Source organism: Perca flavescens, chromosome 2 (genome assembly GCF_004354835.1).
Source record: "Perca flavescens isolate YP-PL-M2 chromosome 2, PFLA_1.0, whole genome shotgun sequence".
NCBI classification, from domain to species: Eukaryota; Metazoa; Chordata; class Actinopteri; order Perciformes; family Percidae; genus Perca; species Perca flavescens.
The window spans coordinates 3,726,560-3,841,262 of NC_041332.1; the positions used below are offsets into that span (position 1 = coordinate 3,726,560).

General features: G+C 40.3%; 5 protein-coding genes and 3 pseudogenes across 7 annotated transcripts in view; 5 read left to right on the top strand and 3 right to left on the bottom strand.

The window, feature by feature from the left end:
* ero1b (endoplasmic reticulum oxidoreductase 1 beta) overlaps positions 1–2,779 on the bottom strand; it is a 56,929-nt gene extending 54,150 nt beyond the window's left edge. Inside the window, exon 1 of one of the 2 annotated variants that reach the window (XM_028593211.1) lies at positions 2,238–2,779. In XM_028593211.1, the coding sequence (XP_028449012.1) occupies positions 2,238–2,396 (159 nt within the window). In that variant the 5' untranslated portion in view covers positions 2,397–2,779. Of the gene's footprint in view, positions 1–1,239; positions 1,419–2,237 lie in introns of those variants that run through there. The other variant, XM_028593220.1, reaches the window with a different exon arrangement.
* Positions 1,758–11,290, top strand: LOC114565259 (E3 ubiquitin-protein ligase TRIM21-like). The gene is made up of 3 exons (XM_028593197.1): positions 1,758–1,778; positions 3,804–4,181; positions 8,178–11,290. Exon 3 carries the CDS (start codon positions 8,180–8,182, stop codon positions 9,824–9,826), a length of 1,647 nt encoding a protein of 548 aa, XP_028448998.1. The 5' UTR covers positions 1,758–1,778; positions 3,804–4,181; positions 8,178–8,179; the 3' UTR covers positions 9,827–11,290.
* A 20,632-nt stretch (positions 11,291–31,922) lies between these two features.
* Positions 31,923–35,905, top strand: LOC114571285 (E3 ubiquitin-protein ligase TRIM21-like). Its single transcript, XM_028602171.1, has 2 exons — positions 31,923–32,016; positions 34,225–35,905. Exon 2 carries the CDS (start codon positions 34,227–34,229, stop codon positions 35,883–35,885), a length of 1,659 nt encoding a protein of 552 aa, XP_028457972.1. The 5' UTR covers positions 31,923–32,016; positions 34,225–34,226; the 3' UTR covers positions 35,886–35,905.
* Positions 35,906–53,243: 17,338 nt separating this feature from the next.
* Positions 53,244–59,743, top strand: LOC114545708 (E3 ubiquitin-protein ligase TRIM21-like). The gene is made up of 2 exons (XM_028564160.1): positions 53,244–53,299; positions 58,332–59,743. Exon 2 carries the CDS (start codon positions 58,334–58,336, stop codon positions 59,705–59,707), a length of 1,374 nt encoding a protein of 457 aa, XP_028419961.1. The 5' UTR covers positions 53,244–53,299; positions 58,332–58,333; the 3' UTR covers positions 59,708–59,743.
* An 11,343-nt stretch (positions 59,744–71,086) lies between these two features.
* On the top strand, positions 71,087–72,732 carry LOC114547512 (E3 ubiquitin-protein ligase TRIM21-like). 2 transcript variants are annotated; one of them, XM_028566854.1, is made up of 2 exons: positions 71,087–71,315; positions 71,349–72,732. In XM_028566854.1, the coding sequence occupies exons 1-2, from the start codon at positions 71,089–71,091 to the stop codon at positions 72,730–72,732; spliced, it is 1,611 nt and encodes a 536-aa protein (XP_028422655.1). In that variant the 5' UTR covers positions 71,087–71,088. The 2 variants fall into 2 exon arrangements, with proteins under 2 accessions (XP_028422655.1, XP_028422654.1); XM_028566853.1 differs by having other exon boundaries at positions 71,087–72,732.
* Positions 72,733–75,627: 2,895 nt separating this feature from the next.
* On the top strand, positions 75,628–85,629 carry LOC114567522 (E3 ubiquitin-protein ligase TRIM21-like; annotated as a pseudogene).
* A 12,983-nt stretch (positions 85,630–98,612) lies between these two features.
* On the bottom strand, positions 98,613–100,606 carry LOC114572728 (E3 ubiquitin-protein ligase TRIM39-like; annotated as a pseudogene).
* A 4,173-nt stretch (positions 100,607–104,779) lies between these two features.
* LOC114572806 (myosin heavy chain, fast skeletal muscle-like) lies at positions 104,780–113,635 on the bottom strand (annotated as a pseudogene).
* Positions 113,636–114,703: the final 1,068 nt, after the last annotated feature.

Sequence of the window (114,703 nt, forward strand, 5' to 3'; positions counted from 1 at the left end):
GCCAGACATTTAGTTAGTTTATCCACATGCTTTCATTTAAAATCGAAAAAGTCAAGGATTTTTTACTGTATTGCTGCGTGTCTCATAGAGTCTTCTCACTTACAGTTTGCCCTAAAAGCCCCCCAAAAAGTAACTAAAGCCATCAAAGAAAAAAGCGACAAAAACATTGAAGAAAAAAAAAAAAAAAAAAAAGCCAGAAAAGGCCCCAAAAATGTTGGAAAAAGTGACAAAAACATTGGGGGAAAAAGCACCAAAAGCATCTGCAAAAGTGACAAAAACATTGAAAAAGCTACAAAAACTAGACGGGCCGAAACTTATTGTGAACCTAAATTGATATGCGAGCCGGATCCAAATCTGCGAGGGGCCGGATTTGGCCCACGGGCCTCAAGTTTGACACCTGTGCCAAAGACCAAACGTCAGAGTGCAACTATCAGACACATTGAATCTCACTCGGAGGTGTGATCAGGCATCTGGGACAAGCCTACTGGCTGTCACCCTCTCCTGCTCACTGGACACTATTCGGCTGCTGTGTCTACAGTGAGTCTGAATTTGGTATATGTGTTTTTTTCTCCATAAATCGAGCAGCCCTATTTTGTACACTTTTTGTCGACACGAAAGCCCTACAAAAGTCATCAAAACAGTTCCTTAGCCATCCTAAAATGTAACAAAATCAAGCAAAACAAGGATTTTTTTTTGAACAACAACCACAGCCTGAATATGTAACTCTCTCTCTGCTTCTGGGGGAATTTCTGAGCCTCAGAGTCAACAAATCTACCATATGTCTGCTTTAAATGTCATGTAAATGCAGTTTTAAAAAACACTTTCCTGTGTTTTTGGTTTGGCGCACAACTAGGAGGGCCAATATGTATAGCGAACCAAACTTCAGACCAAACATCTGAGTGCAACAATCAGACAAATTAAATATCATGTACACTACTTTTTTTTTTGCTGTTCCAAGGGAGTCTGAATTGGTATACGTGCAAGTGTCCCCAAATTATTTTCCAAAAAACTGAGCAAATTATGAGGGTCTTATTTGAGACAGGTTGCCCCAACCACAACCATAACAATAACCATAACAGCTGTTAAACAGGTGGTTTAGCAGGTTCATAATTAAGGACATTGTAGGCTATTGGGAATTTGGGACACTAAAGTGCACGTATACCTGTGTCCAGCTGTTCTCAGACTCCCCATCCCCCTCTGTCAGTAAAAGGTATAACAAACATGTCACACAGACCAAACCTCTAAGTGCAGATGTCCACCCGTCACGAAAAACAGGAAGAGGCAAACCGCTCTCAGCATGCTGTTGTTGGCTCTCTACTTTCTGTTTTTAACTTGGAATTATTAAAACTTATTCTCAAGTCAACTTGGTGCGTATTTGTCCCAGCTGTCTGTCTGTCTGTCTGTCTGTCTGTCTGTCTGTGGGCTAGTTTTCAGACCTTTTAGTCCCCAGTGGCCGCCAGGAGCCCCGCCTCCAAAACAACTAACTGTCAAACTAAACCCCGCCCCCCTCTCTGCCGGCGTACTCACTGTTTGTAGTTCTTTTCCTGCTTTGAGGACCGTTCGAATTGCTGTTATCCGTGGAGCCAAAAGACTACAGTTCCCTTAAAAAGGTGAGCTCTGCCTCAGCCAATCACGTTACACCACGCTGTTACTAATCAACAACAGCAGCAGCAGTTCGGGCTCAAATGTTATTTTGAGTCGCTTTAAAAAACTTATAGCCTAGCTAAGCAATGTATGTCAGTAGCTAAACTTTACTCAGAGATGTTTGTCTGAAAAAGGTATTTTACATTTTATTCATTATTAATATGTGTATTACTTTACGAAGTAGTTATTCGAACTTAATTAAAAACAGCAGTTTGCCTAAAAACCGTGAAACATCACGTCCTAGTTAAAAGGAGTGTCATTTTGGATAGTTAAACGACTTCTTGTGCACACGTCACCACATTTTTTATTTTCTCTTTTAACTAAAAAAAAAAGCCTCGAAATGGCGAAACATGTTTAGTTACGGAAACACACACACACACACACACACACACACACACACACTTGTGTGTGACGTCAAATTAAAATGACAGTAGAAAGTGCTGGAAGGTTCCCTGAATGGTTGCGGTTGGCGTGTCGTATTTGCCACGTTTGAAGCGTTACATTCAAATGTAAAACCGTTAAAAAGACGTTGGTGTTGAGTTCAGGGTCCCACACACACACACTAAGCACCGAGTTATAATACCGAGACTTACATGGCAGAAGCAGCTCTGGTCCTGGCTATCCGATGCTCCGCTGCCGCTCTGCGTTTCGGGTTTTATTGCGTTGTTTTGTTGAAACCAGCCCAGAACGAAGTTGCCGAAGAGCCAGGCCGACAGCAAACCAGCCAACAGTTGTAAAGTCACTTTCCACATCACTCAGTGTGCTGGCGGAGCACCGGTGGGAAGATAAAAACAAGCAAAAATCAGCAGGACTTCTTCTTCAGCTTCAGCTCGTCCCTTTTTTTTCTGCTGTGTGGCCAGTTGGTAACGTTAGCAACAGTAACGTTAGCTTCAGGCTAGCTGAAGTTAGCACCCGCAGGCTAACGACCGCTGTAAGAAGGCGAGCAACCCGGTGTCTGGAGAGCCTCAGGCGGACATTTAGACCTCAAACCACCGTTAAATAACTGGGGTCATTGATTTTAAAGACTGCGCATAACTGGCGAAGTTTCTGACTGTGCATCAGCTTCCTGCTAATGATATCAAGTTAGCAAAACAATAAATCAGTTTTTACTTCCGGTTAGGATTTTCAAAATAAAATACACGGGGTCATTTGCGGTAAAACAACCAAAATAGTAGTAGTAGGCTAGTGTAAATAACTGTTAGGGGTTGGTAAAATAAAACCGATACTGCTGTCTGGATGGAACAAAGAGGGAGCAAAAGAAAGATGGAGTTCAGAATCGATAGAAATAGAAAGACAGAGAGAAAGAGGGAGATATTGATTGTTTGAGAGGGAGGGAAAGAGAGACACCATAACAACAGATGTTCCACTTGTAGCCTACACAGACATGTCTAAATGTAATGGGCAGATCGCCATACAGCTTCCTGATCACTTAACCTTTGTTTTTCCTTTTTCCAATAATTTAATTCAAAATTATCTGAACACATGCAAGGAATTCCAGTCAATGTTATTCATGTAACACATTTCATACATAACGCACCACAATGTGCTTTGCATGAAAAAAATACATAATTAAAGAAGTGCAAGTGAAAAAACAATCAGTGCATAGTATAATAATTGAATTTTATGTTTGTGTGTGTGTGTGATTGTGTGTGTGTGATTGTGTGTGTGTGAGTGAGTGTGAGTGTGTGTGTGTGTGTGTGTGTGTGTGAGTGAGAGTGTCAGTGTGAGAGTGTGTGTGTGTGTGAGTGAGTGAGTGTGTTCAAGTTCAAGACCTTTATTTCTGTGTCAGTGTGAGAGTGAGCGTGTATGTGTGTGTCTGTGAGTGTGTGGGTGTGTCTGTGAGAGAGTGTGTGTGTGTGTCTGCTTGTGTGTGTCTGTGAGTGTGTGTGTGTGTGTGTGTGTGTGTGTGTGTGTGTGTGAGAGTGTGTGTGTGTGTCTGTGTGTGCGTCTAAGAATCCAATTGTTGCTATAGTCATATTTTAATTTCAGATATTTCACAATTGTAGATAGGAAGAAGCAAATTGTCGATATCTATAATTTCATTTGTACAAGTCAAAATAATAATAAAAAAAAATGATTTTGTATTTTACAAGCAAGTTTTTTTTGGGGGAAAAGCATGCTATTTTGAAACTAATGTCTTATGTTCTCTGTGGAGTCAGATGTGACAGAATATATATTAACAGAACACAGAGTTTCAGCCTCTGTGTTGAGAGAGCCAAATGCAACGATTACACGAAAAAAGACCAGAACGTTACCGGACAAACAGCTGAGCTGAGCTGTGGACGGACACACGTGTGTAACTGTAATCATGTGTGAGCCTGGAGGAGGAAACACACGAGCTCCCAAACAGAGCTGCAGAAAGAGAGAAAGAGGAGGAGGAGCAACCCTGGAAGGAGGAGGAAGAGGCTCGACGTCACTCTCCAGAAATGAAACTTAAGCGTCTGTCAGAGGGAGCTGCAGTCGAGAGACAAGTCTCTGGGTCTCTATCTGAAGAAATATAGAGCTGAGTTCATCAGGTCTTCTCTCAACAAGTACCGGTGAGTGCAGCTGATTATATTTACTGTCTTAAACCAGCATTAGAACTTACAACTCTTATCAATAAAAGAATGACTTATAGGGACGTATCAATTCACGATGCGAAATCACGGTTTTATTTTATTTCTGGTTTTTTTGATAGGGACCGTGCATATTTATGTACATTGTTGGATAAAAAACATGTGAATATGCCAGAATTAGTAAAAAAATAACTAGTTTTCATCTGCAGTCCCTATAGGCAGGTGACATACGACTAACATAGAGACAGCCAGCAAGATTATGTAACACTTTATATACCAAACAAGCATACATGAAATGTTTGAAATCGACAAAGTCGCTCCAAGATATTTGATATTTATTTATTGTACGAGGAATACCTCTTGAGATGTGTCATCTCATTTTCAAGAGGGTCCTCGGTAGGACTGGACAGTACAGAAGACAAAACATTGCAGTGAAATGACAATGCCCTTTTATTCAAACGTCTTTCTTAAATAGAGATTCAATGCTTTTAAGAGTAGTTATGCTAGTTAATGACCAGTTTATAAAACAATACTCAATATGTGAAAAGATCATAGTATATATAGAACAACTTGGCAGCTTTGGTGTCAAGAAATGGCCTAACTTGTTTAAAATTCAGCAAATTGAATTTAACTTTATTTAAAGGGGTGATAGAATGATTATATAGGATATTTCACACTGGTCTCCTAATAGGTTATGTAACATTGGTTGGGCTGAAAATTGCCCAAATGCTATTTTATGGGCCCTTAACTACCCTGTGAATATGGCTCTATTTGTAACAAGAGCTTTTCTTCCAAATATGGTATGCTCATGAATATTTAGATGAGCTGCGCGCTGATTGGTTTGAGGAAACTACATAGAAACACATGGGAGACTCGGCAGCAGGTCTCATATTTCAGACACTGCAAAGTTATACATTGTTTGTCTATTTTGTTATTAAATTCACTTCTGAGACTTTTTTATGTGATAAATCAACTATATAAAGCTCAAATATGGGCCGTTCTACGAAAATTGATGGTTAATTGCAAATTTGGTAAGACGTGTCGGACTTTAGTCTGACGAGAAAGCGACAACCTCCATACCCAGTGGATGTCACTGTTTCTCGGTTACTTACTACCGGGTTCGGGGCTGCCAGTTTCCGGCAATTCTAGAGCATACTTACAGTTAGAATTTCGTCACGCCCCTTATATATCAGCTACCCCAAGGTCATATAAAGCTAACAGTTGTGTCCGATTTCAATTTAATGCATTTTTGTGAATTTTAGAGGTCTTGTTAGGAGGAGCAAGCTAGCTTGCTCTCATTGATAGAGCTCCATCCAGCTCACTCGCGGATGGGTTGGGCATCGAGAACCGATTCCTAATCGGAATCGTTTCAAAAATTACGATTTGGTTTCAAATCCGATCATCACTTTCCAATTTAACATGCGCAAGTTTTGGTTTCCGTAGCGACTAGGCGCTTGTTGTGTTGCAGCCTTGGAGCCCAGTAAGCGGTGCTCTAGCGTGGCTTTATTTTACGTTGAAAAAATCCCCCGTCAAACTGCAACCCACCTTTATGAATCAAAATAAAACTTTCCTCTTATTTGTGAAATAAGCATGTGACCCGTTTCAACTCCACCACTCAAAGAATCGGAATCGAGAATCGATGAGAACCAAAATCAAAAGGAAGAATCGGGATTGGAATCAGAATCTTTAAAATCCAAACGATGCCCAACCCTACTCGCGGACCAAAGGCCTTTATTTCCCACGATCGTTTGTTTAAATAACTCAACACACATACCCATTATAAGATTAACTGGAACCTGTGGTAAGAGCCAGCCGTGACGGAGCTCCATCTACCTCACAGCAGGCCGGTTTAGCCATCAATCTTCGTAAAACGGCCCATATTTGAGCTTCATATAGTTGATTTATCGCATAAAAAAGTCTCAGAAGTGAATTTAATAACGAAATAGACAAACAATGTATAACTTTGCAGTGTCTGAAATATGAGACCTGCTGCCGAGTCTCCCATGTGTTTCTATGTAGTTTCCTCAGTGTCAATTTGAACAGTGAAGTTTCAAATTGTGAGATTTGCAGAGGTAAGGGGTGTCAATGGGATTTTGAGGTTCTATGTCGTTATTCAACTATGAACCCCTTTAAGTTGACGACACAATTTTCTCAGGATGTTTTTACCAGAAGGAGCTGCATGACTGAAGAATCTTCCTTTACTTCTATAATCTGTGCAAAACAACCAATGTGTCCTCTTAAACAATGACACTGAAAGTGTATTTTATCTTGAATAAAAAAAAAAAAATTGCATCAGGATTCATTTGTTATCTCTCCGCATTTATGTCCATTTTTAACCGATTCACGAGGCATCGTTACACCCATAAGTAATGACACCTGGGATGGACAACTCCGTTAAATTGAAACTTACCTTCACAAGTCAAAACAGTGTTGCAGTTGTCATACAGAGCACATTGCGTTACACTCTGGGGGAAACAATCGGCGCCACAATATCCAACTAAACGCCTAAACTAAAGTGCCTGTAGCTGGCTTCAAACATCAGATTTAAACATGTCAAAGGATTGTTTTAGCACCTGTGGCTACCAAGGGGGTGAGCGAGCCTCCGGAAAGTGTACCTCCTATGGGGAGATTCTAGGCTAACAAGCCATCACCTCCCGTTAGCATCCCATTGACTCCCATTCATTCTGACGTCACTTTGACAGAGAATAACTTTACATCTGAAGCGTTTAAAGACTCTATTTCTCCGTTGTTTATTTCTAAAGAAACACGACAATGTATAAAAGGCTCCATTACCTTGTACCTTACGTTATGACTCCGTAGCAGACTTTTTTGTAAAAATAGGCTAACGATTGTGTCATAACCACGAGACTTCCTGTCACACAGTAGAGGGATTACCGTATAGTCCAGGAGAAGCTTTCTTCTACTGTCTATGGTCGCTACCAGAGAGGTTAGCTGTTAGTAAGCAAATGTTAGCCGCGTGTTAGCTATCTTAAGCACTTGCAAACATAATACTGCATAGCTTTCTGATGTATCCACATTCCACAATAACACCAGTAACGTACTGTCAAAAGGCTTTAGCTTAACGTACAGAAATATAGTTATCCTAAAACTGACATTTGGATGTTTGACTTGGTTGCAAAGTTCTTTAGCTTCAATTACTGAAGTATACAGTAGTTAGCCTAAAACTAGTCTCGCTTTGCCAGACCTTCCTACACAGCGCTACAGAGGAGGGTCTGGCTAGTCCGCACAGCATTCCTGGATGGGAGAACAACGTGTTCTGGTTTATTGGCATTTCTTTAAACCAATCACAATCGTCTTTGGCGGTGCTAAGCTCTGGACGGAGCCACGGTGCCTCTGCTAAATAGTCTCAGGAAGGAACTTGTTTTGGTGGAACATGTGTACGTTCAAAAGTAGTTTTAGTCGTGCAACAGAAACCTCAGATTGGACAGATAGTCTAGCTAGCTGTCTGGATTTACCCTGCAGAGATCTGAGGAGCAGTTAACCATAGTCCTCACAAATCAGCCGGAGGTTAGAACGCCAACACAGAGACAGAGGAAGGGGACGGACATCCGACCCAAATCAGGGACATCTGGCGGAACCTGAACAATCCCGGAACTGAAACAAGCCTAAAACGTACATTTGGATATTTTACTTGGAAATTAAATGCTTGCTGCACATGCAATGTTGTGCATAAAGTTTGCCAAGTGTCTTACCATTTTTCCTGTACTGTCAAACTGCATAATAAAATAAAGTTCAACAATGATATCAATCATATCACATCCATACAGCGTTAATAGTGTACAACTGTTAAAAATTGTATCAAATCAGTACTCGGTATCAGCCGATACGCAAGTTCAGGTATTAGAATTGGAATCGGGAAGGAACAAATGGTATGGGAACATCTGTTTTTGTATGCAAATTATGAATATTTGTGTAACAATGTTTTATAATACATTTACTTTTGTTTTCAATGTGTAGATATGGCTTCTGTGAGCTGTCTGCTGTCTGAAGATCAGTTTCTGTGCTCCATCTGTCTGAATTTGTTCACGGATCCTGTCAGCATACCATGTGGTCACAACTTCTGCAAGAACTGCATCACTGATCGCTGGGATGTTAATTACAGGTGCCAGTGTCCCCTGTGTAAGGAGGCTTTTACCAAAAGACCTGATTTGAGGGTCAACACTTTGTTCTCTGAGATGGTTGCTCAGTTCAGACAGTCAGCTCAACAGAAAGCCAGCAGCAGCAGCTCAGAGCAACAAGTGTCCAAACCAGGAGAAGTTCCCTGTGACGTCTGCACTGGAACCAAACTGAAGGCCCTGAAGTCCTGCCTGGTGTGTCTGGTCTCCTACTGTGAGACTCACCTGGAGCCTCATCTGACAGCTTCACGTCTGAAAAAACATCAGCTGATCGACCCTGTGAAGAACCTGGAAAGCAGGATATGTACGAAGCACGATAAACCTTTGGAGCTGTTCTGTAAGACCGACCAGACATGTGTCTGCACACACTGTCCTGCTTTAGACCACAAGACACATGAGTTTGTTCCTCTGAAAGTGGAATATGAAGAAAAGAAGGCAGATTTGATGAAGACAGATGCTGAAATTCAGCAGATGATCCAGAAGAGACGACTGAAGGTTCAGGAAATCAAACTCTCAGTGAAGCGTAGTAAGGAAAAAACGCACATGGAGGTAGCAGAAGGTGTTCGGGTTTTCTCTTTGCTGAGGCAGTCTGTTGAGAGAGGCCTGAATGAGCTCATCAAAACGATAGAAGAGAAGCAGAAAAGGACACAAAAACAGGCCGACGCTTTCATCAAAGAGCTGGAACAGGAAATCTCTGAGCTGAAGAAGAGGAGCACTGAGCTGGAGCAGGTGTTACGCTTTGAAGACCACGTTCACCTCCTGCAAAGTTTCCCATCCTTAAAAGATGCTCCACCCACCAAAGACTGGACATACGCCAATGTCCGCCCACCATCATTTGACGGGATTTTGTGGATAGCTGTGACTCAGCTCGCGGAGACACTCAGTAAAGAGATGAAGAAGCTGCTTGTTGAGTCCGAGCTGAAGAGGGTCCAGCAGTATGCAGTGGATGTGACTCTTGATCCTGATACAGCACATCCTGAACTCTTCCTCTCTCCCAATGGGAAACAGGTGAATCATGTTGATGTAGAGAAAAATCTCCCAGACAACCCAGAGAGATTTTCCCATTATAATTTTGTATTAGGAAAGCAGAGTTTCTCTTCAGGCAGATTTTACTTTGAGGTTCAAGTCAAAGGGAAGCCTAAATGGAATATAGGAGTGGTCAGAGAGTCGATCGACAGGAAGGGACTAATCAGAATGACACCTGACGATGGTTTCTGGGCGATATGGTTGAGAAATGGAAATGAGTACAAAGCTCTAGCTGGCCCTTCAGTCCTTCTCTCTCTGAAGTCTCCTCCTCAGAAGGTGGGGGTGTTTGTGGATTATGAGGAGGGTCTGGTCTCCTTTTATGACGTAGATGCTGCAGCTCTTATCTACTCCTTTACTGGCTGCTCCTTCACTGAGAAACTCTTCCCATTCTTCAGTCCCTGTAGGAATGATGGTGGGGAAAACTCTGCCCCTCTGATCATCTCTCGTGTCAATAAAACTGCCTGATCAGCGGAGGTTTTTCGGCGGTGATCCAGAATTAAAATCAGCGGGATTTAGTGGACTTTTTTTCTGCTTTCATGGTGTGGAGATGCGTTAACATTCAGAGTTTTGTTTTGTGTTTAAAATCTGCAGAGAATCTGTGGCATTGTTTGCGTCCGCAGAGTCCCGTGGCCTCGCTGACCAATTAAGCAATAGTCTGGATCAACGGAAGAACATTTCCAGGTTAATTGATTTCTTCTGCTCTCTGTGTGTTGCCGTTCTCAAACTCAAACTTCTTTTCAGAAAACAACAACAAACTTTGAGCAAGCAAGTTACAGTACGCAGTGAAAATGGCATGTTTTAAAGCAAATTTGGATTGTGCAACAAGGCAGGCCTGCCTGGTTCTTGGTTTTGGGAGCAATTGGTGGGATTTCTGTGGAAGTACACACAGCGGTACACTGATATGAGCCAAGTTTAACCATGTTTAGCCGAGACTAATTGAGCAATAACAATGAATCATTGCCAATAAGACATACATGTAAATATGTACCAGACAAAGTTTTTATAATACAGTACTGACACAGCAGTCAATACCAGGACGCTGATGCATTACAGACACAAAAGCAAAGATTTCTTGTCACTTATACAACATATGTTCAGCGGTAATGCACAGTGTTTTCATCTAAATATGTTGGGTCATTCTTTATCATTTGTGTCATTGTGTCGTACAGATTCAGGATGTGAACATGAACTGAAGGAGTTCAGTTTGTGTTGCTGTTAAAACGGTGGATTTGTTTTTAATTCTAAGGCTTTTTAAAGACAAAATATACTTGTACGTATAATCTGTTAAACTCAACAATGTAGTGATGAATAATATTGATTTTAGTTTGTTAATTACTCAACTGTGGATACAATCATTATCACATTATTTTATTGTGTTTGCCTTTAGGCTCTGGCTTGTTTAAATTGCTATTTCTCTGAATTACATCCTGTCACTTTGCTCCCATTTATTTTGGTTTTTGGTTAGTTGATTTAAAGGTGCAGTAAGTGATTGTTGGTATTTGAACTTAACTGCCGAACCAATACAACCCCCCCCCCTTCAGAAGCTCCGCCCCCCAGATTCATCGACAGATAACTACTGGCCGACACATTCACATGCTCCATTCCTAGAAAATAGAGAGCTAGGGGACCATAAGGAGATATTCCCTGAATTTGATAAAAAGTGTATTGGATTAACATCACTTACTATAGCTTTAAGTTAAGTAGTCAATGTAAAACAGTAAAAAAATAGTTGAACAAACTCCTGGGTGAAAGTAACATGTTTGACCCAACCATTCATCCCGGACATTAGGTAACCATGCATGTGTGTGTATGCATATGCAAGTGTCTAAATACTTGTAACGTGGCTTATGAATCATCTGTAAATATGAGAGTTGTATGTATGATGTGTAAAACAAAAAAACTGTAAAATAAACCGGTTGTTGCACACGAGGCCTGAGTAAGAAGTGAGTTAAGCACCAAACACTGAACAGAAAAGACTGGTTTACACATACATTGTATTTCATGATAAATGCATCGATTTTTTCCCAGTGGCTGCTTCAAAATAAAAGCTCCCAGTGTGTTTCATCAGTTGGATGCTTTTAATGTGAAGCAGTGGCAGGAGGAAATGTCGTTTCCACCAGCAGTGATTAAATACAGTGTGGCTGTAGGAGAGTGAACAGCCAACAGTGAGGCTGATATTACAACCCAGTCTCACGGCAGTTCGTGAAATGGTCACGTTATTTAATCAATAGAGAGCCGAAGTCACGCCCCTTCTACTTCCGGCCAATGGGACCTATCTTTTCGAAAAAATATGAACGAGAGTCAATGGAGAGATATTAATAATTTTTTGATCCCGTTTGAATTGAGCCATGATTACACATCTGATGTTTGTCAATTTAGAAGATCATTTTTCAACCGTCTTGGTTTGTTGTTAAACTGTTGAAGTATAAGACTGGGAAAATACGTAATTACAAAGACTACACACTTCAATGTCTCATGGATGACGTCTCGCTGAAGCTACGATGTCTGTGTGTATCGTCACGGGGATGTAATGTTACCCAGCAGTAGGGCTGGGCGATATGGCGAAATTTCAAATCTCACAATATTTTTGACCAAATACCTCGATATTGATATCTCAGCAATATTGCAGTGTTGACTATTGGTGCTTTCACAAAATATTTACACAATGAGAGTTTTGATAAATAATCATCATTAATGTGGATATAATGATTAAGAGGGCAAAGGTGAATAATAGAACAGCTAGAACAGTCTGGTAAGTTCAGGAAATGACATCACTTCACTGTAATGCAGCCTTTAAAACCAGGAAAAGACACTAATGTCATATCACGATATTACGATATCCCAAATCTAAGACGATATCTGAGCCTTAACCTGTTCAGTTGGGTCAGATTTAAAACGGACACTTATACTTGGTAAGGATTTTGACTGATAGGCTACAATCCAAGTTGTAGATACATTGAAATACCATTGCTACCAGTAAGAACGTTACTGTGGATATGGTTTACTGTGCAGAGAAACCTGCTGCATGAAGACGAAGGGTGAGTTGTTAGTTTCTGTAATAAATCTGGATACATTAAAAAAGCTATACAGTATCATGTTTAGTAACACACGGCACAGAGAACTGAACGTCTGGCACTGAGCACGAATCTACCCTTCACAGCTGTCGGCCTTTTTTATTTTGATAACCACCAGTAAAAAAAATCCTTAATCGTTATCCTTAAAACGCCCTCAAGAGTAGGACTGTTGTATTGTTTAGACGTTTGCTTCCTCCAGACACCAAGCATCCACACGGACCGGTTCTGAGTCTAAGACCAGCAGAAACCTGAATATCAGGATGCTGGAAACACACACACCCAGTGTCACTCTAACTTCCTGCACAGACTGAATACTTTTCACAGAGTTTCTGCGAATGAGAAACCCATTTCTGTGTAAGAAAGTGTTGATTTAACCCCTTGTGTTGTCTTCACCAGCGTCCGTAAACTTGTCATTCTGGGTCAAAATTGAAAAATTCTCGCTTTTTTGGGACTTTTTCTGACATTTGTGTTGCTTTTTCTATGCAATTTTGCATTTCTTTTTTTTTTTTTTTTTTTTTTTTTACATTTTTATCCCTCTTTTCAACTCTTTTTTTTAATTCATGGTCAATAAACCTAATAAAGACCAGACAAAATGACATTATACCAAATTTTTGAGTATGAAAAAAAGCAGAAATTCATTTATTTATTTTGACTAATAGAATAGTTCAGATAAGAGGATGTTGAGTGCATCACAGACTGCTTATTGTCAAAGTTTGGGTCAGGATGCTGTTTTGAAACCATTTAAACATTATTTTTCTTTCAAATGCCATGAAATTAAATAAAACAACCAAAATTCAATGGAAGTAATCAATAATCTTACCTGCGAAGAACATGGATGCATGGATGTACATGTTGTCTGAGATCCAAACAACGTTCATGCATGCATCCATGTTATTTTGGGGCAATTTGGTTGTTAAGAAACCCATATTTCTGATACAAAAATCTTTGAAAACGGGTCAAACTTGACCCGGGGACAACACAAGGGTTAAACAGATTGTGAGCCAGATTGTGTGTGTGTGTGTGTGTGTGATTGTGTGTGTGATTGTTCCTCTTCTAGCTACAAGACCCGGTTCACTGCAGTCTGCAGTCAACGCTTCCACCTGTAGAAAGGGATCAGTAAAGGGGAAGAACGTGTCAAATAAGCTGCTCGTTGTGAGTTAAATTATAACTAAAACTGGTAGGTTTCACTGGTCAAAGGCACAGACATCACTGCAAAAAAAACTAAAATATCTATCTTAGTGAACAACTTAAGATAGAAGTTTTCAACAAATAACTAAAACTGTATTTTGAATATAATGTTTTGTTTTGTTCTCTCACACCCTACAGTTAGTTAGTTAGTTAGTTATGTTTTATTTCTGTGTCAGGCCAAACATTTTGGCCCATCCCACATGGGATTACAAGACACCACACATTTACGTATTTAACAAACAACTTCCTGTCGCATATACAAATCATTCGGAGAAATACAAGAATACAAATATACACACACATATAAACGTACACATATGTGTATACACGTACACACAAACAACAAATTCTCATCTACAATTCATCTCAATAAAGAGCTTTTTTCCTCTTCTCCCGAGCTTTATCTAAATAATTGGCTAATTTATATGTTTCATATGTGAACAGCCATCTCAGTCTTTGAGCACCATCCATATTTACCAAATCAATCTCTGCTTTTATCCTGCATGTGTAGATATGGCTGCTGATAAACTTCCTACAATCTGAAGATCAGTTTCTGTGCTCCATCTGTCTGGGTGTGTTCACTGATCCCGTGACTACATCATGTGGTCACAACTTCTGCAAAAACTGCATCACTGAACACTGGGAAACACAATAACCCTCTGGAGCTGTTCTGTAAGACCGAGCAGACAGAGAGATAGCAGAAGGTGTTCAGGTCTTCACTTCCCTGAAGGAGTCTGCTGACAGAGGCCAGGCCGATCTCATCAAAACAACAGAAGAGAAGCAGAAAACGACTAAAAAGAAAGGCTGAAGCTTTCGTCAAAGAGCTGAGGAGAGAAATCTGGCCTGAGGCTATTTCCTCCGGTATGTTTTGTTTACTTTTTTCTAAATTTGAATGGCTTTTTCAGAAGTTTTTGACATTTTCTTCTGGTGTTTTTGACGTTTCTTTTCATTGTTTTTGTTGCTTTTCCAAACATTTTTTTATTTATTTAGTTTTTTCGGCGCTTATTTCGACGTCCCATATTTTCTGATTCTAAAAAACTTTGAAAACAGGTCAAATTTGACCAGAGGACAACATGAGGGTTAAAATAGACTTGTATAAGCCTATATCTTATTATTATTATTATTATTATTATTATTATTATTATTATTATCATTTGGGGGGTGTTGGAGTAATTAGGCTTGGGAGTGTTGTGTGTGTGTGTGTGTGTGTGTGTGTTTAGTATTTTCTGTATTATTATGTTAAAATGAGATGATTCCCTGGTTATCCCTTTAATAAATGAATTAAAAGAAGAGGTTTGGCAGATATAAGGCAGATTTCCTGGTGCCAGCGGGGGGCGCTATGATCAAAAATCTATTTTGGCCTGTAGGTGTCCTCAGGCCTGGACCCTTGACAATTGTGAGAAATTTCGGGCAGATACGACAACGTACGCTCAAGTTACAACTTCTTTGTTCATCGCTAAACACTCAAAATGGCCGCCACGCCCACACCGTCTGACGAAAAGTTTTTCTTTTAATAACTTTTCATCGTTAAGGTGTTGGGATGGTACAGACCAAGTTTGAAGTCCATCGGATGAAATCTGTAGGAGTTTGTTAAAGTATAGCACCTTGACTTTTAGGCCTACTTCCTGTTGCCACTAGAAGGCGCTATGACTTTAAGTAAATATCGGCCTTTATTTGTCCTCAGGGTCGGACTCTTATGAATCCTGAAAAGTTTCGAGGTAATCGGACAACGTACACTCGAGTTACACCCACTTCCTGTTTCGGCGGCGAAACGCACAAAATGGCCGCCCCGCCACGGCCACGCCCTATGACGAAAAGTTTTTCTTTTAACAACTTTTCATCTTTAACTTCTTAAGATGGCACAGACCGAGTTTGAAGTTGATCGGATGAAATCTCTAGGAGGAGTTCGTTAAAGTACGACATGTGGAAATGGCCAAAATCGCACTAATTTTGAACTTTGAAATCAAAATGGCAGACTTCCTGTTGGGTTTAGGGTATGGCTCTAATGAAGTTTGTTGTACATCTTGACATGTTACACATGTGTACCAAGTTTCGTGAGTCTACGTTAAACGCACTGCAGGGGCTCAATTTGTTTAACTTTGTAGGGGGCGCTATCGAGCCATTTTTGTGCGCCTATTCCCGAAACCCTTAAAATACGTAAATTTTCACCAGACTTGATGCGACCGCCAAATTTGGTGAGTTTTTGAATATGGTAAGCCCCTCAAAAAGCCAATTAATTTGCAGAAAATAATTCCTTCAGTTTCAATGGGGCCTTCGCCGCTAGGTGCTCGGGCCCTAATAAGTGCAGGGTATTAATTTAAACTCTGAACATTTCTTGAGAGCTGACAGCCTTCCTCATGTCCGAGCACGTGCAGTAGGCTATCTGAACTTACACACATTGGCCCCAGTGTAAACTTAAATCAGCAAATGTTTTCCCCAAATAATGAATTACTGTGTATACTATAAATTACATAAAAATAAGGTGGAACCCTCCTTGTCCCTGTCACACACACATGCACACTATCATTGTGAATCCTTAATATAACCTAACTCTCCTACCCCACCCCTCACAGACGGGCCCGTCTTATGGCCAAAAATGTATGACCGGATACCTGTCAACTTTGGGCATCAACGCAGGCGAAGGACGTTTTGGGAGAATACTTAGGGTGGGTGCATAGGCCATACAATATCTTGCATCGTCAGGTAAGATTAATATAGACAAAAAGTCAGTGACAAAACAGTTTTAACAAAAGGTCATCATCAACTGTAATTCATATGATATCCTATGCTATATTTAATCAATACTAAGTTGCACAGAACCAGACATGCCATGTGCTTGCAAAGTATTTTCATGACTAGGCCTATTTTAGTAAAATTTGCATGTTCTTTGTTTTAGGGAAGCACGCAATCTAAACCCTATTCCTTTTCATGCTGAATACATAGGCCATAAGCTTCACATGGACCAGAATTAGAAGTTGGGGATGTTTGGTGTAACTCATGTCTTGGCTGTTGATGGCTTCAGCAGCAAAATTGTAGCCAATGTTACAATGCCAGTGAAGAACAACCTGGTCATTTACGATGAAGTGTACAGGTAAATGCAGTGTTACGCAAGCTACTTGGAAATTGTAGTGAGCTATTACTCTGCCATAAATAAAGCTTCACTAAACAAAAGCTACCACCCAGTCAAATGTAGCAAGGCAAGTTACACAAACACAGCAAAAGTAGTTCACTACATAGGAAGCTACTTTAAATTGCACTAACTTCACATGACAATCAACACACGTTTAAGTTGAACCAAATTTCATGCACGTGTATGTGTGTTAAAATATGAATGTGTGGATTAATATGTTCATGGAAAGGCTCCACTGGTTATTTCAATGTGAATTTTCTTATATTACAGAGCAGCTTTTTTTCAAGAAAAAATACATCTTGTGTTTAAACAGAATCTCCGTGTGGAAAGAATTTGGCCCGAAGTGAACACCAGGGTGAACTACCCATTAAAAAGAGCCCTGGTAAACCTAGTTGATATGGACAGTCTTGACATGCAGGACAACAACACGAAATACTGTGTCTCTAACCTCACGTGTCAAGTGAGCCAAATTGGACTTGAGAGAGCAGAGCAGTCCTGGAATGCTCACAGAATACCAGGTATGACACTTGCAATCATTATTGATTTGGAGCACTGGATTGTGTGTAAAACTGAAGATTCTTTACCCACATCAAACTGAAAATTCATTCTTTTCAGCATCCCTGCTGGTTTGAATGCAATACTATGACAAATCTTCTTTTATACTACATATTCCTAACATTTCAGAATCGTAATCTCCATATTGCAATTGTTGTCTTACACTTAATTTTTCACCGAATCAAAGAGAAGCAGAATGTTTTTGTGAAAAGATTACATTTAATGCAAATTAGACCAAAAAAAGCTAATTTGACAAGAACAGGAATGAATTTATTGAAACAGGTTTTCTAATAGGGCCAATGCCTCTGTCAGCCCTGCTACCTCATGGCTGCAGCTCTCCACTTCATCTGCCCGACACTTTGGACATGAAGGTCTTTCTTGTGTCCACACACAAACACACCTTTGGCACCCTATAATGCTCCTGCAGCATGTGGCGAACACTGGTCTAACAGCAAGAACTATGAAATACATTGAATAATTAGTTACATTTCGACTCTTTTTTTGGGTAGGTTACTTTTCGCATACACTCAAAATGCTGTGTGCTATTTGTGGGGTGATACAGTAGCACTCAGAAGTTGTGAACCCCTGATTTATTTGGTTTTCTGCATAAATTGGTCATGAAATATAATCGGATCTTCCTCAAAGTCACAAGTATTGACAAATGCAACACGCAAAAAGAGTTTCTTGTCTTTAATCTCTTTGTTGAGTAACCTCCCAAAACATTTATAATGGTGGTGGCAAAAGTAAGTGAACCCCAAGTTTATGTTTATATTTTTTTTGAAAATGCTTAGCTTTAGTTTAGTTTTTATTAGTTTTAGTGTTAGTTTTAGTCTTTTTTGTAATTTGGGTTATTTGTCAGGGGCAAGATTCAAAAAGGTCAGAAAAAGTATTGTGTAATAATTACTCAGTAAAAACCTCATACAATTTTAGAAATATGTTTTCAACAATAACACCGGTACATAAAATGTAGATGTGGGCACAAATATGTAAACAGTCTACACAAGACGCTGCAGTAAGTGCTAAATGTGTTAAGTGATGTGTGCCAGGGAATATTATTATAACCTTGGCTTCAGCACATTGTGTTTGGTCATACTGGTCATACTGGTGAGTTAAAATGGTCTAGTGGCTAGGATCACTCTTGGCGCTGTAATGGCGACAGGTGGAGTGCGTCGAGTGCGTCTTGCTGCGTGTTAATTTTTTTAACCAGTTATTTGTGTGTTCCTGAGTGCAAGCGTCTTGTTTAAATTAACAATAGTACGGTTTCCATGAATGTCTGCCTTCTGGACATTATTATAGTGAGATCAAAGCTTGTGAAGTACACTTTTTCATGATGAGGAAGTGTGAGCTGATGCTGCTGCTGCTGCTTTGGGCAGTTGAACTGCTAATGGCATTACCTGGCAGTCATGGGGGCGAAATTTTGCGGTATAATCGGGACGACCTGCTGCTTCTTCGAAACATGGATTATATAGCACCGAACTTGGACAACTGTGGAGAGTTGATACCGGGACAACGCGGGCTGGGCCGTGATTACCGACGGAAATCTCCCACAAGGAAGCGAGGAAGGAGGGGCGGAGTGAAGCAGAGGCTGAAAAGGCTCACCGGCACACAGAGGAGTCCGCCGTTACCTTCAATTATACTCGCCAATGTTCGCTCCCTACGCAACAAACTGGATGAACTACAGGCAAACATATTATGCCAGTGGGCATACAAAGAGGCTAGTTTGGTCTGCCTCACGGAAACCTGGCTGGATGAAACGATCGTGGACTCCGAGCTCTCTCTGGACGGATTTGGCATTCCGCTCAGACTGGACCGGGATACCGTGAGTAGTAGGAAAAAACACGGGGGAGGGTTGTGCGTATATTTTAATAAAGACTGGAGCAGAACTGCTGATGTCAAAGACTCCTGCTGTACACCTGATCTAGAGCTGCTTGCTGTGTCATTCAGACCTAAATATCTCCCCCGGGAGTTCGGTCAGCTGGCTGTAGTGCTTGTTTACGTCCCTCCCTCCGGCAACGTAACACGCGCGTCAGAGGCCATAGCGGCGCGTGTCAATCAGATTGAATCTACATCCCCAGATTCCCCCGTTCTCATTTTAGGGGATTTTAATGGCTGCAGGCTAAATAAGTCACTTCCAACCTATCAACAATATGTGACATGTGCCACTAGAGGCGACAAAACAATTGATCTCTGTTATGGCAACGTAAAGAATGCATAGAAAGGTACAAAAAAACACCTCTTAGCACTGCAGATCATAATGTGGTCCATCTGATCCCTGCTTATCGTACGAAACTACAGAGAGAGGGCGTGACCAAGAAGTTGGTGAAAAGGTGGGACGATAATGCAGTTGAGTCTCTAAATGGTTGCTTTGACAGCACAGACTGGGAGGTGTTGACTGAGGGGAGCAGCCTAGAAGAAGCCACTGAAGTGGTCACCAATTATATCACCTTCTGTGAGAATATGATTGTCCTGCAAAAAACTGTGAAGGTATTCTCCAACAATAAACCCTGGATTACAAAAGCACTAAAATCCACTATTAATGAAAAGAAAATAGCATTTAACTCAGGAAAAAAAATTGAGTCTAAACTCATTCAAAATAGACTGAACAAGGAAATAAAATTAGCAAAGAAAGGATATAAGGAGAGAGTGGAGAAATTATTTCGGGAAGGCAAAGCCTGGTGAGGTGTTAAAACACTGGCTGGTCTCCCCATTAACAACTCAGCCTTATCTGGGACAAGGGACGGCAGAGGACCATAACCAATTTTACTCCAGGTTTGACCAGTTTGACTATTCTCAAGAGAGGAAGGAGTTAATATCTGAGATCACTCCTATGATATCTGTCCAAGCAAACCTGGAGTTGCGGCAGGAGGAAGTGGAACTTATGCTGAAGAGGACGAAACCCAACAAGGCACCAGGACCTGATCAGATCTGTGGTCGGTTACTAAAAGCCTGCTGCAGCCAGCTGGCAGGTGTTTTCTGTCATCTGTTCAACCGCTCTCTCTCAGAACATTTAATTCCAGCAACATGGAAATCCTCAGTTATCTGCCCAGTAGCTAAAAAGGGCAATCCCACCTGTAACAATGACTATCGGCCGGTGGCATTAACTTCTCTGGTGATGAAAGGTTTTGAAAGGCTTGTTCTTTCCCAGTTACAGGAGGAGGTCAGCTTGCACGTTGACCCCCTTCAGTTTGCATACAAACTGCACAGAGGTGTGGATGATGCTATATTAACACTGCTATATGGCACTTATTCCCATCTTGAAAAGCCCAAATCCTTCATTAGGCAAGGCAAGACAAGGCAGCTTTATTTGTATAGCACATTTCAGCAACAAAGCAATTCAAAGTGCTTTACATGAAAAATGATACATTAAAAACAGTTAGAAAACAATTAAAAACAATTTCAAAGCATTAAAACAATTAACAACAGTTTAAGATCATTAAAAGACAAGAATAAAATGTACAGTGCAGTATAAGAATTTTAAAGAAAGAGCAGTTAAAAATAGGTTATTTAAAGAAAGGCAACATTAAAAAGATATGTCTTCAGCCTGGTGTTAAAAGAACTGAGAGTTGCAGCGGACCTATCAGATATGTGGAGCATAAAAACTGAACGCTGCTTCCCCCTGTTTAGTTCTGACTCTGGGGACAACAAGTAGACCTGTCCCAGACCACCTGAGAGGTCTGGGTGGGTCATAGTGTAGTAGACCTGTCCCAGACCACCTGAGAGGTCTGGGTGGGTCATAGTGTAGTAGCAAATCAGAAATGTATTTTGGCCCTAAACCGTTTAGTGATTTATAAACCAGCAAAAGTATTTTAAAATCAATTCTTTGAGCCACTGGAAGCCAGTGTAGAGACTTCAGTACTGGAGTGATGTGATCCACTTTCTTGGTTTTAGTGAGGACTCGAGCAGCAGCGTTCTGAATCAGCTGCAGCTGTCTGATTGATTTTTTAGGGAGACCTGTAAAGACACCGTTACAGTAGTCAAGTCTACTGAAGATAAAAGCATGGACAAGTTTTTCCAGATCCTGCTGAGACATAAGTCCTTTAACCCTTGATATATTTTTAAGGTGATAATAGGCAGATTTTTTTATTATGTTAATGTGACTTTTAAAATTCAGGTCTGAGTCCATGACTACACCAAGATTTCTGGCTTTGTCTGTTGTTTTTAACATTGTCGTTTGAAGCTGAGCGCTGACTTTCAATCGTTCCTCTTTTGCTCCAAAAAACAACCACCTCCGTTTTTTTCTTCATTTAATTTAAGAACGTTATGACACATGCAGTCGTTAATTTGTTCAATGCACATATTCAGTTGTTGTATTGGGCTATAGTTCCCTGGCGATAAGGTTATGTAAATTTGTGTGTCATCCGCATAACTATGGTAACTTATTTTGTTGTTTTCCATAATCTGAGCCAGTGGAAGCATGTAGATTTTGAACAGAAGAGGCCCCAGAACTGAGCCTTGGGGAACTCTGTACGTTATATTTGTATGCTCAGATGTATAATTACCTATAGACACAAAGTAGTCCCTATTCTTTAAATAGGATTCAAACCACTTTAGTACTGAGCCAGAAAGACCAACCCAGTTTTCCAATCGGTCAAGTAATATGTTGTGGTCGACTGTATCAAATGCAGCTTCAGTATCAAGTAATACTAAGACTGACATTTTGCCACTATCTGTGTTTAAGTGGATGTCATTAAAGACTTAAACAAGAGCTGTCTCAGTGCTGTGGTGTGGTTGAAAACCTGACTGGAAGGCATCAAAACTGTTGTTTAGTGATAAAAAAGGTTGAGTTGTTGAAAAACCACTTTTACTATGATTTTACTTAAAAATGGAAGGTTTGATATTGGCCTATAGTTGCTCATTAGTGTCGTGTCTAGATTGTTCTTTTTTAGGAGTGGCTTGATGACTGCAGTTTTCAGGGCCTGTGCAAAGATACCTGAGAGCAGAGATGTGTTTACAATCTGTAGAAGATCAGAAGCCAAACAATTCGAAACATTTTTGAAAACACCCGTTGGTAGAATATCAAGGCAACAGGAGGAGGTTTTCAGATGTTGTATAATGTCCTCCAGGTTTTTAAGGTTGATCGTATGAAATTGTGTCATGTTGGAATTGGTTTTGCGTGCACACTGTGACAACACATATCCTGTACTTGATATGGAAGCACTGACTGTTTGTCTAATTTTCTGAATTTTGTCTGTGAAGAAGGAGGCAAAGTCATTGCAAGCCTTGGTAGACAACAGTTCAGATGCTATTGGTACTGGAGGGTTTGTTAATCTATCAACAGTAGCAAACAAAGCACATGAATTATTATTGTTTCTGGCAATAATGTCAGAGAAAAAGGACCGCCTTGCATTCCTTAGTTCCAAATTATAAATGCGAAGTCTCTCTTTATAGATGTTATAGTGGACCTGGAGATTAGATTTTCGCCCAACTGCGTTCAGCTTTTCGACACTCTCTTTTTCTGTTCTCACAACTATAAAATTTCTCCATGGAGATCTTTTCTTACCAGAGACAGCTTTGACCTTAGTGGGAGCAATAGCATCAATAACATTCGTAATTTTACAGTTGAAATTAATCTGTGATGGAAATTTCTTGCAGCAGCAGAGTTTAGTAAATATAAGTGATAAAAATGAAAACGAATAAAGACTGTTTGAGAATTAAACCAAAATCTGGTCTTTGAGCATTTATTATATTTTGCAAAATATGAGAATACAGATTCACAGGTACAACTGAATGAGCATTTCTAAACTAAAATCTAAACATCACATCATCATATAATCAAAACCTCTCTTAAGCCACCCCTCTCACTTTATCTTTTAGCTTGGCCATAGTTGAAAAGAGGACATCATGAAAAGTCAAACTATCCTTACCTTCCCCTCTGCTCCTGTTCTTTTCATTAGCCTAAACAACAGTTTATCTCAGGAGGCAGAAGGAGACATGGTTTTGTGGCCTTCTCGACTTTGCTAAAAAGTTAAACAAATGAAAGGCTAGTGTCTCTCCAAAATAAAGCTTCTAGGATAAGAGTTCATGGCTGCAGCTGTCCCTCTCTAGTCTTTAAGAGTCTAAGAGGAAGGAACAGCATTGAATGGAGGTTTTAAACAAATGGTTAAAATCATTAATCAATAATGGTTAAAATAAAATTTGCCACCACAGTCCACCCTTTTGATTACAAAATAATCACAAAAAAAAATTGTTACCCTTAAAGACTCAAACCTTATTTAATCATTAATCACATAATCAAACTTATGGATATAATTGTCTTAATTAGATTGGTCTTTGTGGATTTCTTGAGTGCTTTTAATACAGTACAACCACACCTGATGGGAAAAAAATTGCTTCAAATGGATGTGAACCCGCACCTCATTCTATGGATCCTATCATTTCTGACAAATAGACATCAGAGGGTCCGAGTCAACGGTCACCTCAGCTCGTCTAAGATAGTTTCCACCGGTTCACCACAAAGCTCTGTAATCTCACCAGTTCTGTACACACTATACACTAATGACTGTAGGAGCAATAACCCAGGTATAATATATACTAAATATTCTGACGACACTGTGATCATGGACACCACTACGAGAGTTGCAGACTGAGATGGACATTTTTGCGGTGTGGTGTAAGCAGAACTGTCTTGACCTTAATGCTTCAAAAACAAAGGAACTGGTAGTTGACTTCCGTAAGGATGTTTCCATTATCCCCACTTTGTTAGTCAACAATCAGCCAATAGAAAGGGTAGAATCATATAGATACCTTGGGACAATACTTGATCATAAACTTACATTTCAACTAAATAGTGAGAATATTTTCTCTAAGTGTCAGCAGCGACTCTTTTTCCTGAGGAAGCTACGTAAACTCCAGGTTTATCAGTCAGTGTTGATAGCTTTTTACAAATGTTTCATTGACTCTGTAATAACTTTCAACATATCAGCTTGGTTTGGATCACTATCTAACATTCATCGTAACACACTAAACAAAGTTATAACAATAAGTAGTAAAATAATTGGACAGGTGCAGGAACCACTCATCAGTATTTATTACAGGAGGACAAAAACAAAAGGAACACAAATAGCCTTAGACGCTACTCATACACTGCACAGTCACTATTGTCTTTTACCTTCAGGCCAGAGATACAGATCACTTATATTCAGGACCAAGAGAGCCATGACAAGTTTTGTGCCTACATCTATCAGAAATATGAATGATTGACACATTTACTATTTTAACTTTTTTTTTTTTTTTTTTTTTTTGTAACTGTTTCTTAATGCTTATTTATCATGTATTTATCTATTGTACTTTGCAAGTTTTGGTTACTATTTATGTTACTATTTATTGGTAACTATTTACTATTTGTCTATATGGAACCGTGTGTGTGTGTGTGTGTGTGTGTGTGTGTGTGTGTGTGTGTGTGTGTGTGTGTGTGTGTGTGTGTGTGTGTGTGTGTGTGTGTGTGTGTGTGTGTGTGTGTGTGTGTGTGTGTGTTAGATTATGCTGTGTTCGTGGTACTGTACATGCACTGATGCTCAACACAAATTAAGTTCCTAACGGATAAATAAAGTTCTTTGAATTGAATGAATTGAATAGAAGAAAATCAGATCACATTTAGTGACTCATTTTTGCAGAAAACCAAATAATTCCAAGGTGTTCACAAACTTTCATGTGGAACTGTATACTGATTGTTGGGAGTCCAACAGTTGAATCATATATCTCATTCCCTGACACTGCAATCAATTTAATGAGTGAGAAAGGCACAAACACTTCACCAACCATTGCAGATGAGACAACCAAAGGCCGCCCTTATGGTTGTCACCTCTGGTTCGGCCAGCACCAGGATAGTTGACTGGCACACAGGCCTCAAATTCGCCAAACCGGACCATCACCATTTTACCGGTCTTCAACTTCCCCTCCAGAACTTCACCAATCCAGACATTCCTGAATATAGATCATAGCTTTTTACAACAACAACAAAAATATCATACTGTATGGCTATTTTCTGTAGGCTACCTCTCTATTTTAACTGTTTAGAAACCTCTTACTACAGTTGACCTACTGGAATTGTTCTGGTTGGCTTGATTTATTTAAAAATCTTTCACAGTGTGTGAGTTTTACTTTAACAAACAAAAAAATACTTTTCATGGGAGGGTCTAATAGTTTTTGGTGCAACTGTGTATATGTCAGTGATTGGGTATGATACATTTAAATAGGTTAGTGAAAATGTAAAGTTTTCTTTGATCACCTTTGGAATGCCTTGGTCACTGGCCGACTCGAGGAGGCAGCACTCGCAGCATGTGGGCGCTGGAATGAAAAGCGGGCAGATGGGGCAGGAGGGTCTACGGCAAGAGTTGAATCCTGTTGAGTATGGTCTCCATGCACTTCATAGTGCCCCTGATCCAAGGTCCAAGCAAAAGAAGGTCCCATTTTCTTCTGTAAATATTGCTATATTGGCATCATCTGTGAGATATATACTCTTGTTTTTGACCTGTATGTTTGAGGGAGAGATAAAGATCTGTCACACACACACACACACACACACACACACACACACACACACACACACACACACACACACACACACACACACACACACACACACACACACACACACACACACACAGCATGATTGGTAAGGTATAAACAAGCAAAAAAATAAACAATTGTATATTCACTTACCTGACGTACATTGGCAGATACAACAACAGAACACACTCGTGGCATTCTTTCTACAATGGAAATCAAATATTCTTCAGAAAGTTCTTCCCAACTCTGTTGCAGAAGTTCCCATAAATGTGTGGCCCTTGTAGGTTGCTTTGCTTTCACTTTTCTGTCCAGTTTTTTTGGTTCAGCAAAACAGCCCCAGACCATCACGCTTCCTCCTCCATGTTTGACAGTTGATATCACACACTGACGAATCCTTTCGCCTACTCGACGGCGTACAAAAATCCTGCATGATGAACCAAAGATTTCAAATGTTGATTCATCAGTCCATAACACCTTCTTCCAGTCTTCAGTAGTCCATTGGCAGTGTTTCTTGGCCCAGGCAAGCCTCTTTTTCTTATTCTGATGTCTTAGCAATGGCTTTCTTGCTGCAACTCGACCTATCAAACCTGCAGCTCCAAGTCTTCTCTTTACAGTTGAAACTGAGACTTGCTTATTACAACCACTGAACACCTGTGGTAACTGGTAGCACCAACTTTCAAAGCCTCGATCAACCTCCATTGCTGCGGAACAGCTTTACGTTGTTAACCCATTTCTTGTTCCCTGAAAAAGGCCTTTTTGTAAAATACTGAAATGTACATTATTTTTCAGTTTTGGGTAGTTCACCACTTACCTTTGTACCATTTCAAGCTATTCATTGGACTTGAACTGCTAACATTTAAAAAAAAAACTTGAAAAATTGGGGTGTTCTAAAACTTTTGACCAGTAGTGTATACCTGAAAAATGAAAAGGAAAATGAGAAGGACAAACGCCGACATCTGCATAAAGACATACATTTTATAAAATAAATTAGTCCACACAGCTGTTGATTACAAACATTTTAGCAGTTGAGGACAAAACTTTTGCCTGCACATTTGCTCTTATGACTAATTGAGCGCTCCTGTGATGAGTGCGCCTCAGTCAAGGTCAAGGTCAAGTTTATTTATAGAGCACATTTACAAGCAGTCACTACTGCCCCAAAGTGCTGTACAGATGCTAGATACCGGTAAACATTATAAAAATCAAACTAATCAGCCAAAAAGAAGAAGTAAAAACCCACTGAAAACATAATATCCCAGAAACAATAATAATTAAAACATATGTAAACATGATTACAAACAATATTCACAATGTCACAGCTCAGCTTGTGTTAAAAGCCATTTCGAAAAGATGAGTTTTTAAAAGTGATTTAAAAGACTCGATAGAGCTAGCTGTTTTAATATTGAGGGGAAGATGATTCCAGAGCTTAGGACCTGCAACTGAAAAGCTCTGTCCCCTCTGGTTTTCAGTCTGGATCTGGGACAGTCCAAAAGAAGCTGGTCATTTGACCTAAGTGCTCTGACTGGGGTATGTGAAATCAACATATCAGCTAGATAAGAAGGTGCCAATCCATTTAAAGATTTAAAAACAAATAATAAAATCTTAAAATGGATTCTGAGAGCGACAGGCAACCAGTGGAGAGACGATAGTACTGGGGTAATGTGGTCAAAGCGCTTTTTCCCTGTCAGCAGGCGTGCAGCCGCATTTTGAACTAATTGCAATCGGCGAACAGAAGACTGGTCGAGGCCATAGTATAAAGAGTTGCAGTAGTCCAGGCGATTTGTGATCAGGGCATGTACAACTTTTTCCAGTTGACTTTGGGGTAGGTACAACTTCACCTTCCCAAGAAGTCTAAGCTGAAAGAAGCTCGTTTTTACTACTGAGCTAATTTGTTTATCCAGTTTAAATGAACTATCAATAATAACTCCAAGACTTTTTACACACGGGCTATAGTTATAGAATAATGGGCCAAGAGCACTATTTAAATCTGAGATATCGGGTTCTCCAAAAGTTATAATTTCAGTTTTTTTGTCATTTAAGTGTAAGAAATTTAATGACATCCAATCTTTTATTTCACGTAGACAATTACTCAGTGCTTCACTAGAATTTGTTTTGGTATTTAAAGGTAAATAGATCTGGACATCATCCGCAAAGCAGTGAAACGAAATATTATATTTTTGGAAAATCGATCCCATGGGCAGCATATACAATGAAAACAAGACTGGGCCCAGGATTGAGCCTTGGGGCACCCCGCTGTTAATCGGTGCTTTACTAGAGTAAAAAGGCCCAAGGTTTACAGAAAAAGACCTGTCTGTCAGATATGACCGGAACCACTTCAGAGCTGTGCCTTTGATGCCTGCACAGCACTCGAGTCTTGACAGTAAAATCTTGTGGTCAACCGTATCAAACGCAGCAGTCAGATCTAAAAGCACTAACACAGCAGAGCTACCATTATCAGAAATTAAAAGGAGATCGTTAAACACTTTTAAAAGAGCTGTTTCCGTACTGTGACAAGATTTAAAGCCAGACTGGAATTTTTCAAAGATATTGTTTGATTTAAGGTGCAATAAAAGTTGCGTATAAGCCACTTTTTCTAGAATTTTAGACAAAAAAGGCAGCTTAGAAACTGGCCTGTAATTTGACAAAACAGAAGAGTCGAAATTGTGTTTTTTTAGGAGGGGTTGTACGATGGCCTTTTTAAAAGCTGCTGGTACAGATCCAGTTGAAAGAGACATATTTATCATATTTAAAATATAAAGCCCAACAGTGTCAAAAACATCTTTAAAAAGCCTTGCAGGAAGGCTGTCCAATGAACAGACCGAAGTTCTTAAACATTGGACCGTCTTCAACAAATCAGAAAAAGATATTGGCATAAAATTTTCAAAGATGACTGAACATAACGGTATGATGCTGGGATCTGGTGCAGTACAACATGTTGATGCCCGAATATTGGACACCTTATCAGTGAAAAATTTACAGAATCTGTCACACAAAATGGCACTAGGAATAATGCCAGTGTGTTCAGGGGGATTGATTATCCTATTTAATACATTAAAAAGGACATGAGGTTTATGACAGTTATTTTGCACGAGGTTTGACATATACTGAGTCTTTGCCGCTTTAACAGCGACCTGGTAGTTAGACAAACCGTTTCTTAAAAACCCCAGAGAAACATGAAGGTTGTCTTTCCTCCATTTCCTCTCAGCACGTCTACATTCCCATCTGAGAGCACGAGTAGTGTCATTGAACCATGGCTCTCTGTTTGAGTTAGCACTCCTGTGCTTTATCGGTGCTATTGAGTCAAGGATTTCCGTACACGTGTAATCAAATAAAATAACCATCTCCTCAATGTCCTTAAATGAAGAATAGTCTAGGGACATTACTGGAGAGGTGCCAAACGCTGCAGCAAATAGTGAGTCCGTGGAGGGATTAATTGAGCGCTGCTGGCGCATGGGAAAGCACGTCTTGCTTTGAGAGCACGGCAAGGAAACAGTAAACAGAACTGGCATATGGTCAGAGATACCTGCATCTGAAATGTCCTTTATGGACAAATTTAGACCGTATGACAAGACCAGGTCCAAAAAATGTCCCTTATTATGAGTCGGGCTGTTCACAGACTGAGTAAGGTTGAAAGAGTCCAAAATGTTTAAAAAGTCCTTGACCAAAGGCTTAGAAACACAACAAACATGAATATTAAAATCACCAACAATTAAAAAATGATTAAAGTTTAGTGCAATGCCAGCCACAAACGCCGAAAAGTCATTAATAAACTCCTTGATAAATTTAGGAGGGCAGTAAATGAGTGCACATGCCACTGATACGTTGAGTTTAAGTTCGAAAAGTTGCAGCTCATAGCTCTTATATTGTTCACATGGGTTTTTCTACAGTTCAGACTGGTTTTAAAAACTGTCGCTAGGCCTCCACCTTTTCCCGTGGTTCTAGGAGAGCTAAAGAAAGAACATGCCGGAGGAACAAGCTCTGAGAAGGGGAAGAACTCACCAGGTTGAACCCACGTCTCCGAAAGAAGCATGCAGTCAAGCTCCCGGGATAAAAAAGAAATCATTTAACATAAAAGTCTTGTTAGACAATGATCTGACGTTAATCAGTGCCAACTGAAGAACGGTATCCTGCATGTGCGGTGATTTGGCTCGAGCCAGAGATCGGAGATTCATGAGATCTACACCGCGCTTGGCCACTTGAGGACGCCGGGGAACAAATTCTTCCACCAGTACACGCAGCTGATTCACCGCGATGACAGCTCCAGGTTGTATCGGGAGAAGCCACCTCCTCCTGGAGTCCAAAGGAGGGACAGTCGGTAAGGAACAGCCGTGTTGAAATCCCGGTCCATTCTTCTGCATGGACCGCAGAAATGCTCTCACTCTTACAACCACACCACCTCGCTTTCTCCGTCTTCTGGGCCATTTTCCCCGCGGAGCGGCACCGGATGTAAGTTGCAGGTACGCCGGCAGAGTTGAGAGTGTTTGAGGGGGTGCATCCGAGGACTGATTCCCATAAATAATACTCTCTATACAGACAGCATGTTGATCGCGAATAGCAAAAAGTGTTTGGCGATCATACATTCATTTTGGTAACTTAAACTAATAAGAACAAACAATAAACCAAACAAAACAGGGAGACGCTGCGCCGTGCACACTGCTGGCGCCATCTTCAGTAACCACATCCATCTCAAATACAAGCGCACCATAATTTGAGCGTAGAAATGAATAGCTTAACCTGTGACTGATTCAAAAAACTAACCAAAGACAGCAACAAAGAACTGCACTTTCGATATATATAAAAAAATGTGGGCTACTGAATGTCCCCGGAACATTGACCTAGCTAGCACGGTTGTGATACCACTTCATTCAAGCCTTTTTTCTGAAGTAGCACTAGCTGCAAGCTAAAAGTTTGGCGTTAGAGAGCGCCTGAGGACCAGCCAGCTGCTGTAATATAGCAAGTTTATAAAAGTTTATGAAGAAAAACAGTCTTCAAATCAACTTTTACTTAACTACACTACACGCCATCATCACTACAGTTCGGTGTCAACTGAAGGCTAGCTAGTGTAGCTACTTCTATCACTTAAATGTATTTTCTACTTTCAACGTAGCAAACTGAATTGGTCAAATTAGAATCACCTAAACTCAACTAGCTACTGTCATTTATCAGTTTAATTTCCATTTTGCTCTAATATCTGGAGGGCACTTACCTTAGAGGAGTAGAGTGAGAAATTGATACTGGCCTCCTCTTCAGGTAATTTACCTCAGACTTGACAGCTCAAATGACCGTTATCCGAAATGTTGACGACATAATTTAAGGACCCAATCAAAAACGAGATTTGATTGTTTCTGAGGAGAAAATAACTGTAGTGAGCTATATCATCATCATCATCATCATCACCAATCACAGACATTTCAGGGAATTGCCATCTTTCTTATTTGTATTTGAATTTTTGCCAGATCCCATTATCCAAAATTTCAATTTTTCATTTAGGTGGAAAATCCCCCCCCCCAAAAAACGACCCTTAATCTGTTTTTTTTCCATTTTTGTTTTTAAAAGGAAAACGAAAAAACAAGTGGTTTCTCGTTTTTTTGTCTTTGGTTTCAATACGAAAAACGAATGAATGGAAGGTACACTGATTACATAGCCCTACATTCAGGGCTTAACATTCCTCACTGTGTGTAGCTTGCTAGCTCGAACTTTGTTGTTTCCCGAAGACCAAAAAAATGCACACTTGACAGCTCAGTGTTTCCCCTCAAAATAACCTCACATAGAAGCTAGGTACAGTACCAACTTCACCTATGTTAAGCCAGGGAAAAATCTGTACATAACTAAAGTAATAAAAGCGTACGAGGAAACAAAACCTAACAACAGAGCTGCAGTAAGAGGCGAGCCAACGCTGAACGGACAACATTCCTACTTCCTTGGAATGAAACTCAAGGTTTGTACATGTTGTTATGAGTTTAGACTGTTCCTCCCACATTACATAATTAACCTGAAAACTGTCCAATCAGAGCGCTGACTGGCAGCACTACAGGTGTGAGTGGGTCCTGCTCACATGTCATAGGACCCTTCTAGATATAAAGGTGTTAGGAGGAGTCAGATGAACTCAGACAGCAGCAGCATCTGTCAGTGTCTGCTGATGAAGGTACCACGTCTCTTTGACCTCATCTGAACGGGACTTTAACAGCGGAGCAGCCTGACAGGTAACATTACACACCTTTGATGAAGAAACTCAGCTATCAGTTGTGATTTTTGAGCTACATAATATACTTTAAGATGAGAGCAGTGATACATTCTTTCAGCACTATTGTAAACTGTTTGTAGATCTGAAGTAACGCAATAATTATTCTATGATATGTGACGTTTTGGCCAAAATGAGCCTTTTTATTTTCAGTTGAGTCAGATTTAATCAGCACCAGGAAACAAGTTAGATTTTAATCTCCGCTGACTTCACTGCTGAGATATGAGGGAGTGTCAGAATGTCTCCATCAGCCTGAAGACTTTATTCTCTGAAACTTGGATCATTTTATTCTCTGACTCTACAAAACTACTAGAACTTGAAATGTTTGTGAAGGCTGAGAGTTGTTTTTAATTGGCAGGTGTCACAAACGTCATCCCATCAAAAGTGTAAATCTGTCTTGGTTTTGATTTGTGAACACATCCTCAACAACAAGATAAAATATATTTATTATTATTATTATTATTATTATTACTATTATCAGCAAAGCAGTCTTTTAATCCTGAAGTACAGACTGAATAAAAACACATCCAGAGGTTTCTGAAGGGACAAGTTGAAACCTGCAGTCTGTCTCTGTCAGTTACTGGAGGTGGGTTGGGTGGAGCTGAGGTGTGATAGGCTGGGACAGTTTGTGGTGTTTTGGTTTGGCAGGACTGCCACATAAATAACTTCAGTCAAGAATCTGCAAAATGGCAGCTGGCAAACGGAGGGTTGTCACAGTCAAGATCAGATGCTCCTGCCGTTGTGCCCTCAGGCCTCTCCAATGACTCTGTCTTTTCATTAGACAAGCTTAGTTCTCAAATCAAATTTAAACCTAATTAAGTAAGACTTCACCAGATAGACAATAGAAGATAGATACCTTTGGAGGGCAAACTTACGGGGGAGTGCTCCACTCATTCCAATCAGATGTGTTAAGCTTAAAGTTGTAGTTTCATGAAGATGTTATCTTTCTTGTACATTATAGTAGTGTTTGGTGTCATGCTGCTAGCAAGGCTAAAACAACAAGACAGTCTTTATTTTAAGAACTAAAAGCTGGTTGAACAAAAGCTAACAGAACATATGACAGACTTCAGCTCTTCATGTGTGGTTTTCATTCTTTAGCATGCTGCTTTAAAATTTAGTTTCCATTTATACCCCTTTAACATCGAGGACTGGGCGATATATCAACTTTTACAGTTATATTGACATTTATTTAAACAGGATATGGGATGAGGACATGCTGGTTAAATCACTATAGTTTGATGTCGTTACATAACCCATTTGAACGGGTGTGTTAAAGTCTGACATGACACTGTCATAATAATGACATGACACCTATCATGAACATGAAGAAATCTTTTATAATGTTCATGACTGTGATTACGCTTTAATATGTAACTTTTTGATATTAATAAACGTCCGTTACATTCACGCCATTGCTAAATGAGTTAATACAAAGCTAATGAAGACTCTCCGCTCCACAAAACTCTCTCTTGTATTTCTCAGTATGGTGTAATCTGTCGACCTTCGTGCACAGAATTGTTGTCATTCCTTAGAATTCTTCATCGGTACGGCGGAAACTACGCACTATAGCTTTAAGTTTCATTTGGTAAACATAAAAGTGACACTTTTAATGCTAAGTTAGCATTGTGTGACATGTTTGTGTTTTGAGACCGCGGATCAGAGACCGCAGATCGTGTCCCTGCGCCTGGTGGTCCGTCCCGTTGTTGCCGGCGTGTGACGTTTCATTTACAAGTTGTGGCGTTTAATTTCCCTGTATAAATCAAAATAATGTGACCATTTCACGAACTGCCGTGAGACCGGGTTGGCTACCCTGTCATAAATATGTAATGGCAGGCCTAATTATCAAACTTAGAGAAACAGTTTAGCTTCATGTGTTGACATCACATTAAACTGTAATTAAGTGGTTGTTTTTTAAATTGGCTGTCATGAGACCATTGTAATCATGTCATAAATATTTTTCCTTGACCTCACGTAAAGTTGAACAGTTTGGACCTGTCATGAAGTAATAAGACCAGTTTGTTGAGAGTGAACTCGGTATTAAGGTAATTAAGAGTTTTGGACAGATAATGTTAAAAATTACTTGTTGTTAAAATAACTGTAGGCTGTAGGCTAAGATGAGTCTGTTCACAGATTTTGAAAATGTTTTTCTCTTTATCCACACTATGTGTAGATATGGCTGCTGCAAACTATCTGCAAACTGAAGATCAGTTTCTGTGCTCCATCTGTCTGGATGTGTTCACTGATCCTGTCACCATACCATGTGGTCACAACTTCTGCAAAAACTGCATCACTGAACACTGGAAAGCCAATGACCAGTACCTGTGTCAAATGTGTAAGGAGAGTTTTACCACAAGACCTGATTTAAGAGTCAACACTTTCATCTCTGAGATGGTTGCTCAGTTCAGACAGTCAGCTCAACAGAAAGCCAGCAGCAGCAGCTCAGAGCTACAAGTGTCCAAACCAGGAGAAGTTCCCTGTGATGTCTGCACTGGAACCAAACTGAAGGCCCTGAAGTCCTGCCTGGTGTGTCTGGTCTCCTACTGTGAGACTCACCTGGAGCCTCATCTGACAGCTTCACGTCTGAAAAGACATCAGCTGATCGACCCTGTGGAGAACCTGGAAGGCAGGATGTGTACGGAGCACGATAAACCTCTGGAGCTGTTCTGTAAGACCGACCAGACATGTGTCTGCATGCTCTGCACTGTTTTAGACCACAAGATGCATGATGTTGTTCCTCTGAAAGAAGAATATGAAGGAAAGAAGGCAGAGCTGTGGAAGACAGACGCTGAAATTCAGCAGATGATCCAGAAGAGACGACTGAAGATTCAGGAGATCAAACACTCAGTCGACCTCAGTGAGGAAGATGCAGACAGAGAGATAGCAGAAGGTGTTCAGGTCTTCACTTCTCTGAAGGAGTCTGTTGAGAGAGGCCTGAATGAGCTCATCAACACGATCAAAGAGAAGCAGAAAACAACAGAAAAACAGGCCGAAGCTTTCATCAAAGAGCTGGAACAGGAAATCTCTGAGCTGATGAAGAGAAGCACTGAGGTGGAGCAGCTCTCACGCTCTGAAGACCACCTCCATCTTCTCCAGAGTGTCCAGTCCCTAAACATCCAACAACCTCCACCCACCAAGGACTGGACAGAGGTCAGCATCCGTCCATCATCATATGAGGGGACTGTGGTGAAAGCTGTGGTTCAGCTGGAGGACACACTCAGTAAACAGATGAAGAAGCAGCTCGCTGAGTTTGAACTGAAGAGGGTGCAACAGTATGCAGTGGATGTGACTCTTGATCCTGATACAGCATATTGTGATCTCATTCTGTCTGATGATGGGAAACAAGTGTATCATGGTGATGTGAGGAAGAATCTCCCAGACAACCCAGAGAGATTTTCTTATTGCGTTTTTGTTTTTGGAAAACCGAGTTTCTCTTCAGGCAGATTTTACTTTGAGGTTCAAGTTAAAGGAAAGACTGAATGGAATTTAGGAGTGGCCAGAGAGTCGATCAACAGGAAGGGAGGCATCACAATGACACCTGAGGATGGTTTCTGGATGATATGGTTGAGAAATAGAAATGAGTACACAGCTCTTGATGACTCTCCAGTCCGTCTCTCTCTGAAGTCTCCTCCTCAGAAGGTGGGGGTGTTTGTGGATTATGAGGAGGGTCTGGTCTCCTTTTATGACGTAGATGCTGCAGCTCTTATCGGCTCCTTTACTGGCTGCTCCTTCACTGAGAAACTCTTCCCATTCTTCAGTCCCTGTGAAAATGATGGTGGTAAAAACTCTGCCCCTCTGATCATCTCTCCTGTCAGAGTAAGCCACATACCATAGTGTCTACAGAACACAGTATGTCGTTGTTATACCGGGTATAACCAGTAAATGGATGTTTCTATCTTGTGTGAAAAGTATTTTGGATAATTACTGGTCACTAGAATAAAAACTGTAAAATAAAGCAGTTGTTGAACACATGGCCTGAGTAAGCAGTGACTTGAGCACTGGAGGAAATGTACAGTAAGCAGAGCTTTGTTAGCAGTGCTGTTCTTTAATAAAAACTGGTCTACACATCAGGGTGTGGACATATATATATATCCTGCCTGGTGTGTCTGGTATCCTACTGTGAGACTCACCTGGAGCCTCATCTGACAGCTTCACGTCTGAATATGTTTTGTTTGAATATGTTTTTCTCTTTAAGTGCAGGGTATTAATTTAAACTCTGAACATTTCTTGAGAGCTGACAGCCTTCCTCATGTCCGAGGACGTCTCCATCACTCCCTGCTCCACTGCAGCAGCAACAACAGGCCTCCGTGTAGACCAGGGGTTCCCAGCCTGGGGTCCGGGCACTAGTGATGGTCAAATGAAGCTTCGCGAACCAGTGTCTTTACTTTCTGAGCTCAATAGATGGCGCTCTCTGTTCAAAGAAAAAGGTGAAATGAATGGCGATTCAATGGGTTTTCAAACCCTTTGTTGAACAGAGAGCGCCATCTAGTGAGCTCAGAAAGTAAAGACACTGGTTCGTGAAGCTTCATTTGACCATCACTACCGGGCACCCCTTTTCTGTATAAAAACTATACTATATTGTTCTCGCTTAAAATTGTAGGCAGGTTACTTGGTAGGCCAAACCTCCGGGACCTCTTAACCTGTGACCCTTGCTGTCATCTGGTCAGCTGCTAGCTGCTATCATCCTCATTTTTCCTGCTGCCACGGCATCACTATTTTATGAATAAAAAATGGCGGAGAAATGTAAAAGTGCTGATAACTAGGCTCTATCTTGAGATTTACCTCCACTTTGGTTTTGGGGCTGCGGCTCAGCTTTTCTTAGACATGAGTAGTGGGGGGCGCCAAGGAAAAAAGATTGGGAACCACTGGTGTAGACCACTACCTGGTGTTGTGACACAGAACGACCACTAGATGGATCACAACACAAAGGAATGACGAGACCAAGTTACTGTACTGCTGCCACGCTGACCACCAAAACAATCTAAATTGCAGCAACAGCTTTTTTCAGTTTAATCGGAAGATTTTTGTTGATTTTCAAAATAAACCAATTCTTAGTGAAACTAAGTTCCTCTCCTTGGTGCTTATTCTAAATATATACTTGAAACTAGAAACATGCACATTGTAGCAGAGTCTCCTTTGCTGATGGTGATTAACCTGGTGAATGCTAAATAGTATGTGTGAACTGATTACTTGGTGAGTATTAATTAAATATATTAAACTGGTAAGGTAGTCAGAAATATGTTAATATAGTCGTTTTGTTTACATTTCTATTACTACTTCTATTAGGCCGTTTTTCTTTGAGCTCCTGCCAAACAAAATGTCTGTGCATGTCCCTGCTGGAGCTCTAGAAGCTACCCCCTCACCCACTCCACACCTGAGTCTGTTACTAAAATCATATCTAGATATGAGGAAACAAAACCTAAAAAACAGAGTGGCGGTCCAACGATCCAACATCAGTTTCCTTGGAATGAATTCGAGGTTTGTGTCACGAGTTCATTAACCTTTTTTGTTTCTTCTTGTTTTTGGGCTTCAGTGTTTCTGCAGTTTAATCTCTTTGGAGGTCAGTGTCTCAAGCTGCTGTGAAAACCTTCCCATCAGAGCGCTGACTGGCAGCACTAAAGCTCAGACTGGGCAGCAGAGCAGACTCTCTGCCAAACACTGTTGAGTACAGCTGACCAAAATAGCTGCTGGTTCTCTAATTCAGCAGTTGCATGACATGATCATTGCATGTGTTTTGGATATATTTATACGTCTGTCTTGGTAATACAAGACTTAAAATGTGTTTTTGTTTGCATTTCATTACATAGTCCTGGTGATGATCATGGTGGTAAACATCTGCACCTCTGATCATCCCACCTGTCAGTGTTGACTATTAAGCTATCTTATTTCATGTATTGACTTATTTTCCTTCAAGGGGAACAAATGTACATATTGTCATCAAACACGTGTCATGTGAATATCTACCTTGTATTAAACAGACTATTTTCAGTTGCAGAAGAAATCCCTCTCTTTAGACACCAAATTTGTGAAGCTACAGTTTTACAGTAAATTTGTAAAAAAATGCTGGAAAAGAACCATTTATTTCTTTTTGATATGCAGCCACAGAAAAGTTTCCTTTATGATTAATTGCATATTCACACTGAATGCGTTGCAAGCGTTTTGCGCAGCATGATTGTCTACAAAGTCAATGCAAAGACACAACATCATTTGTGTGAGTTTCAAATTTCAACTTAAGCAAGAAATTTGTTTGGCGCTGTTTAGTTAAAGCTTATCAGCGTTGAGATTCCCCATGCATAGCATATCTGTGATCAATTAATAATCATTTCATTCATTATGTAGTCCACTATCAAATACCCACAATGCACTGCTAATTTGAATGTACGTACGATGTATCCTACATGTTACTCCCATATCCCACAATGCAACGCGGTCATGTTTTCCGGGAGGAAAGGAGGCAGAAGTCACCACGGAAACAGAAAAGGAAAAATGGAGCTGGCTTTGGTTTCTAAATAGTGGAAATTGCATGCAACATATATAATATCCAACATTTTAATATTCTTCTGAGTGCTCGCTTTCTTTCAGGGACGTATTAGAAGTATTTTTGTTTGGGTTTTGTTGTTGGGCGCGCCCGCCTCCGTCACACAAATAACCGGCACATCTACTGACGCAACGATGTGTTTTCAGTGTAGTGTCCGAAATCTTGTTTGTTTTTTCCCTATATGTAGTTCACTATTTGATAAGCACTATATAGGGAATAGTGAGTGAGTGAATAGGGGAGCGGTTTCAAACACAGCTAATGTGTGATAATTTCAGAAAAATTTTAGATTAAAATTAAAATTACAGATCTTAATTCATCTGGTATCTTTTAAAGGAACAAAAGGAAGGGTGTATTTCAAGCACAGACCAGCTGTTATTACATCAAATACACAAATAATCACAAACAACTGCTATTTAATGAATAATAGAATTTATTTAACTTAGAAATTATGAATTGTCAATCAATAGTTCTTCAATCAATAAACCTATATACCTGTTACAAACTACAGCGAAAGCAAAAACTGTAAACGGGTGGTGAGCAAGTGTCTGTGTTAGAGTGCAGATCGGGCCACATTTTTTGTGTCCGAGCCCGGCCCGCATCCGACAGAGCAGTAACCAAACCCTCCCCGAGCCCGACAGGCATTAAGATATTTATGTCCGAGCCGATACTAATGACACATGTAAGTTTGTTTGTGTGGAAAGCCTGCCTTTATTAAGCAACTATGAAGGCATTCGGAAATCAGCGCACACGGGGCAACAAGCGCACGTTAACAAGTCATATTCAACCTAAATTTATCAACTACTGTACACACTTAATTTACAGTTATACATTTCACAAATGTCTGGCAGTTTATTTTCAACATATATTCCAAGAATTTCTCATTTTTTAACTTGGTTACAGGCTTAGTCAAAACATCTGCAGCCATGTCTGCCGTTGGACAATATTCAATAATTATTTTACCATCACTGAGTGCAGATTGAATGAAATGATATCTGATGTCAACATGTTTACGTCTCTGATGACGGGCTTTGGCCATTGCATTATATTCGGAACTAACTTAACTGCATTCACACTGGCAGCATTACTTTGTGATGCTATGGTCTTGCTACTTTCATCATCTCGTGTTTCCGACAGATTGAAATGGCTTCAGCAAGTGTTAGCTCACTTTCTCTTAACAGAACTTTTCTCAAAGTGTCACTGGTAATGCCACACACGATGCGGCCACAGATTAGCTCCTCTGCTAGGTCTCCAAAGTGGCAGCATTTAGCCTTAATCCTTAAATCACTTATGAATGATTTGATGCTCTCATCTTGTTTCTGACCTCTGGTATGAAATTTGTGTCTTTCCATTGTCCTGTTGTTTTGAGGATTGCAGATTCAGCAGGGGTAATGATCCTTTCACCATCTTCTGGTGCGCACACTTCAGCAGCGTAGGCAAAAGAATGCTCTTGTTCGCTGGCGTCTGGGCCAGCAATGTTGAGAAGGATATAAGCAACAATGTTGACAACAATGTTGTCAACTGCTGGTAGCTATGCTAGCCCGGTTCAATGCAACAGGTTGTTCAACGACGACTGAAAAAAAACACTCACTGGCAAGAAGTCTGGACTTGCTTCTGACATCATGTAGAAAGTTAGTATGGGTTGGTATGAGTCAATGATCACACCGCATGTAAATGACTGCATTTAATCCAAACATTCGATAAACGAGAGCAGATACAGACCAGAGATAAAAGTGAACTAGGCCACCGAGCATTCTGTTTGGACAGGAACACACAGTATGGTGGCTCATAACAAACTGCATAATCATTTAACCAAATGATCTACACCAACTCCCCGCTGCAGCTGCAGCTGCCGTGAGGTCAGAGGCTAGTGGATCAGGGTCAGGCTCTGCTTTTTGTTTTCCTGCAGTTTGTTTCCTTGCTGTTACGTTAAAACTTGCAGCAGTATCCCGCCACGGGACACCGTTGTTATTGTAGTTTTTCTTTTTATTTCAACTACTTTTCTTTCAACCTCCAAAATTCGTCCCAAAATTAATTTTCAACGTCCCCGACCCTGTTTTTCATCGGCCCCGGGACGAGGGGAGGTCCTTAAGCACAAGCCCTGGTCTCACGTCAGCGAGCCACTTCAAAATGACATTAGGTCCAGCCCACAGAGCAGCAGGAGCTCTAACTGACTAAACTACACATAAATCACATCAACACAGCTCCTGTGTTGGCCAATGAGAACTAATGCTTGGATACATTTGTGTTTCAGTTTTCTTTCAGTTTGACAAAACTTTTGATTTTAGCAGGAAGCCACGATGACGGCAGTGGACCTTTTTAACACTTTTGAGGATTTAAAAGAAGAGGAATTTAAGAAATTCAAATGGTGTCTGCAGCAAGACATCCTGGAAGGCTACCAAAGCATCAAAGTGTCCAAGTTGGAGAACGCAGAAAGGCGGTGCATGTGATGGTGAAAACCTGTCAATTTCAAGGAGCTCTGAAGGTGAGCAAGAAGGTTTTAGAGGAGATCAACAGGAATGATCTGGTGCAGAGTCTGCCAGACACCAGCTCAGGACCACAAGGTCAGTCACCCTTTTTCATTTGTATTTTCAGGAAGAAAGAGTGGGTGTACATGAGAGAAACAATACTTGTAAGGGAACAGATTGTTATTTGTGACTTGCTGATACAACTTGTGCACTCGGCACCAACACATTCTCCAGCTATAAACATCGCCATGAACGATGCATCATTTAAGATTGTAAACAGATAATAAACTATTGTATAGATTAAAAAAACTAACATTCATTTCAGTGTCGTAATATTATTGCAGTGGAATTTCAAGTTCATGGTCTGTAAGTTGAGTTAGTCGTACCCAGGTCCCATTCAGGTCAGTGGCCTGAATGAGACCTCATAACCTTTCCAGGTGGACAAGTACTTCAACTCTGTGGGCCCTATTTTAACGATCTGAAACGCAAGTTTCAAACATGAAACGCAAGTAGCTTTGTGGGCGGATCTCTGGCGCTGTTGCTATGATACAGGTGTTGCTGCGGCCTCTCGGGCGCATCTCCTCAAGTCTGGAGAGCATTGCTGCAGCCATGGAGCGTGGGCCTCCAAACGCACCACCTGCTCCTGTTGTGCCCCTTCCTCCTCCCCCCACTCCATCTCCGTCCACCCGCTCCACCAGGAGCACATCGCACATTGCCACTCCCGGACTAGATCCCGCCGGAGTGTCCATTCCCTCCATAGTTCAGCATCACGTCTCCTTAAGTCCTCTAATATTTCCTCATTTATGTCATCAACACATCCATGATTCATGGAAATGTTGCGTAAAACACAACAAGCCACAAAGAATGCTGCGACTTTTTGAGGACTGTAATGTAAAGTGCCTCCTGATCTATCCAAGTATAATGTCCTTGTATATTATGTATGGTTTGCAAAAATGAGAACTGCTGCATCCGTGTAGATGAGAGAAGCAAAGTGTATGTGCGTTGTACACACGCTACATTATGGCCAAGCATACGGCCATAAAATAGCATCTGAATAACGCGCCACTGACTTTAGACTAGCGCTACTGTCTTTAGACTAGCGCCACTGACTTTAGACTAGCGCTACTGTCTTTAGACTAGCGCCACTGACTTTAGACTAGCGCTACTGTCTTTAGACTAGCGCCACTGACTTTAGACTAGCGCTACTGTCTTTAGACTAGCGCCACTGACTTTAGACTAGCGCTACTGACTTTAGACTAGCGCTACTGACTTTAGACTAGCGCCACTGACTTTAGACTAGCGCCACTGACTTTAGACTAGCGCCACTGACTTTAGACTAGCGCCACTGACTTTAGACTAGCACCACTGACTTTAGACTAGCGCCACTGACTTTAGACTAGTACCACTGACTTTAGACTAGCGCCACTGACTTTAGACTAGCACCACTGACTTTAGACTAGCGCCACTGACTTTAGACTAGCACCACTGACTTTAGACTAGCGCCACTGACTTTAGACTAGCACTGCTGACTTTAGACAAGGTTTTTCCTGGTCTGTAGCGGAATTGTTTTCTGAAACTCCAAAATAGCACCAGGGAACGTTCACGCCTGAACACGCCTCCTCTTTTTGCTGAAATGCCTCCGGGAGCGTAAATTCATTCCCTAATTTAACGACGTGAGTCTGTGGAGGGAAAACTCCGCTGTGCGTTGGGTGCAAAATAGGAATGATACATGCGTCGGTGTACAAAGGCAATTGTGCTGAGTGCAAGATAGGGCCCTGTGTCTCTAACAGTAACAGCTGTATGATAAGACTGCCAAGATCAGGGAGGAAATCAACACATAACACATTCTGCCTGTCTGTTTTAGGCGCCCGTAATATCTTTCAGGTCTTTATAAGGTTCAGCTAAACCTAATGCCTCCAGCATGAGTTTAAATAAATGACGTTCCGGCACTTTGGATTATTGACAGTTTCATACATCGCTATTTCCCATTCGTTTAAAATAACGCCAAATATCCATTCCAGCGCACCGCTGTGAGTCCATGAACAAATGTCTGTGCACACTGTCATGAAAGCAGGACAGTCGCATACTATCTGTCACTTAAACAGGTGAAGATCATGTTGCCGGTAGCCTACTAGTTACAAATAGGCTCGTTATCAACACGGTAACGTGCTGCAGGTCTGTTGTTTTTAGCTCAGGTAGAAAGAGAATATTTGGTTAAAACAAATCGGTGATGCTGTTCTGCCCTTATTGTTCTCCGTGATCTCTATGAAGTATGTAGCTGCAGTGTTTTTTATGTGGACTGACTGCGTAGGACTCAGTTTAATATTTTGGCCTTTGCAATGTTGTAACTTAGCAGGCAATTTGGCCTTGTGTACTCTGATTAATTTGGCATGCAGTTATCACACCAGTCATTATTTAGTTTAAATAAAACTTCAACTCCTGGCTGTTTTGGAAGATGGAAATAACAAGAATAACATGCAAAGGCATAGATTTGCAGGGGATATGTCCCCCCACTCCCCAATATTTAGAAGAGGTAGATTTGCCGCTCTTAAAAAATACAAAAGTACCCAGTCCCTAAAGATCTAAAAATAATAGGGATGCACCGAACCCAGATTTTTGGGGTTCTGCCGAATACCGAACCCACTAGTTAAGATCCTGCCGAACCCCGAACCGAACCCTACTTCCATCCTTAAGACAGTAAACACATTAATGAAGTAAACAACATCCACAGCAGTGGATTTTTCATTTTATTTTAACTGTAAAAAATAAAAAAGAATAGACAATATTATATGCCTGGCACACAAGTGGGAAAAACTATTTTTGACAAGGCCTATGTTTACCCTATCTCAAGATCCAACCAATATAAAAAAATATTAGCCTTTTAGATTTATAATCCCATAAAGTAGGCTACCCCCACGCTCTATTCACATCGAAGGAATAGAGCATTGCCAGATGAGTGACAATTTTGTTTTGCAAATTTTCACTAACCAGTGTATGATGAAGGCATGTTGGGTGGGTGAAATTAGAAAGCTAACGTTAGCTAACGAGCAGCAGCGGGATATTCAGTTGCTCCGCTCCCACTGTAGGGAGACTCATTTCCAGAGAGAACAGCTGACAGCCCGGGAGAGGCTCGGTCTGGTTAACAACTCGTATTCTTTTGGATGTTTTATATGCAAATGTCTTAACAGCGGCGATGTTGTGTATTGTCCAGGGTCCTTGCCACCACCAGACAAATCGGCATTGCAAATTCAACATGTAGTTGACTGGAATCGCCTTCTTTTGATTGAAAGTACTGCCAAACAACACTTTTTCTGCCCAGAAATTCCATTTTCAATTTCTCACAACCTACTGCAGTTGCTACTGCATTTCGTCTTGCTCCAGCTACGTCATTACGTCGACCACGTAACTCTACAAAGAGTAGTGAAGTAACAAGATAGTTCAGTTCAAGATGGCGGAGCTGCAGCTCTGTCATGGGTGCGTTTGTTTGCAATGGAAAGTTCTGTTGAGTTTCGCCTCTTGTTACTTCTATACTCTTTGGCAGGAGCAGAAACTCAACACGTTAGCCTCCTTTTCTCACCTCTTGTTACTTCTCTTTGGTAGCGTTCGGTTCGGTCGGAAAAAATTCTAACGTTCGGCAGTACCCGAACTCCGTCAAAAAGCCCAAAGTTCTGCCGAATTCCGAACCGAACTCTGGGTTCGGTGCATCCCTAAAAAATAATAATATATCATTCTTACTTGAGCTGTCCCCAGTTATACATGATGTGTAGGTGAACTAGCTATTACCAAGATGTTAGGGTTGCCAGGTCCCACTTAACCCCTGGTACAAATGGAATAACAACTTTAAACTAATGGATTACACAGTGTGCCTATCCAAGTGTCCAAAGGATAATCTACACATTATTTATTACACTCATGAAACATTTTGAGCATGAAAGTTCAAATTTAGTGGCCTCTGTCCCATTCTAATGCCACACACACACACACACACACACACACACACACACACACACACACACACACACACACACACACACACACACACACAGCTGATGGTGTCGATGCGACTCAGCTGTTCAAGTCCTTAACGCCGACTGTCGCTAATTTGCATCAAACCCCTTCATATCCGACTGTAGGCGAGATAGCGTGTGTATTCCCCCCAATGCCGGTTTGTTTACATGCGATACATACCTAGGAACCTTTTGCATGCACTGGTTTCTAGTAGGACCGGTCGGAGTGGGAGATACATCCGGTTCGCGGAAGCGAAATTAAACCATATGCTATAGACAAAGGATGTGTACGAAGCACGATAAACCTCTGGAGCTGTTCTGTAAGACCGACCAGACATGTGTCTGCATGCTCTGCACTGTTTTAGACCACAAGATGCATGATGTTGTTCCTCTGAAAGAAGGATATGAAGGAAAGAAGGCAGAGCTGGGGAAGATAGGGGCTGAAATTCAGCAGATGATCCAGAGGAGACGACTGAAGATTCAGGAGGTCAAACACTCAGTCGACCTCAGTGAGGAAGATGCAGACAGAGAGATAGCAGAAGGTGTTCAGGTCTTCACTTCTCTGAAGGAGTCTGTTGAGAGAGGCCTGAATGAGCTCATCAACACCATCAAAGAGAAGCAGAAAACAACAGAAAAACAGGCCGAAGCTTTCATCAAAGAGCTGGAACAGGAAATCTCTGAGCTGATGAAGAGAAGCACTGAGGTGGAGCAGCTCTCACGCTCTGAAGACCACCTCCATCTTCTCCAGAGTGTCCAGTCCCTAAACATCCAACAACCTCCACCCACCAAGGACTGGACAGAGGTCAGCATCCGTCCATCATCATATGAGGGGACGGTGGTGAAAGCTGTGGTTCAGCTGGAGGAGACACTAAGTAAAGAGATGAAGAAGCTGCTTGAGTCTGAGCTGAAGAGGGTCCAGCAGTATGCAGTGGATGTGACTCTTGATCCTGATACAGCACATCCTGATCTCATCCTGTCTGATGATGGGAAACAAGTGAATCATGGTGATGTGAAGAAGAATCTCCCAGACAACCCAGAGAGATTTTTTAATTTTGCTAATGTTTTAGGAAAACAGATTTTCTCTTCAGGCAGATTTTACTTTGAGGTTCAAGTTAAAGGAAAGACTGAATGGAATTTAGGAGTGGCCAGAGAGTCGATCAACAGGAAGGAAGACATCACACTGAGTCTTGAGGATATGTACTGGACAACATGGTCGAGAAACGGAAATGAGTACGGAGCTCTAGCTGGCCCTCCTGTTGTCCTTCTCTCTCTGAAGTCTCCTCCTCAGAAGGTGGGGGTGTTTGTGGATTATGAGGAGGGTCTGGTCTCCTTTTATGACGTAGATACTGCAGCTCTTATCTACTGCTTTACTGGCTGCTCCTTCACTGAGAAACTCTTCCCATTATTCCATACTGATAATAATGATGGTGGTAAAAACTCTGCCCCTCTGATCATCTCTCCTGTCAGAATAAATTAATCACTGATTTCATTTCAGGGATTGATTTATTTTTAATCAAAGGAACAAATGTACATATTTATAAATTTTACATCTTATTTTCTACAGAATCTGTTTCCTGTGGTGACTGATTTACACTTTATTAGGGGTCCAACCCGAGTCTGGAAGAACCACACATAACCACGCGTTCCCCAAATTCAGCTGAATCTCCTGATATGGGCCACGCCTATTTCCGCCTAGAGTTTTATGCGCAAAAAAAAAAATCACGATTTACCGGAAATATACTTTTTCTAACTCATCCTAGACCGTGTGACTGATCTGTACGAAAGTTGGTACCTAGCATCTCCAGTCTGACCTGACAAAAATGTATCAAACAAATTTTTATTGGATGAAAAACTTTGCCATATCTTGGCAAAAATAAATGCTATCATCGCAAAAGTTTTTTGATGATGATGATAGAGGCCACGCCCAATTCCGCTAAGAGGTTTTTCAACAATATCGCGCAATGCACGAATCCAGGTATGTAGCATCTGCACCTGACCAACAGTTATCAAAAGAATTTTGCTATGTTAAACTATTCGCAATTAAGAAGCAAACTAATTTTCGGAGCTAGACACAAAACACAAACTTTAGCATATCTCAGCCAAATTAATAGGTATCAGAGCAAAACTTGGTACTTTTGTTCAACATCCAACTCCGCGCCTCTTTACCAAATATGGTGAAAATCAGCCTTTAGGGGGCACTATAATGAACGTTGACGCGTTTTGGCAAATAAGTCAATGCATTTATTAAATGGGAAAATATGCAATGGCAATATCTCTGCCACAGTAAATGCCATCATCATAAAACTTGATATTATTGTTTGACATGCCACTCTGCGGTTCAACACCAGATTTGGTGATGACTGCCCTTTAGGGGGCGCTATCATTGAGGTAGAAGCGTTTTGGCCTTTTACTGAATGAATGGGAAATTTGCCATTGCATTTCACAACAGACTTTGGATCTCGCACTTTGTCTAATTCCTTGACTTTTGCCTTGCTGTCATGCTTCGGGTTCTTTGGGTTTAAATAGATATCGTCCACATAACATGTGTCATGATGCATCAAATTAATGTCTTGATTTTGTAATCACATACACGTTTATTTGTATTTGATGTGCAGCCACAGAAAACATATGGCTGAATATTTTATTGTGTCATAAAGCTTCATTTAAGAGTAAGGCCTATTACATCCCATAGTGTCTACAGAACACAGTATGTGTCATTGTTATACCGGGTTTAAAAAGATAATGGATGTTTCAATCTTGTCTGAAAAGTGTTTTGGATAATTACTGGTCACTTTGGCCATGTTTTATTTGTTTCATCAATACTGAGATGCTGTATGAGTCAAAGAATTCTGTAAATATGTGATTGTAGAATAAAAACTGTAAAATAAAGCAGTTATGGAACACAAGGCCCGAGTAAGTAGTGACTTGAGCACTGGAGGAAATGTACAGTAAGCAGAGCTTTGTTAGCAGTTCTGTTCTTTAATAAAAACTGGTCTACACAACAGGATGTGGACATGTTCTAATAAGATCTATTGCAGATATCTAGAAAGTTCTTTCTGATTAGAAATAGTTAAATACAGATATCTGCAATAAATATCTAGTCTAGCTACTAAATGTTAAAATGCCACTGCTATTTAAGGGTTTAATTTTAGTTTTGACTAGTACAAGTTGTAGATATCTGGAAAAACAATTGCTACAAGTAAGAATGTTAATGTGGATATCTTTAATTACCATTCTGACCAGTCAGAATATAATTTTGACTTGGAGAAATGCTATTATAAATATCTAAAATGCAACTACAGATAGGAGTGTGGTTTGATTAAATGTTAAAACGGCCTGCCACAGCACATAAGAAATTTTTCCTGTTTTCATCTATAATTGTTCTGCAGTGCTTCTTCTTGCGTGTAACATCTGACAATAACAATATCTTTAGTTTTCTGTGTTGTAAGTTGACATTATTGTTTAAAGACACATTTCAATACTGACAACAATTGTTGTATAATCTCTCAGAAAGAGTCAAACAACAATAATTGCTAACTGCAGGGTATTAACATTTGAGAGCTGACAGCCTTCCTAATGTCCGAGTATGTCTCCATGACTCCATGCTCCACTGCAGCAGCAACAACAGACCTCCATGTAGACCACTACCTGGTGTTGTGACACAGAAGGACCACTAGATGGATCACAACACAAAGGAATGATGAGACAAAGTTACTGTACTGCTACCACGCTGACGTAGCCTGGATGCCAGCTGAATTTAGCTTCGCCCACAAGATTTGAGGTCGGGAAATTTGGTCTGGACTTGATCCGTTGTGGAACAATTAGGCCTATGCTCGAACAAGAGCAGTTGGGACCAATCAAATTGTCAGGGCGGGCTTTATACGATGATGGACAGATACAGTAACGAACAGTAACGTCTCTCTCACATACACACACACTCACACACACACAAACACACACACACACACACACACACACACACACACACACACACACACACACACGCTACCGGTGAGAGAGAGAGAGAGAGAGAGACAGAGACAGAGAGAGAGAGACATGCTGGAGGGGCTCGCTGCCCTGTCGGAGAGTCTGAGCAGGATGGATCAGAGACTGATCACACACTTAATTTCAGTGAGAGATGTGAGGAGAGGAGAGGAAGATCAGATTAGAGGAAGGTCAGAGGAGAGAGGAAGAGCATAGGAGAGGAGCAGGAGAGGAGAGGAACAGGAGATGAACAGGAGAGGAAGAGCAAAGGAGAGGATGAGCAAGGGAAAAAGAGAGATCTGGGTGCGGGGGGCCCATCTAAGCTTATCTCGTCCTGGGCCCAGGCAAGACTGTCAGCTGGCCTGCGTAATAGACTTGACCTGTTTCAATGGCTAATAGAGAAATCAGCTAGTAAGCTATAAACTGTAGAAATAAAATTATAAATAATCCATTTTATTTCTATGTTCCAAACAACTTTACGAAATGGCAGAGTTTTAAACGGAGCGGAGCCTCAACAACTGCCCGAAAGCTTGGTAGTGTTATATGGTGGAGCGAGATAGAGAGAGACTGGAGAGAGGGAGCGCCCAGCGGCGTTAGAATCAGACGGTAGCATCTGTAGCGAGCACGTCACTATCACTAACGTTATCCACATTCATATTTACACGCAACAAACGATATATCCAGCTTCAAAAAAGTCTAAAAGTCGGGAATTAGGACGGAAGTGCATTGTGCAAAGAGTGGTTGCTATGGAGACAAAACACCGTCTTGTCTGTTGACAGTTGAGTTGAGTTCCGTTGCTCTGATTGGTTGTAGGTTTACCAATGAGTGCCGAGGAATTTTCTTTCCTGGTTCGGTTGTAACACGCCCCATAATCAGAGCCCAATGGTGCGGTTTCAGACTCCCATTCTGACTAGAATCTGACTATGACCACGTCAGGCTAACTCTGACCACCAAAACAAACAGCCTTTTTCAGTTTAGTGGGAAGATTTTTGTTAAGATTTTTCTAAAAGATTTTATGAAGTGTTATTTATTCCAATAGCACCAAAAGAATGATCATGATTTATTGCCATTTGCAAAATAAACCAATTCTTAGTGAAACCAAGTCCATCTCCTAGGTGCTTATTCTTGAAACTAGAAACATGCACATTGTAGCAGAGTCTCCTTTGCTGATGGTGATTAACCTGGTGAATGCTAAGAAGTCTCTGTGTGAACTGATTACTTGTTGAGTATTAAATCTCTTAAACACATTCCACTATAACACAAGTAACATACTGTCAAAAGGCTTTAGCCTAACATACAGAAATATAGTTATCCTAAAACTAACATTTAGATGTTTGACTTGGTTACAAAAATCTTTAGCTTCAATGACAGAAGTATACAGTAGTCAGCCCAAAACTAGTCTTGCTTTGCCAGACCTTCCTCCACAGCGTCTCAAGATAGCATGGTTCAAAAAGGGTTGTACTTAGTGTCTTAATTAATCCTAGCTGTATTCTGGCCATAACATGCAAAAAAATAATCATTGTCATCTCCCATTCCCTTTAAAAGCCAGGCGCGTATGGACCTTGGAGCATTGCTGTTATGATGGAGGATTTGCACCGTAATATTATTATTTTTAATCTTCTGCATGTGTGTGTGTGTGTGTGTGTGTGTGTATGTGTGTGTGTGTGTGTGTGTGTGTGTTGCTGTGTGTCCCTGTGTGTGTAACAAGCATAGTGTGTGTGCGCTGTGCACGAGCCTAGGAGCATTTTACTAATGCTCTGTTAAAATAACAATGAAATGCTGCGTTATTGACTTTAGACCAGGTTTTTGTTGGTCAATGGCGCGATCACTTTCCACTGCCTCAAGATAGTAATACTCCCAGAATGCACCTGAACACCCCTCCATGTAAGACCATCATGCCTAGGGGCGCACAGATGGGCGCAGGTGCATTTGCCATTTAAACAACGTGGGCACTGGACTACTAGTAAACTAGCAAAGACACTTGCGTCGGGTTTTAGGGTGCAAGCTAGGGCCCTTAGGCGTTGTGTGTTTTAGCCCACACAGTCTGTAAATAGCTATCCATATTTAAACTATTCCTGACGGATCAAAAGTTAAATCACACCTTATTTATTATTTATTGACTCCTTCAATTTAAGGTTTATCAAGACATGCCACTGATGGTTAATGGAGGATATTATATTACTAGAAACATACACTCGCTACTGCAGGGAGTTCTATGACATGTTTGATTTTTAAAACATGATTTTGGGCATCTGATATTAGTTTATGGCAAAAAAATACTACTTCTATTCGTGGCGTACTTTAGCCTATATGGAAAATGCTGCGTTTTCACAGGACTTGTCAATGCTTACTGCACAATCATCAAGTAGTTTCTGGCATTTTCCGAAGTAGCCTGTGTAATGAGGACATTCCCTGTCTGGGCAATCATTGCAATTCTTACAATGTTTGTCATGAATTATTTTGCTGATCAAAACACTGAAGACGTGTTCCTCTCTTTGCTTGGCAGCACACGCAGCATCTCAGCTGAGAATGGGACTGATACAGACAGACAGACAGACAGACAGACAGACAGACAGACAGAGAGACTGATACAGACAGACACACAGAGACAGAGACAGAGACAGACAGACAGACAGACAGGCACACAGACAGACAGACAGAGGGACTGATACAGACAGACAGACTTGTGTCTCATTACTCACATTGGTTTGAAGCGGAGGCTATAGTGGTTGTAAAATGTTCGTGCATAGAGAATCACCACTTGTTCATCAAAAGTATTTTATGAGAATCAAAAATGAATGCAATAAAGTAGCAGCTAGACTTAAATGAGGCTGTTTGGCCGGCAGCCAACACTTATGAAAAGCCCTGCTCATATCAACCACAAAAACTTAAAGAAACCCTTTATATTATTAAAAGAAAAGTGCATGTGTACATGTCGAGACATAAAGAATAAATGCTTTCATAGCCTATGATGTGATTGTCAGATTGTTGTAAGGCAGGGGTCTTCAACGATGTATAAGCCAAGGACCCCTTAACTAAAAGAAAGATGGATCAGGGACCCCCTACTACATATATTGTACAAATTAAGTTCCATATTCAACTGGGCCTACAATAACGTGTTAAGCTTTATACATACCTTTTTAGTGATTAGAATACTAAGCTATTAAAATATTAATTATTGGCATGTTTTTATAACTCATGTTTTAATGTTAAACATCCATGTGGCACAATGAATACTTAGGATGAACTGTATCTGTGGCTGGCTACCTTAGTGACAGTAAGCCTATCATCAATGTCAGTTTTTTTCACAAATAGGCTGATTTATATTTGCTAATAGTATGTGGGATTTCATTTTTGAAAAAACTTTCAAAACATTTATAATTAATTTGGTGACCCCCTGAAGTAACTCTGAGGACCCCATAGGGGTCCGGGACCCCCTGTTGAAGATCTCTGTTGTAAGGAAATATGAAAGTCAGAAATGAAAGTCAATTCTTTATAAACCCCTACTTCATGTTCCTCCATTAAGAGATTGTTAACCCTAAGATTCCTGAAACCAGATAACCAATCAAAAACCCTTAATAGGTGAGGAAGGAGCATTATACAACAAGTAGATCCGACAATCTGATTTGTCGACTAGATATTTTGAAAATGAATGCAGTTCGATTGTGACATTTATTTATGTATTTGTTATAACTCTCCCTCTATCTGTGTGCATTCATGTCCCATTAATGCATGTTACTAACTTAACTTCTTCCCCAGAGTTCTTTCTTGCAGATTTCCTTGGATTGTGGCGGCACCTGGATCCTGTTCCCAGCTGCTGCCCTGGTCCTGCTAAATGACCTAAATACATTATTAAAAAAAGAAAGAAAAAAAACTCTGTATAAGAGCTTAAATGTGTCTGACACATGTTAGATCACAAGAAACATTTACACATCTCCAACACTGAACACAGGTGAGTAAGAAACAGCACTGATTAGCCCTTCCCGTCAGGCAGGTATGGAGGAAGAAGCAGGAAATAAAACACATTAATGATTGGCTGACATCTACTCTATCTGTTGGACAAGGTTTGACGTATATTCAGACTTGAGACTTGGACTCTGAACTTATGAAGGTGTGATGGCGTCCTTGGATCAGATTCACACAGACACCCAGACGGACGAGGAAGAAAAGTAAAGAGCAGCTTGGTCTCTGCCAGTGTTTCCTCGACACACGGAGGTAGAAAGAGTCTGGAAGTGGACCTGAAGAGTTCAGCAGGTGAGAATCCATACCTACAGATTGGCATGGTTTTATGTCGGTTAGCCTAATAGCTGGTTTGATTTGCATTGAGAGATGATTTTATGGAAAGTACTCCATGCCAATCTGTAGGTATGGTGAAGGGTATGTGATGATGTGATGATGTGGGGGTATGGTGAAGGGTATGTGATGATGTGGGGGTATGGTGAAGGGTATGTGATGATGTGATGATGTGGGGGTATGGTGAAGGGTATGTGATGATGTGGGGGTATGGTGAAGGGTATGTGATGATGTGATGATGTGGGGGTATGGTGAAGGGTATGTGTGATGATGTGGGGTATGGTGAAGGGTATGTGACGATGTGATGATGTGGGGGTATGGTGAAGGGTATGTGATGATGTGGGGGTATGGTGAAGGGTATGTGATGATGTGATGATGTGGGGGTATGGTGAAGGGTATGTGATGATGTGGGGGTATGGTGAAGGGTATGTGACGATGTGATGATGTGGGGGTATGGTGAAGGGTATGTGATGATGTGGGGGGCTATTTTAATTCCAAAGGCCAAGGGAACTTTATCAGGATGCATAGTATCCTGGATCCATGAAATAACTGGCCTTTATAATAAACATCTGCCTCTATAGGAATTTAACATAGGGGTGTACTCACTTTAGTTGCCAGTGGTTTAGACATTAATGGCTGTGTGTTGAGTTATTTTGAGGGGACAGTGCATTTACACTGTTATACAAGCTGGACACTTAATACTTTACATTGAAGCAAAGTGTAATTTCTTCAGTGTTGTCCCATTAAAAGATATAATGAAATATTTACTAAAATGTGAGGGGTGTACTCACTTTTGTGAGATACTGTATATACTTTTATTTTGTTAGTAACCGTTGTTGTATAGGTTAGCAGCGCGTGCTTACATGTCTCTCAGCAGAGTCAGCAGCTGGTACGTGTTCCCAGTAACGAGAAGTGAAGCGCACAAAGAAAAGGTCATTTCCTGCTGTGCGCTATCTCGACTTCTTTTACAATCGTCTTGTAAAAAGGTTTTTCTGCCATAAAAGCAACCCTTGGCACGGCTGCACCGGCCATATAATGCCGCGGCTTGCTGGTCTTGTGTGCAGGTCACGAGTCAGATTTAATCAGCACCAGGAAACAAGTTAGATTTTAATCTCTGCTGACTTCACTGCTGAGGTATGAGGGAGTGTCAGAATGTCTCCATCAGCCTGAATACTTCATTCTCTGAAACTTGATCAGCTGTTTGTTCTCTGACTCTACAAAACTACTCAGAACCATTTATGAAGGCAGAGTTGTTTTTGATTGGCAGGTGTTTGTCACAAACTTCATCCCATCAAAAGTGTAAATCTGTCTTAGTTTTGATTTGTGGACACACATCCTCAACAACAAGATAACAGATATTTATTATTATTAGGGCCCGAGTGCCGACAGCGGCGAAGGCCCTATTGAAACTGAAGGAATTATTATTATTTTTCTTTCTTTCTTTCTTTCTTTCTATTATTTTCCCGTCAAATGAATTGCCTTTTTGAGGGGCTTAACATATTCAAAAACTCACCAAATTTGGCGGTCGCATAAAGTCTGGTGAAAATTTACGTATTTTAAAGGTTTCGGGAATAGGCGCACGAAAATGGCTCGCTAGCGCCCCCTAGAATGTTAAGAAAATTGAGCCCCTGCAGTGCGTTTAACGTAGACTCACGAAACTTGGTACACATATGTAACATGTCAAGATGTACAAAACACTTCATTAGAGCCATACCCTAAACCCAACGGGAAATCCACCATTTTGATTTCAATGTTCGAAATTAGTGCGATTTTGGCCATTTCCACATGTCGTACTTTAACGAACTCCTCCTAGAGATTTCATCCGATCAACTTCAAACTCGGTCTGTACCATCTTAAGACGTTAAAAATGAAAAGTTGTTAAAAGAAAAACTTTTCGTCATAGGGCGTGGCCGTGGCGGGGCGGCCATTTTGTGCGTTTCGCCGCCGAAACAGGAAGTGGGTGTAACTCGAGTGTACGTTGTCCGATTACCTCGAAACTTTTCAGGATTCATAAGAGTCCAACCCTGAGGACAAATCATGGTTTGACCCGCCCCCTATGCTTAAGCCCCGCCCTCTTTCTTAAAATTTGAACCATTTAAGATAGACCCTTGTGTGAGGTATCAATGAACTCAGCAGAGACTTCCTTCTTCATTGGTGATGGTTTGGCCCGCCCCCTATGTTGAAGCCACGCCCTTTTGAATAAATGCTGACCCATCTAAGGTAGATTCTTGTGTGAGGTATCATTGAACTCAGCAGAGGCTTCATTTTTAATTGGTGATGGTTTGACCCGCCCCCTACGCTTTTGCCAAGCCCCTTTTCACAGCTAATGAACCGTATGACGTAGAGTCTTGTGTGAGCTATCGTTGTACTCGGCGGGAAGTTCTCTTTTCATCGTTGACGATTCGCGGCATCTGAGTGCCACGCAAATGCGCGGTCGCAAGGAGCCGCGTCCGCCGGTAACCCCGACGCGCGCAGAGGCGCGAGGGCCCGTCCATCGCTGCTCGCAGCTTTAATTATTATTATTATTATTATTATTATTATTATTATTATTTATAGATTTTTCATCTTAAAACCTACAAAATGTAATTTTCTGCCGCTAGGGGTCTCTCAATCAAAACAACGGATGTAAACACAGACTTTTGATGACGTTGTGTAGAAGCATTATGGGAGTTGTAGTTTAATACAATTGCATATTAAAATATATGTGTTCACGGATAGGTTTATCCATTACAGTTTTATCCTTGTTACGTTTAGTAACATTTATTCATGTCATTCTGATGAAATAGCTGCAGTTTCCCCCACATAATTACGTTTCCTTGATTCAATTTGTATTGGTAGCTAACATTAGTTACTTGGTTGACCAGTTAGTGAGCAAGCAAGCTAACATTAGCCAGTAGCTAAAACCACAATAAATATCACAATATATACTTATATATATTCACTTCAGTGTCACTTTCTGGATGTTATCAGCACCGGGAAAGGGTTTGTTGTAAGGTTACTCAACACCTCTGAGAGACTTCGCTACTTCGCGGCTGGGGCTGTCTGCCACTTATCTCCGGGACCGAGCCGTGGCCCTGGAGATACCGGCCGAGGATACGACTACATCAATAGGATGGCTGCACGGTGTTGCTTTCGGACTCTCCCCACCTTCACCTTTTGTCCACAGGACAGTAACTATTTGTGGGTCAAACGTAACTGTAAAGAAGACTGCTAAAAGCTAAAGGGGGGAGAATTTCAGCACAACACCGTGACCAGCCAGACTCGGACGCCTGGGGCTGGAGTTTGTGCTGGCTGGGTTCGGATTGCTGTAAGTTTATAATAGTGGCTGGCTGCTGGCTAGCTGTGGACGTGTCGTGTCCCCGGGGCTGTTGTCTACTTTTCATCCTGACTTTAGTCCCTTAGCGGCTGGGAGTGAGGCAGAAGAAAACAGGGTGGGATAGCTGGCTAAATTAACATTTGATATGTCTTCTATACAGCTAGCTAATGTTACAACCCGGTCTCACGCCAGGTCGTGAAATAGTCACGTTATTTTGATTAATTGATACGTTTACAGGTCACGATTTTGACATTTATCTTGTGTACACGTCACAAATTTTGAACGTGGACAGGTCACGATTTTCAAACCGGCTCTGGGGGACGCAACAACGGGGAAACGATGCGCCACACGCCGGCCACAACAACGGGACGGACCGCCACATGTGGGACGCGATCCCCGGGCGCACAACAACGGGGAAATGAAACGCCTCAACAGCGGGACGGTTGTGGTTAGGAAGAGAATAACGAGGAAAGGAACTGCAACACATGGAACGCGATCCCCGGTCTCCAGCGTGAAAGTCCTGTGTTGTTCATTAGCATGAGCTAACGTTAACGTAGCAAGTTAAGCTGGATCAATTGATATTGAAATGTATCTATAAATACGATCTCTGCTGTTTTACTGTGTTGTAAGTGGCGTGTAATCAATGACAAAATGATGCTGTATGGCAGAAATGGTTATTGAGTATTATTCTTTCGGTGACATTTGATTTACGATTACTGTCGAATATATCATCTTGGTGCCCATGTTTTGATAGAAATTAGAGGAACCAGAGGGGTCAAAGGTTTTATGATGCCACTGACGGGCAACTAAAAAAAACGTCCCGTTTCATTAAAAGAAAATACCAGATTTCGCAGGTTTGAACGTTGTTGAAAACATTTAGCATAGTGTAAGTACACAACTCAACAAAATATAACATAGGTATAGTAATTTTTAGACATTTTAATGCAGAAATGTTACATATTGTACCTTTAAACAAAATAATTAGGGTTAACTAAACCATAACTAACAGGTCCAACATCAACAGAGGTGTTTACTTCTTTTCAAGAACAGTAAGAAATAATTTGGGGGTTTGAAGTTTTGACTGAAGACACCACATTGTGATGGACATTTCTCACATTCCTGTCTTTCAACAGACAGACAGAAAATAATAAGCAGGTTGATCACTAATGAAAATAATAATTTCAGCCTCATATAAAATGGTTTAAAACAGTAAAATGCAGCTTACACCTGAAGGAATCAGTAAGAATACAGATTATAGTACCACACCCACAGGGGACATTTTACTGTCCCGTTTACGTACATTTAGCTGATGATACTTATGTATTTTTATCTATGTAATGTTTTCAATGCTGAACTGTTTGACATGGTGATATTAGTATTGGTATTAGTTTTACTGCACATTAGAAATTACTGAGAATCAAATCAACACAACAGACATCTGAATTTCTGCGTTTAACAGTTTAAGAAAACTAACTTGAGATCAGAGATCAGCTGAGAGTCGTTCAGCACTGAAAAGTGTCACTTAACAAAAGTTGAACATGGAAAAACATCTGCGTCCCAACACAGGACAAAGTGAACTAATGCTACTTGTTGCTGAAGTAAACGTAGGTTGTAAGCTAAGATCAGTCTGTTCAAAGATTTTGAATATATTTTTCTTCTTTATTCACACATGTGTAGATATGGCTGCTGCAAACTATCTGCAATCTGAAGATCGGTTTCTGTGCTCCATCTGTCTGGATGTGTTCACTGATCCTGTCAGCACACCATGTGGTCACAACTTCTGCAAGAACTGCATCACTGAACACTGGAATACTAGTAACAGGTGCCTTTGTCCCATCTGTAAGGAGGGTTTTACCACAAGACCTGATTTGAGAGTCAACACTTTCATCTCTGAGATGGTTGCTCAGTTCAGACAGTCAGCTCAACAGAAAGTGTCCAAACCAGGAGAAGTTCCCAGTGACGTCTGCACTGGAACAAAACTGAAAAGAGAATATGAAGGAAAGAAGGGGAAGACCGAGGCTGAAATCCAGCAGATGATCCAGAAGAGACGACTGAAGATTCAGGAGATCAAACACTCAGTCGACCTCAGTGAGGAAGATGCAGACAGAGAGATAGCAGAAGGTGTTCAGGTCTTCACTTCTCTGAAGGAGTCTGTTGAGAGAGGCCTGAATGAGCTCATCAACACCATCAAAGAGAAGCAGAAAACAACAGAAAAACAGGCTGAAGCTTTCATCAAAGAGCTGGAACAGGAAATCTCTGAGCTGATGAAGAGAAGCACTGAGGTGGAGCAGCTCTCACGCTCTGAAGACCACCTCCATCTTCTTCAGAGTGTCCAGTCCCTAAACATCCAACAACCTCCACCCACCAAGGACTGGACAGAGGTCAGCGTCAGTCCATCATCATATGAGGGGACTGTGGTGAAAGCTGTGGCTCAGCTGGAGGAGAAACTCAGTGAAGAGATGAAGAAGCTGCTTGAGTCTGAGCTGAAGAGGGTCCAGCAGTATGCAGTGGATGTGACTCTTGATCCTGATACAGCACAATCGTTTCTCATCCTGTCTGATGATGGGAAACAAGTGAATCATGGTGATGTGAGGAAGAATCTCCCAGACAACCCTGAGAGATTTTCTAAGTCTGCTAGTGTTTTAGGAAAACAGAGTTTCTCTTCAGGCAGATTTTACTTTGAGGTTCAAGTTAAAGGAAAGACTAAATGGGATTTAGGAGTGGTCAGAGAGTCGATCAACAGGAAGGGAATCATCAACCTGAGCCCTGAGGATGGTTACTGGACGATATGGTTGAGAAATAGAAATGAGTATAAAGCTCTAGCTGGCCCTCCTGTCCTTCTCTCTCTGAAGTCTCCTCCTCAGAAGGTGGGGGTGTTTGTGGATTATGAGGAGGGTCTGGTCTCCTTTTATGACGTAGATGCTGCAGCTCTTATCTACTCCTTTACTTGCTGCTCCTTCACTGAGAAACTCTTCCCATTCTTCAGTCCCTGTAATAATGAAGGTGGTAAAAACTCTGCCCCTCTGATCATCTCTCCTGTCAGAGTAAACTAATCACTGATCTCATTTCAGGTATTGATTCATTTTCAATCAAGGGAACAACAGTAGTCATATAGTTTACATTTTATTTTCTACAGAATCTGTTTCCTATGGTGACTGATTTAAACTTCATCACATTTATTATAATATGCTTAAATGTGCAGCAATTCTTTGCAAATTGAATCACACTTCATCTTGACATATTTGGTGTCTTTAGAAACTGATTTCCTCTGGAAGTTATAATAAATGTCTGTGGGTTTAACAGAGGTTTAAATAGATATCGTCCACATAACGTGTGTCATGATGCATCAAGTTAATGTGTTGATGAATTATGACTAGAAACAAAGCAATTGCAGATATCCACAAATGATCATTTTAAATATCTAAAATTAAAGGTAAAGTGCAAATCTGATGCGAAAATTAGGATCTAATAGATATATGGTGTAAAGTGGTTGTCTGATTTTATTTTTTATGTTCCTCAATAATGAGACAGGAAAGAAAAAGTCTGAATTATTGTGGCATAATTGCAGAAATAACTTGGTTAAGAATAATAATTCTTAACCAAGAATGTTAATTGTGTTATTCCTAAATCAGTTCTTCTGATATCACTTTAAACTGCTGGTTTTGGTCTTCCTACCACAACAGCTATACATTTTACTTTTAAATGTAAGACACTTTCCTATTTGGAGAACCTGCTGTTGCACTTACTATGAAATTGATAATTTAAAGTGTTTAGACATAATGGTTAACCCTTCTGTTGTCCTCGGGTCAAATTTGACCCATTTTCTAAAAGTTTCTATATCAGAAATTTGGTTTTCTATCAACCAAAATGTCCAAAAAATAACGTGGATCCATATGATTCTGTGACCAGTTCACTACTTTCTTTAAATCTGGGTGTTTTATCGTGTGGCCGGGTTAGCTCAGTTGGTAGAGCAGGCGCACATATATAGAAGTGTACTCCATGACGCAGCTGCCATGGGTTTCGACTCTGCTCTTTGCTGCATGTCATTCCCCCTCTCTCTCCCCTTTCATGTCTTCAGCTGTCCTGTGGAAATAAAGAAAAGAAGAAAATGATGGAAATTGCTTAAAAAACATCCGGGGGGAAAAGAAGAATAAAAACTTCAAATTGCAGAAGAAAAGTGACAAAAATAGTGGGTGGGAGGACAACATAATCAGAACGCTTATTGAGAAATCAATGGGAGTTTGACTTCCGGAACCACACTGTGTTATTTTGTAAGAGCCGGAAGGTGTTCAGAGGAGCAAAGCTGACCTTGTTTATGATATGATGATGCTGAGGAGAGAGCATTCTCCGCGGCAGGTCTCCACACAGGCAGGCTGTGTGTTTAAGGACATGTGATGTCAGAAAGAAGATCTTTATTATTATTATTACATGTTATTTTATCACAGTGACTTTGAACCGTTTTCATCCTGAGCTCAGCGATGGTGGGTTTCTCTGAGAGTGGTGCAGGTCTACCTACACATAGATCTTTTAAAGATAAAAAGAATATTAGGTGTAGATCATACTCTTAATATTCAGCCTGAGCTGAAGATTTTCATAAATGATCTAACTGTTGAACAGGTCCAAGAGACCAAAACCTCTGGGAGTTATTTTAGATAGTAAATTGTCATGGACAGAAGATATAAATAAGATGGTTGATAAAATGGGAAGTGGTGTTTCTGTTGTCAAAAGATCTGCACCATGTTTGTCACAAAGCTCAACCAAAGTGGTGATTCAATATTTAATATTGTCAAATATTATCTATTGTTCAACAGTATGGCCTAATACAACTCAAGAAAAAATTAGGTAGCACTGCATATTACGACAATGTAATAAGTAAGAAAGGGTTTGACAATAACCATATGTATATAAAGGGAATGGTAATATACTTATATTTATATTCTAATAACGTGGTAATAATGGGGTAATATGTGTTGATGTTTTCACAGTATTATAGGCTACTATCAGCGTAATACCTTCCAAATTAGATAAAAGTTATTGGAATTTAAAATTGGTAATTACCATATTATAATGCTGAAATCCACCCTTTATGTTCCATACATTTCCCTTTTGTTTCAAGGTAATACTTTATGTTAATTTATGTTAATGATGTTTAATCTTGTGGCTTCTTACCTGGAAACGCATGAATGAATCAGTACGGCAAAATGCAAAACTGCCGGTTTCTATTGTATTACATGGTAATATTAGAATAACAGAGGTGTAGATATTGCCTGGAAACGCTTGGTTTATGAGTCAAAGACAATCTTTAAATATGTGATTGTTTGATGAGTGATAAAATAACAACCCGGTCTCACGCCAGGTCGTTACATAGTCACGTTATTGTAATCTATGAAGTCGTGGAGAGGTTATGTAAATGCCGTTTTTTTTCGTGTATATGCAACGACTTTTGAACGTGTACAGGTCACGCTTTTCGAACCTGCTGCTCTGGGGGACGCGACAACGGGGAAATGAGGCGCCACAATAGCAAGACGGTTGGGGTTAGGAAAAAAAAAAGAACGGGGAAAGGAACCGTCACACACGGGACACGCCGACAAAGGAACTGCAACACGCGGGGCGCGATCCCCGGTCTCCGGGGTGAAAGTCTTGTGTTTTCTGACCCATCCACCACCCCGACCAACCTCCCTACGCGGACTTTCACCTTATCAACTACTCGCTACTCGCTTTCGTTCTGCGATCACGAAATATGCTTCCCATTAAAATGCATTGCTTTCAATTTCGTAATGGCCGCACGAAAAAAACGGCATTTACATAACCTGTCCACGACTTAATAGATTACAATAACGTGACTATATAACGACCTGGCCTGAGACTGGGCTGTAAAATAAAGCAGTTTTTGAACACAAGGCCTGAGGAAATGTTTGTTTCCAACAGCAGTGATTTAAAAATTAAACTATATCCAAAATATCTGTAAGAAAAACTGGATGAGTGTTCTTATTTTAAGAATCATACCAAAGACAAATATATTTTTCTTTAGTTTCAGTGGTCAAAGGCACAGACATCACTGCAAAAAACTAAAATATCTAAGTGAACAGGATTACCTTATTTGGATTAAGAATCTTAAAAATAATAGTCGTTTTATTTGTAGCTCAACGATGTGCATGAAAATGGTCATGCTTTTGTATAGCCCTGTCAAGAAAAAATTTAAATAGTTAATAAATCGGGTTGTAAAACATATTGCTGGTGTTACTGTATTTTATGCAATTTAAACAGGTGAACACCATAAAAACCTCAGTGCTGACTCCACAGTCACTTTGATTGTTGCACTACAGTAACAACAGCAACAAGCTTCCATGTACACCACTTCCTGGTGTTATGGCACAGAGTGACCACTGGATGGACCACAACACAAAGACACAACCAGCATGGAGTCACTGTGCTGCTACCCAAACACTGATACACCTTCATCATGTCTTGGTACAATTGTCCGGTAATTTGTTTGGGCTGCTATTATTGTAGAGTATTCTTACTCTTCCACTTATCAAAGGGTGTCTACACAGCTCAGTGATTGCCCTCAAACAAAGTTAACTCCTGTATAAGGTACAGTACCTAACTTATACAGTACTGCCTTTCTTCACCTCATGTTAAGCCAGGGAAAACCTGTCTATGTGTAGGGACAAGGCCAGACTTTGTTAACATTGGGGACTCAGCCCAAAACTGAGGGGGCCATGGTCCCCTGGGAGATTTCTTCCATTTACAGCAGCTATATACGTATGCACTATTTATAAGCCAGAGAAAACTTGTGTGTCACTAAAATGATGTCTGAACATGAGGAAACAAAACCTAACAACAGAGCAAGAGGTGGAGCAACACTGGACCGACAACAATCCATCTTAATATTCCTTAAATGAAACAAGAATAAACCACTGTAACGCCAAACTGTTTAGTAGTGTTGCATAGTTATTTTGATAGAAAATTACTAGTTGATAAAAACACTGACCTCAGTTAACATGGCGGAACTTGAATTATCTTTGACTACATTTATATTATTGCCAGTGGCAGCCCAGAGGTTAAAGAAGTGAGCTTGTGACCGGGAGGTCGTTGGTTCAATCCCTGGACCAAAAAATCTGGGGGTGGAAAGAGCAGCAGTGCCTTGCTCAAGTTGCTCTTGAATGTGACAGGTCGTCATTGCAAATAGGAATTTGTTCTCAATCAGCTTACCTGGATAAATAAAGGTTAAATTAAAAGATAAAAGTTTGGCCACCTTGTCACACAAAGTTAAAGTGTCCCTGAGCAAGACACTGAACCCCAAGTTGCTCCCCAAATGCTATTAGCTGTAGGTTGGGTACCGAAACCCGGTGCTAATATGGCAAATTAACGACTGGTATCTACTGGACTGAATAGCAACTTAAAATTTTGGTGCCACTGAAATGCCTTCACTGCTCTCTGATGCTCCGAAACAGGCATTACAACAGAAGCATCGCTGCATGTGACGCTAGGTAACACCACACTTGACAGCAGTTAACGTTAGATTACCGTTAGCTAGTAGCTGGATTAAACATGGTAAACATGTGAAAGTGTGACTGTATTTCACTGTAGAGAATTTCAACCGCGGGACATAGCAGCCTGCAGCTGCCGTTGTCTGGAGAAATAACAGACGGTGCGTTCACTTGAAACTTGCCTCGCCAGCCTCGTGGTGCATTCAAAGTTATTGTAAAATACCCCTTTTCTGGTGGTTGTTTGTTGTTGTTTAACAGCAATTTACTGGTGAAATAAGTTATTGTTATACATTATTGTTATTACATTAATAATAAATCATGTCATTTTGACCATATGACCTTAGCAGCAAACAACCCATTCTTTAATTTTATTTTAAAAGTATCGCTTTTGCACCGGTATCGGAAAAAAAAACAAACGACTGTTAGATGTCCACTGCTCCTAATACTTGGGTTAATGATGGGTTAATGTGCAGAAACAAATTTTATTATATACACTCTGTGTAGGTGACGATTAAGAATACATTTTGTTTGTTAATGGGTTCAGTTGTGGCGGCAGCAAATTACCAGAATAACAAAACTCACAGCAACATGTAGTCCTGATACCACAGCACTCCATTACAGTAAGTGACGGAGTAACACTGGATATACAGCATTCCAACGTCAGTTTCCTTGGCGTCAAACTCTTTGTACATGTTGTAATCAGATTAGACTGCGCCTGCCTCATAATTAACCTGAAAACTCTCTGGCAGCACTACAGGTGTGACTGGGTCCTGCTCTAACATCACATGATGTTTCTGGATATAAAGGTGTTAGGATGTGACAGATGTCAGTCAGATGAACTCAGACAGCAGCAGCATCTGTCAGTGTCTGCTGATGAAGGTACCACGTCTCTTTGACCTCATCTGAACGGGACTTTAACAGCGGAGCAGCCTGACAGGTAACATTACACACCTTTGATGAAGAAACTCAGCTATCATTTGTGATTTTTGAGCTACATAATATACTTTAAGATGAGAGCAGTGATGCATTCTTTCAGCACTATTGTAAACTGTTTGTAGATCTGAAGTAACTCAGTAATTATTCTATGATATGTGACGTTTTGGCCAAAATGAGCCTTTTTATTTTCAGTTGAGTCAGATTTAATCAGCACCAGGAAACAAGTTAGATTTTAATCTCCGCTGACTTCACTGCTGAGGTATGAGGGAGTGTCAGAACGTGTCCATCAGCCTGAAGACTTTATTCTCTGAAACTTGGATCAGTTGTTTGTTCTCTGACTCTACAAAACTACTCAGAAGACAGTTGTTTTTAATTGGCAGGTGGGTGTCACAAACTTCATCCCATTAAAAGTGTAAATCTGTCTTGGTTTTGATTTGTGGACACGTCCTCAACAACAAGATACAAGATACTTATTAATATTATCAGCAAAGCAGTTTTTTAATCCTGGAGTACAGACTGAGTAAAAACACATCCTGAAGGGACAAGTTGAAACCTGCAGTCTGTCTCTGTCAGTTACTGGAGGTGGGTTGGGTGGAGCTGAGGTGTGATAGGCTGGGACAGTTTGTGGTGTTTAGGTGTGACAAGACACATAAATAACTTCAGTCAAGAATCGGGCAAAATGACAGCCTCTCCAGCCAATGACTCTGTCTTTTCAATGTCTTTTCATTAGACAAGCTTAGTTCTCAAATCAAATTTAAACTTAATTAAGTAAGACTTCACCAGATAGACAATAGAAGATAGATACCTGTGGGGCCAAACTTACGGGGGATTGCTCCAATCATTCCAATCGCAGAGGAAAACGTGCCCTTCTCCCCAAAATCATCTTGAGATCATTTATTTGTACTTTAGAACATAAAATAATAAACTGTGACAACAGGACTGTTCTGTAAGTAATGTTAAGTGTTAACGGCAGTGACATGATTTGAGCTGTTGCAGAGTTTTGACTGTTAACATAACGACCAGGGTGAAGTTAGTTTAATGTTTGACATTCATCGGTTTTCACGGATGTTACCTTCAACAGGTCCATGTCAAAGCATTGATTTCACTCAGTTTCAGGGTATGTTGGAGTGCTAATTTAGAAAGACGTTTCACAGTTATTTTTAACTCAAAATCACCAAAAATGACGATGCAGTTAAGAGCGCAAACAACTGAATGTCTGTCCAATGCGGCCGTCACAATAGGCGTACTTAGGGACCGTCGTAAAATTGCAATACCAATTATTTCAAACTTTAATATCTTTTTTGCTGTTCAACGTAGAAATCTCAAACCACTTCCATTATAGAGAGGGAGAGCCATTAAACATTCTACACTTGTGAATTAGTAAAAATAAATAAAGATAACAAAGATAAGTAAAGATGTATAGTTACCAATAAAGATGTTAGTTTTAACACGTTTCTCATTTCTGAATATATTGAGATCAAACCACCTGTAATATGTCTCAGACATCCTCTCACAACTTTCACAGTTGTTATTTTGAATAAAAATAAAAACTTTAAGATGATCACTGTCAGTAATGTATTTGGGAGTTATTGCTTTGATAGCTGTTTCAGTCTTTGCATTTATTTTAATGTAAAATGTTCCATATTTGTTAGTCTAGTTTATTGCTGAACACAGAATTTAATGTTCTGATGGGGCGTGGCCTCAATACACAAGGAAGCCCTCTGGCAAGGTTGTCTTGTCCCAAAAGCACGCCAGATTTGGTGTGCTGTGACCATGTGCTGTGCATCTTCTTTGTAAATATATTTTTGTACGCATCGTTTTAATTCATTTTTGTTATTCACCTCTTGCATTGTATGCTAAACAATAAATTATTATGTACAAAATCATTTTATGGTTTTACTTCCAATTCATAACGTCAATATTAATTTTACTGAAACTGAGGTAAGGACATTTTGACCACATCAATCAATTTTTTTTATTATTTCTTAACAGGTCTTGCACAGCTGAGGCAAAGGCTGTTAAGTTGAGGTTTGCTTGGACGGTTCCAGTTCCTACCTAGTATTGATTGTTAATGATGCATTGCATACTTGCATGGCTGAATGGGCTGTTTCACAAAGTAAGAGCGTTGAAATTTTTGGGATGTCTGAGACATATTAGAGGTGATTTGATGTCCATATGTTCAGAAATGACAACGTATTGAAATGACAACCTATAAATCTACATAATTACAAAACAGATCACTGATACTGATAAGGTATTTTTAAAGATTTCTTTCACAAAATTAAAGCTGTAAGAGGTTGTCTGACAAGTGTGTGTCATGTGATTAGTTCTCAGTAAATTCATCAATGAAAAACCTATAGAATTGATAACTTGTTTTACACAATAGGTCACTGAAGATGATAAAAAATGTTCTTAAGACTTTTTCGAAAACAGCTCTGAAAGTTGTGAGGATGTCTGAGGCATATTACAGGTGATGTCAATATATACAGAAATGAAAAACCTATTAAAATGATAATCTTTAAATATGCATTAAATAGCGAAGAGATCATTGATATTGATATGGTATTTTCACAGTATTTTTCACAAAATAACAGCTGTGAAAGTTGTGAGAAGATGTCTGAAAATATTGCAGGTGGTTTGATGTCAATAGATTCATTAATTATAAACCTATTAAATAGTTAACCTTTAAATATGCATTTTATAGACAATTGGTCACTGATGAGGATGCTAAGGGATTTGCTAAAGACTTTAACACAAACTAAAAGCTGTGAAAGTTGTGAGAGGATGTCTGAGACATATTAAATGTGGTTTGATGTCATTATATTCATTAATGAGAAACATGTTAAAACTAACATCTTTATTGGTAACTATACATCTTTATTTATATTTATTATCTTTATTTTTTACAAATTTACAAGTGTGAAATGTTTAATGGCTCTCTCTCTATAATGGAAGTGGTTTGAGATTTCTATGTTGAACAGCAAAAAAGGTATTAAAGATTTAAATAGCTGATATTGCAAAAGTCCATCTATTGTGACGGGCGCGTTGGACAGACATTCAGTTGTTTGCGTTCTTAACTGCATCATCATTTTTGGTGATTTTGAGTTAAAAATAACTGTGAAACCTCTGTCTAAATTAGCTCTCCAATATACCCTAAAACTGGAGGAAATTGAGGATTTGACATGGACCTATTGAAGGTAACATCCATGAAAACTGAAGAATGTCAAACATTAAACTAACTTCACCCCGGAAACATATAACGTTATTGTCAGCGCGTTCACTGTAAATGCAAATGTCAGCTGCTGTCTCTTTATATAGCGTTAACTGTAACTTAACGTTAACAGCAATGTTAACGACCAATACCGTGGCTAGCAAACTTACCGTCTCCCCGTTGCAGCAGCAGCTGCCGTGAGGCCAGAGGCTAGCGGATAAGGGTCTGGCTCTGCTTTTGGTTTTCCTGCAGTTTGTTTCCTTGCTGTTATGTTAAAAATCGTAGCACTATCCCACCATGGGACACCGTCGTTATTGTAATATTACATCACAGTCAATACTTGCGGTGATTTTAGGACCAGCCCACAGAGCAGCAGCAGGAGCTCTAACTGACTAAACTACACATACATCACATCAACACAGCTCCTGTGTTAGCCAATGAGAACTTCTGCTCTGATATATTGGTGTTTCAGTTTTCTTTCAGTTTGACAAAACTTTCTGATTTTAGCAGGAAGCCACAATGACGGCAGTGGACCTTTTCAACACTTTGGAGGATTTAAGAGAAGAGGAATTTAAGACATTCAAATGGTTTCTGCAGCAAGACATCCTGGAAGGCTACCAAAGCATCAAAGTGGCCAAGTTGGAGAACGCAGAAAGGCAGGACACGGTGGATGTGATGGTGAAAACCTATAAACTTCAAGGAGCTCTGAAGGTGACCAAGAAGGTTTTAGAGGAGATCAACAGGAATGATCTGGTGCAGAGTCTGCCAGACAACAGCTCAGGACCAGAAGGTCAGTCAGCCTTTTTCATTTGTATTTTCAGGAAGAAAGAGTGGGTGGACATGAGAAACACAATATTTAAGGGAAGGGAACAGATTGATATTAGTGACCTGCTGATACAACTTGTGCACTCGGCACATTCTCCAGCTGTAAACAACGCCATGAACGATGCATCGTTTAAGATCGTAAACAGATAAAAAACTATTTTACAGATAAAAAAAACTAAACTAACATTTATTTCAGTGTAGTCTCTATTTGTTGTAACATTACTGTAGTTGAATTTCAAGCTCATGCTCTGTAAGTTGAGTTAGTGGTACCCAGGTCTCATTCAGGTCAGTGGTCAATATAACCTCATAACCTTTCCAGGTGGACAAGTACTTCAACTCTGTGTCTCTAACAGTAACAGCTGGATGATAAGACTGCCAAGGTCACGCAGGACGTCAACACATAACACATTCTGCTGTTTTAGACGCCCGTAATATCTTTCAGGTCTTTATAAGGTTCAGCTAAGCCTAATACTTCCAGCATGAGTTTAAATAAATAAATAGATAGATTCCTGTGGGGGTAAACTTACAGGAGATCGCTCCACTCATTCCACTCAGATGTTAAGCTTAAATTAGACTAGACTGACATGACACCGTCATAATTATGACATGACACCTATCATGAACATGAAGTATTTTATAATGTCATTAAAGCTTTAAGTACTTAACTTTTTTTATAATAATTAACGTCCGTTACATTCATGCCATTGCTAAATGAGTTACTACAAAGCTAATTAAGACTCTCAGCTCCATAAAACTCTGTATTTCTCAGTATGGTCTCATCTGGCGCCATTCACATGCATAATTGTTGTCATTACTTAGAATTCCTCATGGGTGCGGCAGAAACTATGCACTATAGCTTTAAGTGTCATTTAGTAAATTGTGACACTTTTAATGCTAAGTTAGCATTGTTTGACATTTTTGTGTTTTGGCAACATAAATATGCCATGGCATGCCCAATTGTCAAACTTAGAGAAACCGTTTATCTTTATGTACGTATATCTCCAGGTAGGGAATGAGTCCTTACCCCAAGTGAAGGAGTTCAAGTACCTTGGGGTTGTGTTCGCGAGTGAGGGGACAATGGAGCGGGAGATTGGTCGGAGAATCGGCGCAGCGGGTGCGGTATTGCATTCAATCTATCGCACCGTTGTGACGAAAAGAGAGCTGAGCCAGAAGGCAAAGCTCTCGATCTACCGGTCAGTTTTCGTTCCTACCCTCATGACCGAAAGAACGAGATCCAGGGTACAAGCGGCCGAAATGGGTTTCCTCAGGAGGGTGGCTGGTGTCTCCCTTAGAGATAGGGTGAGAAGCTCAGTCATCCGTGAGGAGCTCGGAGTAGAGCCGCTGCTCCTTTGCGTCGAAAGGAGCCAGTTGAGGTGGTTCGGGCATCTGGTAAGGATGCCCCCTGGGCGCCTCCCTAGGGAGGTGTTCCAGGCACGTCCAGCTGGGAGGAGGCCTCGGGGAAGACCCAGGACTAGGTGGAGGGAGGTCCAGCTTGGAGGAGGCCTCGGGGAAGACCCAGGACTAGGTGGAGGGAGGTCCAGCTGGGAGGAGGCCTCGGGGAAGACCCAGGACTAGGTGGAGGGATTATATCTCCAACCTGGCCTGGGAACGCCTCGATCCCCAGTCGGAGCTGGTTAATGTTGCTCGGGAAAGGGAAGTTTGGGGTCCCCTGCTGGAGCTGCTCCCCCCGCGACCCGACACCGGATAAGCGGATGAAGATGGATGGATGGATGGATTTATCTTTATGTGTTGACATCACATTAAACTGTAATTAAGTAAAGTGGAACAGTTTGGACCTGTCATGAAGTTATAAGACCAGTTTGGTGAGAGTGAACTCGGTATCAAGGTCAATAAGAGTTTTGGACAGATAAAGTTACTTGTTGCTAAAGTAACTATAGGCTTTAGGCGAAGATCAGTCTGTTCACAGATTTTGAATGTATTTTTCTTTTCTTTCACACTATGTGTAGATATGGCTGCTGCAAACTATCGGCAATCTGAAGATCAGTTTCTGTGCTCCATCTGTCTGGATGTGTTCACTCATCCTGTCAGCACACCATGTGGTCACAACTTCTGCAAGAACTGCATCACTGAACACTGGAATACCAATGACCAGTACCTGTGTCCAATGTGTAACGAGGGTTTTACCACCAGACCTGATTTGAGGGTCAACACTTTCATCTCTGAGATGGTCGATCAGTTCAGACAGTCAGCTCAACAGAAAGCCAGCAGCAGCAGCTCAGAGCAACAAGTGTCCAAACCAGGAGTTCCCTGTGACGTCTGCACTGGAACCAAACTGAAGGCCCTGAAGTCCTGCCTGGTGTGTCTGGTCTCCTACTGCGAGACTCACCTGGAGCCTCATCTGACAGCTTCACGTCTGAAAAGACATCAGCTGATCGACCCTGTGGAGAACCTGGAAGGCAGGATATGTACGAAGCACGATAAACCTCTGGAGCTGTTCTGTAAGACCGACCAGACATGTGTCTGCATGCTCTGCACTGTTGTAGATCACAAAAAGCATGATGTTGTTCCTCTGAAAGAAGAATATGAAGGAAAGAAGGTAGAGCTGGGGAAGACAGGGGCTGAAATTCAGAAGATGATCCAGAAGAGACGACTGAAGATTCAGGAGATCAAACACTCAGTCGACCTCAGTGAGGAAGATGCAGACAGAGAGATAGCAGAAGGTGTTCAGGTCTTCACTTCTCTGAAGGAGTCTGTTGAGAGAGGCCTGAATGAGCTCATCAACACCATCAAAGAGAAGCAGAAAACAACAGAAAAACAGGCCGAAGCTTTCATCAAAGAGCTGGAACAGGAAATCTCTGAGCTGATGAAGAGAAGCACTGAGGTGGAGCAGGTGTTACGCTCTGAAGACCACCTCCATCTTCTCCAGAGTGTCCAGTCCCTAAACATCCAACAACCTCCACCCACCAAGGACTGGACAGAGGTCAGCATCCGTCCATCATCATATGAGGGGACTGTGGTGAAAGCTGTGGTTCAGCTGGAGGAGACACTCAGTAAAGAGATGAAGAAGCTGCTTGAGTCTGAGCTGAAGAGGGTCCAGCAGTATGCAGTAGATGTGACTCTTGATCCTGATACAGCATATCCTAATCTCATCCTGTCTGATGATGGAAAACAAGTGAATCATGGTGATGTGAGGAAGAATCTCCCAGACAACCCAGAGAGATTTTCTGAGTGTGTTTGTGTTTTAGGAAAGCAGAGTTTCTCTTCAGGCAGATTTTATTTTGAGGTTCAAGTTAAAGGAAAGACTGATTGGAATTTAGGAGTGGCCAGAGAGTCAATCAACAGGAAGGGAGACATCGCACTGAGCCCTGAGGATGGTTACTGGATAATATGGTTGAGAAATAAAAATGAGTACAAAGCTCTAGCTGGCCCTGGTGTCCTTCTCTCTCTGAAGTCTCCTCCTCAGAAGGTGGGGGTGTTTGTGGATTATGAGGAGGGTCTGGTCTCCTTTTATGACGTAGATGCTGCAGCTCTTATCTACTCCTTTACTGGCTGCTCCTTCACTGAGAAACTCTTCCTATTCTTCTGTCCGTGTAGAAATGTTGGTGGTAAAAACTCTGCCCCTCTGATCATCTCTCCTGTCAGAGTAAACTAATCACTGATCTCATTTCATGTATTAATTTATTTTCAATAAAGGGAACAAATGTACATATTCACATATTTTACATCTTATTTTCTACGGAATATGTTTCCTGTGGTGACAGATTTGCGCTTTATTCCATTTTGTATCATAAGATTAAATGTGCAACGATTCTTTGCAAATTGAATCAAACTTCATCTTGACATATTTGGTGTCTTTAGAAAACTGATTTATTCTGGAAGTTATAATAAATGTCTGTGGGTTTAACAGAGGTTTAAATAGATATCATGTTATGATGCATCAAATTAATGTGCTGATAAATTATGACTAGAAACAAAGCAATTGCAGATATCCACAAATGGAGAAAAAAAGGTGTAAATTGGTTGTCTGATTTTTTTGAATTTTTGTATTCCTCAATAATGAGACAGAAAAGAAAAATTCAGAATTATTGTGGCATATTTGCAGAAATAAAGTTTGTTGACCAAGAATGTTAATGGTGTTATTCCTAAATCAGTTCTTCTGATATCACTTTAAACTGCTGGTTTGGTTCTTTCTACCACAACAGTTGTACATTTTACTTTTACATGTAAGCCACTTTCCTATTTGGAGAACCTGCTGTTGCACTTACTATGAAATTAATAATTTAACGTGTTAAGAAATAATGTTTAATAATCCAAACATTTATTCAGAAAATGGATGGGTTTTGACTTCCGAAACCACATTGTTCCACTTATTTTGAAAGAGCCGGAAGTTGTTGAGCGGATCAAAGTTGACGGTGTTTCTGATGCTGAGGAGAGAGCATCCTCCGCGGCAGGTCTCCACACAGGCAGGCCGTGTGTTTAGGGACATGTGATGTCAGAAAGAAGGTCTTTATTGTTGTTACATGTTATTTTATGACAGTGAGTTTTATCCGTTTTCATCCTGAGCTCAGCGTTGGCGGGTTCCTCCGATAGTGGTGCAGTGTCTCCCGGACACAGCAGACACGGACAGAGCTCTGGCTTGTTTGTGCACAGCTCGGTGCAAGTTAAAACACTTGTGTCAGTGCTGGCCGAGTGCTGAGGCAGGAAAAGGATTCTGGAACCAATGTGCACAACATGATAGAGCAGATGCAGGTGTAGAATTCATTATAACAGAAAACAACCCAGGCTTACATTCGTCTTTATCCATCCAAAAAAAAAAATTAAAGTCCAAATCCCATTTCGAGAATAGGGGTCTGAATATCAAGAATAACTTTGAAATATGGAGAATAAAGTCTAAATGTCGAGGATGTTGTTGAAAAAACAATTCTCAACATTTTGACATAATTTTCTAAAAGCTAAGACCAATCTGAAGATCTTCCTCCTCTGATGTTGTTCCCTTATGTCTGGTACTATGGGGCAAGTCGTCTTAACATTTAATAGCTAGACTGGATATTTATTGCAGATTGTATTTAAATGCTTCCGATCCAGGATCAACATTCTAGAATACTGCAATAGAATTCTTGCTAGGAAGAACTCCAGTTTCAGATATCTACAATCCAGTTGTTACGAGTCATCATTTTAATTTCAGATATCATAAATGTCATTTTGAATAAAGTACACTTTGACTACAGATGTAATTATGGATAACCACATTTGGCATTATGACTGGTAAATATGCAAATCCAGATATCTACAATTAAAATTATGACTAACAAAGCAATAGCAAAACGTTTGTGGATATCCATTTTTCATTTTGGGATATCTGAAATTAAAATTAAAGCTAAATTGCAAATCCGGGTCTAGGAGATTTACAATCTAATGTAATTATATTGAATCTGATGTAAATACAGCAATATTCCTCTGATTATATGTATAAATGTGTTTACGATTACTAAGAAGAGCAAATTCTGAGCAAACTACAACTCTGAATCTTTTTATTACATTAATGTATTTCTTACATTTTTACTGTAATTGGTTGGTTGATGTTTTTTTGGTTTATTTTACTCAATAAGGAGACAGGAAAGAAAAAGTCTAAATCATTGTGGCATGATTGCAGAAATAAAGTATGTTTGCAAAGACCAAGATAAGTCCAAATGCTTAAAAGAAAGTTGAAATGTCAAGACTTAAAAATAAAATCTTCAGACGTCGAAATTTTGAGAAACAAGCCACTTAATTCTTAACATGTTGACGTTATTCATAATATGTAATCGACTGTCTGACTTGAAATGTTGAAAATAATGTTAAAAATATTTTTTCAAAATGCTAAATAAATTGATGGTCTTCCTCTTTTCATGTTGTTCCCTTATGTCTGGCCCTAAGAATCTTCCATAGTCTAAAGACTTGAAACCAATCATTTTACAGTTTTAATCATTTCCCCAACAGAAAATCAATTCAAAACTAAGAAAAAAAAACAGGAATATCAGAGAATTTTCCTCTTTTCATCTATAGTTGTTCTGCAGAGCTTCTTCTTGCGGGTATTGTCTGACAACAAATGTTGTATAATCTCTCTGAAAGAGTCAAACAACAATAACTGATAAGTGCAGGGTGTTAATTTAAACTCGGAACATTTCTTGAGAGCTGACAGCCTTCCTCATGTCCGAGCACGTCTCCATGGGCTTTTCCTGATTCCCAATTTGAGCATCCCCGATTCCTCTCCTCGATTCCACTTCTTGATTCCTCTCCTCACGTCTTAGTACCGCCCAGAGGAGATTTGAGTCGAAGAGTCAAGGAAGACCCTTGAGGAGTCGAGGCAACTGGCATTTAACAAACACGAGACATCTCTGCCTCGGAGCCATCATTAAAAGCGAGGGCAATTACAAATGACGTGCAGTACCACTGCATCAGCTGTCCATTGTTTTTTGCTGAGAAAACCCTGGTATTTCCCAATAAGAGTGAACATGAGAGGGAGGAAACAAAAGCACAGAGTTGCAGTAAGAGGAGGAGCAACACTGGAAAGAGGAGAGATACAACGTCACACTCCAGAAATGAAACTTAAGTTTGTCAGAGTGTCAGCCACGCTGCAGTAGAGACAAGACTCTGTTTCTCTCTGAAAGAAAACTCAAACTGACTTCATCAGGTCTTTCTCAACAACACAGCAGAGTCTCTGACAAACACTGGTGAGTACAGCTGATCACATTTACACTTTCTACAACCAGGATTAACACTAAACTTCAGATCTACTCACAAAGGAAGTTCCACTCTTTTAATTACTTGTGAAATTTGTAACAATATAACTATGGCTGTTTGTCTGTGTCAACTATGATTGCCTCCTACACACTACTTGCTCTATTAACTCTGGCTGTTTCACAATAAAAGCTTTCCACCAGAGAACCAGTGAAAGGCTTGTAATGTGAAGCAGCTTGAGGAAATGTACAGTGAGCAGAGCTGGTGGTGGTGTTTGTGGATTATGAGGAGGGTCTGGTCTCCTTTTATGACGTAGATGCTGCAGCTCTTATCTACTCCTTTACTGGCTGCTCCTTCACTGAGAAACTCTTCCCATTCTTCAGTCCCTGTAATAATAACGATGGTGAAAACTCTGCCCCTCTGATCATCTCTCCTGTCAGATTAAACTAATCACTGATCTCATTTCAGGTTTTAATTTATTTTTAATCAAGGGAACAAATGTACATATTCATACATTTTACATATTGTTTTCTACAGAATCTATTTCCTCTGGTGACTGATTTACACTTTATTCCATTTATTATCATATGTTTAAACATGCAGAAATTCTTTGCAAATTGAATCAAACTTAATCTTGACATTTTTGGTGTTTTTAGAAAACTGATTTCTTCGGGAAGTTATAATAAATGCCTGGGTTTAACAGAGGTTTAAATAGATATCGTCCACATAACATGTGTCATGATGCATCAAATTAATGTGTTGATTATGTAATCATATACACATTTATTTGTATTTGATGTGCAGCCACAGAAAACATATTGCTGAATATTTCATTGTGTCATTAAGCTTCATTTAAGAGTCAGGCCTATTACATCCCATAGTGTCTACAGAACACAGTATGTGTCGTTGTTATACCAGGTATAAAAAGTTAATGGAAGTTTCTATCTTGTGTGAAAAATGTTTTGGGTAATTACTGGTCACTTTGGCCATTTTTTACTTGTTTCCTGAATTCTGTAAGATGGTTTATGAGTCAAAGAAATCTGTAAATATGTGATTGTAGAATAAAAACTGTAAAATAAAGCAGTTGTTGAACACAAGGCCTGAGTAAGCAGTGACTTGAGTACTGGAGGAAATGTACAGTAAGCAGAGCTTTGTTAGCAGTTCTGTTCTTTAATAAAAACTGGTCTACACAACAGGATGTGGACATGTTCTAATAAGATCTATTGCAGATATGTAGAAAGTTATTTCTGGAAGAGGAAGAATTAAATAAAGATATCTGCAATACATATCCAGTCTATCTACCTAATGTTAAAACAGCCACTTATACTATTCAAGGATTTAAATTTAGTTTGGACTGTGAAGTAACTCTTCAGAGAAAGTACAAAAAACTATTACTTTCCTTTTACAATTGAAAAGCACAAATGATAAGTATTAAAACAAATCCTTTCTCATTTACAATACAGTAAGGTTTTTTTCTGATGCAACCTTTCTTTGTCTGGTGTGACCAGTAGCTTATGGTGGCTAATGTTAGTGCTTTGGGCGCATGTCCGTGGGAAGTTGGGGGGTGGCCTGCTCACAGGTCGCCCTTCAAACCTGCTGGTTTACCGTGCATAGAAACCTGCTGCATGAAGACGAAGGGTGAGTTGTTGTTTTAGGCTAACTAAGTTTCTGTAATAAATCTGGATACATTAAAAAAGCTATACAGTATCATGTTTTCAAGTGCCCTAACTTGCTAACACAAAGCTAACACTAGTTTACCAACAGTCGTTTTCAGTACCAACGGGGTCAGTCAAAAACAAGAAATTCACACCTCACGGCTCAGTGTTTCCCCTCAAAATTACCTCACATAGAAGTTACAGGTACAGTACCAACTTCACCTTAAGTTAAGCCAGGGATTAATCTGTACATTACTAAAGTAATAAAAACGTATGAAGAAAAAAACCTAACAACAGAGCTGCAGTAAGAGGCGAGTCAACGCTGGACAGATAACATCCCAACTTCAGTTTCCTTGGAATGAAACTCGAGGTTTGTACATGTTGTTATGAGTTCAGACTGTTCCTCCCACATTACATAATTAACCTGAAAACTGTCCAATCAGAGCGCTGACTGGCAGCACTACAGGTGTGACTGGGTCCTGCTCACATGTCATAGGACCCTTCTAGATATAAAGGTGTTAGGAGGAGTCAGATGAACTCAGACAGCAGCAGCATCTGTCAGTGTCTGCTGATGAAGGTACCACGTCTCTTTGACCTCATCTGAACGGGACTTTAACAGCGGAGCAGCCTCACAGGTAACATTACACACCTTTGATGAAGAAACTCAGCTATCAGTTGTGATATTTTGGGGCTACATAATATACTTTAAGATGAGAACAGTGATACATTCTTTCAGCACTATTGTAAACTGTGTGATGTTTTGGCCAAAATGAGCCTTTTTATGTTTAGTTGAGTCAGATTTAATCAGCACCAGGAAACAAGTTAGATTTTAATCTCCGCTGACTTCACTGCTCAGAGCCGTTTGTGAAGGCTGAGAGTTGTTTTTAATTGGCAGGTGTGTGTCACAAACTTCATCCATCAAAAGTGTAAATCTGTCTTGGTTTTGATTTGTGGACACATGTCCTCAACAACAAGATAAAAGATATTTATTAATATTATTATTATCAGCAAAGCAGTCTTAAAATCCTGAAGTACAGACTGAGTATAAACACATCCAGAGGTTTCTGAAGGGACAAGTTGAAACCTGCAGTTTGTCTCTGTCAGCTACTGGAGGTGGGTTGGGTGGAGCTGAGGTGTGATAGGCTGGGACAGTTTGTGTTGTCACATAAATAACTTCAGTCAAGAATCTGGCAAAATGACAGCTGTCAAACGGAGGGTTGTCACAGTCAAGATCAGATGCTCCTGCCGTTGTGCCCTCAGGCCTCTCCAGCCAATGACTTTTCAATGTCTTTTCATTAGACAAGCTTAGTTCTAGAATCAAATTTAAAGATGCTATGTTACACAGGCTCTTATTCTGCAGACCACTCTACCTCCGTCTCCTCCTCACTCGCCCCTCCCTTCCAAGAAGTACAGCTGAGCTGACGGTGTGTACAAACTATATCCCAACATAGGGCCTACTGCACAGCCATCTCCAACAACCAGTGATTGAAAAAGTAGGCCCATCTAAATATTTGTGTGAATGTGTGCATATAAACTAAAATGTTATTTATATAGTGCAACCAATGTAAATTATATATTATTAGCAATACATGCATAATCAAAATGTGTGTTAAAACAAGGAGCTCGATGCACCAGGATCAGTTTTCTAGATGACAATGTATGTTTATTTTAAAACAACCACAAGTAGATTAAGTGTTCATAAACCGCATAATGGCCAAAAAAAAGGCCTAAGTGCCACAAATTAACAGACTATGCCAAATCTTTCTTTTTGGACAGTATGTGATACATTTTAAAATGTTACAGACTATTTGCTTCTTTATAATAGGCATACATGAATCGCAATCATACTAGGCTAAATATAGGCTATCTGGGCCTGCACGGCTGCAGGAAAAAGACACAGAGGTGTAAGTCACCATGTCTCTACCTTACGATGATTTTGGTACACCAATCATAGAATTGCTCTGTTTCTTTCTGTTGTTTTATTGCTGTTGTATTCTTTATTTTTTGCTGCTTTTAATGTCTTTTGTATCCCTGTATGGTGTCCTTGAGCGCAGAGAAAGGCGCCTTTAATAAAATGTATTATTATTATTATTATATTATTATTTGCACTCTGTAGTTCGGCTGATAAACTCTGACATGAGAACATGAATATCCAGATCATCCAAAATGTCTTTGTGAAGGTGAAGCAGTGCCATGTACGAAAGTCTACTCTGAGTGATAGTGCTATGGAGCCAGGTTTTCAGGTGGCGAAGAGCTGATAGATATAGTAGAAACTAACTTGTTGTTGTGTGTGGCTGTGAGTGTGCGTGTGTGCTATGCGTAGGCCGAATCGCAAACGCTTCAAGACAAATCTGATTGGCCAATACACACTGAAGATAAATTAAATAATTTTAAAATTACTAAAATTATCCGACTCTTCATCCCACACCCCAAACATGACATACTAAATGTCGTGGAACATAAACAACCACAAGAGATATTTATAAGATATCATTTTATTGTCATCGCAATTTTAAAGCTTCGCCACCAGCTTCGCCACCAGCCAGTAGCATAGGCGTGGGAAGTGGGGGTGCTGCAGCCTATGCTACTCTCTATTCTTTCAACCGCCCAAATTCGTCCCAAAATTAATTTTCAACGTCCCCGACCCTGTTTTTTATTGGCCCCAGGACGATGGAATGTCCTTTAGCTCGAGCCCTGGTCTCACGTCAAAGAGCCACTTCAAAATGACATTAGGTCCAGCCCACAGAGCAGCAGCAGGAGCTCTAACTGACTAAACTACACATACGTCACATCAACACAGCTCCTGTGTTAGCCAATGAGAGCTTCTGCTCTGATACATTTGTGTTTCAGTTTTCTTTCAGTTTGACAAAACTTTCTGATTTTAGCAGGAAGCCACGATGACGGCAGTGGACCTTTTTAACACTTTGGAGGATTTAAAAGAAGAGGAATTTAAACAATTCAAATGGTATCTGCAGCAAGACATCCTGGAAGGCTACCAAAGCATCAAAGTGTCCAAGTTGGAGAACGCAGAAAGGCAGGACACGGTGGATGAGATGGTGAAAACCTATAAACTTCAAGGAGCTCTGAAGGTGACCAAGAAGGTTTTAGAGGAGATCAACAGGAATGATCTGGTGCAGAGTCTGCCAGACACCAGCTCAGGACCACAAGGTCAGTCTCCCTTTTTAATTTGTATTTTCAGGAGGAAAGAGTGGGTGGACATGAGAAACACAATACTTGTAAGGGAACAGGTTGTTATTTGTGACCTGCGGTCAGTGTATGTTTTGGTCATTCGATTTTCATTTCATAAACAGGTATTATGTAGGAAAGCTTTTTTGCACACCTCTTTTGTCGGGCAGGTGCGTAGGATATGATCAAAAGTAGCAAATCAAAAAGTTTAGAGAAAATCTGACCATTACTCAAGCAATAATTTATTTAGAAGAAAAATACAGCGTTTCAGTCTAAAACCTTCATTAGGTATAATTCTGGAGGAATAGCAACATACAATAGTAATAATAATTTTTTAAAGGTAAAGGCCTGTAATTGGCCTGATTTCTCTGCTTATTTCTTTTCAGTGGCTAGAGCTGACAAAGGAGGTAACAGTTCATTTTCACATTCACAACATAACACAAACACATATGGACTTAACATATTTAAAAAAATGCAAAGAAAAACAGAGTCAGTTACTATGGTAACTGAGCCTGTGAACCTAACTTGGTCGGGAGCAGGTTTTCTTCAAGAAACTTGGTTTCTTTCAATCTCCTTCCTCTGAAACAGCACGCTTTCATTTCCTCATTCATTCATTCATTTTGTTTCAGGCGCATTTTAGAGCAGTTTGTTATCTGCATGAATACAAAAAATGGTGTTGGTTTATTAACCATGTTAGGCAGACTATGAAAGTTTATTTTTTCTAAAAACATGGCATTTTCTTTTGTTGACGATCCCGTTGATGAAGAATGTGCTTACTTCTACTTTACTTCGCAGGCTGTTATATCTCGGGAGATGATATTGTAGCTCCATCATTTTAATTTTCAGATAACTTCCTATTTGAGCGGTATCGTTTTTCTTCCCAGTCTGTTATGCAGCCTATGCTACATAACCTTATGCGTCCTTATATCACTAACGTCACCCGTTTTGGGCATGCTCTACATCCGATTATTTATGTCACATAATTTTTTCTTTTCTTTTTCTTTAAAGTAAAAGCCACTGTATAGCAAAGCGCCGTCAGAAGAATATGACTCACTCTGAAACGTGTTTTAAACATTTTTGTAGTGTTCCCTGGACACAAACCAGTAAGAGCCATTAAAACGGAGTGCTGTAAACCCTTTGAAATGAAATATTATGAATTATAATTCTGTTAATGATGGTGCTGCAGCCTCAGTGGGATTAGTAGGCGTAGTACTTCTTTGACCGCAGTATTGCACTTAAATTCCATTCATGCTGCCTTTTTATTGTGGTGGTGCACGCGTGTGAACCTACTCTGAGTTGATTTAACCAACTCATATCAGCTGTTCTGGAACCGAAAAATCAGAGTTTCCCATCTCAGGGTAAATCAACTCAGGGTTGGACTCCGAGTTTGTTAAACCTCCTTCCTGAAACGGACCCCTGGACTCTTGTTGATTATGGGAAATTTTCAAGCAGAATGGACAATGTACACTCTAGTCACAGCCACTTTCTCGATTATCGCTAAACACTCCAAATGGCTGTGACACGCCCACACTGTTGTTTTTTTTTTATAATTTTTTTTTTCACCTTTATTTTTACAGGCAAGTCATTAAGAACAGGTTGTTATTTACAATGGCATCCTGACAATTGGCATAGCCACATAGGGAAAGGGAAGGAGGGCTAGACGAAGTTTTGCTTTTAACCTTCAGCGACCTACTGGGTCGTATACGACGCCACACGGCACCTCCGATTAATATTTAGATAATTTCGTAATGGTTTAATTGAGCTGCTTACCGTTTTTTCCTGCTAAAAGCTAACAAGCTAGCCATCACGGGGGTGTCATTGCTGTCTTCGTAGCCTTTACAGAAGGTTTTCTATCCAGCCTGGAACTTGTACCTCTTTTCGGAGTTGTACAGCAATAAATCCAAACGCTTACATCCAAGATTTATCCACTCGATGTCCATAATTTATCATGTTTTCGGTCATTTCTGCCGCTAGCTCTGTTCTACCGTCTAGTATAAATCTCCCATGATGCTTTGCAAGAATGTGTTTACGTTTTTCAACCAATGGGAAGGCAGGTCCATCACACAAAGAGTATATAGCGGAAAAGAGAGTTCACTCCAGGAAACCCGAGCGAGAACAAAGAGTAAAGTGAAAAAGAGAGATATCTACGGTCTATGGCCGTTCTACAGAGAAGAATGGCGTCACTGTTTAGATATTTGGGATACATTTGGGCCTTTTTTTGAAGAAATGTAAATAGTTTGTCAACTGTATAAGTTATAATATGTATTTCTTCACAGTTTGACACCCAAGACATATGGGAACTGATTTAGACAGGAGATTGGCTTAGCTTTTATTGTTCTGTGTGTGATATCAATACATATCTGTGAGATTCATTTTCCGTTTTATTTATTTATTTGTTTTTAAGGTCATACAACCTTTTTTTTACATTCAATTGACCTCACTACAGCACAAATATTCTTATTTTCCAGAAAAAAAACTATGTACATTGATTGACTATAGACAACAGGGTTGATGTTTTACAAGCTTTTTTAGAAAATAAAACCAGACGGACAAGGAATTGTAAAAATGGCCTCAGGTTCCTAAATACATTTTCGTCTTTAACAAAAACATTGGAAAAAGGGACACATATCTTAGAAAAAATGTTACAACTACTTTGGGAATAGAGCCCATAGAAAAATAAGTTTTAAATTTAAGTAAGTCATAAGTCATGTGACAACATGCCATTTTAGGCCATTTACAGGTATGGAACTGTTACAAAGTCCTCTTTGGAGATTCAACACATCCATCTGAAATTGGGTCAGCAGAATCTCAACACCGTCACGGCGCCAAATTGGGAAGCTTCTCTGTTACCGTGGAATGATGTGATGTGTTGGGCAATTTGCATATTTCACCATAACACAGGAAGCTGTTAACTTGACTTTACGCTGTCCAATCTGACCCAAATTTCTGAAGACATCTACACGCCTATATTAAGTCAAATTTATAGCGCTAACCACTGACAACAGAAAGTAAGTTGTATGTGACACAGATCATTAGTCTACACTTGATATACAGCAATGTGACGTTACATTAGTGTGTTCTCTAGCACCACATAGTCAACACCGGAAATGGTACAAAATGTGCAAAACTTCATTTTTAGTGACACGAGCAACACAGGAAATAACGTCTAACTCATGACCACAGTGTCTGATGATCGTGGAAAATGCAAGAGCCATGTTGACTGGCGATCCATCAGTATCCCCAACCCGAATGTGGGAGGGCTCGTACATGAATGCTTGCAACATTAAATAAACTGTATTTTGAATGTTCTCTTTTCTTTTCATTCACACTAGGTGTATATATGGCTGCTGTGAGCATTCTGCAATGTGAAGATCAGTTTCTATGCTCCATCTGTCTGGATGTGTTTACTGATCCTGTCACCACATCATGTGGACATAACTTCTGCAAAAACTGCATCACTGAACACTGGAATACTAGTGACCAGCAACTGTGTCCGATGTGTAAAATGGTTTTCAACACAAAACCTGAGCTGCACGTCAACACTTTCATCTCTGAGATGGTTGCTCAGTTCAGACAGTCAGCTCAACAGAAAGCCAGCAGCAGCAGCTCAGAGCAACAAGTGTCCAAACCAGGAGAAGTTCCCTGTGACGTCTGCACTGGAACCAAACTGAAGGCCCTGAAGTCCTGCCTGGTGTGTCTGGTCTCCTACTGTGAGACTCACCTGGAGCCTCATCTGACAGCTTCACGTCTGAAAAGACATCAGCTGATCGACCCTGTGGAGAACCTGGAAGGCAGGATGTGTACGAAGCACGATAAACCTCTGGAGCTGTTCTGTAAGACTGACCAGACATGTGTCTGCATGCTCTGCACTGTTTTGGAGCACAAGATGCATGAAGTTGTTCCTCTGAAAGAAGGATATGAAGGAAAGAAGGTAGAGCTGGGGAAGACAGGGACTGAAATTCAGCAGATGATCCAGAAGAGACGACTGAAGATTCAGGAGATCAAACACTCAGTCGACCTCAGTGAGGAAGATGCAGACAGAGAGATAGCAGAAGGTGTTCAGGTCTTCACTTCTCTGAAGGAGTCTGTTGAGAGAGGCCTGAATGAGCTCATCAACACGATCAAAGAGAAGCAGAAAACAACAGAAAAACAGGCCGAAGCTTTCATCAAAGAGCTGGAACAGGAAATCTCTGAGCTGATGAAGAGGAGCACTGAGGTGGAGCAGCTCTCACTCTCTGAAGATCACCTCCATCTTCTCCAGAGTGTCCAGTCCCTAAACATCCAACAACCTCCACCCACCAAGGACTGGACAGAGGTCAGCATCCGTCCATCATCATATGAGGGGACTGTGGTGAAAGCTGTGGTGAAAGCTGGAGGAGACACTCAGTAAAGAGATGAAGAAGCTGCTTGAAGCCGAGCTGAAGAGGGTCCAGCAGTATGCAGTGGATGTGACTCTTGATCCTGATACAGCACATCCTAATCTCATCCTGTCTGATGATGGAAAACAAGTGAATCTTGGTGATGTGAGGAAGAATCTCCCAGATAACCCGGAGAGATTTTCTTATCGTGTTTGTGTTTTAGGAAAACAGAGTTTCTCTTCAGGCAGATTTTACTTTGAGGTTCAAGTTAAAGGAAAGACTGAATGGACTTTAGGAGTGGCCAGAGAGTCGATCAAGAGGAAGGGAGACATCACACTGAACTCTCAGAGAGGGTTCTGGACTATAGCGTTGAGAGATGGAAATGAGTACAAAGCTGCTGCTGACCCTCCAGTCCGTCTCTCTCTGAAGTCTCCTCCTCAGAAGGTGGGGGTGTTTGTGGATTATGAGGAGGGTCTGGTCTCCTTTTATGACGTAGATGCTGCAGCTCTTATCTACTCCTTTACTGGCTGCTCTTTCACTGAGAAACTCTTCCCATATTTCCATACTGGTAATAACTATGGTGGTAAAAACTCTGCCCCTCTGATCATTTCTCCTGTCAGTGTAAACTAATCACTGATCTTATTTCAGATATTGTATATATGTACATATGTACAATTTAAATTTTAATGTACATATTCATATTTTTTACATCTCCTTTTCTACAATATCTGTTTCCTGTGGTGACTGACTCAACTGACAAACTCAACATACTTGGTGTCTTTAGAAAACTGATCTCTTCTGGATGTTTAAAAAAATATCTGTGGGTTTAACAGAGGTTTAAACAGGGCGATTGCCTAGGGCGTCAAAAGTGTTGGGGGCGCCGTGTCGCCCTTAGGTCTACTTCCCATTAATAATAGAATTAGAACAACAAGCGAAATAAAACGTGTTTATTAAACATGATCATCCTAGGGTCCCCCCTCAGCCACACGTTTACTGGTCAACCTTTCATTACACAACGATCCAGTCTCAGGTCAGACTCAAACACACGGAGCTCAGAAGCAGACCTGTGCATCGCTTAGTGTCCACTCTCTCTGGAGAAATAGAGACGAGCAGCGGCACAGACACCAGGGGCATCGGACCCGGGGGTAAAACCAATACTGATTACCAGGGCCCAAGGGGAGAGAGGGCCCTTGAAAAGTCTGGAATATATTTGATTTTACCTGGATATTTTCATTTCCTAGTAACATTTCATAATGCATATCAGATGAAATGTAAAGTTAGTGTATTGGCTGAATAACTTGGTTGATTGACTGACTATATTTTGTATACAAAAAGGGCTCACCTCCCCCGCCCCCTTGCTAATGTGCCAAATGGTTTAGTCCACCTGCACGCATTACGTTAGCTAGATCAGTTGAGAGCGTCTGGTGGAGCGCAAACTTCTGCTGTAGAAATGTCTTTCTCAAAGAAAGCCAAATCATGCTACCAAAAAGAAAGGAAAGACAGGAGGAGCAGAGAAAACAGAATGAGGGGAAACAATTGGTAACTGACTTCTTTTCAAAGAAAGCTGAGCACAAACTAGAAAACCAAATCCATGGTGCTAAACTGCTTGAATATCTCTGTGACTGTTAGCGCTAAAAACGGACTGAGACAACCCTTATAAAGAGCAGAACATACACTTGATCATTTGGTTATACATGTAATCTGAGGTAAAAACTAAATACATAAACACTAACAATGCTGTTTGCATACAACACACCATTGTAATAGCCTCATTTAAAACATGTTTAATTTTAAATTAATAGGCTATAATGTCTATAATTAGCAGTAATAGGCTAATCAGTGTCATAGGTAGCTTGGTAGCTCATCGGTAGATAAATATCATGTCAACATTATAGTTATGTCAGATTCAATAGAAGCATGGCCCTCAGTTTCAGAAACTGTCCCACCAGGGAGTGGAGTAGCAACAGACCCCTCATCATCCTCTTTGGATTTGAGACAAGGTGAGCTTATATCAAAATCAAAGCAAACCATGTTTAGCCATTTTGACTGAAAGGTGTTAAGTAACACTAACATGTTAGTGTGTTTTGTTATATTAGGTTACAATTAGGATAAGCGGTTAATATCAGATGTATCCTTCATAGAGAAAGATGATGGAGATGATGTGATTGAGGATGATGGGAGTGAAGACAGCATGGAGCTCTGAGCACAGTGTGGAAATGAGAGATGAGGAACTGGAAAGTAGGCAGAGCAGTGCAGACCAGTTTTTGCCAGAGGATCCAGGACTATGGACGCGCTCGGCTGTAGTTTTGTGTTTCCACCTCCCATGTAGAGCAGCGTAGCCTACAGCCACTTCCCTAAACTGTCTCATTCAAAGACCAGCGTCCCAAACAGGGCTCTGAGTCTGTCAGGAGGTCTGACTTCTACCGTCTCAGCAGAGATATCACGTAATGCACAGTAGACTATAGTGCAGGTGGATTATTTTCTGAAATATAGTGACTTTATTCTTGTAATAGCTTATTGTATTATCACTTTATTTTTCTCAAAATATCACGACTCCTCCAAACCTCAGAGAACACAGATGAGATATACTGTATTTTGAATGTGCATAAAGTTTTGAATATGAGCAGAAATCTTGCTCAAACACATCTGAAATATTACAGTCCAGGGGTTTATTAATTCATTAAAATGAATTCATGTATCATTCAGGTGAATAATTTTAATATGCACATTTAAGGAGGTTACTTCCTCAACAAAAGAAGCAAAAGTGGGAAGAGTAAATGATGCCTAGGCTACATGTGTTGTGACTCAGATATATTTAGAAAAGTCGATCTACAGGAGAATAAATAGTTAAAAACAATACAGAATGCCTGATAGCATTACTGCAATATATTCCATTATGTTTTTATATTTGGATTGTAATCTGTGTTTCCTTTTAGATAAACATATTTCTAGTATAAATTGTTTCAGAAAAAGGTAAAGAAAAATAAGTGCATAAAAATGCACAAAACGCAATCTCGCCTAGGGCAACCAAAGGGCTAGAACCGGCCCTGGGTTTAAATAGATCCACATAACATGTGTCATGATGCATCAAATTCATGTGTTGATTATGGAATCAAATATATATTTATTTGTATTTGATGTACAGCCACAGAAAAGGTATTGCTGAATATTTAATTGTGTCATGAAGCTTAATTTAAGAGTAAGGCCTATTACATCCCATAGTGTCTACAGAACACAGTATGTGTTGTTGTTATACCGGGTATAAACAGTTAATGGATGTTTCTATCTTGTGTGAAAAGTGTTTTGAATAATTACTGGTCACTTTGGCCATTTTTTTTACAAGCATGAATGTTATTGTGGGTATCTTTAATTACCATTCTGACTAGTTAGAATATAATTTTGACTAGGATAAATGCTATTATAAATATCTAATACATATCTAAAATGTAATTACAGATAGGAGTGTGGTTCAATTAAATGTTAAAATGGCCTGCCATAGAACCTAAGACATTTTTCCTGTTTTCATCTATAATTGTTCTGCAGAGCTTCTTCTTGCGGGTCTGACAATAACAATAACTTTAGTTTTCTATATTGTAAATTGACATTATTGTTTAAAGCCACATTTCAATACTAACAACACATATTGTATAATATCTCCAAAAGAGTCAAACAACAATAATTGATAAGTGCAGGGTATTAATTTAAATTCTGAACAGTTCTTGAGAGCTGACAGCCTTCCTAATGTCCCAGCATGTCTCCATGACTCCCTGCTCCACTGCAGCAGCAACATCAGACCTCCATGTAGACCACTACCTGGTGTTGTGACACAGAAGGACCACTAGATGGATCACAACACAAAGGAATGATGAGACAAAGTTACTATATTGCTGCCACGCTGACCACCAAAACAGTTTAGTTTTTCAGTTTAGTGGGAAGATTTTTGTTGAGGTTTTTCTAAAAGATTTTTTGAAGTGTTATTTATTCCAATAGCACCAAAAGAATGATCATGATTTATTGCCATTTTGCCAAATAAACACATTCTTAGTGAAACTAAGTCCCTATCCTTGGTGCTTATTCTAAATATATACTTGAAACTAGAAAGCCCCCCCCACCCCCACCCACTCCACACCTGAGTGTGTTACTAAAATCATATCTAAATATGAGGAAACAAAACCTAAAAAACAGAGCGGCGGAGAAGAGGCGGAGCAACACTGGACAGACAACATTCCAATGTCAGTTTCCTTGGAATCAAATTCGAGGCTTGTACATGTTGTCATGAGTTAATTAATCTTTTTTGTTTCTTCCTGTTTTTGGGCTTCAGTGTTTCTGCAGTTTAAACTCTGTGGAGGTCACACTTGTACTAAATTGCTAAGGTAGTCAGAAACAGGGCTGGACTCGTCATCTGGCATACCGGGCAGTTTCCCGGTGGGCCGACGCACTTTTGGGCCGAATTGTCGATATAATAGGCCTTTTTTTAATTCTTTATTCATTTATTTTTTGGCCACGCCGGCCCATAAAGAACCTTTTTTCTTTATTGGCACTGTTCTGACCCAGTCAAATCCAGGAACACCCTTCCCCACTCCCGGCCCTGAGACACAAGCTGTATGGTTATGATGGACGTGTAGCATCCACGTTAAAATGGACAAACGGGCATCCAGTGAGCTCAGTTGGTAGAGTGGATGCCCCTCGGGTCCGACTCCGACCTGTAGCCATTTGCTGCTTCTCATTCCCCCTCTCTTTCTCCCCTTTCATGTTATGTGCACCTCACGTCATAACGACAACAGGCAGTTTGGCTGTAACATTAAAGTTAGTGGCTGTCAGGTAACCTAACTGTTTAAGCTTACATTGAAAATGCTAGCGGTTAGCCTGTTGGGTAGCTGAAAAGTCTGTGTGATCTATAAAATCAGTGTTGATACAAGCATCAGTGTTCCTTGAATTGCTTAATTAGCTAATGTTAAAGCTAAAGTGCTCTTTTCCAGGGCATATAATACTCTCAGATTTATTGTAGCTTTTGGGAAGGGTTATGGGTATTGTATTTAGCACTTTTGTCCAAAGCGAGAAAATATGAATCTTACAATAGTTAAAATTAAAAGTAAACAGGTTTTAAAAGTTGCTAAGCCAATATTAAGCACAATAGTAATAATAACAATAACAATAGGGCAATACAATATCAAATATCAATAATTAAAAAAATAAACAAATACCATAAATACACAAATAACTCTAATTAATTAAGTGTAAGATCAACAGTTAAGACTTGACACCCCTCTTGAAGGATCAAAAACTATCATATGAACGCAGAACACTAGGCAACTCATATAATAGAATGCTCGCACACTTTAAAGGTCCCATGACATGGTAACCTGTCTCCGCCAGATCTGGGAACTTTCCGTTGGAGAACTTTTGGGAAGGGGCGAAAATACTGGTTAGTTGATTGGATAAACCTCTGAATCTTGGTGATGTAGAGAAGAATCTCCCAGACAACCCAGAGAGATTTTCTCGTTGTTGTAATGTTTTAGGAAAGCAGAGTTTCTCTTCAGGAAGATTTTACTTTGAGGTTCAAGTTAAAGGAAAGACTGATTGGGATTTAGGAGTGGCCAGAGAGTCGATAAACAGGAAGGAAGACATCACACTGAGTCCTCAGAAAGGTTACTGGACTATATGGTTAAGAAATACAAATGACTACAAAGCTAATGATTCTCCTCCCGTCTTTCTCTCTCTGAAGTCTCCTCCTCAGAAGGTGGGGGTGTTTGTGGATTATGAGGAGGGTCTGGTCTCCTTTTATGACGTAGATGCTGCAGCTCTCATCTACTCCTTTACTGGCTGCTCCTTCACTGAGAAACTCTTCCCATTCTTCAGTCCTGGTCTTAATGATGGTGGTAAAAACTCTGCCCCTGTGATCATCTCTCCTGTCAGAGTAAACTAATCACTGATCTCATTTCAGGTATTGATTTATTTTCAATAAATGGAACAAAAAAGTACATATTCATATATTTTACATCTTATTTTCTACAGAATCTGTTTCCTGTGGTGACTGATTTACACTTTATTCCATTTATCATGATATGGTTAAATGGGCAGCAATTATTTGCAAACTGAATCAAACTTCATCTTGACGTATTTGGTGTCTTTAGAAAACTGATTTCTTCTGGAAGTTATACAAATTTCTGTAGGTTTAACAGAGGTTTAAATAGATATTGTCCACATAAAGTATGTTATGATGCATCAAATGACTGTGTTGATTGTGTAATCAGATATACATTTATTTGTATTCAATGGGCAGCCACAGAAAACATATTGCTGAATATTTCATTGTGTCATGAAGCTTCATTTTGAAATTTTTTTATTAGTTTATTTATCAAGGACAATGCAGTGCACATTATTACATACAATTATCATAGTCAATCCATAACAATGTGAGTAGATGTGTTGCATAAAAAGGTTTCTAGCCAATTGGCTAATTTGCAACCCCAGTCTTTGGTCAGGCCTTTCTAAAAATGTATCCAATTATAATTTTTAAAAGAACTACATAGTGTGAGTTACACAATCATGCATCTAATAAGTTGTATACTAATACATTACATCAACATTTCGCAGAGTCGTGACCACATTACACAGAACAGCATATCCCGTAACAACACAAACCCCAGGCACCCGGACACTCACACTCACTCACCTATACCCTAACCATAACCTTGGCAGCCATATACGACCAGCCATGCATCCACAGATAATACATTACTACAACACAGCTGACTCAATGGTTACATTTTTGATTTTCTTTCAGCCAGTATTTCACCATTGTATTGAATGTTTTCAGTTCAGTTTGTGTTTTTATTTCGATTGGTAAATTATTCCAGAAATGGGTCCCTATCACTGAAAAACATGACTGTCCGAAAGTAGTTTTGCGCCCCTCTGCTATGGAGTTGCCACCTACTGCTCCCCTAGTGGCCACTCTCCTTGTATTTGTTTTTGTCACAAAAGGACAAAGTACGGCTGGAGCTAGATTATTTGCACATTTGAAAGTCAGTTTAAGAAAAGAAAACTTAATAAAGCTATCAAAATTTAAAAGTTTGTATTTCTGTACTATCAAGCAGTGATGCCACGTGAATTATGTAAGATGGTGTACAGTATGAGTCAAAGGCATCTATAAATACATGATTGTAGAATGAAAACTGTAAAATAAAATGACTTGAGCACTGGCGGAAATATACAGTAAGCAGAGCTTTTTTAGCAATGCTGTTCTTTAATAAAAACTGGTCTACACAACAGGATGTGGACATATTCTAATAAGATCTATTGCAGATATCTAGAAAGTTATTTCTGACTAGGAAGAATTAAATACAGATATCTGCAAAAAATATCTAGTCTGGCTATTAAATGTTAAAACGGCCACTTGTACTATTTAAAGATTTAAATGTAGTTTTGACTAGTACAGTCAAAGTTATAGATATATTGAAAAACAATTGCTACAAGTATGAATGTTTAGTTTTCTACGTTGTGAGTTGACATTATTGTTTAAAGCCACATTTCAATACTAATGTCCCCCGTTGTATAATCTCTCTGAAAGAGTCAAACATCAATGATTGATGAGTGCAGGGTATTTAACTGGCAGACAACAGTATGTGAGGGCGGATCACAGTCAGTCACGAACCATCATGACAAACACCGGAGTGCCACAAGGATGTGTTTTATCACCATTGTTATTTTTCTTATATACTAATGACTATGTCACCCACTATCCTAACTGCTCACTGATTAAGTTTGCAGATGATGCTGCCCTAGTCGGCTTTTAACAGATAATGAACAGGACTACAGGACTGAAGTTGACCACTTCCATGAATGTTGTAATCAAAACTCACTAAATTTAAACATTTCTAAAACCAAAGAAATGGTGATTGATTGAGACTGTGGAGGAGTAGAAGTATCTGGGCACTATTATTGATTACAAACTCACCTGGTCGGCCAACACACTAGCAAGATATTCGAAAGCACAGCAACGGCTTTTTTTTTATAAGGAAACTGCGTAGTTGTAATGCAGACGCAACAACTCTGACATTGTTTTATTTAACTTTTATTCAGAGTGTGGTGACTTTCGCCATCCAGTGCTGGGAGGGGGGGTCTTTCTGTCTAGAATAGGAACATGCTGGATAAGGTAACTAAAATGTGCAGGAAATTTACCGGATCCAATGTTAAAAGCATCTCCAACCTCACAGAACAGTATACCCTCAATCTGGCTCTGAGGATATTGGATGATCCATCCAACCCACTTTTTCAGAGTGGAATAAAGAAAAATCAATGACTTGAATGAATGATCAAAACAAATTGTAATATTGAAAATAGGTCGAAATATCAGGAACGTTGAAGGATCTACCTCCTCTCATTTTGTTCCCTTTTTGGTCTCATATGGAAACATTACTGTTTTAGTGTGTGTTTGCAGAGCGTCTTTACGGAGCCCATCACAGATATAAAAATATTATTGCGTGGCCTCAAGTTATTATTTCGTGGCATAATGTAGGCTATATGGAAAACTGCTTTTTCAGAGGACTTGTTAATGCTTACTGCGCAATCATAAAGTAGTTTCTGGCGTTTTCTGAAGTAGCCCGTGTAATGAGAACGTTCCCTGTCTGTGCAATCAATGCAATTCTTGTCTGCAAATTATTTTGCTAATCAAAACACTGAAGACGAGTTCCGGTCTTTGCTTGGCAGGACACGCAGCGTCTCAGCTGAGAACAGGGCTGATACAGACAGACAGACAGACAGACAGACAGAAAGACAGACAGACAGACAGACAGACAGACAGACAGACAGAGGGACTCATACAGACAGAGAGACACACAGACACACAGACAGAGAGACAGACATACGGAGAGACAGAGTAAATGTAAATGTATTTACAGTATTGAATCAAGAGGCGTGTGTGGAGACCACAGCGACTTTCTAAGTTTCTGAAAGTACAGCGACGCTTCCACACAATGCTTCTGTTCATGGAGTCATGTGAATCAGAAGCAGACCTGACGGGGTGAAGATGGCAGTAAGAGCCGGTCTTAATGGAAGGCATTAGCCGCAGTTTAATGACAGCGCTTCCCGCCTGATGCAAGTGTGTGTTCGGGGAGAAATAAACACCATAACTTCTGAAAGGAGGGGAGGATTGGGGGGGCGGGGGTCCTGCGCTCATACAGTATGGATATTCAACATCAGTTATTCTCCCAAAACAGTGTGTTTATCCACCGAGCCCCGAGCCCCCCAGGTTCCACACAGTGTCCAACACAGAAAAAGTCCAAAAATGACAGAGAGGTGTTACAGTACGCCGGTACTTTGTCTCCGGTGAAGTGTCTCATTTTGGATGACCTGGATATTCAGGGTCTCATGGCAGAGTTTATCAGCCAAACTCCAGAGCGCAAATCTACGTTTGGTTTACCAAAATCATTGTAAGGTAGAGACACGGTGTCTTACATCTCTGCGTCTTTTTCCTGCAGCCGTGCAGGCCCAGATGGTAGCCTATATTTAGCCTAATATTATATTATGTATGCCTTCTATAAAGAAACAAATAGTCTGTAACATTTAGAATTTGTCACATAATGTCGGAAAAGAAAAATTTGCATAGTCTGTTACTTTGTGGCACTTAGGCCTTTTTTTGCGGTATATGAACACTTAATCTACTTGCGGTTGTTTTAACATAAACATACATTTTCATCTAGAAAACTGATCCTTGTTTTAAAAAACATTTTGATTATGCATGTATTGCTAATAATATATAATTTACATTGGTTGCAATATATAAATAACATTTTAGTTAATATGCACACATTCACACAAATATTTAGATGGGCCTACTTTTTTTAAATCGCTGGTTGTTGGAGATGGCTGTGCAGTAGGCCCTATGTTGGGATATAGTTTGTACACACTTGTCAGCTCAGCTTCATGGAGAGGAGGGGTGAGTGAGTTTTTAAAAGGAGACAGAGGCAGAGTGGTATGCAGAATACAGAGCCTGTGTAACATAGTAGTTCAGCACCCCAGCACCCCCTGCCGAAAATATCTTTCCGCGTCTCTGGACAGACAGAGAGGGACTGATACAGAAAGACAGGAAGACAGACAGACAGACAGAGCTAAATTCAGCTGATGATCCAGAAGAGAAGACTGAAGAGATAAAAGTGATGAAGTGCAGCTCAGGTCTTGTGTTGAAAACCGTTTTACACATCAGACACAGGTACTGGTCAGTGGTATTCCAGTGATCAGTGATGCAGTTTTTGCAGAAGTTGTGACCACATGATGTGTTTACAGGATCACTGAACAAATCCTGACAGGTGGAGCACAGAAACTGATCTTTGGATGGCAGAACGCTCACAGCAGCCATAGAGTGTGTTCAGGTACACAATCAGATGCTGGACAGCTGCACGTCCTCTTTAAACGTTAAAGTTGTATTACTGTTGTGAGTCCAAAGCGAGTGTGTATCCAGTGTGTGTAGAAGATGAAGCATTTTCCAAATGGCACAACAGCACTTTTCACAGTTGTAAACAAACATTCTAAATGTTGCTGTTGCCTAGCAATAGCAGCTAAACACAAACCACAGAGATTCAGTTCAAAGTAGCCAAACCAAAACCAGAATTATAAAATCAAAGACACACAAATAACTCAACGGTGCATCTTCCCTAATTATATTATGAACTAATAAACTGCTCTGAGAACTTAATCCCACATTGTAAGTTATTCTCACTTTATAATTGCGCGTAAATATTTATTCTATAAATCTGTCAAATGCATGCAGACTGACTGAGAGACTGAGACAAAACCTCTTCTTTTAATTCATTTATTAAAGGGATAACCAGGGAATCATCTCATTTTAACACAATAATACAGAAAATACTAAACACATACACACAACACTCCCAAGCCTTATTACTCCAACACTGACCTAAAACAAGGTGTTTTTCATGGCTGTCGGGAAGACAACACGAGGGTAAAGAAACACAAGAACATCAACAGACGTACACACTAAATAAATGACATTGAAAAGTCCAAACTAAAATAAAAAATAAAACTATTATTTTCTTTTTTCTGTTTTGGCTTTTTTAAGACTAATTGAAAACTGGAAACTATAATAACCTTGCTTGGATGTTGATGTACAACTTATAAAAAAGATTTACCGTATTTGGAAATATATTTATTTACTTTTATGCAGAAAAAGAAAACATCTTTGTACAGCAAATTCTAACCCAAAATGAAAGAATGTATTTATTTGAAGGCCATGACAGGAACAGCAAACACTAGAATACAACAGGGAACAAGTTCTAGATGATGGCTCTGTTTGATTTAGCCTGGGTTAGACAAGTGGGATAAACTTGATTTGAGTTGGTTCAGCTTCTTGGACACGATTACAAGACAGTATGATAAAAGGGTCGGTTGGTAGGATGAATTTAAAGTTGTTTAAATAATTTCTGATTGGGTATTTGGGTTGTATATTAAAGCATTGGGACAGCTGTTTGTGACTATTATATATATGATGAATATGATTCAATAGTTTGAGTTATGGAGGAGCAGATAAGAGGAAATTTCCTACTCCTTTTCAGTTATGTGATATTGAGATAGATAGATAGATAGATAGAAAAAATAGATATTTTATTCATCCCAAAGGAAATTTTATTCACGTTTATGGGACGTTGTACACTCGCCTAAAGGATTTTTAGGAACACCATACTAATACCGTGTTTGACCTCCTTTCGCCTTCAGAACTGCCTTCATTTTAATGGCATTGATTCAACAAGGTGCTGGAAGCGTTCTTTAGAAATGTTGGCCCATATTGATAAGATAGCATCCCCCAAACCATTACACCACCACCACCAGCCTGCCCAGTGGTAACAAGGCATGATGGATCCATGTTCTGATTCTGTTTACGCCAAATTCTGACTCTACCATCTGAATGTCTCAACAGAAATCGAGACTCATCAGACCAGGCTTCAACTGCCGAATTTTGGTGAGCTCGTACAAATTGTAGCTTCATTTTCCTACTACATTCTTCTACTGGTGTAGCCCATCTGCCTCAACGTTGTGCGTGTTGTGGCTTCACAAATGCTTTGCTGCATACCTCAGTTGTAACAAGTGGATATTTGAGTCAAAGTTGATCTTCTATCAGCTTGAATCAGTCAGCCCATTCTCCTCTGACCTCTAGCATCAACAAGGCATTTTAACCCACAGGACTGCCGCATACTGGATGTTTTTCCTTTTTCAGACCATTCTTTGTAGAAATGGTTGTGCGTGAAAATCCCAGTAACTGAGCAGATTGTGAAGTACTCAGACCAGCCCATCTGGCACCAACAACCATGCCACGCTCAAAGTTGCTTAGACAGCCTTCCTTTCCCATTCTGACATTCAGTTTGGAGTTCATCATAAGAGAAAAACTAAACACACAATAACATCATTTCATAAACACTCTATAATAATGACAAAAATACACAGACAAAGACACACATATGTACCAGTGCGGTCACCTGGCATTCCATACATTCTTGTTTAACCATTTTTAAGACAGTTACACCAACATTTTATCATCACATCTATTTCACCCTCTTAGGACACTTCTCACAATTAAACATTTTGTTCAACCTCAACCAATGTAGATTCTGTGTCTACTCAACATCTCTGATCAATAGATGATTCTTAACTAAACTTTTAAATCTCATTTTTATGCTTTCTTGTGTAATTTATTCAGGGAGTAAATTCCATTCATGCATTGATCTATAAATGACCATTTGCTTTTGGTAAAGTAATTCTTGTGGCATGTCTAGTGGCATAGTCATATATATTTAAAATATATGTTAAATTATGATAAAAAAGAGATGGATACTTTGTTACAAGAATGTTCCTAAAAAATTCTAATAATTAATAAAGTAATCTGTTTTTCACAGATAACCAACTTAAACATTTGTGAATTGCAACATTTGTTCTATATCCACACCTGAGAGTTGTACTCGCTGCTGTGTTTTGTACAATTTGCAATTTTTTTATTTTTTCTTGAGTTGTATTAGTGCTGAACAATAGACAATATTAGACAATATTAATTATTGAATCACCACTTTGGTTGAGCTTTGTGACAAACATGGTGCAGATCTTTTAACAACAGAAATACCACTTCCAACTTATAACTTATCAACCATCTTATTTATATGTTTTGTCCATGACAATTTCCCAGATGTTTTGGACTCTTGGACCTGTTCAAAAGTTAGATCATTTATGCAAATCTTCAGCTCAGGTTGATTAAGAAGAGTGTGATCTAAACCTAATATTATTTTCATCTTTAAAAGATTAAAGCCCAATTTATTTTCCTGCGTAAGATCTATGTCATGGGTACATGTGTAGGTACGTGTTGATAGCTGCAGTCTGATAACAATTTAACTACTTGTCATGGTGACACAGACCACAACCTCTGTGATACTGGAAATGTATTGCAGATATCTAAATTGCTTTACATTTAACCATATGATAATAAATGGAATAAAATGTAAATCAGTCACCACAGGAAACAGATTCTGAAGGAAACAAGATGTTAAATATATGAATATGTACATTTGTTCCCTTGATTGAAAATAAATCAATAACTGAAATAAGATCAGTGATTAGTTTACTCTGACAGGAGAGATGATCAGAGAGGCAGAGGTTTTACCACCATAAGTATTACCAGTATGGAAGTACGGGAAGAGTTTCTCAGTGAAGGAGCAGCCAGTAAAGGAGTAGATAAGAGCTGCAGCATCTACGTCATAAAAGGAGACCAGACCCTCCTCATAATCCACAAACACCCCCACCTTCTGAGGAGGAGACTTCAGAGAGAGAAGGACTGGAGGGTCATCATTAGTGTTGTACTCGTTTCCATCTCTCAACGCTGTAGTCCAGAAACCTTTCAGAGGGTTCAGTGTGATGCTTCCCTTCCTGTTGATCGACTCTCTGGCCACTCCTAAAGTCCATTCAGTCTTTCCTTTAACTTGAACCTCAAAGTAAAATCTGCCTGAAGAGAAACTCTGTTTTCCTAAAACATAAACACGATAAGAAAATCTCTCCGGGTTGTCTGGGAGATTCTTCCTCACATCACCATAATTCACTTGTTTCCCATCATCAGACAGGATGAGATGAGGATGTGCTGTATTAGGCTCAAGAGTCACATCCACTGCATACTGCTGGACCCTCTTCAGCTCGGCTTCAAGCAGCTTCTTCATCTGTTTACTGAGTGTCTCCTCCAGCTGAGCCACAGCTTTCACCACAGTCCCCTCATATGATGATGGATGGACGCTGACCTCTGTCCAGTCCTTGGTGGGTGGAGGTTGTTGGATGTTTAGGGACTGGACACTCTGGAGAAGATGGAGGTGGTCTTCAGAGCGTGAGAGCTGCTCCACCTCAGTGCTTCTCTTCATCAGCTTAGAGATTTCCTGTTCCAGCTCTTTGATGAAAGCTTCGGCCTGTTTTTCTGTTGTTTTCTGCTTCTCTTTGATCGTGTCGATGAGCTCATTCAGGCCTCTCTCAACAGACTCCTTCAGAGAAGTGAAGACCTGAACACCTTCTGCTATCTCTCTGTCTGCATCTTCCTCACTGTGGTCGACTGAATCTTTAGTCGTCTCTTCTGGATCATCTGCTGAATTTCAGCCTCTGCCTTCTTTCTTTCATATCCTTCTTTCAGAAGAACAACATCATGCTTCTTGTGATCTAAAACATTGCAGAGTATGCAGACACATGTCTGGTCGATCTTACAGAAGAGCTCCAGAGGTTTATCGTGCTTTGTACAAATCCTGCCTTCCAGGTTCTCCACAGGGTCGATCAGCTGATGTCTTTTCAGACCTGACATGGTCAGATGAGGCTCCAGGTGAGTCTCACAGTAGGAGACCAGACACACCAGGCAGGACTTCAGGGCCTTCAGTTTAGTTCCAGTGCAGACGTCACAGGGAACTTCTCCTGGTTTGACGTCAAGATGGAGGTGGTCTTCAGAGCGTGAGAGCTGCTCCACCTCAGTGCTTCTCTTCATCAGCTCAGAGATTTCCTGTTCCAGCTCTTTGATGAAAGCTTCGGCCTGTTTTTCTGTTGTTTTCTGCTTCTCTTTGATGGTGTTGATGAGCTCATTCAGGCCTCTCTCAACAGACTCCTTCAGAGAAGTGAAGACCTGAACACCTTCTGCTATCTCTCTGTCAGCATCTTCCTCACTGAGGTCGACTGAGTGTTTGACCTCCTGAATCTTCAGTCGTCTCCTCTGGATCATCTGCTGAATTCCAGCTCCCGTCTTCCACAGCTCTGCCTTCAGTTTGGTTCCAGTGCAGACGTCACAGGGAACTTCTCCTGGTTTGGACACTTGTTGCTCTGAGCTGCTGCTGCTGGCTTTCTGTTGAGCTGATCGTCTGAACTGATCAACCATCTCAGAGATGAAAGTGTTGACTCTCAAATCAGGTCTGGTGGTAAAACCCTCCTTACACATTGGACACAGGTGCTGGTAATTAATATTCCAGTGTTCAGCGATGCAGTTCTTGCAGAAGTTGGGTCCACATGGTATGGTGACTGGATCAGTGAACACCTCCAGACAGATGGAGCACAGAAAATGATCTTCAGATTGCAGATAGTTTGCAGCAGCCATATCTATCCATGGTGTGAAAGAAAAGGAAAAACATTATTCAAAGTATAGGTTATTTAATGTTGCAATCAGTGATGAACGTGCCCTTGCACATTCAGGTCGGGGATACTGATGGAGAGCCAGTCAACGTGGCTCTTGCGTTTTCCAGGATCATCAGACACTGTGTGCATGAATTAGACATTATTTCCTGCATTGAGCATGTGTTGCTAAAAATTAAATATTGTACATTTTGTACCACTCCTGTGTCCACTATGTGGCGCTAGAGAACACAGTAATGAAAAGTCATGTTGCTGTGTATCATATGTAGACCACATCATGTAAATTTCCTGTAAATTGGATGATCTGTGTCACATACAACTAACTTTGTGTTGGCAATAGGTGGCACTATGACTACGACTTAATAAAGGTGTGTAGATGCTTTCAAATATTTGGGGCTGATTGGACTATTTGAATTCAAGTTAACAGCTTCCTGTTTTATGGCAAAACATTCAAATTGACCAACACGGCACATCATTCCACAAAAACACAAAAGCTTCCCAATTTTGCACCGTGAAGGTCTTGATTCTTTTGACCCAATTTGGCCGAACTATGCGTGTTTTATATGTGTTTTGTGGCTAGCTACGAAAATTAGTTTGCTTGTCAATTGCGAATGGTTCAACGTAGCAAAATGCTTTTGACAGCTTTAGATCAGGTCCGTCTGGAGATGCTACGTACCAAATTTCGTGCCAATAGCTCGCACGACCTGGGAGGAGATAGAAAGTTGGTTTTGCGCATTGCGCGATATTGCGAAAAAACTTCTTAGCGGAGATGGGAGTGGTCTATATCATCAGATTCAGATGGATTCAAGGAACATGTGGATATAAGGTTTTCTAATGTGCGATGTGGACTGTGGGTGTTATAGGCCAAAACACGTTTTACATCATTATAGCGCCACCTAGTGGTCCATGTATGTATCTTGTGGAATGTAAGGTCCGTGAACCATTGTACATCTACACTGTAAATTTTAAGTTGCTCACATATGTGTAAGTGGTGAATCCAAACCTGTGTCCCATAGGCCACGCCCACTTTGATGAATCATCAGTACCCCACTGTAGGTGTGGCCTCAGGAGTGGGCCTAGATGGTACACTCAAAATTTTGTAAAACTCAAATGAGCCGAGATATAAACTTTTTGTACTTGTAGCGCCCCCTAGTGGCCATTATTTGTAAAATTGGCTGGGGAGCCTTAGAACCTGAACAGCGTTGGCTATTTTTTTTTTGCAAGCTTTCCTTCCTGTTTTAGGAAGCAGCGACTGTATTGCGTTTTCCCTGGAAGAGTCTGTGTCCTTTATATTTATGTAGAATTATAATTTGCTCTTCTTATATATAACATGCGGCTCTGGTAGATGTTTGCGATTGATCGTGGTGCGCAAACACCGCCTCTTTTATGTGAACGCGCGCGTCTCTAGATTGGACAAACCTGGGTTGATTGAACTAGTTGATAACCACCCGATTATCCGGGACCGCTGTTGTTAGGGTTAGTGAAGCCGGATTACTGAAAGAAATCCAGGCCATGTTGATCTTGCTTCGTAATACAAGACAAGACACATGAAACCAAACACTTCAAAATAATACAGGAAGTAAACCAAGCCAAACATACATTCATGAAGATGAGTTCAGGAAAAACCGAACAGATTTCTTGTTTGTTTATTTAGGATCCTCATCCTCATCCTCCTCCATTGCAGGTGCTATTCTTCCTGAGGTACTTACAACTCTCTTGAAAATGTGGCAGTGCAATAATAAATACACGTAACATCATCATGAACAATAAAAAATAAAAGTTATAAGACAAAAACTAAACATACACTATCATTTCATGACACAACTCATATAAAATAACAAAATACACACATAAGACAACGACAGACACACTGACAGCACCACCAGTGCAGTCATCGGGCATTCCTTACATTTAAGTTGAACACATTTTCAAGACAGGTATATCCACATACTATCGTCACATAACATGTCTTTTATCCTCTCTGCACACATCTCACAACTAAACAAATATATATTGTTAAACCTCAACCAATGTTGTTTCTTTGTCTACTCAACTTCTCTAATCAATAGACATAGTTAGGTCTTAACTAAACTTTTAAATCTCCTTCTACGGCTATCTTAGGTTATTTGTTCAGGTAACGCATTCCATTCTTGCATTGCTCTATACATGACCATTAGTTTAACAGTATTTAGGGCCCGAGCGCCGACAGTGGCGAAGACCCTATTGAAACTGAAGGAATTATTGTTACGGCAAATTAATTGGCTTTTTGAGGGGCTTAACATATTCAAAAACTCACCAAAATTGGCAGTCACATCAAACCTGGTGACAATTTACGTATTTTAACAGTTTCAGGAATAGGCGCACAAAAATGGCTCGCTAGCGCCCCCTAGAAAACTTAAAAAATTGAGCCCTTGCAGTACGGTTAACGTAGAGTAACGCAAAGTGGTACACATGTGTAACATGTCAAGTTGTACAAAAAAGGTCATTCGAGCCATACCCTAAACCCAACAGGAAGTCCGCCATTTTGAATCAAAAGTTCGAAATTAGTGCGGTTTTGCCCATTCCCACGTCGTACTTTAGCGAACTACTCCTAGAGATTTCATCCGATCATCTTCAAATTTGGTCTGTGCCATCTTAAGATGTTAAAGATGAAAAGTTATTAAAAGAAAAACTTTTTGACATAGGGCATGGCCATGGCAGGGCGGCCATTTTGTGTGTTTCGCCATCGAAACAAGAAGTGGGTGTAACTTAAGTGTACATTGTCCAATTGGCTCGAAACTTTTAATGATTCACAAAACTCTAACCCTGAGGACATTTACTGGCCAAAATTGACTCAAAGTCATAGCATCCCCTAGTGGTAACAGGAAGTAGGCCCAAAACTATACGTGCTATACTTTAACGAACTACTCTGAGGGATTTCATCCAATCAACTTCAAATTCGGTCTGTGTCATCTAAATAACTCATCGATGAAAAGTTATTAAAAGCAAAACTTTTCGGTCAACGGTGTGGGTGTTGCGTGGCGGTCATTTTGAGCATTTATTGATGAACAAAGAAGTTGCTGTAACTTGAGTGTACATCGTCATATCTGCCCTAAATTACTCACGATTGAGAAAGGTCCAGGCCTGAGGACACCTACAGGCCAATATTGACTTTTGGTCATAGCGCCCCCTCGCTGGCAACAGGAAATCAGCCTTACATGACAAACATCATCCGATTTACAAAAAACGTATTTGTGGTCTACACGTGATATTGAGTCCCACCTATTAACCGATGTAATCAGGCCACGCCCCCTTTTATGGCTTTTGAACCGTTTAAGTTAGAGTCTTGTGTGAGGTATCATTGAACTCAGCAGAGAGTTCCTTTTTAATTGGTGACGGTTTGCCCCACCTTCTAAGCTTAAGCCATACACCCTTTAACGTCAACTAATGAACTGTATGACATAGAGTCTTGTGTGAGGTATCATTGAACTCAGCATGGTGTTCCCTTTTCATTGGTGATGATTTGCAGTGTTTGAGTGCCACGCAAATGCACAGCAGAGGAGCGAGGGCCCGTCCAACGCTGCTTGCAGCTTTAATTTGAATTGTTACCTGCCACCAAAATTTTGTTTTTTGGTGCCTTAAAGTGTATCATAATGCAGCAAGTATTTGATGCCATTTGAGCCATGAAAAACCCTGAGATGTCACTATTATATTATAGCCAATAAAAATGGCAATTATAGTGTGGACACAGTCTCAGGGTAAGACTCTGCATCTTTGTGTACCTTTGAATAACCTGTCAATCATATGGACCCCATGACTTTTAAGTATTTTATTTGGGTGGGTATGCTCATTAAGCAATGCATTCATCCAATGTTTTTCTCTTCAGAAAATTGATATTGGAAAAGGTTGAATAAGTCATTTGAAGGTAGATTTAAGCATTTGTTACCTGGTTGAGGAAATCTGATTAGTATCAGTTATTAAGGGCACATAGCCAACCACTTAAATCAAATTTGTGGACTTTTGTTGATGAAGCTTGGTCAGCTGGGTCATATAGTACTACATAATACAATTGTTTTTACTGGAAAACTTTCCCAATCTAACACTTATCATTTGGGGGGAAACAATGTAAAGGAAAAGAAGCAGGCAGACAGCAATTTATCTGTGACAAGGAAACCATTTATTTTTACAGCACATCTCACATCATATTATATGATTAGAAACAGCTGATCAGGCAGTTTTCTTTATTCAGCTGCCTCTTTACCCTGTAAACACAAATAAAAAAGTTAAGTTTAATCAGCTTTATTTCAAACAAATCTAACTGACAGTATATTTCTGTCATAACCTTTTTTAAATAAAATGTACATCTTTATTGGTATGTTTACCTTGCCAGAGTCACGGCTCTTCGCTCTCAACTTGTTGACCTGGGACTCAGCGATGTCAGCGCGCTCCTCAGCCTCCTCTAGCTCATGCTGGACTTTCCTGCACTTGGACAGATGAGTGTTGGCCTGCTCCTCCTGAAAAAAACATAGAGATTGACATTTTTGAATCTCCTAAAAGACCAAAGGTAATCTTCAATTAAAATAAATCTGCCAGAGTATCAAGCGTTCTGTGTTGTGTAAATCTATTCTGTATATTGCCCTTACCGCCTCCTCGGCCTGCCTCTTGTAGGCTTTGACTTTGAGCTGCAACTTGTCAACTAGATCCTGCAGCCTGGCAACGTTTTTCTTGTCCTCCTCAGTCTGTTAAAGTTTATTTAAAGTAAATAAATGTTTTTGTAATAAATATGTTAAGTAGATTTATATGACAACTATCAAAGTGACTGTACCTGATAGGTGAGCTCCTTCACCCTCCTCTCATATTTGCGGACACCCTTAATGGCATCTCCTCCGCGTCTCTGCTCAGCCTCAACCTCTGCCTCCAGTTCACGCACCTTCAATGAACAATAAGGCAATAAGAAAGCATCTTTTTTTAATTTCAGCTCTGCAAATTCTTTCTTTCTTTCTTACCTTGGACTCCAGTTTCTGGAGCTGCTTCTTGCCACCCTTCATGGCCAGGTTCTCAGCCTCATCCAGGCGGTGCTGCAGGTCCTTGACAGTGACCTCCAGGTTCTTCTTCATCCTCTCCAGGTGGGAGCTGGTATCCTGCTCCTTCTTCAGCTCCTCAGCCATCATAGCAGCCTAGAAGAGACAGCATAAAATGTTGATTAGAATAATCTTGAAAATTCACATTGGAGTGAAAGTAAGGACAATTAAAATGTAAACCCACATCGGTGATGGCCTTCTTGGCCTTCTCCTCTGCATTCCTTGCTTCCTGAACGGTGTCATCCACTTCACTCTGGACCTGGACCAGGTCTGACTCAAGCTTCTTCTTGGAGTTCAGAAGGCTTGTGTTCTAAAAGGCAAAAAAAAGATGTAGGCACATTAGTCATCACATGGCTGATTTTGACGTTACAGAAAATGTCATTAGATTTTTGAAATATTGAAGAAATGATTGGGATTGTTCACCTGAGAATGCAGAAGTCCAACACGCTCACTGGCATCCACCAGCTCCTGCTCAGCGATTTTGCGACTTCTCTCCGTCTGTTCCAAAGCAGCTCTAAGTTCCTCGATTTCAGCTACCATCAAACCATTTCTGCGATCCACCATAGCAGCTTGTTCCTTGAATTCCTCCTGTGCTCTGACAGCATCATCAAGGTGCAGTTGTGCATCCTAGAGAAAAAATATCAGGACAATATTCACATGAATGCCAAAATGTACCTGCAATGACGACAGTCTGTGCAACAATTCTGTGTCTAACAATACCTTCAGTTGCGCTTGCACATTCCTCAGCTGCTTCTGGGACTCAGCAGCCTGGCGATTGGAGTGACTCAGCTGAATCTCCATCTCATTCAGGTCTCCCTCCATCTTCTTCTTGATTCTCAGGGCATCATTTCTGCTCCTGATCTCAGAATCCAGATTGCTCTGCATGGAGTCGATCACCCTCTGGCTGTTCCTCTTGATTTGCTCCATCTCCTCATCTTTCTCTGCCAGCTTCCTGTCCACCTCACCCTTAATCTGGTTGAGCTCCAGCTGGACACGCAGAATCTTAGACTCTTCGTGTTCCAGAGTTCCCTGATGATATCAAAGAATTAAATATTAATCTCTGCCTTCAAACCTTTTTAAAGTATATTTTTAGATTTAGATGTTTTTTCAGTAGATGTCCCCAGAAGAAAATGTACCTCAGCCTCTTCAAGAGCCGTCTGGATCTCAGACTTTTCAGTCTCCACCTGCTTCTTGGACTTCTCCAGCTCATGGATGCTCTTGCCAGTCTCACCAATCTGTTCAGTCAGATCTGAGATTTCCTCTGCATAGAGATACATGTGTTTTATATTGTTGAGCCTTACAATGTAAAATATAAACCCTTTATTCCAACACATGTTGACTACAATGTAAGAAATACATGGGTTGAATACAATGTAACTGTTACATAATGTAGAACTCACGTTGAAGGTTCTTGTTTTCACGCTTCAAAGTCTCCAGCTGATCCAGAGATTCCTCATAAGAGTTCTTCATCTTGAACAGCTCAGTGCTGAGAGAACGAGTCTCCTTCTGTGCTCCCTCGAGCTCTGCCTGACCCTCCTCGTACTTCTGTTTCCACTCTGCCAACACCTGAATAACACGATTGGTTATGTAGCAATAGGAAAATAGGAAAAATAAATATGTCTTTCATTGTTTGCGTGGCTTGACAACACAAAGTTAATAAAGCTACCTTGTCAAAGTTCCTCTGCTTCTTGTCCAGGTTGGCAGCCAGCCCATTGGCCCTCTCCACATCAATCATGAGGTCCTCCACCTCACTCTGGAGCCTCTGTTTGGTTTTCTCAAGAGAAGCACACTTGGAATTCACTGCCTCAATCTGCTCCTCAGCCTCCTGAAGACGCTGAGCCAGCTTTTTCCTGTTTAAAGAAGGTAAGATTAGTTTCCCTCTAAAAACTATGAAGTGACCTTAAGCCTTAGTAACAACAATCTGTGGCATGAGTTCTTGTATTTTGAGTGTTGCATTGTTGTTTGTTTGAAGCCTTAATATCCTTACAGTAGCAAGGATTTCAAAATTACAGGTTTTGGAAAGGGGGATGGGCAATTTATAATCAGCCTAGTGTTGTTATTTATAGCTAGTTTTTAAAGATCTAGATGAACATATGAAGGCAGAGCTGTACAATGTTTGCTCCAAAGTGGAGTTGTGCTAAAATGATACACTGGCCCTTGAATTGTTTGAATGTTACTCACTTGGCTTCCTCAAGCTCCTCAGTGCGCTGGATAGCATCAGTTTCATACTTGGCTCTCCATTGAGCCACCTCACTGTTGGCCTTGGACATTCCACGCTGCAGCTCAGCCTTGGCCTCTTGCTCCTCCTCAAACTGCTCCCTCAGCAGATCACAGTCATGGCGGGCTGATTGCAGTCCATGGGCAAGAGCATTTTTGGCCTGGTGTAAGACATATGATTGAATTTACAAAATTCCTGAATCCCAAACTAGTAATACCAATACACACTTACTTAAATGTTTCTTACCTTAACCTCCTCTTCAACATGTCTTTTCAGCTCCTCAATCTGCTGTGTGAATGCCTGTTTGCCTCTGGTCAGCTGGGAGACAAGAGCTTCTTTTTCTTCAACTTGACGGCTGAACTCACCTTGTGTGAAAGATGCCACGGTACATTAGTTTGTGTCACGTTTTTCAGTAACATACACAACAGATCATTAACTGACAGCTTTACTGTAGATACCATTTTCTGTCAGGAGACGTGCTCTCTGTGCACTTGTGTCATTGATTTGACGGACGTTTTCATCATTCTTGGTCTTCAGTTCGCTGAGTTGGTCCTCTAGAGTACGGCACATCTTTTCAAGATTTCCCTAATGAGTAAATATAGATGAAATCAGGGATCAGATTTTATCTATAATATTAAGTACATTTTTTTTACTTTACTAATTTGGGTAATAACATAGCATGTAATGCATTGTGTACCTTTGCTTTAGCAACATTCTCCATGTTGCTGGAGAGGTCATCAATCTCCATCTTGTATTCACTCTTTTCCTTCTCAAGCTTCTGCTTTACACGCTGGAGGTTGTCGATCTGCTCTCCCAGCTCAGCAACGCTGTCAGCCTGCTTCTTGCGAAGAGCAGCAGAAGTGGCCTCGTGCTGCAGAGTGGACTCCTCAAGATCACGACGGAGCTTCTGGAACTCGGCTTCACGCTTCTTGTTCATCTCAATCTGAGAAGCAGTGGCACCACCGGCCTCCTCCAGCCTCTCACTGATCTCCTCAAGTTCCCTGGAGAGGTCAGCTCTCTGCTTCTCAACCTTGGCACGAGCAGCACGCTCAGCCTCAATCTCCTCCTCCAGTTCCTCAATACGAGCCTGTTCAATGTAGATATAGGGTCTTTCAGTAAACTGTCACTTTTAATACACAAAATTGGAAACATCAGAAATGTTTTCTTTAAAACCATGTGTCACCTGGAGCTCCTTGATCTTCTTCTGAAGCTGAGCACCAAGTGACTGCTCATCTTCAACTTTGCTAAGGAGCTGACTGATTTCAAAGTCCTTCCTGTGAGAAGTTTAGATGAAGTACATAGAGTTCATGCAGTTGAACACACAGTTTATAAGAATGATTTTTGTGTACAAATTCAAAAACTGTTACTTTTTAATTTTCTCATCAGACTGCTGCTTCTCATTCTCAAGATCCATGATGGATTCCTGGGCCAGTTTCAGATCACCCTCAAGCTTTCTCTTGGATCTCTCAAGGTCCATACGGACTTCTTCTCTTGCTCCAGAGAACCCTCAAGCTGAAAAATACGATTCATTTTAATCATCAAATTCAAGAATCCTGCTTTGCCAATCCAAGAGACTTTGTAATCTTACATCATCCACTTGCTGCTCAAGCTTGGTCTTGGCCTTGGTCAGAGTGTTGACTTTGTCTTCCTCTGCCTGCAGGTCATCAAGAGTTTGCTGATGAGCCTCCTGAAGGGCTTTCTTTTCCTTGGTCAGCTTAGCAATGCTCTCATCCTGAGAGGCCATCTCCTCAGTCAGGTTCTTTACCTAAATGTGCAAGAAAAGCTTGTCTTTAAACTGTCATCATTATAATCTTACTTTAAATGCTGGACAGAATATTACAGTTTTTCCTCTGGATTTTTTTTTTTATGGGCAGGTGGGGGAAGGGTTAACGTTAGGTTTGAAAATCAGTAGGGGTGCACTATTATCTACGCTACCAGCCTGTAACAGCAATGAAAAATAGCAAAGGGTCAAATGCCTTTCCATTACATTACATTATGTAGTGTCCTTTCTCTCTAAGAACGAGTTCTGTTTCAGTGTTTGGGTGAGAATAAAATGTGTTTACTACTGTGAGTCCATTCAGCTTGACATATATCAACCACAGCTAATGAACAATTCCAGATAAATAATAATAAGAATAATAATAATAATTGCATCACATTTTTAACATAACCTGGAAAAGTTTGAAACAGTAAGCGAATACATGTGTGAATACATCTCCTGCAGCAGGGGTGTGGCAGATGGACTGCAGGGTGCACACACTTCTTTTCTCATCGGGGGGTAAGAGCAACAGTAAATTTAATAAATTCAGTCACAGAAACGGTATTTTCTAAGCCATGGGACCTGCATGAGCGTGACTTCCATGAGAATTAGCATGAGGTGAAAATGCTGTACTTGTGCTGTTGTTTGGTTGTCATGACTTTGCGATTGATTGATGTCCTTTCACTGTTCCTGTCCCTTACCCTCAACCTCAGCTCTGCAGAGTCGGGAAATTGGGACTTAATGAAAAAGTAAAATTCTGAAGCTGACGCACCAATAATTCTGCAGCGGTGGGTCTCCCCTCCAGAATGCATTTAGCGGGAAAACTATTATATACAAACCTTGTTCTCTGTGGCATGTTTCTCTTTTTCCACTTTGGCCAAGGTAAGCTCCAGGTCATCAATATCCTTCTTGAGCTCAGAGCATTCATCCTCCAGCTTTCTCTTCTTTGCTGTGAGCTCAGCATTGATTTCCTCTTCATCCTCCAGTCTCTCAGTTGTCTCTTTGAGTTTGGCCTCCATCTGAATCTTACTCTTGATAAGTCCCTCACATCTCTCTTCAGCATCATTCAGATTGTCTGATTCCTAGTTAATTTTATGAAGATAAATGTTAGCACATCATCTTTGAAAAACATGAAAAGCAAAATTTGCTGTTGATGTGTACTTACAGATGACACTTGCAGCTGCAGATCATTCTTCTCCTGCAGAAGAGACACCATCTTCTCCTCCAGTTCCTTCTTCTTGGCCAGGGCAGCAGCCAAGTCAGTTTTCATTTTTTCATAGTTCTCCTTCATATTTGCCAGCTCCTTCTCAGTTTCAGCAGTCTTCAGCAGAGGTTTGATCTTGTAGTACACCTTCATCCATGGCCAATGTTTGACATTCATGAATGAGCGGATATTGTACTGGATGGTATATATGGCTTCCCTGCGAACAATAAGTAGCTCTTGTAAACAATATTGTTAGTGATTTGTAATACCATGATTCAGAATGAGCTGTTTTAACATGCCTCCTCTCCGTCATCTTCACAAACTCCTTTCTCATGACATAACCACGGGCCAAAGCCTGAGTCATGGTGACCAGAGATGACAGTTTTTCATCTCTCATCTCCTCAAGGACACCCAGCAGACCAGCCTTGAAGAACACCTGATCAAACACAAAATAAAAATGAACGTAGGATGAACTCAGATAGTGAATACTACAACAAAACAAAAACATTTTCACCTACCCCACAGGGATTCTGAGGTGAAGGTGTTTTGATAATGGCCACATGCAGGCTGCTGTGCCTCTATCCTAACAATAAATCACTTATTCCTTGGCACCAAACTCTACAATCATGTACGTAGTTTAGAGATATTTAGCTTTATATAATTAACAGAAAAACAATCAAACACACTGGACTGAACAACCTAACCTCTTTGGTCATTAATCTACAGTAAAATAAGAGAGCAAGGTGTTTACCTTTGTGTGTCCGAATTTGTACTAAATCATGTGGAATATCAATTGACCCAAGCAGCTTCTCTGAAGCCTTCTTGTTGTCAATGAACTGGCCCTCGGGGATGACACTGGCATTCAGCACCTTGTACCTTTTTTATGAGAGTTAATGGTCAGTGTGAGCATTTTCTTTTAATAATCTTTATCAAAATTCTATTAAAATATCCATTAATACCTCTGTTTGAAATCAGCATAAAGGATTCGGCTGGGGAAACCTTTTCTGCAGATTCTGATACCCTCCAGCACACCGTTACACCTGAGCTGGTGGATGACCAGGAAGTTCTCCATCAGACCTGTAAAAAATACATTTCTTAATTACTTCTTTGAATAAATAGTCTTAGTTAGTTAAAGAAGCACAAAATTAAGGAAACCATATTATCAAAAGAAAACCACTCCTCAAATAATCTCTTGAGATTATGTTCTCTATGTACCTGGAGTCTTTGACTCATTGGGAATCAGGCAGCGCACAAAGTGAGGATGGGTGCTCCTCAAGTTAGTCATCAGCTTCCCCAAGTTCTCCTGTAGATCCAAAATGGTGAGTCTTATGACATGTAATCAATTGTGAGTTAGACAATAAACCAAGCTATATATACATACATATATAAGATAAGTTTGCAACATTACCCTAAACTGTGAAGACACAGTCTGCATAGAACCACCTTTCTTCTTGCCTCCCTTCTTGGTAGCATCTGTTGATATTTTAATTAGACATATTTCGTTAGGATGACAAATAAAATGTACATTAACACTTGCTACAGTTACTTAAACATATACAGTATAGCCTAAAAACATGTTTTAGTTTACTGTAGTTACTATCATACCCTCAACGATAAGAGGGAAGCAGAGAGCCAGCAGTTTCACTGGGGATTTCTGGTACAGCTGACAGACGGAGTCATTCAGTGGATCCTTGTTCTTGTCCAGCCAGCCAGCAATATTGTAGTCCACGGTACCAGCGTAGTGCACCAAGGAGAAGTGGGCCTCAATCTTGCCTTTCTTGGGGGGCTTAGGCTTTTCAAATGCTTTGGTTTTTCCAAGATGCTGGTCATACAGCTTGTTCTTGAAGGATGTGTCTGTGGCCTTGGGGAACATGCACTCCTCTTCAAGGATGGAGAAGATGCCCATGGGCTTGAAAAAAGTGGGAAGAAGTATGTCATTAAAGGGGAACTATGCAGCTTTTTTAGCTTAATTGACCTTAACTGAACAGCTTCGGAGTCATTGGAATGGTTATATGACTTCTTTCGACCACCACCCTTGCAACTGTCGCCGGCCTCAGCGTCAGGAAGTATCGTGTGATATCAGGTCTCGCGATGTTTTTCACAGTATCGTCATGGCTGAGCCAGTAAAAAAGAAGCAGAAAGCTAGGAAAGCATTGTCAGAGGAACAGAGAAAGAGGAGACGGCAGACTGACCGAGCGAGGAGTCCGACACAAGTAAACATAGGAGCTGCCAAATATCTATTCCGAAGCTGTAGGGGGAGCTCTAGAGGGAAATCTGCAGGCAAAAAGCCTCTTTAAGTGACACATTTATTCAAATTAAGAACAATTATATATAATCACCAAATTATCACCTTTTCAATGAGCTCAATGCAGGCAGCCAAGTCCATGCCAAAGTCAATGAACTCCCAGATAATACCCTCCTTCTTGTACTCCTCTTGCTCCAGGACAAACATGGTGTGGTTGAAAAACTGTTGCAGTTTCTCATTGGTGAAGTTGATGCACAGCTGTTCCAAGGTGTTGAACTGTGAGGGGACAATTAACCAGTATAATCTCTCGCAGGGCAATATGAAAAGTATCAGATTCTGAATTGTTCAAATCAAGCTTACGTCAAAGATTTCAAAACCAGCAATGTCCAGGACACCAATGTAGAACTGTCTTGCTTGTTTAGTGTCCAACATCTCGTTAATACGAACGACCATCCACAAGAACATCCTCTCATAGATAGCCTTGGCCAGGGCTGTCACTGAGTTCATCACCTGAATAAAAACAAGGATGTGATTTGATCTTTTTGTAAAAGTCATTAGTATTGATTTCTGGTATTTCTACCAGAAATTACAGATCCCATGACATGCTGCTTTTTGGTTGCTTTTATATAGACCTTAGTGGTCCCCTAATACTGTATCTGAAGTCTCTTTTATACAGACCTTAGTGGTCCCCTAATACTGTATCTGAAGTCTCTTTTATATAGGCCTTAGTGGTCCCCTAATACTGTGTCTGAAGTCTCTTTTATATAGACCTTAGTGGTCCCCTAATAGTGTATCTGAAGTCTCTTTTATATAGACCTTAGTGGTCCCCTAATAGTGTATCTGAAGTCTCTTTTATATAGACCTTAGTGGTCCCCTAATAGTGTATCTGAAGTCTCTTTTATATAGACCTTAGTGGTCCCCTAATACTGTAACTGAAGTCTCTTTTATATAGACCTTAGTGGTCCCCTAATACTGTATCTGAAGTCTCTTTTATATAGACCTTAGTGGTCCCCTAATACTGTATCTGAAGTCTCTTTTATATAGACCTTAGTGGTCCTCTAATACTGTATCTGAAGTCTCTTTTATATAGACCTTAGTGGTCCCCTAATACTGTATCTGAAGTCTCTTTTATATAGACCTTAGTGGTCCCTTAATACTGTATCTGAAGTCTCTTTTATATAGACCTTAGTGGTCCCCTAATACTGTATCTGAAGTGTCTTTCCCAAAATTCAGCCTTGGTGCAGAATTACAGCCACTGGAGCCAGTCGCACAATGAGCTTTCCTTAGGACGTGCCATTTCTGTGTCCGTAGCTTTAAATGCTATTGAGGAGGAGAGATGTGGGGGCAAGGTGGAGGGTGGGGTTATGGCCTTGACAAACTGCCACTTTGCTCGTTTGAAAGCCATGATGGGTGGGCCAAATTGTCTCAAAGACAGAGCAGGATACACAGGGCTCGGTTTACACCTATCGCTATTTCTAGCCATTGGGGGACCATAGGCAGGCTGGGGGAACTCATATTAATATTAAAAAACCACATAAAAGTGAAATTGTCATGCCATGGGACCTTTTAAACAAAA

Excerpts from the sequence above, each read along its gene's own strand:
- LOC114547512 (XM_028566853.1), top strand. The coding sequence starts at position 71,089 with ATGGCTGCTGCAAACTATCGGCAATCTGAAGATCAGTTTCTGTGCTCC.
- LOC114545708 (XM_028564160.1), top strand. The coding sequence starts at position 58,334 with ATGGCTGCTGCAAACTATCTGCAATCTGAAGATCGGTTTCTGTGCTCC.
- LOC114571285 (XM_028602171.1), top strand. The coding sequence starts at position 34,227 with ATGGCTGCTGCAAACTATCTGCAAACTGAAGATCAGTTTCTGTGCTCC.
- LOC114565259 (XM_028593197.1), top strand. The coding sequence starts at position 8,180 with ATGGCTTCTGTGAGCTGTCTGCTGTCTGAAGATCAGTTTCTGTGCTCC.